Below are 122,931 nucleotides of genomic sequence, written 5' to 3'. Positions count from 1 at the left end.
ACATCGCTTTTCACGGATGTGAACAGATCTACCAGGAAAAAGTACAGAGGGATGTTGCTCCCAGCTAGTCTCAAAAAAGTATCTGGTTACCAAAGAATTACTTCCTGGCCTACACAGAGAGACATTGCAATTCCAAAATATTAGGCTGCCCGCAGAGCCCATCCGTACTGGTAAAACGTGCGTGTTTTTGAATTGACACTACTACTTACGTACGCAATTCGAGTACAGCCATTGCATACAAGTATATACTACACTACTATGTAATTTATTCTGACAGCTATTAGAACTGTGGCTACTGTTAATCTGCCTTTCAAAGTGCAGTCACAGCATCAATTAATTTGGGAATTACTGCAAGTTGTGTTATAGGAAGATCATGAGGGATTTTTTTATTTTTTTTTTTTTTACCTTGTGTAACCTTGCTGTGTAGGGTGAGCTGACACAGCATACATTCCTATAATTAAGGCAACTGCATGAGTGCTGAAAAACTCCTACAAATATTGCATATAAATAAATCATAGGCTTAAAGCCAGAAGGAACCATTAAATGATTTCCTGTTAGTTCATGTCATTATATTTCATTAAGTTCTAATGTGTCAAACCCAGTAACTTATTAAAACAAGCTACCTTCTCCAGAGGTGCAATCATTTTTTGATTTGAAGACAGAGACGGAGAACTTGTTACCTCCACAAATAGTTTCTTATAATGAGGGAAAAAGTGCAATCTTCCTGTTAAAAACGTGTGCTTTTTTTTTTTTTTTTTATTAACGTCAGGTTCAGGCTACTGGTTCTTGCTCAGCCTTTCTCTGCTGGGACAGAGAGGCCTTTGGTAGTTTTTCATCTTCAAGATACACGTATGTTACTCAGTCTTCTTAATGTAATACAGTCTTGCACAACCTTTTCTCTTCTGCTGAATCATCAGTGGTTCTGTGCCTTACCCAATATTTCAACATCCTTTCCGAAATGTGTGCAATCCTTCCTTACCTAAATAAGGCGACACAACCATGAAGTTTTTCCCTGCTGCTCATTTTTCTCCCATTTAGGCAAGAAACATTTTTGTGTCTTGGCTCACAATAAGAACAGTTATAATCTTTAATCCTCTGTACGATAGTCTCCGTATTCCTAGAATGAGCCGTTTTGGAGACCTTTCAAATTCTGTGCTCCTACATATATAACCTGGCATTTGGTTGTATTGAAATGATACAAGTCACACATTACTAACTTTAATTAGCAAAAAAAAGCTAATCAGTCTTTGGAGTAAATGCCGTTTTTTTGTTTTCTACCCAAAAATTGTGGAAGAAATTTGACTAATACAGGTCTTGGAACCTTTCCCAGGAAACCTTTTTGGAAATAGCAATAGTTCTTTACTAAGACATCTTAAAGGGTAGTTGTCAGTGGTAGAAAGCACTTAGCTTTTTAAAGCAGTTCTTGGCTTGAAGGTCCACATTTGTTTTGCCAACATAAAGCAACATTTCACATGATTACATGATGTCACACAGAAAGAGCATGGACAATACCTTGCACTTCCTGCCCTTGGACAAATATTCAAGCTTCCAAATAGAATGGATTTACAGATCAGCACTACCATAATTTTGCCCACCACCACCCCCTCGAACAGGAAGGGTTCATAGCCAAGTGACACATTAAGAATGAAGTTCAAGCCGCACTTTGATTTTGACACACCAGCAGATGTATTAGGAATGTTGTAATTTTATTCTGTTCAGTCTTTCAAGTAGTAAGGAATACTGGCACGGAAGACAGGAAATTAAACATTTACAACCTTCTTCCCCTAATACGTCCTCCCAGTCTTACAAACCTGAATGTCAAAGCCTACAGTCTTTATCCAGACATGCTTCATGGCTTTCAAGTGAGGAAAATGTAATTTCATAGGCAATTCTTTAGCTTGGAAGAGTTGAAAATAAACAGAAACCCATTTATTTCTATAGCTTCAAGAGACCTTTTTGCTAGCTTCCCATCAGCTGAATTTAAGTAGATAGATCCTGCTGAATAAGTGGCTAATACTTCATTACGTAGCAATTTTAACCGTGGTAGCTTTGATATCTTATCTTCAAACCAGTAGCATGTTATTTCACATACAAACTCACTTTAATTAGCTAGACTTATTTGAGAAAGTACCAGTTCACCAAGAGTGAGATTAGATGGATAGCATTATTTAATAACCTTCCCCAACTGTCCACATAGCATCAGCACCCAAGCTGTTCATGAATCAGTTTCTGAACAATTCAGCATTTTCAGCTAAACTAATCAGTGCAACATACTTTAAAACAGCCTCTTTAAGTTGTAGTAGTAGTTGAGCATCTAGGTACAGACTCTCAGCCACCCACACTGAAGTCTGTTTGTGATGAATTTGACCTCAAGAACACACACAAAATAAAAGCCACAGTACAGGACCATGAGGGACAGCAAGCTTGTCACAAAATGGATGCACAACTGAAGTGGGCCTTGACTTCTTAAGGGAATTTCCCCTCCTGCGTTGCTTTAGGTGGTGCTATAAAAACAATTCTTTCTCCAAACCTTGACAGCACAAAGACATCTTTTGCTTATCTACCTCTCCCAAACACTGAATGAGGATCTCCACGGCCATTACCACGTCCAAAAGAAACGGCCTGCTTTCATACACTAAAGTTCTTTTCAACAGGAAAGGACGTGCTGGTAGGCTACAGGGGTATACTCCAGAAAGACATTCTGCTTCTGTTGCATTTAACAAGGCAGGAAAGGTACAGCAGGAAATAGAGGCACTGAAATCCCTTTTCCAATACAGATCTGCTCTCAGTCTACAAGGTGGACAAGATCTGCTGACGCTACAGTAAAAGCATGAATACTCACAATTATAAACTGGGCTGAAGCCATGTTGTAACCCTTTTCATGATTTCATCTGTTTTCTAGAATTGTGATGTCCTGATGTCTGGTATGAAGATAAACATCACATAGCTGGAGTTATATTTATCATGTAGCAACTAGGCACCTGCTCTTCCACCCCAATTTCAGTTACAGTTCAGTAGCAACAACTGCTGTAGCAAAAGTTGACCATGATTTGTTGGTACATGACCATGATTTTGTTTAAAGCTACAAAGACAGATAATATGGCGGATAAGGAAGATACTAGATGCCTTTTATTATGGCTGCTTCTGTGTGTTAAGATAGAAAGGAAGGGGACAAGAGGATGACACTCGATAGCGTAGTATTTCCCTCCACCCCAAACATTCAAAACAAGTGTAGATGTTGCTGGTTCTTGCAGATGAGTTCTGTAACAGGTTCTCTTTTTCCACCATATTAAATCAGTCAGGTTTGTCCCAGTTAGGTTAGAACCAAGCAAAGGGAAGCCATTTTAAAGTAGTTATACTGTCAAGGGGAGAGTCGGATATAATACACTTTGGTACATGATTTCTATACATGGCCTTTTTCAAAGAAAATTTCCAGTTACATCCTGAAGTGCCTAAGCACCAAAACAGTAATCATTTAAACCATTTTAAAAGATGCTTCTCACATAGGAAAAGGTCAGTCAAGCAATTGAGATCTTGAACTAGATCCTTCCATGATTATTAATTTCATTATAACCATATATGTGGTTTATAATACGCTCCAAATAAAGGTGACCCCTACTACAGATATGGAGGTAAGATGAAGTCATAAGCATATTCCTGATACATCAGTCATCGTGTACTTTCTATGTCAGTCTTATCAGGTGCCATCTCTCAGCTGAAACAGCAATATAATCTCGCACGTTAGGAATGGCTCATGTACAGTGTTATGACATTAACTGCAGATTTCCTCAAGCCTTCTGTCACTGGATGCCAGGAAACAGCCAGGCAGGAGCTGCTCTCACACAGGACTATTCCAGCCTAGCAACGTTCCATTCCTAAAACTAGGATGCCAGCTAATACCTCAGCCTCAACAGATCCGTAGTTCATTCTCTAAGCCATAGATTTTTGCTTTTAAGTTTTTTAGTTCTCCTTGAATTTTACGGGTTAGTCTGTTTCCTTGGCGGATCTCATGTAGAATTGCAAGATCCTGGTCTGGTCCGATATTCAGAGTCACCTAAAAAGCAAAAGAAAAACAGATTAAGAAAAACAAAGCTGTACAGGATACAACTTGAAAGTATTACGATGAGGATATGAGGCAAAGAACTCTAAAAGAGACCCTTTGTACCTAGCAAAGAGGATACTTAAGCTAATATCCCTAGACTAATGCATATCACCAATACAAAGGTGCTCCAGAAGCAAAAATAAAGAACAAAGCTTTCATACATTGTGGTGTTATATTACTGGCAAGGAAGAAATCTAGATAGAATATGATCGAGTTTACCCATAACCTGTTGACTTCTTTCTAATTCCCATATTATTTAGAGACCCACAAAAAGAGGCAGGTTAAAATATTTATCAACTAACTTCTATCTAGTTCTAAGTACCTCACCTGATATGATGACATTTTGTCATCTTTTGCTACTAGAACTAGAGGTGGTTTAACTGCTGTGGCCACCCTGCTGCCTTCTGAACTGCATATGATTGAAGAGCAGTTCAAGTACAACGTCTAATCTCAGGCCACGCCACGTGGCCCACACTGAGCTGAACAAAGGCTGCTGGATAATCAGAATTCCTGATGGCAAGCTAGCCAGGGCTGCCATTTCCTGTCACCCTGGAACTGGACAGCATGCCAGCCCGGTCACTTTCAACAGCAGAGCAGCACAGCCTTGGAAGCTGCTCTCAAAGCCCTCTTTTCGCTCGACCCTTTAGGGTGTCTCATTGTCATCCTGTAGTTCTTGGTCAAAGATTTTAACATGGAAATCGGGAAATGTAATCATCTGTAGTCATTTTGACCTCAACTGATGAGAAGGATTTAAAGATCACTCGGGAGACTTCTAGCAAGTATTTTGTTCCTCTGCCCTCTTGTGGTTAAAAGTGTAAAGAAATTAAGAATACAATTAAGAGCACACCCACAGTTAGAAAACATACAGGTCTGTAGAAAGGTATCGTAGACAATTTTTCCCCCATTCACATATGCTGTTTAGTCCTTAAAGAATAAAGTTTAAAAACCTACAGCCCAACAAAAAATTAAAAAAAAAAAATCGAGGCCTTTAGTGAAGACAAATGCGTTAGTCTAAGTAAACTGTACTGTGCGCCAAAGTACAGAAAACAAGTGAATCGGTGGCACTGACAGACTCCTGAAAGAGTCAGTTGGATAAAACCTATGCCTACATCATCCTCTCAAGCATATCTTAGATAAATATCTCATCCTAAACTCCAAGCAAGATCAAGGCTGTGGCTTCCCTTCTAAGCTGTCCTCATGTTCATCTACACATCTGGAAGCTACTACAGAGGGGACAGCTTCAGATTCCAGCCGTTGTTTCTGCAGTGATTTTTGCAGAGTTACAAAAGGAGATATTAACAAAGGAATGAATAGAATATTCACAATACTTAAGTGAGTGATCTACCTCTTACTGGAACAAAATCAAACACTATGGCCACCAGAAAGAAAACAAATCATCATTTTCTTTGCAGGATATACTTCTGAAACAAACTACTGCCCTGAAATTTGAAGACAGCTAAGTGAGCTACAGGTATCAGGTAAGAACTTCCAGAGTTGCAACAAAACCACACAGCTAATGTATAACCAAGGCAGTTCCTGGCAAGCTTGATGCCTGACTGATTAGCAAAGACAAATCTTTTTTGCTTCATAAAGCACGTAAGAGGGCAAGTTTTGTCAAATATTAATATCTAAAGGAACGCTTAGGAAAGAAATTATTTCCTTAACTCTAGGGAAATATTGCATTTAAATACTTACAATACACCTCTATAGGGTAAGCCCATAATAGTCTGCCCCAGAAATGCTTAGCTATTACCTTAAAAAGCTGCTTCTCTACATCTTTCAGCTCCTGCCGAAGCTGTTTAATGTCATTCTTGAAGCCTTCCACTTCCATATTACGACGTTTTTCCAAGGCCTCATATCGCTGAGTCATCAGCTTCAGGCGCTTCCCCATCTTTTCTGAGCGTTCCTATGGAGATGAAAACTCAATAGGGTATACAAAAGAAAGGCTGCAAGATCATCACATAGCTAGCGGATGATTACAGACTAATTACCTTAAAGAGTTCTCTGCCAGCATCTCCCTCCTCACGAATCCTAGCCAGCTCACCTTCCAGGGTGACACACTGTTCTCTATACATGTTTGATAGGTGCTGCTCCTGCATTAGCTGTTCTTGCAGTGACTAGGGCATAGGAGGAACAGAAAGGATCAACTCAAAAGCCAGTGCTCATATAATTTCCCCTGCTCTGGAAAAGCAAGTGTGGTAAATTGACAATATGACAGGAAAATAAGAATTAACAACTGGAGATACAGCTAATGAAATAACTAGGTAAGGACAATATTCTGACACCACTTCCATTACCAAAACCTTTTCATTAGTTCTGCATGACTGCTCATGATCAGTTAAAGAACTCTCTCCTCTTCCCCTTAAAAATAATATTCAACTAATGTTGTAATTCCCCTTTTCACAGTTGTTTTCCCAGTACCGCATTTCAGAAGCATCTGTGTTCAGTGGTAGATGAAAACAATTCCCTATTGCCTGTTTACTTTCCAACTCTTATTGCCTGTTTACCCACTTCAGATCTCCCAGCTTCTCCCTGGAAGTATACTAGAAGTGCAAGAAAAATCCTGACTACTGTAGAAGAGCTGGGGACATCAATTGAAAGGACTTAATCTCCCCCGACAGCAGCAAGGAAGACACAGATGCTGCATTCTAAGTCCATTAGCTGAGGGCATTTGCACGAAAAGAAAGGCATGTGCGACAAGCAGGTTAAGAACTGTGGGCCCACATATCACATAGCTTGCAGAGGTAGGGATTTGTTCTGGGCATAAAAGAAACTGACAGTGAAGTGCTACCATAAATCCTAGCTATACATTTTATCTGAAATTTGCAAGCAACGCTGATTTTGAGGCAGGAGAGGTTTTTTTTACATTAGTGCCAACAATAACGTACAGCTTTGAAAGAGCTGCTAGCTGCTGCCTATCTTGGCAAAACCCAGATGCTTGCAATTTTCTAGTAAAAAACTGTTTAAGACCCTCTACCTAGGACAAAAAAAATTACCTTTATTTCTCTGCTGTGGAGTTTCCAAGCTCCATCATCTGCTCGAAGCATCTTCTTGGTATCTCTCTGCTTCTTCTCTCTTCCTGGCTCCCTGCTGATAAGCTGATCCAGATCTTTGTCAAGTTTCCTCAACAGACTGTCCTTCTCTGCCATCCATGCTTTCTCATTGGCTCGGGCATCAAACTTGAGCTGGAGAAAGTCACGAGTACTCTCATATAAGAGATTTTGGGTCTTATGGAGTCTGTAAAAAGGGATCCCAGTGGAGTTAATTATCTTTTCCTAGTTCCTACCTTAATTTCCTCAGTCATCATCACAAGTTGGAAGAAAAAGATAGGTGCTTTCCTAAAGAGATTAGCTCTTCTCATCTAATGAAAGAAGTGATATTCTTCCAATGTGAAATAGGATTTTTAACATATAGATTACTCCATTCATCTTCTTCCACACACACTACCAAACAGATGGCTGCATAATTTGCTTTTCTGCCTGCTGCAGGAAGCAACCTGCTGAAAGCCAAAATATTTCTGTTGTTCCCCTCTCTTCTCATCTCATGACTACATCATGGTCATTCTCTCACACTCACTTATCTGTTATAGTTTTGATCTTGTCCTGGTCCCTCTGATGTTGGACCTGGGCTTCCTCCATGTGAATCCGCCTGTCCTCTAGTAGTGCCTCAACCTGTTCCTTGGATAATCGTGTCTGTTCTTCTATCTGAGCTTGCAGAGCCTCCACCTGAATAAGCAAACAAAGACATTACTGAATAAGACCTCATAGAAGCTCTGCTCCCATCCTTGCCAAGTCTCTTAAATTCCAAGATTCAGATCAAAGACTCTACCCAGTAACACCTAATTTCTCAATTTTTTATTTTTGTTTTAATGCAAAGTATTTCAAACAAATAAAACATTTTAAGAAAAAAAACATGCTATAGGCAAGACAGGCATATTATAAGCAGCAACAATCGATCGAAGATACTGGGAAGATTTAAATCGCACACAGGATGTCACAAATCCCATGGAATACATAGACACTTCTGTCCCTATGCTACCATCTTCCAATGACGTGGTGATAGAAAAATACCTAAACTCTAGGAATGCAGCAAGTCCACATATCTTGAACAAAAGAAATTACTCAACCAGAATGAATTACTAAATGTAAACAAGATGAGTGAAGGAGAGGGATGCAAAGAATCTTGATCTAGGGCAGGTAGTCAGGGAGACATATTGGAACAAGTAATTGAAAAACGTGCGTCTGGCCTATGTGTAAGAAACTATCTGAAAAAACTTGGCGTGTATTCAGATCGCTTATTTTTACGACAATTTTGCATGATGCTTTTGGTCCAGAATAAACGTTGTTAGACAGCTCACTGGCCACTAGGTCAGTCACCACTGCCCTTGAACAAAAAAAAAAAAAAAAATCATCTACTGTACAAGTTTGCTCCTTTAATTTGCTTTTCTTGACTCATCCTTCCTCATGCCTTACATACAGCTTCTGGTATCTTCCCCAGTTCATGATTCTGTACATTTTATCTTCCATTCTGCCATGCTATCTACACCCTATCTTTCACTGACATCTAGCAAAGGAAACATTTCATTGTACTACCGCATCTTATCGCGGCTGCCTAATTCTATCCCAGACACATTGTTTTTGTCAGACTTCCACAAAATACCCAACCCTGCAGATCTTCTGTGGGTTTAATGTAAATTCATAGCCACAATCAAATTATGGGAGATAACATCAATTACACATTCTATATTTAAGGGCAACACATTCCAGTTGACATTACTGGAGCATCTGCTTATGTAAAGCTTCCAGAATCAGACCCAAGTTCTTAAATCTAAGCCTACACTCATCGCAAAGAAACAGCTAAGTAAACCAATAGAAAATGGGAATCCACAGTAAGATGTGGGGACTGATAAAATTGGTATGTCTACATCTTATCTAAGCAGGGAGCATATTTGCCTATCTTAATTTCCTGGACAGCCAGGAATTACGTCCATCAGTTAGCAAATGTTTTTACCTGAAGTAGAAGTGTTTGATTATCTCTCTGATATCTCTCAGGACTTTCTGGTTTCTCTCCTTTTGCTGCTCGTTTTGAAGTGCTCCTCTTGGTGCCTATTGCAGAAATTTAACAGAAGTAGAGAAGGATTTTCCAATCTACCTGCAGTACCTTTCCAAGCATGAAATATTTTGTGTTCTGGCAGGCCTACAAGAACAGGAAAAAGCTTGCCATAGCTACAGTCACAAGGGCTTCTAGGAGGGCTAGCTGGAATAAGAGAGTTGCAGAACTTAAGTGATCACATACCTTTATCCCACACTATCACACCACAATATTTAGGCAACCTACTAATTTTCTTGGCATATATAGAAAGCAAACTTAACACATTTTCTTAAATACATGATGAATAGGCAGATGACACAGCTGCATGAGCATCAAGCCTTGAATGAGTTTTGAGCTTGTTAGCTGATTTCAGTCAATTTGGAAGAGGCAGTTCTTTCAAAAGAGAAAATCAGTAAGTAGGCATACAGACCCACACTACTGTCTACACTAAAGGCAGGCAGAACCTCACACCTTGGAATGGCCGTGGCTGAGGGTGCCTGTCCAGTTGGTGCCTGCATAGTTCCAGAACAGCCATTCCACGGTCATGCCAGCCTCTTCCTTAGCTGAGCAGATCACAGACATGAGAGCCAGCTCAGGTTATTTTAAAAGATTTTGAAGGGAAGCCAAGAGTACCACGTGTATATGCATGTGCACACGGATACATCTAGGGAACTTAATGGAGGTAAACCAAAGTATTCACAGTCAGGAATTATTTTGGTATACCGGACACAAACACACAGAGAAACAAGTATCAATAGCTGAGCTGCTGTTAATCAGCTTGGTGTGGTACCTGTTCTGGAAGTATCATCTTGTTCCTGTGACTCTCTGGATTTAGCTGGCCTTTGCAGAACAGTAACCTATAGAAACAAGATTAGATATCTGCGCTCAACATCTGACTTCTCCAAAGTTGCAGTGGTCAAGAAGAAACCTTAAAGAGTAAAATGAGATATCCAAAAGAATAGCATTACCTTACTTCTATCACAAGACAAGGAAGACATTCACAAGTGTAATGTCCATGTTGAAAAGTTTCCTTTATCATGGCTGAGTTTTGCCATTTCTGCCTCTATTTTTCACCGAAACAACTGGAAAGTAATCCTGCCTTTGCTGGCTTCATTAGGATGAAAATCAGCACCCTCAACAGGAAAAGGAGCATTTTGGGGACAGAGAGGAGAAGAGGAAGGTGAAGATGAAGATCATGTTATTTCCTTCTTTCATACTCCTCCTTGCCTTAGCAATACAGAGAAACACGAAGCTTGATTTATCAGCACATTCACTCAAGCTACTGAACAAGCCTGGAATAAAAGCTAACTGATAAAACTATTGAAACAACGCAACTGTTGAACTGAAACCCACTTAACAAAAACAGGAGGTGATGAGGGAGCAAGTTTAATCCCAATGCTTATCTTGAGGTCGATGCTATACAATAGGCCTAATTTTAGAGCTACCCTATATCAGGGAATTTTAAAGCTTCTGCAAGATTTTTGAACTGCTTGAGCAGTGCAGAGCAACCACAAACAATGCTGCATATTTCAGTCTTTTCCTGCACCTTATTCCAACATAAATCCTGTATTCCGTCATAGCCTCCGTCCAAATCATTCTTTCTCACGACTTTAAGTAGGTTCAACTACGCTGCACTTCATATGCACTGCCATTTAATCAGTTTGACGTTATTTCTGAAATACGCAATACAATATTGCCTAGAAGGGATGGCTCTTCTGCAGTCTCCTGCCCAGGCAACTGCTGCAGCAACCTCAACACTGCTTCGCTCTTTACTGAGGCCCTAAGAGATAGGCACTCTGAGACAGCTGATCTTCAAACACCGCACCTGGTAATCTTCTGCACTTCCTTTTTTTCTTTGTGATGTTCTCTCCAACTTCTCAATGACCATTTGCCAGATGGCTTCAGACTCCTATCTGACATTTAGGAGGCTGATCTGGAAGTATGTTTTGAAGGTAGAAGGGGACTGATGCTAAACAGACCTACTTCCAGCGTGCTTGTTCCTAGCTATCTGTCAGCAGCTATACTAAAACCTGATGTTGCTACAGAGCTACAGATCCCTCCCTCTACGGGCTCATTTAGCAACTTTTGACTTGCGGAACAGATCTGGTCTGTGGGCAGCTTCGGCGGTACAGATCTTCATGTTACAATCAAAAGCAAAGTTCTACAGAAAAATGGAACTTGCCTTATGTGGAGGCTCCTTGTGAAAATACGTAACTTCTCCTTTGTCTGTTCCCACTAAAGCCAGGAGATGTTGAATTTTTTTTCTATCCTCCAATTCCCTGGAATTCGAAGAAAGCGATCAGCACATTGCTATTTTTAAGTACATCAAGACTTTGTGACACACTGTCCTTCTAGTTTACTCATTAATGCTTACAAGTTTTCCAAACTGTTGCAGTTCTTGAGAATACTGCTTTAAAAACAAACTCCCCAAAACATTACTGATGTTGCCGATATAGGAACACTACCACCAATTCCACTGGCACTGGGGAGCATTCCTCTTTTCAAATACAACAATACTACATAGGCTGAATCAGCAATAGCACATGGTGGTAAAGAATTTGCATTCCAGAGTTATGAACTACCTAAAATCCTTTCAGATACTTGATCCGACAGATTCTAAGTACGCATTGTTTTTAAAGTAAACTATATTAAGGGCTGTATCAGACCTTTCAACACACTCTTGAGAAGTACCAAAGCACACCAGCACACATTTTGACTTAAGTTCTTAAAAACTTAACAGAAAACTTGATATCATCACCCATAAATGTTCTGAAGAAGGTTGGGAACTCCTTTGCCACTGGCAGCTAGTCTGGTATAGCAGGTTATATTCCAGTTCACCAACTAAATGGCATTAAAAAGCAGTGGCTGTCAATGTGATCTCATAGAGTGAGGGGAAACTATTTGCTTTGGTCCGTATTTTCTATTTGAGCTTAAGTGTTTTTAGGGCTGAGGGAGGAAGTTTTGCCAGACAGGTGCAAGGTCTGCGTATTGGGTTTGTGTGGCAAGGTTTTGGTAGCACGGGGGCTACAGGGGTGGCTTCTATGAGAAGATGCCAGAAGCTTCCCCCATGTCCGAGAGAGCCAATGCCAGCCGGCTCCAAGACAGACTCACCGCTGGCCAAGGCTGAGTCCATCAGCGACAGTGGTAGTAGCGTCTCTGTGATAACATATTTAAGAAGGGGAAAAAAAACCTGCTGCACAGCAGCAGCTGGAAGAGAGAGGAGTGAGAATATGTGAGAGAAACAACTCTGCAAACACCAAGGTCAGTGAAGAAGCAGGGGGAGGAGGTGCTCCAGGCACCGGAGCAGAGATACCCCTGCAGCCCATGGTGAAGACCATGGTGAGGCAGGCTGTCCCCTTGCAGCCCGTGGAGGTCCACAGTGGGGCAGATATCCACCTGCAGCCCGTGGAGGACCCCACGACGGAGCAGGTGGATGCCCAAAGGAGGCTGTGACCCCACGGGAAGCCCACACTGGAGCAGGCTCCTGGCAGGACCTGTGGACCCATGGAGACAAAGGAGCCCACGCTGGAGCAGGTTTGCTGGCAGGACTTGTGACCCTGTGGGGGACCCACGCTGGAGCAGTCTGTTCCTGAAGGACTGCACCCTATGGAAAGGGCCCACATTGGAGAAGTTCGTGGAGGACTGTCTCCCATGGGTGGGACCCCACCCCACGCTAGAGCAGGGGAAGAGAGTGAGGAGGAAGGAGTGGCAGAGACAACATGTAATGAACTGACCACAACCCCCCTTCTCTGTCCCCCTGTGCCACTCAGGGGGAGGAGGTAGAAAATTTGGGAGTGAAGTTGAGCCCAGGAAGAAGGGAGGGGTGGGGGGGAAGGTGTTTTAAGATTTGTTTTTATTTCTCATTATCCTACTCTGATTTGATTGGTAATAAATTAATTTCCCCAAGTTGAGTCTGTTTTGCTCATTACAGTAATTGGTGAGTGATCTCCCTGCCCTTATCACGACCCATGAGCCTTTCGTCTTATTTTTTCTCCCCCTCTCCAGCTGAGGAGGGGAGTGATAGAACAGGTTGGTGGGCACCTGGCATCCAACCGAGGTCAACCCACCACAGTCTGCTTAAATCAGAACCTCCACATTCAAACTGGTAACGCACAATTCAAGTCTGAATCTATGTTCAAGTTCTGCTCTTCCTTCTACTACCGATATAGGAAGAATAATACGTGGAAACACGTTTAGCAGCCCAACACATTGCATTCCACCTCCAAGACTGGTACGATTTCATAGGATACAATTTCACATTTCCCTCCCTGGGAAGTACGGCATAATTGCTTCTCTGAAGACTCCAGATCTGGATGAGAGCTAAAACATAATGCAATTGCTACTGCCAGTGACCCAGCCCACCATCTAAGGCAGCACACCTGATTTTCAGACGGTCATTCTCTGAGTAAAGACGAAGGACATGTTCCTTCTCCTGGAACAGGTAGACTTGCATATCACTCAAAGCCTTTTGCAACTCCGCAATCTCCTCTTCTCGCTGACGTACTTCCCATTGCAATTTGTGCTAGGTAGAGAGAATGAGGTGATTTAAATGATACAGAGCATTACAACACTTAAACTTCAAACTGCTTGTGCCCTGAGCCTGTAGCTGGTATAGAACAACTGCCAGTTCAAGTGAATTATTTTATTCTCTTACAAAATTTGACCAGATGAGGGCAGTATTGGAAAAATTATTAAAAACGTTTCAACAGGGAGTTCAGAGCCCTGAGAACCATTGTCACTATACAACAGTCAAATAAGGCCTAAGCTAGGGTCTCCAGTTTCCAGTGGTTGCACTTCTGCACTCGCAGAGTGGCACAGGTACGGGGAGTCTGACATCAACAAAAACCTTGCAAAGCCTCTATAGTAACACTTACTCTTAAAAGAAATTAACAGAAGAATAAACATTAAAATATCCATATGGCTTAGTAGTGAGAAATCTGGCTAGTTACTGTTTCATTAATGATTTTCTACCTGGCGTGGAAACTAGCAAACCTTTCAGAGAGCCATTCCCGTAGGAGAGAAGACGCTACTTTGGAACCTGTCCCTCTTTTTCCCATATGTTGAGTGACAGTAACTTGTACGCCACATATTTCTCGAGGGCCTTCAGGCTGCTTCAAGCATGGCCGGTACTTGAGGAGGCACTTCAGTCACCTCGGAAGTAATCGTTCTATTCCCAAAGGGACATTCACAATTACAAAGATGACTGCTAGACAGATGTACACTGTAAGGCATATCAGAGCACTGAACATCTTACAGATATTCTGTAAGATTCCTTCCTCTTAAAAGGCAAAGATTTTTAGCTTTTGGAGTTTCTTGTAAATTCGTATTTATTTGCTGTGTAATATACTGCTTAATAGCCTATGGCCAAGCTTATGAATTCCATTGCAGTAAATAAAAATTATATTCGTATCTCAAAGCCCATTAAATTTGGACAAAAGAGCACTCATTCTTCACTATGAGAAACAAGGGAAAGCAGTTGGACAACATGGGAATTGAACATCTAAACGCAGGCTTTAATTTTAAAAAAACAGAAACAAACAACCCACTGTGAAGATATAACCAAACTATAATAACTTAAGAATAGAAGAATATCTTACAGGCATGTTTGTTTGCTTTGACAGAGGACAGAGCTAGATTTTACAATCAAACCCTGAAATCTACTTATTTCTTCTTAGCTCAGTTCTACCACATTACTGCTAAATCTTAAGACCACCTGTGCTAAGTTTTCAACTGAAGAAAAACATTAAGTTTGTATAAGGATACGTCATTCATACATCATTCAAAAACTCTTTTCCTAACCTGCTCATCATATGTTTCTTTGTATTTCTCCAGCCTTTTTACCAAATCCTCATGTTCCTCATCAAAGTCAGCAATCTTCTTGCGGTAGTATTCCAGTAGCTCCCGGGAGGGACGGAGAAAGGCCAAGCGCTCATTGATTGAAGGGAGAGGAGTAAAGTCCTCCTGACTCGGAGAGTGAGAACTAGCATATCTGGATGAGACATGGGGGGTTGTCAGCCTGGACAGAAACAGTTTCTAATGACATGTGAGCTTCAGACAATTAAAAAAAAACAAAATCAAAACAACTTTCTAAAATAGTTAAAAATAAATTTTCAGTATTAACACAGGTTCAATTTCAAAGACAGATTAGCTTGTCTGTGCTCTGGGTATTAACAGGAGATCACAGCATTCAGGAGAGCCAAAAGCTTTGATACAGAACAGCTCGCAGGCTTACTATACTGGGGAGATGGCGTCAACTGATGGAAAAGGGAGAAAGAAAAATGTTACGGAAGGAAAGTCTCATAGGTTGTTTGGGGAGGGTGAACCTGAAAGGAAGAGGAAGAAAGAAAAGAAGGAGAGAATAAAGAGAACAAAAAGTCCATTGTTGTGCAATTAGAAGCAGCAGCTGTAAGATAAACAGGAAGACATAATCTGTGACACAATCACTACCCAATATCTAGAAGGAAAAACACTTTCTAAAGAAAGACTGTTGAATAACAACAATAATTCACATTAGCTGATGCACCAGCCACCACAATTTATGGTGTAGGTCTAGGAATCTACATGCTTCCCTTTCCGGTGCACTTGATGTTCTTATCCACATGGCTTGTCCACCCTTCATAGTGAAATAGAAGCTTCCAGGTTCTTGAATCTTATGTTGAGGTACTAGATGGAAAGCATGTCAATATTACATAAATCAAATCAAGAATATGTACATGAAATTACATATCTGATTTTTCTTTTAAGCAATGTTTACTGCATTCGAACACTGAATCTGCTCAAACAAGCACCAAATTTGCAAATAGAGCTGCACATAGTGTTCAAAATTCTCTTGGAAAGTGTTCTTTTCATTATTTATGTTAATCTGACAAACACCTGATACCACGAGTAACAGAATTAAAGCTAAAAAGCTTTTTTACTAAAGATCTGCTTAACAAAAACACAGTCCAGAATCTGAATCTGGAGCCAGTGCCAGAACTTTGACCATAAAGTGATCTGGCAGGCGACACCGAGGCAGCGGTGACCTTTATGGGCCAGCTCACCAAAGCTGCTTAGATCAGAACCCCAGTGTGCTAGATCCATGAAAACACGCCAAGCTCCTTAACTCCAGGCACTGTAGGAAAGTATTAAATATGCAATAATATGACTATTTAACGTAGGAACTTTCCCACCAGCTGTGCCCAGAAACACCTTAAACAACACACTTGGAAAAATAAGTAACAGCAACAGAAGAAAACAGGTAACATAGGCACAAGGTAAATACTTTATTACTGAACTAAAGGACAGTAGAAACAGAAAGCCGTAAGGATAAGGAAGCACAGCAGGTACAAGAGCGGACAAAACGGTGCCTTAGGTGAAGCCTGGCTACCGGACAGAAAGGGAAGAGCTGCGGGGCAGAGCCCGCGGAGCAGCGCCCGCGGAGCAGCTTCGGCGCGGGGCAACGACGGAGGCAGCCCCCACACTACCTTCTGGAGCGAGGGGAGGTCCCCGGAGAGCAGGCCGTCGCGCTCATGGGAAGGGCCGGCCTCACCGCGGGTAGGGGCCAGAAGCTTCGAGCCGGCCGCCTGCGGCCCCGGGTACCCCGGGAGGCTGGCGGAAAGACGAGCTAGAGCGCGGTGCAGGCCCCGCTGGGAACGGCCATAGCCGCGCGGAAAAGCCCCTGGGGCGGCGGGCTTGCCGAAGAAACCAGGGACAAGCTCCCGAGGCAGCACGGGAGGGGGCTGGCACCACCCGCGCACGGCCCCCGCCGCCTCACGGCCCTCCACTGAGCGAGGCCCCCAACGGCTGAACAACCGCCACAACGGGCCCTCCACGACTTAAACGGCGAGGCAACCTGCCGCCCGCCGCCTCCTCCAATCACAGGCAGCCTTCCATGCGGCGCAGACCGTCTCTACCAATCAGCGCTCGCGACACGGGCGCCAGGGGGCTCGGCGCCGGCGCCTCTGGGAGTTGTAGTCCTTGGGTCGCGGCGGGGGGGGGCGGCGGCCGGGCGCTGGGGGAAGGAGCAGGGGGCCGCCGCCGGGTGACCCCGCCGGGGGAGCGCCGCTGGGCGCGGGCCGCCGCCCACGGCAGAGGCAGCCCGCAGCGGGAGCTCGCTTCATCCACAGCGGCAAGGAAAAAACCCCAACCGTCCTTTTTTTTCCCTTTGAAAATGAGCTGAGCGGAAGGCAGGGGCTGTGAAGCGCTCGCAGGTTCCAGGTCTGGCTGAATACCCATACCTATGTTTTAGGTCATCTGGGTGCTTTTTAGCCTCCCCATCCCCCACGTATGTCTTCCTGCACCCAGCAGCGCTTAGCATTCTGCTCTCAATGTACACAATATGCTATTTCCTCATATAGTTGCTAAGCGCGCTGGAAAAAAACCTGCACGCTAATAAGCCAGCTTTTTTTTCTTAACTGTTTCTTTAAAGAAATGGACCTTCTGTATTACCAAAAAAAAAAAAAAATGCTTATATGCTTACTTATAAAACTATGAGGTTCTTCAAATCAATTTTCTCCATAAACAGAGAAAAGAGGAGGGTAGATGGTTTTCCGGGCAAAGTCCGGAAGAAAGGCTGCTATTACCCTTGGTTAGACGAGCTGCTCTCTCCACTTCTCATAAAGCAGTTGAATATAGGGTACAAGGGGCCGAAGTCCTCTCTCAGGGGAGTGAGAAATACTTCCAGACGACCAGGAAGAATAAAGACTGATGTAGGGCAGACAAGGCCCAGCGTGGCCCAGTGTTTCGGAGGCCAACAGCCCCCACAGCGGAGGGGGTAACGGAGAAAAGCGTAAAATTCTGTTGCAAAAAGGGTATCTTGCAGAACTGATAAAATGAAAAAAATGCCCCCTCCCAGGTTATTTGGGATTTTTAGCTTTTTATGCTGTTAGGAAAACCTGCACCCTTCCCAGCAGCGCCTTCCAGAGCCCTCCACTAGCCCAAACACATTAACACAAAATTGAAACGACCTCGAACAGTCTAGAAGGAAAGCAGCAAAAGACTGGTTCTCAAAACGAAGCTTTTGCATGGATTAGGTGCTTTCTAGCACGGAGTTTTCCCCCTATAGTAATCCTGGCTAAATCACTGCTTATCTTGGGAATTGGGTACGTTGGTGATTCTGCTGTTGGGAATAGAATACACCTACACACATATTTCCTCAAAAGAATCTGGTGCAGCCCATCAGAAGAGAGACACAACGAAATAATAAAAGAACAGAAAATGGTGGGGGGGTGTAGAAACATAATTTCTAGATAACTGCTAAGGAAACATCTGCACTCCACATGCTTTTACAGTCATAAAAGTATCAGGCATCCATGTCAGGAGCCCCCTGCAAAATGTAAGAAGACATTGCAATAATACAATCACCGTTGGTAAACTCCTTCAATGTTTTATAAGATCTGCTTGCTCTTACCTGTAAGTTGTGTCAAAATCAACCATTCACATTGGAGCCATTCGTTTCCCATATGTAAAATGTGGGCGACACCTCTTCCATCTGGCGGGGAAGTGATGCAGATAAATGTATTAGTCTGTCTGAAGCAGATCTTGTAAGCCTCCTGGTAATGGGAGGAGGAAATTAACTGTTTCTGAGACTGAAACAGTACACCAGGGCCAAGGCTGGAATAAACAGTAAGAGTAAAGTGAGATGTGGAGTGTGGTGAAGAGTGGAGGCAGGGCTCTGGTTAAAAAAAACCCATGCAATCTTTTTTTGAAGGCTATGTCGTAATGGATAGGTAGAAGAGGTACCAGCCGAGTTCTGACTTCTGAGTACTTGACTTTGGAAGTAAAACATTCTGTACGGGGAGGAGGAGATCAGCAGGGTATCTGTACATAATGCAGAGACTGGAGGGTGATTGTGGAGTACTTGACACGACCTTGTCATTAAAGACTGACCGGACTTCTGAGGTCTTACTGGAGAAGCCGCGAGAGGGACGCTCTGGGCCACAGACGGCGGAGCCGCCAACAGGAACGGACGCTGGCTGCCATTGGCGCCGGTTAACCGAGATTAAACTCAAGACTGGCGGGAGCAGCCGCCTCGCAGGGTGAACAACGCGGGCCTCCAACGGCGGCACCCAGCAGACGCCTGCGCCGCCGGCCTGGGGCCCGCTCGCGGCCCCGCCCTGCGCGCCGCCGTGCCGGCGGCCCGTTTTCTGCTAAAGTTAAAAAGCAGAAGCTCAGAGTCCGCGTACGACGCTGGGCCCCAGCCGCCGGCAGACCCGACCCCGGGGCTGGGCCCGCCCGCCTTCCCGCCCCGCCGGCCCTGAGGGAGCGGCGGGCCGCCCCCTCCCCCCCCCGCCGGGCCCAACGGCCGCCGCGGGGCGCGGCCTGAGGGAGGGGCGGGGCCTGCGGAGGGGGCGGAGCTCTCGGGCCTCCTCCTCCTGACGTCCGGCTCAGACAATGGGCGAAACGGCCCCTTCAGCACCGGAAGTGAATGGCTCCAGTTTCGTCGCACATTCCTCCGCGGCGGAAGTGAAGGCGGCCCCGCCCTCCTCGAGCGCCCCCCCCCTCCCGGCCCCCTCCTCCCCCAGGCGAGCCGTAGGGTGTCCCGAGGGGCGGCGGGCGGAGCAGCTTCTCTTTCGGATCTGTCGGAGGAGTGTCTCCGGGAGCGGCGGGCCCGAGAGGCAGCCGCTCCCTCAGCGCCGGGAGCCGCCTCGCCAGACGGGTGGCGAGGGGACTACTTTTTGGATCGGAAGGCAACAGCACCGCCTGCTTCCGGGGGAGGGCTCAAAGGCAGACGCGTAACTTCCGGCGAGCTGGAACGCGAGCGAGAGGGGCTCGGCGCGGGGGGAGGCAGCCCCGGGGGACGGGACAACAACAGTCGCCAGCAGCCGCCCCCGCCGCCCCGCACGGCCGCACCGCCCCGCTCCGCCCCGCCTCGCTCCGCACGGCGGCCGTCCTGCCCGGCAGCCGCCGCCGGAGGATGCGCCTCGGCCACCGGCCCACCCCCGCCGGCCGCCCCTGAGGTCCCCCCCTACCCCTCCGCCGCCGCCCCCGGCCGCACCCCACCGCCCTGCCCCGCCGCGGCCCTCGGTGCGCTTCCCCCGTCGGCGGCGCCCTCCCCCTGCGGCCATGTCGGGGGGTGGCGGGTCGCGCTATGCGGCCGAGTTCGTGCCCCCGCCCGAGTGCCCCGTGTTTGAGCCCAGCTGGGAGGAGTTCAGCGACCCGCTCGGCTTCATCGGCCGCATCCGCGGCCTGGCCGAGAAAACCGGCATCTGCAAGATCCGGCCCCCCAAGGTACCGCCCGCCAGGGGCCTGGCCGGGGGGGAGGCAGGGCGGGGGGCCGGGCTGGGCCCAGGGGGGCCGGGAGGGGCTCGCCGTGTGCCCTGGGCTCTCCCGGGTGCGCCAGGAGGTCTGTGCGGGCGCGGGGTCTCGGTGGCAGAGCGGGGGAGGAGGGGACCCGGGGAGCCCCTTCCCCCACTCCCGCTGCTCGCCTGGGCTTTCGTGCGTCGTCGTCCGTAGGCCTCGGTGTCCGTGCCCGGGACACCAAGGAACCTGTACAGGCTTTGACCTCAGAGCTGGGTTTTGTAGAGGTTTCCTTGGAGCAGGTGAGAAGCTAGTAGTGCATGGCGGTGTCCGGGACTTCACGCTCTTTTTACTTAAAAAAAACAAAACAGAAAAAAAAAAACAAAAAACAAAAACCACAAAACCGTACAGCTTACTTGCGAAAACTGCGAAGGCATTGTAGGTGAAATCAGGCGTTTGCTCCAGGAGGGGGGAGAGGGAGAAGGGGGAGGTGGAAGGGTATTTCTTTTTAATGGATCATTGTTTATAAACATAATCTTGAAACTGTTAATAGAAGTGCGGTCAACCTGTTTGTGCAGGGGAATTACGTTTATGCGTAGCCGTTTAGAAGGTAGAAGCTTAATCTCTCCCATGACTTGATCATTATTTTATGAGGACTTGCCCTGTGACCTGGTGAACTGTTTAGACAAGAACATCAGGCAAAAGGCGGTTAGATCACTTCATAATTAAAGTACAAATAAACTTTAAATATAGCTGTGAAATAAGAGAGTTGAAAATACTAAGAGAGAGAATGAAAAAAAATGAAAAGAAAGCATGTAACTGAGAACAACTTGGATACGGGGCTTGCTGATTAGATTTCATGATCCTTCCTCTGCTTCTGACCTGTCTGGGTTGTTGGTATCTGTTTAGTTGGTTTAATGACATGGTGAAAACTTGACCTCCAAGGGGCTGCCCTTTCTAAAATAAGCAGAATGGCTTAGGTTGAGAGGCCACAAGAAACTGATCCAGATCCTGTTCATTGAGAATAACTAGAACTTTCCTGGCTGTTGAACGCATTTGTATTTCTCCATGATTGCTTAGCTGTTTGCATTGCAGGGTTTTGCAGGATGCATGCGTCAGGTTGATTTGCAACCTGCAATAAGGACTGGATCAGACATTTTATACTAACCTCACTGATTTATTATTCTTTTCTGTTATTAGAAGCTGTAAATATTTTACGATTGTGCTTGAGGCCTTTATATGCTGAAGCAGTGCAAGTAATAAATATTTAGTGTGGCTTGTCCACCTGGAATGGGGTGTCCTTACTCTGTTGTATTTACTGCCAGGTAGACAATCTAGTATAGCTTAAGCTTTCTTAAAAAGTACTAAAAAGCTGAATTATACTTGTTTTGATGTCGTAACACAGTTTTGAGAGATGGGGCTAGGAGGCACTTGTGGTTGAACCGACTGCTGACTGTGTTGAGAAAGTCATTATTTAAGGCTGCATTTCTGTTAAAGAATCGGACTCCCAACTGGTGGTCTTATCTTTATTGAAATGGCTGTAGACAAACATGAAAAAAGTTAGGTGCATAATAATGTCCTTTATTTAGTGTTTGTTACTGTTGATGGTGAGAATTTTGCAATGTGCAGGATATATGGAACTTTTAAAAAAGTAAATAAATACCCCGTAGCTCGTTGGTTATCTCTCATATTTAATCTAAGTATGAGGTAATGCATACTGAAATGCTTTGAACCTTTATTTTCTTTTATATTTTTAATTCTGTGAGAATCTCTTTCTTCTAACTAAAATATTGTGGGAAGAACATTATTTTAAAAGCACAAGACTGTCATAAAATTGGAAAATGATATCGCTGGTTGTACTGAGAAACTCATTTACTATTGGGAGCTTGTTTACTCAGACGTTGTTAGGGTCTTCTGTTTTGTGCGTTTTTTGAGAAATTTCTTGAAGCAATAAAATGTCTTTCTGTCTCTGTTTAGGACTGGCAGCCTCCATTTGCCTGTGAAGTACAAAGTTTTCGTTTCACTCCACGAATTCAGCGCCTGAATGAACTGGAGGTGAGCTTTTCCACTGTTGATACAATTTTGTGTTTGCACTGAAAGCGGTAGGTCTCCTTGCTCGAGATTTGCATCTTGGCAGGTTTCTGGATGGGGGAGACTTTAAAAACCCATAGACCACATTAGTGTTTATACTTGGCAGTGGCAGAGTTCATATAAAATAACTCTCCATGGCTTTGAGAAAAGTCTGCTTTTTATTTTATTACCTAAAATAACCACAAGAGTTTTTCACATTCAACTGGAAATGTCTAAAATGAGTGCCAAGTACCATGTTGTGTAGTAAGAGCAGCCAGTGTCTAGCCTTCAGAGCTCCACAGGCAATGAATTTTTTTTCTTAAAATATTTACTGCTGTTCTGAAGCCCCTGGTTACCTTATACTGTCTTGATAATGCCTTTTAAGCCTTAAAATGAGCTGGTTTTTTATAGGCTTATTATAGTTGGTTAATTTTACGATTCAAAAATGTATGGGAGCTTTCTTGAAAGCAGTATGAGTCCCATTCTGTTCTGGTTTTCCCTTTTCTCTACAACGTTTCTCAAAGCCTTGCTCTGTTCATATACCAAAATGTCATCTATCATTTGGCTTGTAAATGGGTCTCCTTATGGAAAGTGATTTGACCACTCCAAAAATACTCAAGGAAGGAGGCCCTTCTGTGTGGTTAAGGCATATATAAAAACTGTTTGTAACTTCCCCCCCCCCCGTATATTTTAATAATTGCTCTTGTGTTGCTCCCTGGAATGCTGATTTTTCAGAAGTCTGCATTTTGGTTTCAAACCAAGGAATTGTTAGTTAAGAGTTTGGGTTATAGGATCTTAAATGCAGAGAGAAAAGCATATACAGTTTTCTGTTTGTAAATATCTATCTTTTTATCTGTATTTGTAGGGTTTTTTTTTTTACATGTCTAAGAAATACCTCGCTTGCCAAGTTACACGTTGAAAATGTAAACACTATAAAAACTTGTTGTGTTTTTTCCCAGGACTGTAAGGTATTGTCATGCTTGTTTTGGGACATATGCGTTTCTCTTCCTTTATTGATTGCAGGCAATGACAAGAGTGAAGCTGGACTTCTTGGATCAGTTAGCAAAATTTTGGGAACTCCAGGGATCCAATTTAAAAATCCCTGTGGTGGAGAGAAAAATACTGGATCTCTATGCTCTGAGCAAGGTGAGTAAGCAATTGTAGGCCTTGGTCAGACGAGGACTTTGTTTTTCATTCAAGTTCAAGAAGCCAAGCAACAGGGAGGGCTTGTTTTACAGCATTAATCTCATTACTATGGAGATTAAATGAGGGAGTGGGGGAAAAAAATATAGTGAAGGAGATTTTTTTTAAATTGAATGGTTATGGCAGACATGTCAAGCACAGTTAAATTAATTGCCTTTGGTTGGATTTTATACAGCATGTATTCGTTACCTTGTATACAGCTTGAACATCCTGATGTCAGCTGGCCACTTGCTTTTTAGTTCTCATTTTTTACATATGGTAGAGCTGCAGGAGTTTGAGGTGGTTTTTGAGAAGGCAGCGGTATACTTGCATGCAGTTCAGCTCCTGACCTAGCAATTCTGTAATGAATTGTTGTTATAATTTCTCCCTCCTCTCTCCCCATAGAGGTTCTCCACATGACATAAACATGCATCTTTGAGAGTGTATAATGTCAACTTCTGGAATAATTATTTTAATTGAATTCCAAAACAGGCTAGGCTTAAGGCTGGCTAGAAATTTATATTACTACAGTGGTGTTTGGTGTGGTTTTTTCAAAGTTTGCACACAAATAAAATCTCTGGAATTTGCTTTTGCATTGGGAAAATATATGTACTGTTACAAACTTACATGCTAAGGGTAGATTGTTAATATAAATAGGTAGATTTCTTCTTGCAAGGCAAGGAATTCAGATACGGTAGAGGTAAGGAATTAAGATAAGGTAGTTCTAGTGCTTCTAGGTTAGAGCATCAGTTTCCATTCCCCATCAAGATTTCTTTCTTTTAGGTAAGTAAATATGCAAAGATCTGAATAGATATTATTTTTATGGAAAGAAGTCATAGTCTTTTGGACAGCCTGGAATTGCTGATGAAATGCAGAGAAAAGCTGATAAAATGTCTTTCAGTATTTGTTTGGTTTTGTTTTTTTTTTTTTCCATGTCTATGGTGGTTTGTTGGGATATTCAGAATATCATAGTGGTACTGGGAAATATCTGGGTCACTGTTATGATCTGGAACATTTTACTTGACTGCAGATACACAGGTCTAAGCTTATTTAGTTACTTAGTGGTTTCTCTAGCCACTATCTATACATTGTTCATGTGTACATAATTTTAGAAATCAATTTTTCATGGACACTTTGAAGATAAATTGAAATTTAGGAATAGTTTCATTTAAAATGGCTTTTCTAGTACTTTGCTGTAAATATGAGGAAAAACAATGATCAATAATATTATTGTTTTATCTAAATGTAGCTATCTGATTATAGGAGGAACCAGAGTTAACTAATTTATTTGTCACTGTCACAATTAGACTTTTGAATTTACCTCAGCGTCAAAAATAAACCATAAATTTCACTCCAGTAACAAAATGTTTTTGCATTGAGGTTTCTAAGTCTGTGAAACATTAAGCATGAAATTTGGTCCTCGTGTAAAGAAATGTAATGCGAAACTACACTGTTGTAGAAATGCTATTAGTCTTACAATAATATAAATGAAATTACAATCCATTTGGGTTTTAAGCTACTTGGCAGTGAAATTGTACAGGGAATGGAAGCAGTGGAAATGTGGCCAGTGTTTCTGAGGAAGCAACTAATACGCCGTTATGATCATTGCTTGGAGGCAAATGGTCTGTCGTTTTTCATTCTGTGTACATACTAGTTACATGTTAAGTAGTGATAGTTCTGCATGTGAATTACTAGACTCAAACCAATTGAAGTCAGGTGTAAAAACGGGACTGAGTTAATTGGAAGGTAAATTCAGTTTCTCCTCTTTTTACAGTAGTCTCTCTTCCATTCAGGGTTTTGTGAGAGTTTCTATAACTCTGAAGTTGTGAGCTCCAGTGCTCCCTTCTGCCTGGGGTCTGTTTGAATGGGCTTCACTTCTGGCCAGACTTGTGTTCTGCATCAGAGTACAAGTCTGGCGAGAGTTAACTTTTCAGTTTGTTCTGATGGTGGGGTTTGTATTCTTTCCAACATGTCATAAATCTTAACTGTTGGACTCCTCCTGTCTAGAACAGTATGCAATTTACATTTACTAGGAAAATTGTCATGTTACATGTATTCAGTAATGAGGATAAGTAAGTGCTTAGTTATTAAAGTACTAGTCCTTCAGGAAACAAAAACTAAATTCAAGATTCTGTCACTTTTTAATAGAACCTTTTAACATTTGGTTGGTTTAATTGATTCTTGGTTTATGCAAGGTGGTGAGGGCAGCTCTAAACATTTAACATTTTTATTGATGCCTTTCAGATTGTTGCCAGCAAAGGAGGCTTTGAAGTAGTCACTAAGGAGAAGAAATGGTCTAAAGTGGCAAGTCGGCTTGGCTACCTGCCAGGAAAAGGCACAGGGTCGTTACTCAAGTCTCATTATGAACGGATCTTATACCCCTATGAGCTCTTCCAGTCTGGGGTCAGCCTTATGGTGAGACGCTTCTCTTTCACGATATGAAGAGTGGGACCCAAACTGCACGTAGAATGCTGCTTGTTATTGCATACAAAACTAGGACATAGGGTCTGTGCTTTTAGAAGCTTTAGCTGTGTAAACAAACCTAGAACTGCCCTCATACTCACCTGTGACAGAATAGTGCTAGAAGGTGTAATGTGACCTTGTGTACTTATTTTCTGATAGCCATTTCTTTATAGGACTGAGGCCAACCCTGTTGGGAAGGAAAACAGAGCAAAAGATGATATGATTAATTGGAAAGAAGTCTTTCTCTCTCTCTTGATAAGCTGGCAGTTGAGATTCACTTTCCTTATTTGAAGGGTGCGTGGATTAATTGGCCTCTTGTCCAAATGGCATGTGTAATGCTGTGTGATTTCACTCATCCTGTTTCTTAGTGAACAGAATGATTCACAGACCATGGAATGATCAGCACTGCCTGATCAATCAACCTTGTGTCCTGCGCTCTGATCCTCTAGGGCATCCAAAAGCCAAACTTGGACCTTAAGGAAAAAGTGGAGGCTGAGGACCTCAGCTCAGATGCCCAGGCTTCCCCAAAGCAGGCTTCAAGAATGAACGCTGCGCTGAAGAGAACCAGGCGTGTCAAATCTCAGGTACCCCTGTTAATTCACTCTTACAGACAGAGAACACTGATTCCTTCCATCAGCACGGCAGCATTGGCAGCGCAACAGCCTTTGTCTGGCTGCAGGAGCCTGCTGAAAAGCACTGCCAGGAAGCAGTCTTCATTTAAATAAAATGAATCCAGAGGCGGATGTCTCTCTGAGGCCTGGTTTGCTTATGGTAGATGCTCGGTTTATCTAAAATCTTCCAAAAGCTGCTTTTTGTTTATTGACAAGTGGCCTATGTACCTTGGTAGTGAATATACCTGTGAAAACTAAGCAGATAAAAACCCATTTGTGAAATGATCTTGAAGTTTCTGCTTGCGCAAAGTTCGAAAAGTTTTTTTAAAACTTTTTAAAATATGCCATTTAGTTATACAAATGCAAATATGTGTCGGTAAGTCTTTATTAATTGTGGAAATTGCACTTGGGGCTAATTATCTCAAGCTGGACAGACTGTTTTTGTGAAGAAATGAAACAGATATGAGGGTGGATGCTCAGTGATGGCTGGAACTGTATAGGATTTCCACAGTTTTTCTACTGAAAAGCAGTTTGTTTTCTTCTGGTGGTATAGGAACATCTGACATTCTACTAGGTGATATTAAATCTTGGGAGTACTCCCCAGTAAATCTCAATTAAAACTGAATCACCACGATTAAAATGCTATACCATTAGAAATAATCTTGGAGGCTTGTTCTCATGGCTCCATTGCTTCTATTGGGCTATTTAAAGCAGGCCTTAACCTTTTGACAAAGATTTCTATTGCAGGCGTCATCCTAAGGCTCTTCACAGCAGGTCTAGTGGCTCCCTGCTGGCCAGTCAGCAGAACATGGGTGAAAGCTGGTTTTATATGCAACAAACTTACTGCTTGCTTGATGCCATTCTAGACTTATTTTAAGCACCACAAAGTTTTTTTCAAATGCTCTTAAACTGCTTTTTTTTCAAATGCATCTTTCTTGTCACTGAGGTATTTTAGTATCCTTTATAAAATCTCATCTTTCTCTCTGATGTCATGATTGATTTAGACTAAACTCTCTTTCTTCTAGCATATTTTCTCAACTTACTGAAGCTGACAGTGTTATTTATCATAGCCATATAACAATGCATCACACAAGCAGTCGCAGGCTGTGATCTTACTAGATCTCTCGAATCACGTGTTGTTAGCGAGCTATCCAGAAAAACTGAGAACGCTGCAGGAACTGTAGCAGTCATTTGTTATGTGGAATTCTGCTTTGGATTTGAATGAATCTTGTAAGATAATACCGGTATGACCTTTTTCTCATACATGGTATCAAAGTGTTGCTATGTTATTAAGATCCTGTGGGATCTTTTCTCCTGCTAATTTCAGTGGAATAATGGTACTTCTCATTTCTCCTTGTTGGAAAAAATGATTCTATGGTTATCCTGGCACAGTATAGCTGCTTCATTTCATTTAAAGAGCCTGCATTTCGGAAATCATATTATTTTACTTGGATCGTCTATGAAAAGTAAATATGTATATATTGTATTTTTTTAAATACTTTTTATTAGCCCTGTGGCCATGGTATCTTTTAAGCACTACAGTTGTTAAAGTGGCTGAAATGAGTTCTTTAATACAGGAAAAACTCAACGTGCTTGCATAGCTAGGAGAAGTATTTTTTGGCTGTGTTGGAAGCTACGTATAACTTTAAGTCAACTCTGGAACTGTATTTAGAAACAGATTTGTCTTCAGTAGCACCAAATGGTAGAAGTGTAAATATCTGGGAAATGTTGAGAAATTGTTCCAGATTTCAGTGCACCTCCTTATTGTAGACAGGACTCTGTCTATTGTTTGAAGTGCATGCCTGGAATTTACACAGACAACAGAGATTGTCTGTGTAGTCTTCAGGGAACAGGTAATATGCAAGTAATGTAAAAACCTGTTAAATAAATGTCATTCTGCTCTAGCTGAAACATCTGAATGGTTTGTGCTTAGTGTGCCAAGTAGTCCAGTGCCTGGGTAGTGAGCATGGATAACTACACTGACCTCTGCATCTCAGTAGATTTTTTCCAAGTGCTAAAAGTACTTTCCAAAAATGCTCTGCGTCTTCTTCTTGCAGATAACTTACCTGAGAATAGGTGATGAATAAGAAAGCATAAAGATAGTAATCAGAAATTACAGAAATAAACAAAGATCCCAAGCAGTAGAAGGGGGTGGCAGACTTTCAAAAAGCAAATTTTTGAATTTTTAGAGAAAGTGAAAAATGAAAGAAAATAGGGAATGAGAATTCTCCTTTTTGAAGGATGGGTTGGGAATCTTTGGATACTACAATCAAATGACAGTTGAATACATTGTCTCTGAATAGGAAGAAGATAATTTGGTGATGAGAGATTCTGCTAAAAAATAAACTTAGTGCTTCATTCTCTTTCCCTTTTCTCTGAAGAAAGCTATCACAAATAAAAACTGAAGAAGGGCAACTGAATTACTGAAGGCTTGTAAAGAAAAGGACAACAAAAAGTAGAAAGAATTCAGATTAGGAAGATAATAACCTTAAGGAAAGGTTAAATTTAGGAGAATACTTCTTTCTTAGAAGAGAGTAGTATATCTTCATAGATGATCTGTTAGGGTGTATTTTAACTGGCAAGGGATTTGTCTAACGAGGTTACATCATGATGATTTCTGGTAGAGAAATGCAATACTGGAACAAAAAGATAATGAAGTGCTATCTTTTCAAAGGACATTAACTTAAGGTCCAGAGAATTTTATGAAAAATTAAAATAAATTCTAAGTAGTATATCTGCTTTCAGGTTTCTTTTACAAATCTGGTTGATTGCAGAATAACAGAATTAATGAAATAAGCTTCCATTTTTTTTAATTTGAAAGACTTCCTTCCATGGGAGTAATTGTGTGAAACAAAAGAACTCTGGGAGATGCTGACAAATGCCCCAAACACATAATAAATACTTTGATTCTTGGTTGTAACTATTCTGGTCTTGCGCGTTGGGGATGGAAGGGTGGGGATGCGAATGTTTCAAAGTTGATGAGGGTAGGACAACAGAAAAAGTTAGTGTGTGAATCCAGTGTAACTGGATCATGTTATTAGGATTCGCCCATATATAAGAAAAGCCTTTGGGTTGTACTTTCAGTTGAGAAGGTAAAAGAAAAATATGTCTGCATCCTTCAGGAAAAAGAGGAGCTGAGTATAGAATCGCAGTTTAATTGAGTTCATTTTGCTTATATAGAAAAAACATAATGCAAAAGTGTCATGGAGTTTTGTGGTGTTAGCAATGAGAAAATGGCAAGAAATGCAAGATTTCTGCTTCCATGCATTCCCAGTTTTGAGTTTGTGGTTTTATACAGTCTTAAAAGATACCGCAGAAAGACTACTCATTGAGGCTTCTGAATGCTTCTGGCATTCACACCTTAAACTATGAATATTCTGGCAGTGTTCATAAGGATATACTGGAATCTGATTTTTAAAAAACATTTCCATTTCAATATGCAACCTGTTCTTTTTAAAAACTGTATAGCTTTTTCCACCTGAGCATGAATGGATTGCATCCACTTAGATTTTAGTGGAAGCCAGGTAAATCTGGGTGATGGAGTTAGGAAAATACATTTAGGTAATGCATTTTTAAACAAAGCTATAAAACTGAAGAGAGCTTGCTGCACGTTAATGATTTACTTTTACTAAATACGATAGTAAAACTATTTTTCCGGTATCATTGAGAAAATTATCTTAGGTCACAATAGCAGGAGAGAGAAATTGTGGAGATCATTCATAAATATTGCTGAAATGATGGAAAATTGTACTGTGCTAAGAAATGTAATGTGGGTTGATTCTGTCAAGTTCTATTAGTTGAGAGAATGAATGAACTGTTAATGAATTTCAAATGGGACCTGAGAGACTATGAAGTCGCCAGGTGGTAGGCTTTCCTGTACAGCAAAAAAGTCAGTGTTTCCTTATGGCTTGTTAGCCAAAAAGTGAGGAATTTCTGAGAAAAATTTGCCAGTTAGCGTGCAATTTCAGAGTGGGATTACAGAGTTGGTAACATATACCTAAAGTGAAAATAATTTAATAGCAACATAGAATTCATAAATGTGCAAAACTAGGATATCGGCAAGAATCAGTTTGGAAAGATGCCGATTAGCATACTGCATACACGGTTCAGTGGGAACAGGGACTCTAAATATCGCTAAAAATTCCTTAGAGTAATGATGCCTAGGAAATGATATCTCTTTTAATGTGTTCCAGAAGCAAGAAAAACAACTGATTTAGAGCGAACAAATGGAAATTATCTTCTTTCTTTTAGCTTTATTGCAAGTGCATTTGAACTTGTGGTTTTTTTTTTTTTTCTATTGATTAAAAACTGAACACGTCACCCCAAGGGAGCTTATTTCATGCATGATGTATCGGGCCATAACTGTGTGGAAAATAACAGGTGAAGTATTATCAGTAAGTTACTTGAAGATAACCTTGTTGGAATTAGATTTGCCGAGATCTTTTGAGATGAGTGAATTTGAGGAGGAAGATTGCAAATGATGAGAATTTGGTGGCCTTCTAGATCGGCTTAGAAAACGTTTTCAAAGTATAAGGAGGCAACGTAAAAATACCAGGGTGATTGCGTTGCAGATAAAAACGGAGTATGGAGGTTCTTTTTGTTGTGAGTGGCAGTGCTGTGGGAAAGTGAGGTAGGTCAGTAATGGGAAACGGGAAGGAGTTGGGTTGACCGGAATGCTTCAGGAAACAACGCGGGCAGGGGCGTGGAGTTGTCACCTAATGGGTCTTTTCATCTCTGATTTTGAGGTTGCAAGGGCAGCATGAGTAGCTGTGATCTCAGAGTTGTACTCCTAACATTTCATCACAAATAAACCCGTGAGCAGTCAAGCTTAAGGAAGTAGGTTGGAACTCATTAGTGTCAAGTGTATGTGTCTACTCGAGGAAGCAGATAAAAAAATTTTGTTGGGACAGTGTATGTTTTAACATCCAAGCACTTGGCTGAATCATGGTGATTTTGGAAAATACTGCTGTGGCATTCTTATTTATTTTTTGCTAAATGTCAAACCTAGTCGTCTTATTTGCTGTATAGGTGAGTTTCTGTAGTATATCTGTAATACTAAATGGGAAATAATTTGGAAAGTTGGGACAAAAATGCTGTCTTTTATTCCATTTGCATTTGTTCATTGGCTTTAGGAACAGAAAAGCATGTCTTTTCATGCCTCTGTTTCCTTTGATGAGCAGATGTTGTGGGAGAGTGGAATATAAACAAATTATGAAGAGACCTGGAGGGGAAATATTGATGGTTTGTGCTGATGTGGTCTTGTTTTTATTTTTAGGCGGAGGCAGGAGAAATGAGTAGGAATACTGAACTAAAGAAGCTGCAGATCTTTGGAGCTGGACCCAAGATGATGGGACTGGCATTGGGAGCAAAGGATAAAGAGGGTAATTAAATCTTGGGCTCATCATTTTATATAGTAACGAAGCTGTTAAATCTTTCTGAATGTCTCTAGAGGTAACATTAAGAAGTAAGCAAATCATTATAACTGGAAGAAGAAAGCTTAAGTATTCTAGGGTTTCATTCATGAGAAAGATTTACAGGGTGCTTCGTGTAACTTGGCATAGTTTCAGCTCTTCATGTATTATATAGTAACAGTAACAATTAAGCAGCTGTTGCATGAACTGAGTGACTGGAAGGGAAAACAGGATTTGACAATACTGAAACTGATCCTACCAGCTAAGCACACAAATTATGACTGTAATTCACTCTGTTTTGTGAGGCAATTGGGATCACCTGTGAGGATAAGCAAAATATGTTTTCCTAATCCCTGTTTATTTCAGATTGGCCAGGTATAACAAGGCATTTTTGCTTTCTTTGGACTGCCAGTTTCTGATATGAAAGGCAAGGTGCCAGGCTGGATATCTGTGTTGTTTTTGCAAGTTAAGTCTGTCTTGATGTGATATTAATAACATTTAACTTTATTTTATTTCAAGACGAGGTGACACGAAGACGGAAGGGAACCAGATCAGAAGCATTTGGAATGCAGATGAGGCAACGCAAAGGAACTCTTTCTGTCAACTTCGTAAGTTTCATTCCTTTGCTGTGATTTCTGATAATAAGAAATTAATTGATTTACTAAGATTGATTTTTTTTTTTTTTCTAAAACACTACACACCCCCACCCCCCCCCCAATAGATGAATGGGTGGACACTGCAGCAGATGGTACTGTTATGGGAAGAATGAACAGTATTTTGAAAATTAATCTATGCTGTAGGTTTCTGTTTTAATATTTCAGCCAGGAAGAATGTTGCAACATGAAGGTACTTGCTGATCATGGGTTTGAGGGCTTGCTTTGCCACATGCGTCTTGCATGCCTTCAGTAGCTCACTTTCTATTTGAGCTCCCCCTGGTAGAACAGTTATAATACTACTTCTCTTCCTTACAAGGTATTTTGAGGTGCTCCAGTACTTCAGGAGTTTGTTTTTTAGCGATTCCAGCTTTCATGTCTTTTCTGTTTTGAGTTTAAACTAGGTATTATACAAGTCCACACAAGAGAAACCCTGAAGGGGAAAAATGAAATGTTTAGCGCTCTGATGTTTCGCCATGGAAGGGCAGTGTATAGTTGTTCTTAATGGCTTGCATAGCACATGACTTTTTACTTTTAAAATGTCATAATTTAGCACGTGTATGCAACCATGAATGAAGGTGCATGCTTTTAATGTCTTAAGAATTAGGCTCTTCACCAATAATTCAGCTGTTCTTTTTTTCTTAGTCTGAGAACACTTACAAAAGCTTATTTTAAATTTCAACCATAGAAGGCCAAGGCAACCGAAGGTCTCTAGTAATCATATTTTTATATATGGAAATGCCTCCTGGGGAAAAAATGTGGGAGAAGTTGGATATTTAAAAAACACATCACTGTGCCATTGCAGCTAAGTTAGAATTTGTGTGACTTGAATTTTTTTAATTGTGCTACTACTTCAGAGTATATGGTGTTCCTAGGCTGTGTAAGTGTTGTGACCATTTTTAAAGTATGCTTTTATTTAAAAATGTTTTGTCTAGTCTCTGTTTCTTTATAGAAAACTCGATTTGTTTACTCTTTCCATTTACTCCTATTTATAAGAGAAAATGAAAATTCTGTAGCAACGGAACTGCTATTTTGGAACTGTATTGCTGGAACTGTAATCTTGTGAAAGTCTGTGACTTAGTACCATTTGGTTCCACACTTTTTTTTTTATACTTGGATGAGAGATCTTTAAGGAAAGCAGTCTTTGAAGTGCACAGGTGATACATTAGCCTTACATAACTTTTGTCTGAAAAATACTGTGGTGCAGTTTTGTTTATACTTCTCCCTCATTTATCTTTTTGTGAAATGCTAACTGTGAAATTTATTTTATCTATGTGAAATCCTGACAGTGAAATAAAATACACCACCTTCTTTTTATCCCCCCCCCCCCCCCCCCCCCCCCGATAAATATAGTTATATGTCATCATAGTCTTACTGTATTTTGTTACATGGCTAGGAGGCTTATTTGTGGTTATTGTGTAATCACAGATCTGCTTGTTGTGAATACATATTTCAATGCAGTCTTTGTATTTGACAAATCATCACTTGGGCTGACGTAAAAAGATTGCATATGTTAATATGAATTTGGAGAGAAGAAGATATCAGTGATAGGTAACTAGTGAATATCATAGAATAGCCTCCTCTTACGATTAGCATTTTAATTCATTTTTAGTTTTGGGAAGAGAAAACTAAGACTGGAAATGTCTGCTAAGGTACCCTCCCTCCCTTTTAGATACTTGCAACAAAAGCAATTAGTTTGATGTTTTAGACAGACGTGATAGTCCATGAGGGTGAGCGCGTGGATTTTTTTAAAAAGGGGAAAATGATATGTCTCTTAATAGAGCTGCATTGTTTTTTAAAATTGTTTCTTAAGAAACCTGAGCAATCTTCTTAAGTGTATTATTGCATAGCTAGGAAGCTACACCTAGCTACTTAACTAGGCTGGTGTAACTGAGATGGGGTTGACATCAACTATTTAACACAGCTGTGTGAACCTAATCAGCTGAAAAGCACATGTTCTTGTGACATCTTGATGAAAATAACAAACTCCCAAAAACCAACCCCACCACTTCTGGTGTTATTTTGAACTGCATGGAAGAAGTATGCATAGCCTGGAGTGCCCAGTGACTGACGGGAGTAGTAGCAGAATTTGGAGCAAGTGTTATTCATGAAGTTCATGTTGTTATTAAAAAATTTATACATCAGATAATTTTTTAGCTGTGATAAAGTAATACACAGTTTCTTCATTTAGATTATGTTACAGATCTTCAGTACTATATTAAATGCTTATATTAAATTAAAAGTGGTTTGGACAATACAGGAAGCAACAGCAAAGAAAATTTGAAACCTGTTGATATGGTTTTCTCTTTGTTCCCTGAGAATATCTTCCAGTCAGTGTTGTTCTTGTTGAGACATTATCTTGGACAGACACCTGCGAAAATTGTTTGCTATTTTACTGGAATTAATACTTCTCTCTTATCATTTGGAATTTTTATCCTTTATTTTGGAGAAAAAAAGAAGTTGGTACCTTTACATGCAGTTTCCTTCCCTTCTGCTTGGATGTTTAGATTGAAATCTGTAGGTTTGTGGGTTTTGTTACTTTTTCTTTTCCATTGCAGAGATAATCACTGTACTGTTGTAAATGATGGCATGTATGTTTCTGGAATAGTTTTTGGAGATATTCGTCAGCCATGTGCTCTTCATAGGGATTTTGTTTGAATTGTTTTACATGAGAGACGTCCAAAGAAAGGGAGAACATGAAGTTCTAAAAACTGTAACCTACTCTTTTGTCTTAGAATAACATAAATGAGATGCTTCTTTGAGTTATATAGAAAACATTTGTCCAGCTGAACTGGATAGTTATTTTGCAGCATCCAAAGTCCCCTTGCCTCCCACGTATTACTGCTTTGGGAAATTGAAGCGTAATTGTTCATTATCAATGCTTCTCAAAAACCAGAGGAGACTGTGTTGATGTTCATATTATCAGACTTTTAGGATGACATCCTTTGTTCCTTAGTTTAAGGAAGGCAGGTTCTGGATGGGGAAACTTTTTGTAACTTCTTTTTTTTTTCCTTTTTTTTCTCCACAGGTTGATCTGTATGTTTGTTTATTCTGTGGCAGAGGAAATAATGAGGACAAACTTCTACTGTGTGATGGATGTGATGACAGCTATCACACTTTTTGCTTGATTCCTCCTTTACCTGATGTACCCAAAGGTGACTGGAGGTGTCCGAAATGCGTTGCTGAGGTACAGTTCAAGAACTACTCAAGCTTTTTATGTCTACTTGTATTCCTGGAAAGATGAGAAGAGCAGTTGAGCTCAATGCCGTTCCATCTGGGTAAAAGCCATAATTTTGGAATATTGTCAGGATGAGCTGTGAATCTCCAGCTGTTCTTGGTTGATGAGCCTTAAGGAGAGAGAAATCTTCCTTCTAGAGCTTGAGCATAACCTGTGTTTGTTATACAGCCGTGTGACAGCTAAAACTTTGACCTTCGTATGCCGAGAGCTGAAACTCAATTTGATAAGCTGGTAGTGCGAAATTAAGGTGAGAACTAGGGTTGTGATAGGTGTTTCAGCATAACGATGAGACATTCTGTAAACTATGAAGTAATCAAAGTGTGTACAGGGAGCTTTGATTATTGGGAAGTCATGGCATTGTTCAGAATAGCTTGTAGCAGGGAGTGAAAGAACCAATTTAAAAATTTGTAGCTATTGTAGATTTGCTTTAGACTGAAAAAGGAACTGTTGAGGCTCCAAAAGTGGAAGGTAGTTGAATTTCAGTGTTCAAAAAAGAAAAGCTACCAAGTTCCAAGGGATGACTGATCAACAGCCTAAAGGCGGTGAACATCCTTTGATTGGCTTGGTATTTGTCTTAAGAAAACAAATTTTGCAAGCTCGGGAAATAGGTAGATGTAGGATTCAGAGGAAAAAAGCTTACTGTTTCTAAATCTGTAATTTTGTGACTGGCTTTAACTTTTTAGACTGTGTTTTTTCCAAAAGGGGCAGTCATGCATACATATGCCTATTTCCCCACACGTTCCCCAAACCCTTTCCGCTGTGGGCTTCTGCTGTTTTCTTTATGGTGGTGCATGAATAATTGTGCAGCCACATAGTGAGGTGGATCAGCTCGCTGCTTTCTAACCCTTCACCAAGAGAGATTAGATTGTCAGATGAACTCGGGCAAATCCTGTTGTGAGGGAGGTGGAAATTTATAGTTTACAGGCAGGGGAAAAGATGCAACTAACCCTTTGGGCTGCCGCTCAGAGAGTGGATTAAGCTGCTTGTTTATTGTTCCCTTAAGAGAAAGCAATAAAGGAGTATTAACAAACTACAGCAATCCAATGTGGAGGTAATTTAGAGAATATAGTAGTAAATATAGTGACTGCAGTGGTTAAAGAATGTGGAAACTCAGAAGAAATTTCAGTGCTACTACTACTAGTAAAAACAGGGATATGATGTTGCCAAGGAAAAAATACGCATGTAGGGACAAAATCAGGAAAGTTAAGGTGCTAAATAAGTTGTTACTAGCAAATTATACAGAAAGCACTTGAAAAATTCTGGAAATGCATTGAAAGTAAGAGGAAAAAGGGAAAAAACCTAGCTATATTATGTAATGGAGAGTAAACAAGTAACAGCAGAAAGATGTTTGAGATGCTCAGTAGTGCTTTTTGCCTCAGTTTTTACTTTAAATGTTAATTGTGCACAGATGTTTAATGTAATGTTAACAGCAGGGTGCTGGAACAGAAGCTAGGAAGAACAGGGTGAGGGCTCTTATATTCAGGTCAACAGTGTTTACAGATGTAGATTCTCTGTTGCAGGCTCCATTTAAGAACTACTTTGATAAATGTTGAGCATAGTCTAAGGATAGTTCCTCTTGAAGAAAAAGAAACTACTGATTTCTTGAATTCCTTTCCAGTCCTGTTTCCTTGTGACTGAACAGCTGACTACCAGATAGTTCTATGTCATGGTTGTGTTCAAATGTCTTGTATATATAAACATTGTGTCAGATACAAAGGGGCTGAAAAGGACACTGTAGAAATGGGTGGGGAGAGTAGCTGAAGTGTGAACTAGTATTTTTTGCATTCTTGGGGTGAATGGGGATAGAACAGTGGAAGACTTGAAGGTTTTCTGTCAGATGGACCACGTCTGTTGTTAGCTGCATTGCATTGTTTTAATTTCCTTCTTCCTCTTTCCTTCTGTATACTTTCACAGCACCAAATCAGTTGATGATTTGCTGACTTGATAGGACTGAAGCACTTGCAGGGTTTGTTCCTGTGCAGTTATTCTGCAGGTGCTTGAATCCAGTGTGCCTAAGAAATGTCTTATGGCTGTCTAAGCTTCTTGTGCTCTGTCTTACTCTGTGGCTGGCAGTAGTAGGTGATGAAACTTAGTTTTGGACAGGAAAGCAGAAGTGTGTAGCTTGAGGTTTACCGTGTTAGATTAGCTTCTGTACAATGAATTCTGTTCTGTTTCCGTTGTGGTAGGACTTCCTCAGCTGAGAAAAGCACTCAAAACTGATAGCTTATTGTGTTTGGTAAGGAGTCAGATGGATAATAGGTTTTTTTGCTAAAAATGTAGCTGTGTCATAATCTGCTGCAGGAATCAATATTTTTATGTTCCATTTCCTAGGAATGCAACAAACCCCGTGAAGCCTTTGGATTTGAACAAGCAGTCAGGGAATATACTCTCCAGAGCTTTGGTGAAATGGCTGATAACTTCAAGTCTGATTATTTCAACATGCCAGTCCATGTGAGTTTCAACTTTTGTTGTGATTCCTTGCAGGGAAAGAAGACAAGAGGTTTCAGCTGATCCTGGATTTTTTCTGAGGCATCTTAGCTTTGTTTAAAGAGGCACCATAAGCTTCAAACGTGTAAACAAATGATTTAGCTTTCTGGCATCTGGTCTCATTTCAAGTTCATTTCACTGTTTTCCTGTGATGGATAGATAGCTTTATTGCTTGTTAGGATATACCTTATTGGGATATACCTTATTGGCCATACTCCAGTTAAATCCCAGCCCTTTTTGATTAATTGAACCAAGCATCTTGTGCTTCTTGGGCAAAAGGTTCTTTCTCCTGCCCTTCCTGTGGTTTTTGTCTTGGTTTAGTTTGTTCAGAGGATAAATTGTTGTTTTCCTCCCTGTTACAGTCTTTTCTTGTAGATAAGTCAACAGACTGAGTCTGTCTGATAATCGTGTTTTGTGGTTTGTTGGGTGTTTTGTTGTTTTTTGTTTTGTTTTGTTTTTTGTTCTGCATCTCAGCAGCATTTTTAAAACTGGCATTTCTGCTTTGGCACACTTTGTGATTCCACTGTCCTGTAGACTGCATGCAGCACCAAACTCCTCCTCCTCTCAGGGTTCTTTGGTAATTTATGGGCATTCTTGCTAAAATTTCTACCTTTTTAAGGACACCAATTTATGGTACAACTTCAGGACACAGAGCAAAGCAAGGAACAAAGCTTATTTTACAAATAAACTTCATAAATAAATGCATATAAGTAGGAGTTGTAATGAGTTATATGAAGACTACACTCTTGAACACAACTCTCTACCTGAATTTCCTTACTGTTACTCAGAAGTTCTGGTCATTATCCTCTGAAACGGTTTGGACTTTACATGCTGTTCATTCTGTTTGCTGCTTGGCTTCTGCTGGCTGTCTCCTTCTCCCCTTCTTTTTAGCTGTACTTCTGGTAACCGCATCTTCTTTTTTTGTTCATTCCATCCCTTATGATGTAGCATCCTATTTCTGTTACATTGCAGCCACTACTAAGGAATACAGACCAAACTGTATGACTTTGAAGAGATGGAGGGCAGAGAGGGAGTGGCCTTGGTGTTAGAAAATTCATGGAAGATTAGTAATGATTTACTGCTTGAATGGTAACTTTTATGTTGGGTCTTATCTGCACATACCCTAACACCTTTTCTGCTTTCAGATGGTTCCCACTGAGCTGGTAGAAAAAGAATTCTGGCGATTGGTGAGCAGCATAGAGGAAGACGTCATTGTGGAATATGGGGCTGATATCTCATCCAAGGACTTTGGAAGTGGCTTCCCAGTGAAGGATGGCCGACGAAAGCTGATGCCAGAGGAGGAGGTGAGGAACAGGATACGGTAACTGAACCCATTCTTTGCCCTGCGTAAGATTTCACATTAAGAATTTAGGTCAGAAATCAGAGTGGATTTTTTCATGAAGAAATTGCTTAAGGCTTTTGCGTGCACTTAACATTCCTTTTGAGCAGGGCATTAATCTGATATTCTAGGTTCTTTTACAGATCTGGTTGCTGATAGCTAAGCTGCTTTTCATGATTTAAGTCACACCTGTTTTGTATCACTTAATCTTAGCAGGCAAAAATGTGCAAGTTGTTACAGTATGTCTGAGTATGGGGAGACCGATAAGATTTTTTTTTTTCTTTCTTGTTCTGAACCTTTTTGTTACAGAGCTAGCTACAGAAACATGATTCTAACCTCCTTAGGAGGTTCATAATAGGTAAAACAAATTAATTGGATGTAGCTTGTTTCTCTGACTGTGCATACTGTAAGAATGAAAAGATGTAGATACATCATCCTGTTATAGAAATTTTATAAAGAACATTTGGTAAGTATATTACCTATTTTCACTGAGACCTTACTGTAGTGTGTCAATTTTCTGGCTGTTTATATGTTTAAATTCAGAGGAAATGAGAGTAAAGGTGTGTTTTCATGATTGCATAGCCCCAAATCAATTTATACTGCTCACTGGAAGAGGTAATCCTGCTCACTATCGTCTTCCACCCATACCTGCACCTTCCTACCTGTACCTTTGGCTATGCAGTGGTTGTGTAGGTGCTTAGTGAGTCAGAACTGCTTGTTGATCTATTTGTATTAAAGTAGTAATTTTAAAAAAATATTTTCTAGCCAGATCACTTAAGTCATCTGACTCACTGCATTGTCTCTATAGTGTCAGAGCAAAGGAAACAGCAGGAATGTGTGGCTGAGCTGAGGGAGTGACCAGTCCTTTCAGCAACTATGGGATATGCCTAAAATGACTGTGAATCTGTGCTAACAGGTTTTTTTTTAAGGTGGAAAGTAGACTAATACTAAAGCACAGTAGTGAGCTTTTAAGGCAGTTTGTTCGGATTCTCGTTTTTTTGTACAAATTGTGTGTATTTGAAAGTAAAGGTAGAATTGCTTAACTTGTGCTGTCTTCTCAGAAATGAGTGTGTAGGAATTTCTTCTCTTGAGAAAACTTTCTAAAGTAATATATAAAGAAGATCAAGACAAATTGCAGTGCAGTAAAGCACATCTTAAAAAAGCTGAAATAATAACATAAGGTTCACTGCATCATTTACAATCTTAAGTTACTCTGTTTTATTGAAGACTTCTATCTTCTGTTCTTCTACTAGTGTTGCTGCTATTTTGTTGCACTAGAAAAGCATGAAACCTATAAACTTGGAGGGGGGGACACACTCAAAGCCTAAATATATAAGCCTTGATCCAAAGAAGATGGGCTATGTATGTTGAAATACCAGGACTGGCCTTAAATCTTAGTCTGATTAACTGCTAAGGTATTTAAGGAATTATTTCCTAGTTTTGATGCTTCATTGTTGCATGGTATTATCCACTGTCTACTACAGAAACAGATAGGCTGATCTCTTCCTTTGTACTTCTCTTTTCTGGAGTTGGTGTCCTTATGTTCTCCTGATTTGTTCAGAATTTTCTCTCTTTTTTTTGGCAGGATTATGCTCTTTCTGGTTGGAACTTGAATAACATGCCAATTCTAGAACAATCAGTCCTTGCTCACATCAATGCAGATATCTCTGGCATGAAGGTACCTTGGCTGTACGTAGGGATGTGCTTCTCCTCATTTTGCTGGCATATTGAAGATCACTGGAGCTATTCCATCAACTACCTGCATTGGTATGGGCTCTCCTTTGTGCATCTACCTTACACTGCCCTGTTTGCCGTTAGTAAATTTGTAGTTCTAATTGAAACCGCCTATGCACACTGATGACATTTTTAACGAAAAAGCTAAATGTGATGAGCGATCCATATTCTTAGCTGAGGCTGATTAAAAATGAATACAGATACTGTTTTAAGCACTTCAGTGTTTTTCATTAGCTGATTAAATATTCTTGTGTTGCCAAAAATCCAGCGTCGCTGTGAAATCATGCTTTACAGGCTCACATCTTTTCTAAGAAAGCTTTTGGTTTTGAACTGAGTTACAGTTCACTGGTTCACTGCTTTATGATTTAAAGTTGGTATGCCCCTGTGCTGGAAATGGAGGCTGCTGCCTCATGGCTTACACAGGCATCAGAGCTGACAATTCAGCAGCAGATCTATGTATACACAGAAATACTCCTATTCAAGAGAAGAGAAATTTCAAAGTAATTCTGACTTTCAGAACAACCCTAGAAGTGTTCTGGTATTCAGCTTTTGTGTTTGAAAAGAAGAACCGTGACAGATTAACTATTTGCATTGCAGTGTTCTCAGTCCATCATGCTCAGTCACAGTGGATGGAGCAGGGGGGCAGGAGGGGGAAGCTGTGGGAAGTACCCCGTCAGAATAGAATGTTGTACATCTGGTAAAGATGAGTTGATAGCCTTTAGACTGTGATTGCACGTTTCTGGAGAAGCATGTTTGCTAGTAAGATCAGATCCACAGGCTCAGGCGGGGGATTAATTTTGTTTCGAGTTCAGTTATTGACCTCAGCATGCTATTAACAAGATCGGTATGTGAGGGTTTTGTGTCAGCTAGTGAGTTCTAGCAGCCCATATGCAGAGGAGTAGTAATTTACTGGGCTTTACTAGCTGTGTCCTACCAGCAGGTGTCACTGAAGCCTGTAGGAACCGCAGAAAATGCTGCACTGTGCCTCATCTAACTTTTGGGATGGCTGGTGACAAGATTATTAATACATTTAAATAGTGCTATGTAAATGGTTTCAGATATTTCAGCAGACTACTGCTTGTACTTCTTAATAAAATAAAATTAAAAAATAAACCTCAGCACAATAGATACTAGGTGATTGCAGTTTAGTTTGGTTAACACAGGACTGGAAGGGCTGGAATAATATGTTCTCAAGTAATTTTCTGTTTAGTTTTGGTCTTGTTAATCTCTTTCTTCCCTCATAATTAACTAATTCATGTCATTAGGCATTTTTTTTCTTAAGAGTCCGGTGGACCGCTAGTTTTCAGTAATTGGTTATGTATTGCCTGTATTTCGTTGTACTGTCTGGTGTTCTATTCTTTCCACTTCTGCTTAGCTGATATACTATTCCATTGGTTTCGGGAATAGGACTACTCCAAGCCTAATTAAGTGAGAAATACGGTGATCTCTCTTCTTTTAAACATTAGCTGTGATGGCCGAGGTTTTGTTTGTTAAGCTTACTTCCTTCTTCCTAAAGGAAAATAATTGTCCATTTTGTCCCTTTAGAGCATGGTAAATGACAATTATCTTCCACATTAGGCTTGTCATGGCAAATCTGCTGTCAGGTATGTTGAGAATTGTATTGTAGTGTAATTGATTTTTCAGATTAGAATGATACATCCTGAAGGAGATGGTTGTTGATTAAAGACCTTTTTGTGTCTATAGGCAAAGTATTTGGCTTGTGTGGACAGTGGTGCTAGATTTGAGGTATACTTTGCAGTTGAGTGGCACCGTTACTTTCCTTTAAGTAATGTGTTTATTACTGTGGTGGTTTTTTGTTAGGGGAGAGCCGAAGACATGGTATGGCGTGCCCTCTCATGCAGCAGAGCAGCTAGAGGACGTGATGAAGGAATTGGCTCCTGAGCTATTTGAATCCCAGCCTGATCTCCTGCATCAGCTGGTCACCATTATGAACCCCAATGTGCTGATGGAACATGGTGTACCAGTGAGTAGTACATGAGCATTTTTTACATAAGCACTCCTATGCACTCTTTTTTTCATTCTGTGCAAGATTTGTCTAACAATGGTTTGGCATAACTCTGAAGAATTTTTATAGTGGACACTTATGTATTCAATTCATTAGTTATGCGGTGTTTTTTAAAGCTATTTTCTAGAATCTTCTCTAGACTCACCATGAAATTTAAGTTATATTAGAAGTGAGTGTGCCAAGCTTCTTACATAAAATATCTTATAGAACAAGTGTACATTGTGTGTTACATTTAATTTTTAATTAAAAAAAACCACAAAACAAAAAACACCCTGCCATTGCAGAAAGTTTGTCTGTGAAATGCTTTTAATATCTTTTGACAGTGAAATACTTGTCTTATGTTCAGTAGAAATCTCAGCATTACAAAATGCTTTTTTGACCAAACATAATTGACTGCAGACCTTTAAGCAGCAGTCATTATCATTTGCTTTTGTCTTAGGATAAATTGCTTCCCTGGCAGATACCCCAACAAAGCAAACCATAAACTGTTTCCAGAAGCTTTTGCAGTTTGTGGTGCGATGGATTAAATGATGATAGAGAAACATCCCTTTTGGGATTCATAAAGAGAATTTTCAGCTGTTGGCTTATATATTCAGCTTTTTGGGTAAGGCTATAAATTGAGGATTCACTTTAAGAAGACGGAACCATACCTTACCACTTTTGGGGTAGCTACATTGCCTGTCGTGTTCTATAGATAAAGAAAGTGGTGCTCAGACTTCCTTTAATTGTGTGTCTTTAAACTGTGTTGCAAGTTTCATATTTTTTCTTTTTTTTTTTTTTTTCCCCCTTTATCCTCACTTGTATTAGGTATACAGGACCAATCAGTGTGCTGGCGAGTTTGTTGTGACGTTTCCTCGTGCCTATCACTCTGGATTTAACCAGGGATATAACTTTGCTGAAGCTGTGAACTTCTGCACTGCTGACTGGGTCTGTTCTTTTGTACATGTTTGCTATGTCTCTGCTAGGTCATCTTTGCAAGGAGAGCGTTAGTAACTTTGTTATCTGAAGAGTAGTCTTTTATGTTACATAGTATGTTTTACTTTTATAGTTCCTGGTACAACAGTTAAAGACTGATGTGAGTTTCTATTACACAAAATAATCTTGATGAGCACATAATTTTAAGCAGCTTCAAACTGAAACTCTGGCATGTTCACTATCTAGGGTTTACAGTTGGAAGTTACAATCTCATCTGTAGTTAATCTACCTCTAACTTCTTTTTTGTTACCTTCAAGTAGGAATTTTAGTCCTTAATCAGAGAGTTTTATTCATTCATCAGAGAAATTGTCTGCAGGATTGACAGTGTGTCAGTGTTCTTATTTTCTCCTGTGCTCATGATGTAATCTGTGTATATCCTCCGTGGAAAACTGCTAAACTCACACCAGACGTGAAATTTCCTTTGCTTATGCAAAATGTAACCAGAAATCTGTGTAGCAAATTCATCTAGCATTTTACATTTTTTTTTCTTTAAAAGGCACAAAATGAGTGATATCAATTTTGGTTAACTCTAGGCATCTTGTGTTAAATTTTTATGTCCAACCACAGTAATATCCAGAGGGCAGTGCATTCACCTTAGCATAGACCAGATGACTTTTTTTGTGCCTGTTTATTTCCACTGTAAGTAAAAAGAGCTTACGACAACGCTTAAACTTGTGTCTGAAATTTAGGCACATAAGGTTATGGCAGATGGCCCCCCACCACGGATATCATCTTTGTCCTCATCTGTGACATGATTTAAGGTTGTTATTATTGGCTCTGTCCCATAAGATACAACTGTCTTAGTCTTTTCCCAGGTTTTGTCAAAGGAAGGAAAGTGGGAGCTAAGAGATCATCTTGAAATGTCTTTTCCCAGAATGATAGATGTCGGGTTTTTTGTAGCTTCCCATTGGACGTCAGTGTGTGAGTCATTACCGAAGGCTAGGACGTCATTGTGTTTTCTCCCATGAAGAGCTGATCTTCAAGATGGCTGCAGATCCAGAGTGCTTGGATGTTGGGCTGGCTGCCATGGTCTGCAAGGAGATGACTCTAATGATAGAGGAAGAGACACGGTTAAGGGAGTCTGTTGTACAGATGGTGAGTAACAAGACAACTCACTCACTTTGGTTGCAAAAGAACTTTTGCTTCCCCCTCCCCTGGCCTGGATTAGAGTTTTTAGCAAGTGTCTAATTTTTTTTGTTAGGGAGTGTTGATGTCTGAAGAAGAGGTATTTGAACTGGTTCCAGATGATGAGCGTCAGTGCACAGCTTGCAGAACCACGTGCTTCTTGTCAGCTCTTACGTGTTCCTGTAATCCTGAGCGTCTGGTATGCTTATACCATCCGTCTGATTTATGTCCATGTCCCATGCAGAAGAAGTGTCTAAGGTACACAGAATTTTTTTTTCACCCACTTTTCTTCCATATACAATAGTTTGCTGGAGACCAGTGACCAAATACAACATTTGGCCACAGTTCTCTTTATTTAAGGAGTATTTTTATCCTCTTTGCTTGTTTCTTTGTTCCAAGGCAGCAGGTATTATACATGTTCTGTCTTTCTGGCCTTGTAGCTGGAAAAACACAATATAAACAATATCCTGGCTTTTGTATGGACATTAATACTCTTTCTGTGTTTTCCTTCCATATCTCCAGGTACCGGTACCCACTAGAAGACCTTCCTTCTTTGCTGTATGGAGTGAAAGTTAGAGCACAGTCTTATGACACTTGGGTCAGTAGAGTTACAGAGGCTCTGTCTGCCAATCTCAACCACAAGAAAGGTCAGACTTCTATCGTTCATAGTAGGATGTCCTGAAACTCCTACATTTGTTCTGTGCTCTAATGAGAGAAACACTGTGTATTGTTTAGTGGAAAAAAGAAATGAGCTAATCTGAGAGTGTAATGCCACTCATCATTGTGCATTTCAAATTGAACTAGCCTGTTGGAGCCTTGATTGGAGGCCTTTGAAGCAGTCTAAAATCTTTTGGTTTTGTACTGTTATTATTACAGATGTGATTGAGCTGAGAGTAATGTTGGAGGATGCTGAAGACAGGAAATACCCAGAGAATGATCTTTTCCGCAGACTCAGAGATGCTGTGAAAGAAGCAGAGACCTGTGCTTCAGTAGCACAGCTGCTTCTGAGCAAAAAGCAAAAACACAGGTAGGACAGGCATTTTTTCAACAGTTTCCATCTGTTTGTTTTGTTACTTGATTGAACCTGGGAATGCATGAACCCTGAGGTCTCACTGCCTACTAACTTCTTTCAGTGTTTCCTGCCCTTAGTGCTGTGACTCATTGAGAGGTAGGGGAGGCAGATACAGTGACACAAAGGGCCAAAAAAGCACACTGGGTTGGAATGTGTTAAACAGACTGTTTTCAGCTGACTTATATACTGAAATGTGAAATCCTTTGGAGAGGTTGTGTGTTTGATCGCTGATCAGGTATTTCTCTGAATGTGTGGGAGAGTTTTTGGGAATGACAACTAGAGGAAAAAATGTGATGAAAGTAAGTCTTGACATGAATGTTAGTGTTTTAGGTACCATGGTTAAGTACATAGCTTAAAGCTATGGAAAGAAAATCTGTTAAAACATTGGATTGCAAAGGAAAATGCTTGAAAAGCAGGAAATACCAATTATGGTTGGTGAGGCAAGTGCAGTTGTATCTTCTGGTACAGCATTTCTCAAAAATATTTATAGTTTTGCCAGCTGTTCTCAAGTTGCAGAATGTGTTGTGATGCTGGTGGAGTTACTGGAAGATGCAAAGGAGATGTGTCTTGCCAGCATTGACTGGGACAAAAGGGTCTTGGGGAGCAGAGCAGTGCAGAGAGCAAAAACAGTCCAGAGTTTGAGCTAGTCTTTTACTTCTTGGGAAGGACCACGGGAGTCAGCGATGTGTGGCTGCAAAGTAGTGGCTTGCCTCAGTGACTTCTGGCAGTTTAGACTCCCTTAGTTCTTTGTGTTGCCTGCCTTGCCTGTGGCTGCCTCAGTATTACTCTGTCCACTGGCCCTACCTCAGCAATCTGCTGGATGTGTCCCCTTGTTCTGCTGTCATGAGCCTTCAGCAACGTGTTCTTCCTTCTCTCCTATGCATTCTGTGCACTGAATAAAAGTCCCATAGAAAAGAATTTGATCAGGTGACTGTAATTCTTGTGCTAGCGGTTGTATAGTAAGCTTTTATAGCTTGCATTTCCTCTAAGATTTGGCTTTGTAGTTGGTTGTTTTTTCTGCATGTGTAGTTTTTTTGTATAACTTAAGACTTCTCAAGGGAGGGAGTAAAAAGTCAATATCTTGTTAATTATAATACCCAACTTTGCTACACAGAACGTACTGCATATCATAATTGCTTGAACTTGAACACTGAAATGTTAGAGTTACACCACAGATCCAAGTATAATATCTGATGTAATTGGAAAGCTGTTATAAAATAGAGAAGCATTTTTGCTGTATTTGAAGGGGAAAGAAGGCTCTCCAGTTTGTTTTTTATCATTGTAGAATCCCACTACCACAGGGGTGTGGTCACTTAGAACTCTGGTCTGGATGATGGAAGGAATGCTACAGGGCTTGCATTGCCCTGTTCCTAGTGAAGTTTAATTATTTTGGTAGCTCCCAGCTGTTTCTGGTCTGTTGCTGCTTCGTCCTCCTCCTGCTGTTGGAGTGTGTCAGCCTTCTCTCAACAGATTTGCCTTCAGTTAATTATTTGGTGGATTTCCAGCACTGTCCCAAGAAACACAAGGGGTAGAAAGATTTGACAGATTTCAAGGATGTGTCTGATCTAAAGCTGAAAGGAATTCCATGGGGGAAAAAAAAGGACTTGTATATACATCTGAGGGCTGTTGTATGCTGAATAGCAGTATGTTACAAAATTGAGGTTTGAGAAAGACTTTTAAACCTATTCCATGAGCAGCATTAGGAAATTTAAATATAGAGGTCATGTTCAGCTTCTTCTTTTAACATTTATGTTGATGTTTAATACATTGCAAAGGATCACATTTACACAAAGGATAAGGTTATTAAAAAACCAAATTAAAATGAGTGCTCAAACAGAACAATTTGGCAGGGATTAAAGCAGCGATAAACTCATGGTCAAATGTAGCAAAAGAAAATCTATCCCTTATGCATCTGATTATATATAAACCTGAGAAATAGGTAACGTGTAGCTGTGAAGATGTGTCCAATATTCCAATCCTATCTCTCTCCCCGCTGCTAAAAGTTGTGAGTTTCCATAGGCAGGGATAGTTGTCTCTTTTTGTGCAGCATCTCGTGCTGTGGCAGTCCATGGTTGGGCTAGGGTCAGAAAGCCAGTGCGGTGTTTCAGAGAGTGTGCCCTCCTGCCGTGGTGTCTCTTGGAGCGCCGCACCCCGTTCACTCTCGCGCAGGAGTATTGGAGGCCCAGCAGGTCCAGTGCAGCCACCGCTCCTTCTTACTGTCTGTCGTAGCTAGTCAAAGCCTGCAGTGTTCTTTTTTTCCCCTCTGTGTTTTATGTAGTGTGTAATTATATTTGATCATTCATCTAAATTTTACTTTTACAATTACATTTAAGTCCATAGGTTGAAAGATTGAATTTTGTTTTTCTTTAATGTTTCCGTAGTAATAAAATGTAGATTCATTAGCAGGGAACCACTCTTCAGTGTTTAAAATCTGTCCTGCTTGTGAAATTGTTGTGCCTGTCAGTGATATGTAAACCAAGTGTTTAATTTGTGCAGTGTGTCACTTTTAAGTCTTTTACTGCATTCAGCAGGCTTGTGATACTTGCTGTGAGTGATATTTAATGGAAATGTATTTGCAGAACATGTCCTACTTGGTAGCAGTCTTTTGCTGTTGCAAGGCCAGTTTCAACAGTTCTCTGGCTACAAGAGAGAGTGCTCTAGAAAATAAGACTTCTTTTCAGAGCTTGTTGCTGTTACATACCTGAGACTTCTTGTCAGTGCCTGTCATGGCAGTCAACTTCTTGAGCTGCCTAAAGCAAGCTTTCTGGGGCTATGTTCTTTTACCTATTTGGAACAAACCCAATTTGAAAGTCGTCTAGACTTTCCTACCTCTGAAAAGCAGGGTAAATTCTCTTGAAGATTCTTAGAGGTATTAGATTAAATTTAGTTTTCAAGATTTTGGAATTCTTGTGGAGTTTGGGTTTTTTGAGTTCTCAAGTGATGGAATTTTTTTTTGTAACTTCTCAGTAATCTTGATAGCTTTCTGTCACTGGGAGTAAATCCAGGAATCATCATCCTCTCTCTCACGTAATATTGTTTAATTATGTCCATTCATACAGCAGACAGAGCCAAGATAGTGGAAGGACACGGACCAAGCTAACTATGGAGGAGCTTAAAGCATTTGTACAGCAGTTGTTTAGCCTGCCCTGTGTTATCAGCCAGGCCCGACAAGTAAAGGTGAGTTTCCATCTGCTCCTCAGATATATTGGGTCATGCTTTTTGCTTTGTTATGTTTTGTTTGTGGTTGTTTGTTTCTTTTTTTTTTTTTAAGCAGATTATATTGCCTGATGTAAAGGACTAGAGGCTTTTTTTTTTTAAGAATCAGTCTTGCACTGGCAGAGATGGATTGAATAGGGTGTTTCATTTCTAGCTTCTAATATAAAGCAAGTAGCTGATTTTCAATATCTGTGGCCTCAAGAAAGGAAGTAAAATACACTGGATATATCTAGCTCAGTGTCTTCCTGCTTTACTGGGTAATCTTGCTGTTGTCATTGAAGTTTTGCTGATGATGTTGCTGTCTGTCCATAATGGAATGGTAACATGTATTTCCTGCTCATTTTCTTGCTTGTTTGCAAGCATGTCTCTAAGTGGGCAACGATGGCATTTGTACTTTTATGCTAGTGTAGTCATAGCAGCTGAATATGTATGGCTCAATTTGATAGCCTGAGCATGGCTATCTAGTGAGCTGTGAGATGCTCTAAAGTATTCCACCTGGCCTCCATTGCCATTCTGGAAGAATACCTTTGCTCTCTTGTGAGGCAGTCTCAGACAGTGTGGGGTATTGCACATGGTGGTCAGCATTTTGGCAACTGAACAGAGCACTTTACTTGACTATGCATACACTTTTTAAGGTGCCTGTTGCAGTGGGCATGGTCAGATGTGGTGGTCTCACTGTAGGTAAATCAGAATAAAAGATCTTCCCCACCTGTCACTGTCCAGGCAGCCCAGCTTTATCTCTCTGAACCAGTTACTCTTATTCCAGCATCTTTTATGCTATCTATAGGGATGGAATTTCCAGTTAAATCCTACCCTTTATATGTTTTGGTAGAAACTTCCGAAGGTTATATCGGTGTGCTTCTTCAGGTGAGGGGGAAAGCAGTACCATGCTGACAATTGTTCAGTAAATACTTCTCAGCCTTGCTTTCCAGGTTACAGCCCCCTTAATCTGTATGCATGGCCTGCATTTCTTGTCTTTCATATGTATCTTTGCACCTGTCTTTGAATGAATCTAGCCTAATAAGTAATCCAGATCATACTGATTCCCCTGGCTGCTATTATCATTTATCACTCTGGCAGTCTGTATCATAGCAAGTGTTTTCAGCAGTAATCTTAATTTGTTTCTTTGTCACTGATGATGAAATGTTAAATAGTGTTTCGCCTACTAACCAACTTCTGGAAAACTCCTTCAAGAAACATCCTTAATAAATAAAGATTTTTCACCTTGAGAAATGGTTCTTGAGATGTGTGTTAACCATATATTAACCCACATATTCTCTGTTGATACAGTTTTAAGAAAAATGTTCTATAGTGCTAGATTGAGGTCCTAAAATTCTAAACATTACCCATATGTGCAGCTACCCCTACATAACCAAACATATAATAGTTAGTCTTGTTTGAGAAGGCCTCTTTTCCATAAGTGTTTCCTGGCATTGATGATGTCCTCCTTCATTCATGAATTCTGTATTGACTTTTCCATAGTAGTTCATTGTTGATATCATGGAGAGACTTTATATTGGACTTTCTTTTTGTCTTTGATATTGGCATGTTGTTGCTGAAAACAGGTACTTTCAGAAAACTAGAATGCCAGGAGACAGATTTCCTAGGCCTGTTGACTCTAATCTTTGTCCTTCAAAAATGTTCTTTAATGTGTTTCCCAGCAGCTAATAGAATGGAAAGTATATTATCATCCTCATATGATAGGAAGATTTTACTACACTTCTTTGCAAATACAAACCAGAAATATTTACTAATACTTATTCATGAAACTTTATCATCCTCTATTAATAGACCTGTAAGGTTGCTCTCAAAGGAGTTCTTTGTTTCTAGTGTATTTAAAACCTGCTTCTAATTAAGACATAATTTGTAGTTGACACAGCTGAGGGCATACAATAAACTCTTTAACAGTTTTAATTTGTATTTTTGTCTAAACATTTTCACCCAGCTAGTCTCTTTCTTCCCCCTCCCCAGCCTTACGAAACTGGTTCTGTTAAAATACTGTCTGTGCATGTGTATGCTCTTGAACCTTCAACATAATCACTAACCAATAAAATAAATATTATCATTTTACTGGTTAGAAACCATAGTCTTTTAGCTTCTGAATGAAGTCAGATAGTGATCATTTATGCCTAAGCACTCACTAACTTTCAGTATGGCATTTGAATGCAATTATCCATCGTAATGAATTGCAAAATAATTGTCGTGTTGGATGATGAGTATTTTCTCTACACAAAAGACATTATAATTATTAAACTGTAATAATTTACTGTTGTCACTATGAAGCATTCAGCATATGTTCCCTAAATCAAAATCCTTATGATGTGGATTTTGTTCTTTTTTGTAAATGCCTTCCGGTTTCCAGACAGCCATGAAAAGCAGCATCAGACAAAAAGTGCAGTAAGCTAAGGGTTAGGAAATGCAGGTTTTGCTCCTCATCATGCCATCGACTTGCTATCAGGAATACCTGTCTTTTTGTAAGAGATTCAGGAGTGAATCAATTGAGTATACTGGTTGAATGTCCTTGAATGAATCTCCTGCAGAGATTCTTCCCTATCTGTTTGCTTTCTTTGATTTTTTTCCATTGCAGTGCCAAAACATGAGGAGAGGACAACTGCAGCAGTGCAGTTGGATTTCTGTGAAATTGTCTCCTTTCATTAGAGGGTTTTGCATTTTCATTTCTTTGCTTTTTGAGATAAAACCTAGGTGTGTTTAAGTAATGGGCCTGCTTTAGGAAACAGTAATTTAAAACCTGACCATTGTTATTTTAATGATCTTTTGGTATTTGTGTCATCATACAACTCTGGCTTGTTCTTTTTTTCTCAGCATGTTGTGCATTACCATCATTACTGTAATGCCCCTGACACTAGATTGAAAGGATGGTCTGTTTGCAGAAGTCCCCTTTTCCCCCCACTATTTTAAAATTAATGTTGACTGGGCAGTGCTTAATATTCTGTTTTTTGGCAGCTGTAGTTAGTTGCAGCTGTACTATTTTAGGTGCAGAGTTTCATCCACCTGATATGTATAGTGTATGAAACATTAGCCCAAATGAGTTCAGGTGGTCCGTTACTTAATACATGTCAGACCTGATGGCTTGTGACAAACTAGCTGGCAGCGTGTGTAGAAGCTCTTGACTGATGATGTGATGATCACGTACAAATTTGCAGCTGACTGATCCTTCAGTCAACTTTCCCTTTTGATTCTATGGGCGTTTTTCCTAATTGATTTGTACTGTATGTTACTTCAGAATCTGCTTGATGATGTGGAAGAATTTCATGAGCGTGCTCAAGAAGCTATGATGGATGAGATCCCAGACTCCTGCAAGCTGCAGGAGTTGATAGACATGGGCTCTGGCCTTTATGTAGAACTTCCTGAACTGCCAAGGCTGAAGCAAGAGCTGCAGCAGGCACGGTGGCTGGATGAGGTGAGGTCCACCCTCTTGGATCCCCAGAGAGTCACCCTAGATGTGATGAAGAAGCTGATTGACTCTGGTGTGGGCTTGGCACCACACCATGCTGTAGAGAAAGCCATGGCTGAGCTGCAGGAGCTGCTTACAGTCTCGGAGAGGTGGGAGGAGAAGGCCAAGGTCTGCCTGCAGGCCAGGTGAGTGTTCCTTTGCAAACTGTTCTTATAGGTCACACACTGCAGGGGTTCTCAGCCTCGGTTGAGGAGTGTGGTGAAAAGTAGGGGCTTTGAAGCTGTAGTACTTTTTTTTACCTCCCAGCAGTTTGATTGCTCAAGAGTTGGATTTGAGGTTGTTGATGAATTGCAGAAGAGTTGATTCTTTGTCGTGTTGCACAGTGGCAGGAGGCTCTGAATTGCCGCTGTCTTTGCTATTCATCCCCCTCAACAAAAAACACTGAGTATGCTGCACAAGACAGCTTCCTCAATGTTAAGGAGTTCTGATGCTGTACTCTTTTGAACTTGATTGTGCAAAGTCCATCAGCTTTCTCACCTCTCCTGTTATGTGGTAGCCAGTAGCACCCTCCAAGACTAGAGCCATGGTATCCTACACTGCAGTGTAGTGATGTCGTTGCATCACCAGCCTGTCAAATTTATGTCTTTAGTTGACTGGCGTTTTGAGAGAAGGCTGGAATTGAGTTTTTCTTACTCTAGGCCACGCCAAAGCATGATGGCTCTGGAGGGCATCGTGAATGAAGCAAAGAACATCCCTGCTTACCTGCCCAATGTGCTGGCACTGAAAGAAGCCCTGCAGCGGGCTAGAGACTGGACAGCCAAAGTGGAGGCCATTCAGGTAGGGGTTACAGCAGGGACTGGAATATTCTGCTTGCATCGTTTTATTTAGATGTGTTCTTTATTCCTAGCCCCTCTCCCCACAAAGGTGACCTGAAGGGAAACCTTACTACTGCTGTTAAACGTGCTTACCATAGCTCGTGTGTTTGAATTTCTTTTTCTTTTTGTGCTGCTCTTTCCCCACTGGCTATTCAATTTCTTTCCCTTCCTTTTATGCATTTCATGGGGGATGTAGAAGTGGGCAAATTCGTTATGATACAAATGTAACTCTCAAAGGGTATTGAAACTGTTCTGCACACTGTCACTGGAAATACTTAGCTGCAGTGGAAGATGTTCTGTTCACAGGTCTTCAGTTTTGGAGCTGGCTATGGAAATGTTTTCTTTTTGTTTGTTTTTTCTCCCCAAAATGGTGCAAGATTTAATGGCACTGATGGCTGAAATTTTCTATCTGAAATAGATGAAATTATGACATTGTTAGTTCAGTAGTCCCCCCCTTCTATTGCTTTACCCACATAACTTGATCCAAAAGCGATGTGGCTTCTGTGATATTTCTGGGTGTTGATCTCTGGGCTGCAACTGCTATTCCTGTATCGGGTATTTGCTGGGAACTGAAGTGAGAATCCCAATTGATTTCACATCAGCCCCTGTACAACTCCCAGATATTGTAGCTTGCCGTTAAGCAGACATCATTCAAGACAACCATGTAGAAATGAAATGTTGTCTTACTCTGTAAGCCAGCTGGCCATGTCAGAATGGCTGTTAAAATAAAAACTGTATGAGGTAGTTTTAAAAATATCGGTAAGGTTGAAACCCTGCCCTCCTTTCCTTTCCTATGGAACTCTCTTTTAGTTAGACAGACAAAATAGTCTATGGCTTGAAATTAAGCTGGCCACTGACATAATGGTGGAATCGTTGTCTTAGAAAAATTTCTTTTACCCCAGAATGGGAGCAACTATGCCTACCTGGAACAACTGGAGAGCTTGTCTGCCAAAGGCCGCCCAATACCAGTGCGTCTTGATGCCCTGCCACAGCTGGAGTCACAGGTAGCTGCAGCACGTGCCTGGAGAGAGCGCACAGGAAGGACCTTCCTGAAGAAGAACTCAAGCTACAGTCTGTTACAGGTGAGCAAGGCACTTCTGTGTCAGCCTTCAGGAACTGATACTGATGGCCATCTGTGGTCTGGAGGGAACAGCTGGTTCAATTATGGTAGATTACAGCTCCTTTTGAGAATAGAATATAATAAAAAACTTCAGCTGTTCTCAATTGAAAAGAATGAAAAAGGCAAAAAGTTTTGTTTGGCTAGTCTTGTTTTATGTATAGACAACCTCAGCTGTTAATTTTGAAGAAACAGATTAAAACTCCTTTTTGGGAGGGCAAGAAAAGGATTTCTCTTTTTTGTATAGTTGTAGAAATGTAGGCCTGAAGTGGACATAGAAGCTGTCTTTAATTGAGGAATGTTTTAACTTGTTCCACTGCTTAAATTCTAAGCAAATAGATTAGATATTTTGTAAGCTGTTTAACTATAAGAAAAATTAAGTCAGCAACTGTTTACTTCACTTCAGTGAATGTAGTCACTGTCTTTGTTTTAATAAAAATCATTCACGTGTTTGAAGATTTATCATATCTACTTGACAGGCTTCCCTTTTCTAGGGAAAACAATTCCAGTTCTTTCAACACTTTCTTGTAGGCTGTATTTTTCATCCTCTTACCTTGTTGCTGTTCTCTGCGTTTGTCTTCACTTTTAGTGTGATGTCCCAAACCAGACAGAATCCTCTCACTATGGCCTCCCTAGTGCCACATGAAGTGCAACAATTACATCTTGTGTCTCAAAGGGGATACTGCTGTTTAATGTTTCCCAATGGGACCTACCACATTGCAACATCATCACACTGATTTCTGTTCAGTTTATAATGCACTCTAGGTCCAAATTCTTTTCTTCTGCCTAACTAGTTATTTAATACGTTCTGGTTTTGCATTTGACTGTTTTCTTAAATGTATCAATTTGAACTTTCCTATATTGACTTTAATTTGATAGTTTTTATATTTAAGTATGCCTTCCAACTAATCAAGATTACTTAAAATTTGATTCTTGTCCTTAAAAGCGCTTTGCGGCCCCTCATGTTTGATATTAAAAGGCTTATAACATATTTTTTAGTTTTGTTTCAGCCACCAAATTGCTGATGTAAATATGAAATCATGGCACATCTTTAAGACTTGCAATTGATGAAGGCGCTTCAAGTGAATGTTAAACTACTGATACTGAACTGCATACAGTATTTCAGTTAGCTATATGTATGATAGCTTAATCTGAATAGATTTTGTAACTTAATCATGAAAACAGTGGTTTTCAAGTTGACCTGCCACATCACTCTGGTGCTGATTACATTCCAATTCCATATGTATGAAATACTTGTATCCTTTTCTGTTTATTTCTCCTCTTCCTAGCATTAATTGAGAGATATCAGATACGTTAGATTGCTGAGTATTTTTTGCTTTCTGGTGACTCTGTTGTAATTCCTTTATTAGATGTTCTCATATATGTCCCTGAAATCATAACTTTATAGATTAGAATTTTTTTCTGTTCTTGGCATCCTTGGCTCTGACAGTGTAAGTTTTCTTGGTGGTTACAGGTTCTGAGCCCTCGGACTGATATTGGTGTTTATGGGAGCAGTAAGAATAGGCGGAAGAGGGCAAAGGAGTTGATGGAGAAGGAAAAGGAGAAAGATCTTGACTTGGAATCCCTAAGTGAACTGGAGGATGGGCTGGAGGAGGCCAGGGACACTGCAGCTGTGGTAAGGAGCAATGAAAGGTAGTGTCTCCTGATAACATGGGTTTAATTTGTCTCTGATCTGTGTAGGAATCTTATGGAAGAACTGATAGATGAATCTCACTGAAACAAATATCTCATATTATGATATTTGACACAAGAATATAGTTCAGCTTTAATTGCAGTGAAAGTAGAGGGAAGCACAGTTCAGAGTATAAGTGCTGGTATTTAATATGTATTGGGCTATGTGTAAGACTTAACTGCTCTTGCGTTAATATCTGTGACTGCTCATCTAATATTATTAACATTTCTTGAAGTCCCATCAAAATAATGTGGAATGAGGTGCAGCTCTACCTTAAATAGTACCAAGACATGTTTGGTTAGGTCGATTTTGAGGGCAGCCTGTAAGTGCTTGGTCATAGAAACTGGGCTGGGGGGAATGTTATATTTGATTCCTCCTTGTTGGGAGGATATTGATGCAGCTTATCAGAAGAATTTGCTGTCATCTGGTTGCCCTTTCTCCGGGAACAAAGAAAATTAATGTGACTTATACGCAGTCAGTTTTACCTTAGTATGCTTTGTTATAGTTACTTGAATGGAGACACTGAGGAAATGCAAGTTGCTTCAGGAAGATATGTGGTCACTCAGATGCTTCTGGTGCTGAGTCAACATTGAAACAATGCTCAGCTGCATTGTCTCGGTGGACAGATGAATGCGACTGATTCTGACTCCTTTCCTGGAGTCAAAACCTGTTCTTCTGGTGGCCTAATGACAGATTTAATTATGAACTTCAGAAACTTTGTAGATATGGAGAAGGCTATCTAAAGTTTACATAGAATGTCTGTCAGAAGGACTCGGGGGAGTAATGGAAATTGAGGAGGAGATATTTTAGCTAAAGTTTTAATTAGATCACACAATTCCTAAATTTTGGGCTAGTTTAACTAAGAAGATCTGTTGATATGGTTTGGTTGTTTTTTTGGGTTTGGTTTTTTTTTTTTTTCCCCCTACATTGATAATAAAATGTAATCTCTCTTAGCTGTGAAGGTCATGAGCTGTTTTTTCTTTCCTGGGTAGGTGGCTATATTCAAGGAGCGGGAACAGAAGGAGATTGAAGCCATGCATGCTCTCAGGGCAGCTAACCTGGCCAAGATGACTATGGTGGATCGAATCGAAGAAGTCAAATTCTGTATCTGCCGCAAAACAGCTAGTGGATTCATGCTACAGTGTGAGCTTTGCAAAGACTGGTTTCATAGTGGCTGCGTGCCCCTTCCCAAAACAAGTTCTCAGAAGAAGGGCTCTAGTTGGCAAGCCAAAGAAGTGAAGTTTCTGTGTCCACTTTGCATGCGTTCTCGAAGGCCACGGCTTGAGACAATACTGTCTCTGCTGGTGTCCCTGCAGAAGCTGCCTGTGCGGCTGCCGGAAGGGGAGGCATTGCAGTGTTTGACAGAACGTGCCATGAGTTGGCAGGACCGAGCGCGGCAGGCTTTGGCCACTGACGAGTTGTCCTCTGCTTTGGCTAAACTTTCTGTGCTCAGCCAGCGAATGGTGGAGCAGGCAGCACGGGAGAAAACGGAGAAAATAATCAGTGCAGAGCTACAGAAAGCAGCAGCTAACCCAGACCTGCAGGTAGGGATGTGGATGTCTTGTTCTTTACTGTGCTTGTCCTTCTTCAGTGTGTCAAAATGCCTTATCTTTCTCGGATAAGCTTGGGGGAGCGGGGAGGGCAGTTAAAAGCTGAGAATTAGACATATCAAAATTACTTAGTTCAGTGCTCCTCAGTCTCAGGCTGTGGCTGGCTTCAGTCAGATACATGCTGCTCGAGGAACAGGTCTGTTGCTTTGTGCAGTTGTCAATAGCAACTGCTGAAGGTGCTTGTAAGAAACATCAGTTCAGATATAACAGCTGGCTAAGGGCCTGAAGATGTGTAAAGCAGTGGCCACTTCAGTGTCCAAATTCCATTTCCCTCTTGACAGAATCAAAGGTCTCAATATTTATAATTTCTCATGGATTGTCATTCTTAGGCATTTGGTGTCTTGTTAGTAAACTTCGGCAAGGACTGTAGACAAACACTGGTACCTTTACAGCTGACCTCTTCATCTTGAGATTGAGATTAGACAATGCTGTGGTGAAAAAGTTTGTACAACCACAGACTATAATTTAGTAGCACTGAACAGCAGTATCTAGGTCTTTCTAGTCACTATTATTCAAAAACATGGAAATAAAATCTAATAGAACCTCTTCCTTGGATATTTCCCTGTCTGTCTTCACATCTTGCTGTAACTAGGCTTTTCTGGGACTGTCCAGGCAGTTATCCTCAGGCCAAAAGAACCACGGTTTTCTTTGTCAGTAACTCTTCAGCTTTTTAATAGATTTTTCTGGAAATTTTATTGTTTCATTCGCATATTCCATTTTTCTTTCAGGGACACTTGACTAGTTTCCAGCAATCAGCCTTTAACAGAGTGATAGGGAGTGTGTCCTCATCCCCACGGCAGACTTTGGATTACGATGATGAAGAGACAGACTCTGATGAAGACATCAGGGAGACATATGGCTATGACATAAAGGTAGGTAATCCAATGTGGCTTGTCTGCATGGAATTAATCCAGAACACGTGTATCTTATTAATTCGATTTATTTCAGAATATTTTTTGTATCTTAAGCTGTTTATGTACATTCTGCCCTGGCTCCTGTTGCAGAAGAGGTACTTCTTGATTTTATCTGAATATCTCAATTCTGGACTATGGGGAAGTTTTGTAATGTTTTTATTCAAAATTTCCAAATGTCCTGTTTGAGTTTCAAAAGGTGCTTTTTAGTGCTAAGGAAAAAGTTACGCTTCTCAAGAGATTTGTATTTATAATACCATGAAGGATGCACATTGTCTTTATGCCCCAATCAGAGATACCATGAATGATAAATATGAGTGTCTATATGGAGAACTCTTCAACAGTTTTTGCTACAGCAAAAAATTGGTCTTTGAAAACTCCATGCCCTATAAAAAGTTTGCTGATGCCAGAGCTTCTTTCATGTTTTCATACCGTTCTCTTCATTCAACCCTCATATAAAGGAGGTACATGTGTTCAGTTTTGGATGTGTGGAAATATTTAGGACCAGATGTCTGGATCATGTTGTAAAATTAGTGTCTGGATTCAGTTGAGAAATTGTAGCTGCAGTTAAATTTTTAAAATATTTTAAACAGAGATGAACTGTCATGAGAAAAGGCAATTGTAGAGATAGCCACGTGTTTTCAATGTGATGTATTTCACTTCTGAACTTCCAAAATGTCCCTTTGATATATGTAGAGACAAAAGCAATGCCACTGTTTCTTCTTGTGCAGTGTTTTCTTTTTAGTGATAGTGTCATATCTACCTTAAAAGATGCTAACTTAAAAGACAGTGTGGTCATGTAAATTCTTCTAAGGCAGATTTTCTGGTTTATAAAGGGACAGGAAATTTTCCAGGTATGATTTGCCTCAGTCTCCTATTTTTAGTATTTTGTTTCTAAGCAGCTTTATGCAAATACACATGTTTGTCTTAGTCCCATGTGAAATGCCAACAAAAGTATATTTCAATTGGGTGTTACAGCTTTTAATTAAATTAGTTTTATATAAAAAAAAATTTACAAACTGTTCTTTGCATCAGGAGTCATAATAAGGCATTTCTGAAAGACGTGGCATTTTCTGAGGCTGTGATAAAGCATATGTCAAGAAAGATGGCATATGCTTGTCAGTATCTGAGGGTTTTGCAGTAGTGTAATTTCATTTGTTCAATGATTCTGTTGTCATGATTTCAAAATCCATTACTTAACCCTTTTGATTTGGATATCCATCACTATATGTAATTGTAATAACCTAAAAGTAAAAATCTGTTGAAGCAAAGCTGATAGGGACCAGAAATGTCTTTTGTTAGGTCAACTAACATGATTGGAAGAGACGACGAATTTTCAGGCAACCAAATTCTTCAGGTCTAAATTAGGAGCAGCAACGTTCAAAAGAAATAGCAAAGTTGCTCAGAATTTAATTCTTTTTATACTGTTGGCTTTCAAGCATTGGGGTTCTTTTCAGTTTATGGTCTATAAACATTTTCTAGTGGAGTGATGTGGGGGTTTTTTGGGTTTTTTTTTGTGGTTGTGGTTTTTTTTTTTTTAAAGTATATAGATCATGATACATCATGTATGAATTTGCTCTTAATAACTTCTTGTGGACACTGTAGAAGTAATCCTTAGATCCCTAAGGGTCCATAGACTATATTTTGAAAACCGCAGTCTTGGGCATCTCAAGTACAACAGTGCTTACAAAAAAAGAAGTGAAAAGGCCTGTTTGATTATATTGTGCTTCTTCTAATTAAAACGTGATTCTTGCCAGCAAATACTTCATTATGAGTGCAAGAGCTAGACTTGTTTATAGATTTGTTACAAGCAGACTGATTCACTGGTCAAATTCACTGTAAATTTTCTTCACCTTTAATTGCTTTCATTTTTGTCTCATGTATTTTTTCTCATGCCTTTGCACCTGCGTTGCCTATGGCCACCAAATGGTGATATCTTTTTATTAATTTCCCTATTGGCCCTGAACTTTCTTTTATGTACTATAATACGATATCCAGAACAAGATATTGTACAAGATATAACCTTTACTATGTAGGGAGAAATATCTGCCTCTTTCTGAATATATTTGTTCTCCCTTTTCATCTGGGCAATTTAAATCTGAATTTCCCACTTCTAGTTCTGTACTGAAATCATTAGTGTGCACTTCACTTCCTTTTAAACATGTAACTGAAAGCCAGAGAGAGATTACCATTCTTAAACTCCCTTTTTATGTCATGAAATGGCAGTGTCTGGGTGGTACAATTTCCTGAGTTGGCCATTTTGGGACCCACACAGCTAATCTTCAGGTAAATATTGTCAATAACTGCTCTACAGCCTTTCTCTTCTTCTAAGCCAGCTTCTTGTTTTTTATTGTTTTCTGAAAGATTTCAGTCTTACACAGCATGCTAAGTATGTTTAACCTGTTGGCCAGTTTCATCACAGATGTGATGGGGTAGCTGAGTTCTGGAAAGTGCTGTGGAAATGGACATCTGGTTGAGGAGATTATCCTTATTAATTTTACTTGCAGGGGTGAGTAAGAAGAGGGAGAAGTTAGTACTAGGGGGCATCAAGGAATGTACTCAGATGGGCTTGTGCCTTCTCTGGATTCTCTCCCTAATGGAATGCAAAGTCAAACAAAGCTTCTCCCACTGCTAAGAGATGCCTAATCTCTCTTCTCTTAATGGATCCACCTGCACCTGAGGGCATGCCTCCCATTTCAGAGTGTGATGTATCTAACAAGTCAAGCATCCATCCTACACAATGCATTGAGCAAATTGAGCGTCTTACACCATTATTTACTCAGCATACCCCTGCTTTACTAAAGATGCCAGTCTTTATGGTCTTGCAGTCAAATTTTTCAAGCAAAAAAAAAAAATTATGTAGGCAGAGTAAGCCCCTGTTCATTATGTTGACTTCTGAAGACCATACTTGAGGGACTGCTGAGTGAGGAAACTTGTCAAGTGTTTCTCATGCACTAACTATAAATCTATTGACTCCACAGTTGCTGTGTTCATCCACTATTTAAGTAGGGGTGTAACTCGTACCTTTTGCACATGGTCTTGGTGTCTCTGGTGGGGTGCTTCAAAGTAGGATTTTAGGAACAGCAAACTGGTCAGTCTTAGGAGAATTTACTTTGAAGTAGGTATTTTTTGGATCTAGATGATGCATGTTTTCTGTGGGTCTTTTTCAGGACAATGCCAGTGTAAAATCTTCTAGCAGCTTGGAGCCTAATTTGTTTTGTGATGAGGAAATCCCCATTAAATCAGAGGAAGTGGTGACACACATGTGGACTGCTCCCTCTTTCTGTGCCGAACATGCGTATTCATCTGCTTCTAAAAGCTGCTCTCAAGGTATTTGCTTTTGTATACATTGAGATAAAATTGAACAGATAGCTGGGATGAGCAGTCAGTATGGAGGGGAACTGCTGTTACCTGTGCTAGTTGTAGAGGATATGTTGTCTGTAAGAAGGTACAGTAGAGTCACGTTGCAATTAGTTTCCTGATGTCTGATATATAAACCTGTGTCAAAGTTTTTTGCTTGGGATTGTCTCCCTCCTTAGATTGTTGTTGTGAAAAATGTAATTTCTTTTGGTTTTGATCTCTTCCTTTTATCCTTGTATGACTTGCCTCCTGTCTGAAAGGTTCTAGCACTCCAAGGAAGCAGCCTCGGAAGAGTCCACTGGTACCTCGCAGTTTGGAGCCCCCTGTATTGGAGCTGTCACCTGGAGCGAAAGCTCAGCTAGAAGATCTAATGATGGTAGGAGATCTACTAGAGGTATCACTGGATGAGACTCAGCACATCTGGCGGATTTTACAGGCTACTCATCCACCCTCTGAGGACAGGTTCCTTCATGTCATGGAGGTATGGAACTTGAAGAAATATTCTGGTATGGAAGAAAAACCCACCACATTATTTTGTGGTTTTTGAAAAAAATATAATCTTGGGTAGTTGAGTGCTTAGTTACTTGACATGTTTGGATTTCAGCTGGGGAGTAGTAGATTCCAGAAAATAACAGAATAAGAGATCAAAAAATTTGGTTCTTGATCACTCGTGCCGTAGTCCTGTCCTCCACAATTGACCATATTTAGAACAGTTTTCTCAGGCAGTTCCATATACAAACCTTAATTTAGAAAAATATCAGGTTAGGGGAGGAAACGCTGTTCTTGTTCATGCTTGGAATCAGAATTGATCTGCAAAAGAATTACAAGAAACATTTAGGAAGATGGAAAGTCTATGCTTAGCTTGTATAACTTGATACTTGTATGTTGCTGAACTTTCGTTGTTACTGGGGAAAGAACAGTTGCTTTTTAATAAAACATATACAGTGGGTAAGCCAAAGTGTTGCCAAACTGCCGTCAGTTACAATGGTAGTATAAAGCAGACCCTGCCTCCAAAGAAGGTAGACCCTGCCTCCCTGCTTTACCATGTTTTGACCCAAGTACTTCACTTCATAAGCTTAATGTTCTTCTAATGTAATGTTTTTGGCATAGAATTGATTGAAGAACAGTGAATGCCAGCAAACAGCAATTTATCAATAGTATGCCAGACTATTATATTAATAGTTAAGCACAGCTTGGGGGGGGGGCCCGGGAAGGTGTTGGTGTAAAGGGGGGGGGGGGGTGTTACAACATTTTCTGGTTAACCCTTATGAATACTTGTTTGACCAGAACTACTCATTTTGAATTGAATACCTTTCTATGTCTATTTCCATGCGAAATAGGTAGACTTTTGTAAAATAATCTTCAGAGAATTTGTTTTTGGGTGGAGTAGCTATATTAAGTAATGTACAGTAAACAGTCTTTTACTGGCTTATAGTATGTCCTTAATCTATTAATAATTATTAAGGTTAAAGCGTGTGGCTGGATTTACTGAAATTGAGTCAGTCCTGTTTGTACAAATGATTTATACATGTGAGTCTTTCAGATATAAATAGCACTTGTTGCTGTGGATGCTACCTGCAGTGACAGAGTTTGCCAATTTTAAGCCTCATTTCTGATCTGAATCTGCTATTTAAGATTTGTTAATGATGCCAGGGTATTTACAATGTGTGCCAGTTTGGAAGCTATTCAAATAATGGATCTGTTACTTTCTTCTCTTGCTTGAGTTGATGATACATTTTAAGAATTCACCAATTGCTTTTTCTTAATCTCCAGAATAGCAATTGCTTTCGCTCAAAAATAATTACAGGCAAGACTGACCTAGGATGAAAAATAAGCAAGAGCATCTAACAAATGATTAATCTTCTCAACTTTTATTAAAAAGCAATGTGAGAAGGGAGTTGTAATTATTGCTATTCTACCTCCTTACCCTTGCTGATGATTTACTTTTTCCACTGGACGTTTTTGATTCATTGTACTTTGACACAGTTGATACCACTTCTTATTATTTTCTATTATGGTGAAAATAAAGTTGAGTCCCTTTTTGTTTAGAATTTGTAACAGTATGTTGTTGAATAGGTTTCTTCATACCATGTCAAGGTAATGGTGGAGGTAAGTACATCTCTCAAACTACAGGTTTGCAGTATATGGAAATTTGCATTTGAAAAAAAAAAATCTCTTTTCACCCTTTCTATGAAGGATGACAGCATGGATGAGAAACCACTGAAAATGAGAGGGAGAGACTCTTCTGAGAGGAAGCGGAAACGAAAGCTGGAGAGAGCAGAGCAGTTCTTTGGAGATATGAAGCAAAAATCTAAAGAGCTGAAAAAACTGGAAAAACCCAAGAAGAAGAAGCTAAAACTCACCATGGATAAGACAAAGGAGCTGAACAAGCTGGCAAAGAAACTGGCTAAGGAAGAGGAGCGGAAGAAGAAGCGAGAGAAAGCAGTTGTAGCAAAAGTGGAGCTAGCAAAGGAGAGCACAGAGAAAAAAAGGGAGAAGAAGGTTCTCGATATTCCTTCTAAGTATGACTGGTCAGGAGCAGAAGAGTCAGATGATGAGAACGCTGTATGTGCTGCACAAAACTGCCAGAGGCCCTGCAAGGACAAAGTGAGTTGTCGCTTAGTTCTGTCGTAGGCAATTCCACGCCAAGTCAAAAACCCCAGTGCAGTTTAATAATTAGGTTGAACAGCATGAGCAACAGAAGTGGTGTGATTGGAAATGAGAGAGGGATTGAGTAGTACTTGGGTAGGTACACATACACAGACGTAGTAGCTAAAACGATAGAACTTCCGTATTCTCTTAGGTACTTTAAAACAGGAGAAGAAGATGGAAAATTAGAATCTGGGAAAAGGTACTCTGTCTTGGTTGGGAAGCGTAACCTCTTCAAGCTGTGTAATTTTTTGCTGGCTATGTGCAACACGCATTGTCTGATCCAAAGGATTAATTCTTTGACTCATTTAGAAATGTTCCTGACTTCAGGGTGTTTCTGAGCAGAAGTGGGATGTGCGATGTTCCTAAATGAAGTAAATTTTCTGTATTTCTTGGATACAGTCTGTGAACAGTGATGCTGCAGGCTGAGGGATCTACAAATTGCAGTGCTTCACTTTTCTTGTTGGAGATAAATAATCAGTGATTTTGGACTTGATTGGATTATTACAAAAGAAACTTGATTTGCCTCTCTATGATACTGCCTGTCCTGATTGTTGGCTTTTAACACTGACTAGTTGATAATCAAAAAATGGGTTTTTTTGGAATTTTTTTTTTTCTGCTTTCTGGAAAGGAGAAAAAATGCTCCCAGTAATAACTGTGGGATTGACACTATACTGCACTGGCTTGCACAAGAGAGAGTAGGATCAAATACAAATACCAAGACCTTATTTCTTGTTTCGCAAAATTGAAACATGGAATTCAAGTGTTCATTTGAACACTTAAAAAGACCAGTTAAAAGACCAGTTTTGACGTCTTAAACTTAGACCAAGGTTAGAAATTACACTCAGTTGCTCAAAAGACGATAGATACAGTCTTTGTTCCACCATTCTCTTTACTTCGCAGATTATGATTAGCTTATATTAGTACATTTTTACAGAAATTGAGATTGCAAGAGGGAGGAAAGTACCTTAAAGTTCATATTATAAAGAAGGTTGTACTAAATTTGTCAAACTTCCATAAATTAAACTGAGTAAAATTCCTGATTGTATAATCAAAGCTTGGAATGACAGGCTTTCCATAAGGTTGGACATGTTGTACCTTCAACAGGTGAATGCCATACAAGTAAAAAATGGCAGATACAGGAATGTAATGACTGAAGCTGCAGCTGTTAGTGTTCATTAGTAGTCACTTTAAAAAATTTGTTCAGGAGTAGTTTTCCTACAAACTAAAGTAAAATCTTGAGCTGGTAATGTTTCTTCATTTTAGACAGGTTGCCTCTACTGTTGTTCTTCTAACATATTTTCATTTTCACATTCCCCTCTAAGGTGAAAGCAGAACTAACAATTTTTATAGCTGTACCAGTGCATGCCATTAAAATTAAGAATCTATGTTACTTACCCTGTAGATCTTGGTTTCTGCCCACTGACTCAAACAAACATGTACTTTTACTCATGGAATTACAGATATTTAATAATTAATCTTTTTTTCCTTCCTAAGCTTTAATTTACTTTTTATGCCTTTCCCTAATTGTCCTATAGCAAGTTCAGCTCAAAGTTTGAAATATTTTAGCTTAAATGTTCTGACACTTTGGAGTTACAGTTTGTGTGCAGTTTTTGGCATTTGGTGGCCAGCTGTGTACCCAATATCTAGCTGGTAGAAAAGTATTAAAGCTGCTATGTCATGTGGCTTTTTTTTTAACCAAAAGCAGTAATCAAGGCCTTCTGTTTTCTGTAATTTTTAAGTTGCAAAAGCTACCATTTGATAATGCAGTCTAAAGGGATATATATAATTTAGGATGTGTATTTGTAGACTCTCATCTATGCTGAAGTAACTGTCCCTGAGCACGCTCCTATTTTAAATGTGTTCTAGCATACCTGTCTCTCATTTGAGGAGAGCTAAGTGTCATCTTCCTCAGTAGTAGTAATGTGTGTTTGTATTGTGATGGTCTAAGGATGCAAGAGGTGCAAGGTTTGTTGGAAGAGTGTTCTTTTTTTATTAAACCGAAGCAGCTTGTTAAAACAAGCTCTATAGGGCATTAATTTGTGTCCAAAAGCTTTTGTGTTCTAGCTATATCAGGAGGGTTTAATAGAAGATATTTTCTTCATAGAAAGTATGCCTGTCTGTCTTTCCTTGTAATGTGCTATGTGCTGCTGATCTGATCTCTTGCAGGTAGACTGGGTGCAGTGTGACGGTGGCTGCGATGAGTGGTTTCATCAAATTTGTGTCGGTGTCTCTCCGGAAATGGCTGAGAATGAGGATTACATCTGTATAAACTGTGCAAAGAAGCCAATGCAGGGACCAAGTAGCCCTGCTCATGCACCACCTCCTCCTTTCTTATTGAGCTACAAACTACCAATGGAAGATCTTAAGGAGACAAGTTAGCAACTACTCGATGCCTGGAACTTGTTGGGAAATGGACCACTGAAACCCTACAGAAAGAAAGGGTTTGAAGCTAATGTAGCCACTGAGCTTCACTTCCAAGGATGTACAGACCTGCAGCAGAGTTGGTCCCTTCCTTACAGCTGGCTTCCTTCATACAATGGGGACGTCAAGGCACAGTGGTACCAACTCATCTATGCAGACACTGCCTGATTAGGAGCTCCAGCCAGTGTTTTTTGACTTGAGTATTTCCATCTTTGAGCATGGCTATTGCTCTTAGAGACTGAGCAAACCCGAGGCTGTTAGATTAGACACTTCAGGGTGTTAGAAGTACATGTTGGCAGTGGAGCTGGCCTGGAATTGGTGGGCATAGGCTGGAGCTTTTAGGCCTACCAAGTTACCCTAAGGAGGTGACGTTAGAAGTTATCTTTTGCCTCCCCATGCCAACCCAGTGAGTAGGGCAGTGTTTTGGGAGAGTTAAGTTGCCTCCATCTCCAGGCAGCTGACACTACACTATAAGGATGGGAGCAAGTGGATGAATTTCTTTTAATTTCTCTTTTGTAGCTAAAGGGCAGAGGAGTTCATGATCTCAGAAATCAGCAAAGGTTCTGTTTACCAAAAAAGAAACCCAACTCTACTCCACTAGGCAAAATTTTTTCCTTAGTGGGGAACAGCTGATCTTCCTGTCCTGAGGAGGGCCGGGAAACATTGATGAAGATGTCTAGCTAGACCAGAGCTTGGGAAAAGCAGAGTGCTTCCCTTTCCACAGGGGTGCCCTCTCCTGTTCTAGGCTTTGCTTAGAATTCTGCACTCCTGCACATTAAAGTTGTCTCATGCAGGATGGAGCTGGCAAGGAGGTACAGCACCCCAGGGCACCAGCTTCTGTGATCTGTACCCAGGGATGGGAAGGAAAGAAGACAGCCCACTTACCTCAGAGGTTACACTGACATGTGCTTCTGTGAAAAGTTTCACTCACAACTATTTCCAGTATCACCAGGCTACGGGCATGGCCTCAAGCGATACCAGCAAGCAGTCTGCAGATACTGTTCGCAGTGCAAATCCCCCTCCCTGCTGGCTTTGCTGGATGTGTACCAGTGTACAATCAGCAACAGTTCTTGTTTGAAGTTGCCCCTGGCTTTGCCAGAGGACCAGAGGGCTTGGGGTCATCCTGGGTGACAGTTGTTTTAGTAAATCCATTTTTAAAGAAGGACTTGTTTTTACTTTTTTCTAAATGTCTCAGACTACTGACTTGTTCTATAAATAGATTATTTTTCTTTGATTTTTTTATACTTACCACTGTTAACCAGCAGCACAGACAGAGGTTCACAAAGCAAAAACCTGCCCGTGGGCTTGGGTTTTTTTACTCCATTCCTTCCTTGTAGTACAAGGAATTAGCAGTTACCTTCCCTATTCTAGCCTGACCAGCTGCCTGTGTTTAAATAGGTAAATACATTTCATGTGCTACCTTTGTGTTTGGGTTTGTTCCTGTTAGTGGGGCATCTGGGCCTTAACGACTCCAGTGGATGCTGGCTTTATGTATGTGAATGTCTGAAGCCAGCCACTGGGCTGTCTTGTCCCCCTCTCCACTCGCTCCCTATTGTGTTTCCATTCTTCTGCAGTTCTAGGAGTGTTGTAAGTAGTGTCCAGTCTTACTAGGAGCTGGATTGGGATTTAAAGAAATATTGACAAAAACAAAAGTGTTCTGTCTTGACTGTTCTGTGTCCCTTCTCTTGTTCTCTGATATTTGGAAGTTTATTTATCTGGCAGAATTATCCATCCAAAAAAAAAAAAATTCAGCTCAGGTAGACAAACTTTATCAGTTTGTTTTATTTGTGCCTGCTACCTGGGAAAGGGAAGATGTGCAAAAGAAAAAGAAATAAGATGGAGGGCAGAAGATACAGGGTCTTGGGAGCTTTGAGTGCAAATTGGGCACAGACTTCTAATTCCTGCTCCTTAAAGACTAATAAGGTGTTAAAAGCAAAAGCAAGCTGTGGTTAAGCATGTGGCTGAACGGGCACCGTAGCAAACTTAAGAGTATTATTTGTTTACTTATTTATGAAGGAGTCTATGCTATAGCTAGAAGTACCCTCTTTTTGCCTTCAGTTAAATTTTTTTCTTCTCAATGTACGCTTAGTTTTGGTAAACTGGTTTAAACAGATGTTACTTTCCTTCAAGCTTTAACTGATGGTACTACATAAATGTTTCCCTATATGGAGTGGATAGACTATCTGTCACAGATGTTTAATCGTTCCAGAAGTAGACTAGTACAAGATTTCTTAAAGAATCCCAGTGTTCTGTATTCTTTCCTGACTCCTAGAATCCGTGACACAACAGGGAAAATACGGTTAGCATATCCTGTTAGCCACTGAGCATATCCTCTTAACCATTCCTACATTCTCTGTTGCGATAAAGTCATTGTTATATGTAATTACCATCAACTGGAAAAGTGATCTTTTAGTAAATCTGCATTGAATGTTCCTGTTTCTCTGAGTAGAAGGTGTGGTGGAGAATGTTAACAGTAGCACTAGTTACAATGAGAAGGAAACAAACAGCTATACGATGCAATAGTCAATCATTCTGCTTGTAACAAGCATAGAAAAGAGTAAACAACAGAAAGAAATGTGCAAATAACGTGCAAAAGGTCACATTTTTAGTAGCTGTTTTTCATATTATCACATGGAGAGGCTCTTTATTACGCTGTCGAAAGGAGGTTGCCACACTTTTTCTAGTTACAGATGTCTCATCTGCTTTTGGGTAAGGTGTTCATAAACCGAAGACCATTATTAGCTTTACATCTTATTGTTTAAGCTTATTTTTAAGAGCATAATTCCTCTCAAAGGATTGCTGATAGTATGAACTTACGAATAAATGTTAACTTTTGGAAAAATCTGTAGATATGTAGTTAGTGGTTGAAAAACCTAAAGCTACAGCTGTGGTATTGTCTCCAGATCTTAGGGGTTTGAATGTTTATAAAAACATGTGCAAAGAAGCAAGCCAAAGTTAAGCTAAGGAAATCATTTTCTTACATGTCTGCTACAGCTGTCGGAAAAATCTCTCATGCTTTGGGGACAAAATCTCAGTATACACAAAATCTTAAGCTCGTGTATCTAGAAAGGTGTATGTCTTAATGCTGTATTCTACAAAGGGTGCTAGTCAATGTTCATGTTATTACTCTTCACGTGTCTGACACAAAAGTTCAAAGAAATTACTTGAGCTGTTGTGAGGAACTAAAAATGGCCAGGACTTGAGTTGTATATCTTATCCAAACCATGCGGTTTCAAGCTTTTTTTTTTTTTTTTCTTTTAAAAAAAAAAAACAAAAACAAAAACAAAACAGGGCCTGGAATTGGGCAGCTTTACTTGCATAGAGATAAACATCACTCCTGAGCTTCAGTACCGTTACTTTTAGGATTCATGCTTTTAACAGATCATCTGTGCCTGAATGCTTGTGCAGCCTGGACTATTTGGTAATGAGGGCTTAAGGTAAAACTGATGATATTATGAAAATTATCTTAAGGGATTGGAATACAGTCACACAGCATAGGATAAACAAATGTCTGTGTTTTGTTAGCCACACTGTGAAGCTTGCATTGATCTTTTCAGTTTTTAGAATCGTAATTTAGGTTGGGGGGACTTCTGGAGGTCATATGGGTCAACCTCCTGACCAAAGCAGGCCTCACTTTGAAAGTAGGTCAATTTTTTCACAGCTGTATCCAATCACATTTTGAGTATTTCCCGAGATGGGCATTCAACAACCTCTTTGGCTTCCTCTTCTGGCTTTGTAGCATCTTCAATGCAAACTTTTGTCTGACGTACAGTCAGATATTCACTTGCTGTAGCTTGCCTGTTGCCTCTTGAAGAGTCTGGCTCCATATTTTCTATAACCATCCATTAGGTAGTTGAAGACTGTGGGTCCTGCAGCCTTAATTTCCAAGCTGAATAAATGCAGCTGAGCCTCCCTTGAGCCATGTCATGTGCTGCAGCCTTCTAATGATCTTGGTGGTCCTCAGCTGGGCTTGTTTCAGGTTTGTCAAAGTCTAGTTTTGTACCGATGAGCCCAAAACTGGGTATTTTAGTCCAGATGCAGCTTACAAGTGTTGAATATGGGGGAAAAATAACTTCCTTTAACCTGCTGGCCATGGTCTTACCATGCAGCCTGGTACAGGGTTGGCCTTTATAGCTGCAAGGGGATACACTGCTGACTCCTGTTCAACGTGTCTGCTGTTAGCCCCAGGTCCCTTGATTTATTATTTGTCAGGTGGCAGGACTGATGAACTTAACAAATTTTCCATCAGCGCATCACTCCAGCCAGTCCAGATCCAAGTGAATGGGAGCCCTCTCCCATGTTTTGGGTTGTCCTGCTCCCATCCTCCCCCCATCATTCAGTTTGGTGTCATCTGCAAACTTGATGAGGGTGCACTCTACCCTATCGCTCAGGTGGGTAAGATGTAAAAAGAGTATTGTCTCCAGTACCAGCCCCTGAGGTATTCCACTTGCAGCTGGCCACCTCCTGGGTTTCAAATCCTCGACTACTGAAGTCCGAGCGCAGCCATCCACCCTGTTTTTCACCGCCACGGTAGGTTTTGCATCCACTTTCTAAGTGTGTTTTTGCTCTGTCAGGGTAAACAACCACTGTTCTCCCCCTGTCCATAGGACTCATCACAGACGGCAACCAGATTGGGCTAGTGCTGTAGTGGTGACTATTACCAGCCACTTTATCCCTCATGTGCCTGGATGTGGCTTTAAGGAGGGTTTGTTCCATCATTTTCCCAGGGGCCAGAGCGAGGCTAGCTGCCCTGTAGTTGCCTGCATCCTCCTTGTTTTCTCCTCTTCGTTGAATGGGTGTGACGTGCAGAGGGATTCATCACAGTCCATCAAGAAAATGATCCTCCATACAGACATTTTTCCTAGGCTTTGTTGATTGTTGTGGCACATAAGAGTCAAAGAAAAAAAAACCCAACCTATTTGAATTGCTCCTTGTAAGATGCATGGAAAACTAAATGGCAGAACCAAGCTTCTTGAAGTGCTGCTCCATACCTGAACTCCGTGTGGGCTAGTGAGCAGTTATGTCGGTCCCATACATCTAGATACAAGTCCGAGCTGGTCTGGTATGAAGTCCAGCGTTATTGGGGCATGGTCCTTTCGTACACAGTTCTTCACACTGGAAGAATGGCATAATACGAATGAGCATGAACGGGGGCATCTGATCTTCCAGGAGGAATGAAACAGTCTACAGCCTTGTTCATTCAACAGTAGGCTGTTTACTAGGCAGCTGTCCAAGGATAGCTATCACCTTTATTTCGTGGTGGTCTGATAACAGTTATTAAGCGCAACACAGAGTTGTAGCAAAGTAAAGGAGAAAGTATTCAGATATGCATCAGTTGCTCGGCAGACGTGCCTTGCTGTCATTCTAGGCACACGTTGCATACCTTTAGAAATAATGACTGATTGAAAGAACTGCTGTGCGTTAGCAGTCATTTTGTATGTTGGAAATGAAAGGTTTTAAAAGGGTGGAAAAAGTTTCTTAAAGTCATTCCTGAAGTCACTGTTAATGCCCCTGTAAGAAGTTGAGAACTGTGGTCTGCTAAAAGCAAGATGTGAGGCTTCCTCGAGTTCGATGGAAATGAGAAGCAGGGAACTCCTTCAAATCCTCTCCAGCTGCCGTCACTAAGAATGTGTTTGGTCAGCCTGCCTGAACCGAACAGGAACTCTGCTTGGAGCATCGAGGCAGTGGGGAGATGCAATAAATCCAGCCCTTATCGAAATTCTAGCCACGCTGGCTTTGGGAGGGTGATAAATGCGTAGGACAGCTGGAAACTGCACAGCAAGACATTGAGAGCATTGAGCCTTATGTAATGAGATGGCTCGGTGCAAATGAATGTTAAGTTGCAAGGTAAAGGCGATGAAAGTAGCAAGGATTTATTGAAAAACAGGAATATTTGTAAGGAGACATGCTCTGAATGCCTTTGAAACAAAAGCCCTGCTGCAGTGAATGGTTTTAATCCTAGATGGGGCATTGTGTCTCAGTTGGAGGCTTTTCAGAGGCCAATTTTTGGCTGTCTCTATCACCCCCCACCCCCCAAAAAAGTCATTTAAAGCCAAGTGCCAGAGAGAACTGCTGTGGGTATTAATATCCGAGGAGAGCAGCCATCTCTGAACGCGCAGGTCCTGAGGCCGTTGATGTCACTAGCCAGCCTGGCTTCTGCTTTTAATGGATGGGTGACGTGCCAGCGGATCAAACGGCTGCACCCGTTTCCAGGTTGATGCGGTCCGTGCTCGGCGTTGCAGCAACTCGAGTCGCGTGCCAGGCAAGGGGCACGCTGCGGTGCTCCCCAGAGAAACACGCTGTTTGCTCCTGCTGTTCTATAATAGCAGCAGAGCCTACACAAATCCAAATGATGAATTTGAGAAATAGCTCAGATTTCAGTGGGATGTGAGATGAGTAGCACATTCTGTTTACTTCTGTCAGCTAGTGGTTTAACTTTTCCCTTTATACAGCGGAAATTTAGTTAGCCAGGCCTTGTGTGTGTCCCTGCAGTGGCATTATCAGAGTGAAATACGGTAAAGATCATAATCTAGACATTATCAGTGTATTGATAGTGTTGCATCCCATTATTTCCTTGCTGGCTTTCCTGATAGTCTCTTATGCAGGAGGGAGGCGGGAGATAGATGCCTTAGCTTTGCCTAGAAACACTCCTGGGAGAGACAATTGCTGCACATCAGCGTCTGAGAATACCTGGTACAGAAGTGGAATCCTCTGGTAGCAGCCCTGCCCAATGCTGATGAATGCCCAGGTGAGTGCGTGGTACTTCTGCTCTTCACCTCTTGCTAGCAGGTGGTGATCTCCTGGTGCAGCTGTGAACCATGATCCAGGTTTGTATCCATACTGGTAAGGTTTAAAGACAGCTGGGTTGCTTGCTTGCTGGGCATTACAATACGGCCTTCTGTATAGTTTTTAACGAAGATTGGCAGATGATCAGTCCTGACTACTGTTTTTTCACAATTACTGCTGTATGAAAGGAGACTCTGGAGTAGCTTGCCAGAGGGAAACCAGAGTCTTTGCCCTGAGGGGTGGACAGGCTTCCCAGGTAATCAACATGTCTGGAGTGCCTGCCGATTGTGAGGCAGGGAGGAAGCTGGCGTAGTCCGGCACTGGTGCCTTAAGCCCTGGACTACCACTCGCTGTGTCTGCAGGGAATGTAGGTGCAGAAGAAAGTGGATTATAAGTGGTCTTCAGAAGAATTATGGAGTTTAGGAGAGTGCTTCCCATGACGTTTATGATGCTTTAATGGCCTTTTCATAGCTCCAGAATTTTTGCAAGCTGCGTTTGTTAGGAGGGAATGGATGACAGGTTATGCATTGGATAATAAGGATGCAGCACAGTGCTCTGAAAGGATTCTGCCCTGTTCCTGAATGTGCACGTGTGCACAGGGAATTGAAGGCTGGAGCACTGATTTCCCTTGGCTTCTGGTAGGTATGCACTTGGAATGGTCACACCCCAGGATTTAGGGGTGTTAGAAAATTGGAGAATACACAAGACTGAACAAATAATGGAAGAGAGTACACAGCAACAAAAAAGCTAGTCACAACTTAAAGGCTGGGGTGTTCTTTTTGTTTTTTCTTGCTGAGTAAGGCAATTCTAGGAAGCTGATGGGTCAGATTCCTGTTTGGAGCAGAAAGCGGACAGGTTTGTTTTTTTTTTTTTTTAACTCCTGTTTACAGAGTATGCAGAGACTGCTGCTGCATGAGCAACACCAGAGATTTCTGCAAAAAGAAACTTGCTTTGCTTTGTCCTAAGAAACAGCTGTTCCAAGTCCCTGTTCCTCTCTCAGCTCTGGTGATCTCAAAGACGACAGTTGCTTCATGTGCTTTTTGCTTTCTTCCCTCGGGCCTTCCCATTACACCGTGGGAAATCCCTGCTCCAGGGAAGTGAGGCCAAAGGAAGTCAGGACAAATTCCCTTCGCAGGCCCTTTTTGCTCCTCCCCAGCTGCTTTCCCTTCCCAGCAGGGGAGATCTCACCTCCTACACTTCTAGGGCTGCCTGTCTACTTCCAGAGAAGCTATGAGACTGCAAACTGCCTTTCCAGAGCTCTTCCTAACTTGCAGCTCAGTATTTCTTTACCCCACTGCCGGGAAGTGCAGAGCTGCCATTCCCCACCTCCAAGCCGGAGCATCCTCCGTGCAGGTTAGCACCTTGCTGCTGTCCTGTCAGCCCTGGCTGATCCTCCAGCTTCTCCACGAGCTGGTTGCTGGAAGCGGAGAGGCTCTGAGGCTCAGCCTTCCAGGCAGCCCCAGGCTGAGCTTGGGAATGGCACAGGGGCATGTGCATCTTCAGACTACTTTTGACAGTGGCTGTGAGCTATTACCTGTGCTGTCGCCGTCAACGGGCTGTGTTGGGGCATCACTTGGGTTCCTCACTGCGGCTGCACCAACGAAGCCCGGTTTTATCTCTCCAGTAAGTTGCTCCCTCCTGAAGTCCCTGGCTTTCCTCCTCAGTGAGCTGAGTGCTACCTCTATGTCCATTAGCATCGTTAGGACCAGATTTGGACTGTAATAAAAAAGGGCTGTTTTCTGGTTTGGTCTGGTGTAAATGCACAGCTTCTGTTCTAGCAGTAGGGTGTATGCTGGTACTGCTACGCAGTTCAAACACCGCTGCAGGAAACTTGTAGGGTAAATAATATCAAAGACCAGTCTCATTTTCCCCCTAGATCCCAGTTATGGTGAATACCAAGATTAAAGGTTTAATTGGCTCTATATTTTTAATTACTTCCCCCATCTGGACCATGGATGCTTGCATTTTTTTCGCTGATTGCCATGAAAACTTCACATCTGGGCTGTGACTGACTTAAGGAAACCACGTTTCCAGCACTCGTCAGATGACTGGCAAGCAGTACCTGACCCTCTGCCTTAGCTTGCAGTGGCCAGGAATGAAGTGTTTTCTATCCCAAAGAGCCTGTCTGGCTGAAGGAAAGTAATTAATTAATGTTAATGATGGAAATACCTTGTGTTTGTGCGTATGTCTCCCTCAGACCTCTTGGTCAGGTCAGCCCCCGTATGTTTTATTGCAGGTGGGCAACAGTATTTGAATTCATGGTGGCAAGAGGGTAACGTGGCTTGGAATTTGGTATTCAAAAGTGCCAGAGAGTGAAGCACGTGAGCAGCAGCACCCCTTTTGTGCCCTCTGGAGGGGCCACTCCCAAGCAATGCCAAGAAGCTTCCCTACTCCATGTAGCACGTGGCTTTGCTAATATCTCTGCCCCTAGTGCCTAGGTGCTAAGCCCCCGCTCCACTGCCATTCCTCCTCTTGACTGGAAGGGTTAGCTTTCTTCAGACATCAGCTAGATCTAATTTGAGGCTTAGTTTTTTCATCTCTGACACTCATCAACAGAAAAACAAGATTGTCTTAAGTTATCAAAACTCGCAAATGACTCTACCTAAATTTTTGAGGAAAAAATGTCTAAGACTGAAAGAAAGAGACTCAGTGCCATCTTATGTTGCAACTGACCACCAGAACAGGAATGACTTGTAGACAGGAGATCAGCCTCGGTGTGAAGGTTGCTTCAGGCAGAATCCCATCCATCTGGGAAGATGTCTAAACGCTCTAGGTCTTGCTCATGTTATGTCTCAAATCCCCACTGCACACTGAACCAGTTCAGTAGATGAGTGGTAGGGAGCGCGTTTTTGGTATGTGAGCTCCTTTTTAATCTGTCTGCAGAGGTAACTCAACGCTGAGTGTCTGCCTACGCTAGCTTGCAAGGACCTCAGCAGGGCAGCCAAGGGGAAGGTTAGAGAAGGGCTGGCGGTGACCACAGAAGCAAAACAAGAGACACAAGCTGCCTCTGACGAGCAGCAGCTGGGAGCGGATGGGCTCTGTGGGGGTCGCAGCGAAGCTCTGCGGAGCCTTGCGGGGTGCCTGGGAACGAGCGGCATTTCAGAGCTCTGGACTCCCAGGTGGTGCTTCTCTGAGCACAGCATCCCTGTGCGCTGCGATGGCCCAGGAGCTCAGCTGGGGCCGCCTCGTGCCGAGATGAGGGCTGCCTGGGGTGTTTCCAAGAGGTAAGGCCTCTTGGCAACGCAGGGGCTTTCTGAAAATCTGCTGTATTTCTGATTTTTGGAGGCTGGAAAAACTGAACCTGTGTTTTATTTCTTACTGACCTTTTTCAAAATGCCTAAGTTTTTTACTTTGTCATCTCTTACTTAGAAAACTTATTTCTGAGAAACTTTTTAAAAGTTTCTCTCATTCTGCCCACCAATGACCATCTATTGGATTTTCTCCCAGAATGGAAACTTTGTTTTCTGAGTCGTTAACAGCCCAGTAGGTCTCTTGAATTTAAAAGTATCCTTTCACTTTTTTTAGAGTATGTAAATAAGCATGAACAGATGCTCTGAAAACACTGCCCAGACCTTGCCTGTTTAAAATGAGATTATGGGTTTTCTGTGCAAGAATCAGTTAAGTGGGTGCAACAGTGTCTCACCTCTGAGAAAAGCTTTTCCCTTTTCCTGCCTGAACATCCCTCTTCCAGGCAGACAGGGTGAAGGGGCATCTAAAATCCCAGCCCTATCAATGTCTTTGATTTCATTCTTTGCGCAGACAGTCTGTTTCGGATTTATTCTCTTCACCTCAGAGGAGTAAGGTGTGCAGAGCATAAGGAAAGACCACCATCCCAATGGTCCCAATATACAGCTCCTTCTCTACCCCCAATCTACCCTGTACTTAATCAATCTGCTGATCTCGTACTTCTCACTTCTGGGCCACCGAAGCAATACTGCTGTCGTTACTAGTGATGATGATTTCCTTTGGCATATGGTTCTTGATTTGAAAATGCCCTCTAATTAGCTCGTTGACTGCAAGAACTAACTGATGAGTTTTATTTTCTTAATGCAAACTATCCATTTTCACATCAGGAGGTCGATGACTAGTCTTCAGAAGGGCAGCGATTCCTGCCCTCTCCCTAAAATGTGCTCAGGCTCTGTTCCCACAGTTGCCCTGGGGCTTACCCAGGGTTTGTTCAGGCTGCCCAGTTGCTGGTGAAGTGGAACTAGGGCAGAGCCCTGAGGAACTGGTGGTACCTGATGGAGTTGGAATAAAAGCAGGAGATGCTAAAAAGATCGAAGACTCCAGACTCAGGAGTCTTTGCTTGCTACTCAACTCTTGTTTATATTATATATCATGTTATAAGCGTATATATAGGTATCTATACGCATGTGCTTGTAACTGCATAACCTTGCAGTGCTTTTGGTTTTGTCCATAAATGAAATGGAGACACTTTTGAATTCTGAGCAGAAAAAACCCTCTTTCTTGCTTATCTGTGCAAATGGCCAGAGTGTTTTAACAGAGACAAGCTACTAAGCAGAAGTCAAAGCAGAGGTAAGACATGAAGCACTGCAGATCTGCCTGCCTGGGCACTCCTGCTGTGCTTGTGCTTGTGCGTGCAATACAAACGCCTCGCCTTCCTGCCTTAGTCTTGGGTTTGCTGTTCCAGACGGGCAATTGCACACCTGAGAAGCACCGCTGTTTCCATTCTGTTCTTGGGGGGAAACTACTGGCACTGGATGCAGCTGAGACAGTGGAGATGGGAATTGGCAGCTCCGTTGCTGCCCCTCCCTTACGTGGCTGGGAATTCGTATTACGGCCAAAGCAGGTCTGGGGGCACAGTCCTTTTGGTCTCAACTTATCTCCCCCTATGCTCTACCACTTTTGACCTTTGATCAGAGGCGCATAGAGAGGGACTCGGCAGCGCGCTGTCAGCCTACGCACCGAGTGCAGCTCAAGCGTCACCCTTAGCTTCTGCGTGCAGTGGAGCGGGGGTACAGCAGCGATATCTGCAGGCGAGGGTTCTCCAGCGCTGTACTTGCTGTGATCATGCCGTCCTGTGTTCAGGCTGTCCCTGAGCTCTGGCTAGTGCAGGAGCGTCATCTGTTTATCTCCTGTATGCAGAGCGTGCTGTCCACAGACAGTGGTATCTTGCCTCACAAACAGCCTGGGCACGAAAGCGAGGCCTCCGCTGCTCTGCAGGTGTCCAGTGGGGACGGTTTTTCTTGCTTCGGGATTCTGGTCATTCGAGCTGTTATTTGGAAGCGGACTTTCGCTAGGGAGGCTGCGTCTGAATAAGGCTGTCAAAATGGCTGCAGTAGGATCTTCTGTCACTGTGGGAACTGCAGGCCTTGCAATGGCTTTTGGCTTCTGCCATTGTAGTTTCAAAATGTATGTGCCTTTCTGGGAGGGACATTAGTGACTCAAGCAGGAGTCAATCCTTTATGCTTACTTTGGCTTCTTTCTCTGCTGAGCGGTCTCCAGGTTCCTGTAACGTGCCAGTCGGTATCAGCCTCTACTTATCAACTTTTTGTGCATATTTGTGACAATTTTGCCTGCTACAGCCATGGTGACTTAAGCTGAATGATCTTTTCAGGCTGAAGAGGCCAGTAGCAGGGTGGTTATCAGATAGAGGAAACGCATTGTATTTGCTCTGGCCTTTGGTTCTCAGATAATATAATGGCAAATTGTGTTCCTGGAAGCTGGGAGGTGGCTTGCAAGATTACATGGCCCCGAAAGGCATGGAGGCAGCTTGTCATGTGTGACAGAGGGACGGAGTGGGAAGTCGAAGCGAGGAGCGTAGCTGCTCCTGGTGCTCAGCAAAGGTCAGAGGCAGCTGATGGCTTCTTCACCTCGGGAATGCTGAAGCAGCAGCAGCAGTTTTGTCCTCACCGCTCTCCTAAAAGCGCTTTGGTGGCTTAGGAGCATAAGTTCATTTGAAAGTTGCTGCTGCTTGCAGAGCAGTAAGAGGTTGTGTATGTCACCCAGTAACCATTTCCCTCTCTTCTTTTCCCCTCATCATCCCTCTAAGCGTGTGCCTTTGAATCCCTCCTCCTTTTAGGTTTGAACCACATCCCTGGATTGCTGGGTGCTTTGGAGGAAAGAAATCTAATTAACTCTCATTCCCTGCTCAGCTGGACGTAGATGTGAAGCAAGACCAGACCTGGGAGTAGGTCCTGTGGTTCCTACTAGAGCACGCAGGGCCAGCGCTTGTGTGTGCTGGCTGCGCAGCATGGGGTGGGCTGGGGCCAGTTCTTGTGCACATCTGACCCAGAAAATGTCAAAGTACCTTGTTATCTCCAGAGAAAGCTCCTGCCAGGCTTGCTTTGTTTGGGCTATGAGCACTTCTCTGGGAATGCAGCCTTAGCTGCTGGTGGAAGACTGGGACCAAGCTGAAGACAGAAATCTTGGCAAATGTGAGGTAAAGAGAAAGATGAGCAAAATGCAACATAAATTTCAAGAGAGGAATCAATAGCCTTTAGGATCAGGATTTTCCAGCCCTCGTCCTGGCTGAGGTGTGAGGTACATTAACAGAGACCTGCCCTGGTCCAGCGCTCTTGCTCTTCTCCAAAAGGGGTGTTGGGGAGAAGCGCCTAAGCCAGCCGTGCACTAGCACTGCACTGCTCTGCACCAGCAAAGGCAGCTTGGCAGCCTGCCTGGACCTGGAAGCTGCTTCAGGACCCTCTCGGGGAGGCATCGCTCCGGCGCGGGTTGTTCCAATAAATGGTGGGTTACGGCCCAGCCACATGGGATGGGGCTGGGAGGAGCGCGGCTGCTCCGGCTGGCACCATCTTCAGCCTGTGCTCTGGGGGGTTACTAAATAGGCAGCCTTCCATTTCTTACCTTCGGCAGGGGAAGCCACCTGCAAAATAATGCCCTTGTGCCATCCTGGGGGGTGGCATGAGAGCAATGCAGGCGGGACAGGTGCCAGCATCAGCGCTGCCACTTGCCAGCACTTGTAGTGTTGGGAGGAAGATGCTCTGCAGCCGCCTGGTGAGGTTCAGCTTGCACAACTCTGGGTGGCAAACGCTGCTGCAAAAGCCCTTCCCTGGTGTTCTCCTTGTTCATATAAATAAAATATATGTATGTGTATCTATCCAAGTATTTTTAAACGGCATTATCTCAGTAGATCTTAGGATTAAATTGTTTTCTTGTTACTACAGCGTGAATGTTCTCTAGGCTTGTGTGGTTTTTGTTTGTTTTGTTTTTTTTTTTTTAAATTCATATTCTTCCATCTCTCTCATTTGTTTCTTGCAAATCTGTTTCCTAAGGTTTTGCTTGTGGCTATCCCTGTTCTTCCACTTGGCTTAGATATGGTTACAGACTCAAAATCTTAAACATTGAGATTTCATCCTTTGCATTTTTTGTTTAGATTTCCATCGCCTCTGACGGGCCGATTAAAATCCCTCCCAGTTTCTTTGCCTTCTGCAATTTCAAAAATGTGTATTGAAAACATCTTTTTTTGTAGTCTTAACTGATTCTTTGTGATATTTATTGGTTCTCTTCTCTTCCCATCTTCAGTAAAAGGATTGATTTTTTTTTTTTTTAATCTCTCAAGTAACATCTCCCCAAACCATATGGACTTTTTCTTGTTTCACCCCAGAAGATGCATAAAGTGATGCTTTACTTTAAATACGCTTCGCTCAGGATTTCCAGCTTGCTTTTGCACTTGTAGATTTAATATTTCCCCTTGCTGCTTATGCTTACACTGAACATTTGTTTTCATTTTCAACTTATTAGGTTCAGCGCAGTCTTATCTCGCTGGGTGGAAGTCACAATGGTTTGTTATTGATTACACGTTTCCTATCGTAGTCTATTAGTTCCTGTGAATCAGCTTGTCGTCTTGTTGATAAGATTATTGCTTTCGGTGCGCTGTAGTGATCGTGGTTATCCAGGGATATTTGAGCAGCGATGCGGATGCACACAACAGTTTTGAGAATCTCTAGAAATGTTTCCTTAGTCAATCTCCTCTCTCCTTACACCATTCTGTTGCACAAGGCAAGGTATTATTTGACTTTGCTGTTGTTTTTTAATCCCTATATCCTTATGCTAACTATTTAACAACTACACTATTCACTGTTAGATGGTTTCCGCACAGGGATATTCTCTGCTTCTCACAGTCTCGTGTAATTCCTCCTCTGGAACATCTTCCCTGCTTTCCAACAGCCACCGGTTTGAGGACTGGAGCTGACTGGTTTACTTGGACCATCCTGTTTAATCGCTGCTGCAGCCCGTTGTGAATTTGCCTAGTTCCTTTCCAAATGATATTCTGTGGCAATGGCCCCCGGTGCCATGTTTAATTAATTATGCACAGTGGGAGGAAAAAGTATTTCCTTTTGGTTTAAATCCGAATGTTTCATCGGGTGCCATTAGTTGTTGCACTGTGAGATGTAGTGAAAGATATATTCATCTTATCTCTTTCCTTGTTTCCTAGACCTCTGTTGTCACCCTCTTCATATCCTAGGCATCTCTTCCCAAGAGAAGGAGTCATCATGTATTTGATCACTCCTCGGTTAAATCCGTTCCTTACCTCTGCCCGTCCCTCTTCGCTTTCCCTGTTTCTCCTGTGGGAAGTCCGGTACTGTGTTGGGTACACCATAGATTAACGTGGTGACACCACAGTGTTTGCTGCTTCATTCCTGTTGTTCTCCTAATACCTTCGCAAACTGCCTATACGCAGCTCAGGTTTTGCTGCTGCTTTGCAGGCCTGATACAAGGACACTGAACCCAAAAGCGTGATTTTTTTTTTTGTTGTTCTCTCTTGCCCCAGATATTCATGAACAGATGTAATAATATTTTAAAACCTTGGACTGTCACAGCTGTAATACATTTGCCATGAACAATATCCCATTCTGTTTGCCTTTTTTATGGTCTCAAAGCACGGAGCTAATGTCATCAGGTAACTACCTGCAGTAATCCCAAGACCACCTTCCCGAGCAGCCACAGCTAATTTTGCAGCCCAGTGTTGCGTATGCACAACTGGGGCTGTTTTTCTCCCTACTGCATGATTTTTCATCTGCTGCTTGATTGCAGCTTGTGGAGTGATGTCCTGGGATGGGGCAGCGCTGCTCCTGGGAAAGATCCCTGTGCGTGAGGGAAGAGAGATTGCAACCTGCAGAATTTCTGAGTGAGGCTGTTTTGGGCCCTGAGTAAGAAGCAGCAGAGAGTTTAGCAGAGTTTATTTCCAGCTGAGAGCTCTGCTGCCTGCCGCTGCTCCTGGCCATGGTCACAGCCCGGCTGCCCCCCTGGGCATCGCGGGTCAGGCTGCAATGCAGGACCTTGCCCTGTGCCCGTGTCCTCCCTGCCGAGGAGAGACCCCACGATGGGAATTCGCTGTGAATTCGTGTTTTGGCTCTTACCTCTTCCCAGCAGGTCTCGGGGCTTCGGCTCCCTCAGGCAGAGCTGCGAGGGCACCTGCGTGCGGTGGTCTCCCGTGCCTCCAGGGACAGTGCTGGGCAGAGAGACGATGGAGAGCGGGAGCCAAGCGGTCCCTGGCCCGGGAGGCAGAGCACTGGCGGAGGCAGCATGAGCCCTTCTTGCAGGCGGGGGGAACGAGCCCCTTTGCACTGGCCATGAAATCAGTCATGTGTAGGTTTTTGTCCAGCCCTGGGGGGTGGGGGAAGGAATGTGGGTTGGGCGAAGTCTAGGATTACACCACCGCTGAATTTTTCTTTCCGCACTTTAAATAGCCAGCACCTTTCGGTCCTGCCTTCGCGTCTCCCGTCGGCTCGCGCCCCGACAGGACCATCCTCAAGGTAACACCTCTGCCCCTGTTTTCTTCTGCCCTGCTCGCCCTGCACCCACCCGGGTCTGCCGTGGATGAGAGGTCACGGTGCGCTTTCTGCCTGTTTAATAATTTTCTACCGTGGAGGGGTCCTTCCTTGAGGCCGCTGTCAAACGCCTGCCAGTGTTTCTTGCTCCTCTTCACGTCCCAAAGTGTTTTATAAGGGACTACGTAGGGGGAGGGGAGAGGTTGAAAGTGCTGCTTTGCTTTGGTTTTTTTTTTGTTGGTTTTTTGTTTTTTTTTTCTCTCTCCCTGTATGGGGGAGAGTGTCATTTGCTGCCAGTGCCTTTTCCTGCTCTCCGGGTGAGGGAGTTGCAGGCGGGAATGAATGGCAGTGTTAGGCTGGGGCTGGGGGAGCTGCCTCGGCAGGACACAAGCAGGCTCAAGGGCCGTCACCGTGCGGAGGAAGGTGCCCTCCTTGGCACAAGGTCCTCAGTGATCCCGGCTTTGGCACCAGGCATTGGTGGGAACTGCAGTCCTCACCCTTTGCCCCATGGGGCTCGGCGGCCAGGAGGGCGTCCTGCGCACGAGGAGCAGCCTCAAACACCCCCTGAGCCTCCTAAATGGCTGCAGGAGAGCTGGTGCCACCCGTGCCACCTGTACCTGTATCCTCACTGTGCTCCGCGGCACCAGCTGTGCACCAGCAGTCACGCTATGCCCTGGCTTTTCTGGGAGGACAGGTGTCCTCTGAGAGGTTTTTAGGGAAGGTGGGGCAGTGGGAGAGGTGCCCACCTACTTTGTGCTGATCTTCTCTTAGCAGAGATCTGTTTAGAGACGGGAGAAGCTCTTGCGGTGCCAAAGCTCCCCAAGAGCGGTACTGTGGGGAGCCTCTGCAGGCAACGGGCAGATGTTTGGAGGGGCAGACCCTGGGAGAGGAGAGTCATCCCAGATGGCCATGGCATCTGCACCCTTTCTTTTCCTGCAATTCCAAGGATAGTATCATCCTGAAAAATCACCTTTTCTTGCAGCCTAGTAGATTGCCAGCAGCAGTTGCCACCACTGAAAACAGAAACTTGTTCCCCTCTTGTTTCAGTTTGTCCTCTTTCCACATCTATGACTTCTGTGTGTTTTGTGGCTCTCATTACATGGTCTGTAAAACCAGACCATGGTAAGCAGCAACAGGGAGAAGTGAAACCCTTATAAAACATCTTGTCAAGTATTTGATCCCACTCTCACCCTGCTCCGGCCAGTATCTGCTGTCATGGAGCTCCAGCCTGGCTGAGCTGCTGGGTCTTCTGTGTAACACTGTGCTTAAAGGATGGGCTTCCAGAAGCAGCAGTGGTTTGAGATGAGTCAATTAAAAATGATGAAACTGATAGTGGCTTTTAAGGACTAGTTTTGGACTAAGCAATAAAAGCACATGCATGTTCTTAGCACATTGCTGCCAGCAGGAATCAGTATAAGGAGCAAGAGAGAAACAGTTCAGCGTGCGTGCGCGCGCATGTCCTCTCCCCCCTCTTGCCTCCCGTAGCCCAAATTTCTGCCTCGTTGCATGGCTTGTGCTGAACATAATGGAGGAAACTCCTTCTGAAGGTGGGATGGATTACAGAGTCCCCGGTGCCGTCAGCAATGGTGAAACAGTGCCTGCATACCCTAGCATGGAAAAGGAGAAGGAGGAGGAGGACCAGACCCTGGAGCGAGGGCAGTGGAACAACAAACTGGAGTACGTCCTGTCTGTGGCTGGGGAGATCATCGGCCTGGGAAACGTCTGGCGCTTCCCTTACCTCTGCTACAAGAACGGTGGAGGTAAGTGCAGCCCTGGCCCTGGCCAGCCCCGGGGGTGCCTGGTCACCACGTCCCTCCGTGGTCCCTCCTGCCTCTGCGACATCCGTGTCTGGCCCTGCTCACCTCTGGCAGCAGCTTCTCAGCAATGCCCAAGTTGCGAGCCTGAAGAGAGGATGCCAACCTGCCAGCACAATGCCACCATCTGGGCCACAAGCTGGGGTTGTTTGACCCGGTGGGATGTGGGTAATTGAGCGGCAATGTCCTAGGGTTTCTGGTGGCTGTAGCCATGTTTCCCTGAGGTGTGCGGAGCCCTGGTCCTGCTGGTGAGATGGGCGGCCATCTGCAGGGGGAGGCAGGAGGAGTGTGGTGGGGGCTCGGCTCTCTGAGCAGTGTGGCTCACTCCAGGCACCTCTTCCTTGAGGAGCACCAGGCATCCTATGCAAATAAGATGGTGGGTCCCGGCAGCATAGCAGGGAGCGGTGCGGGAGGCCATGGGGCACCAGTGTCCTTGCAGGCACTGTGAGGAGCTGCAGCGTTTCCTGGAGTCTCATGGGGCCTCCAAGGAGCTCTCGGCCACAGGTCCTGGTCTGGTGTTTCACTATGGAGGCATGTCCCCTGGGTGCTGGAGCCAGGTAGCAGAGACAGGGCAGAGTGAGGTCATTTTCCTTGCCTTGGTGTGGAAGCACAGCACCCCTCCTGCCCGCCACGGTGCCCCCCAGCATCTGCCAGAGCTGCGAGCGCGTGGGAGAGGGGACCCCTGCCTCTGAGCCACATGGCAGGGCCGTGAGGTGTGCGGATGGATGTGCTTGATGGAGAGAGAGGGAGGCGAGGTGCCGGCACATCGGTGCGGCTCGGGCTGTGCTCGGCCGTGACTGGTGGCCGATCCCCTGCGAGGCTGGGCTGCCCCACAGCTTGGCGGCGGAGCTGGGCTCGCTTCTGCAGGTGGAGGGTTGCCATGGGCTTTTACTGGTGTTTGTCCCTGCTTCTAGGTTGTGGCTGCCTTTTAAGGGAGAAAACTGTTTAAAAAAAAATGAGAGTCCGAAGCTTTTCTCAAGTTTGGCTCAGTGGCACGTGGAGAGAGAGGGAGTTGCTCTCCATGTCTGGTGATTAATTGCTAATTGGGCTCTGCGGAAGGGCAGGGAAGAGGGGAAACAGCGCTTGGTTGGGAGCTGGCAGAGCGAGCACTGGGGACCCGGGGCTGAAATCCCCTGGCTTGAGCTCGGGGTAGTCTCATGGGCCTCGCTAAACTGCTTTCATCCCAGTGGCATAAAAGAGGATTAACCACTGTTTAGCTACTTTCACGCCGTGCTTTGCTCAGTGCTTGTTTCTTTTCACCAGGTGGTCAGGCATTTTCTTTCCCTGTTGAAAAAGGAGGATTTTTCATGTTTTCTTTTTCCATGGGGAACATTTCTTGGCTGCATGCTGAGCCGTGTCTGCTCCCACTGCTGCACCCTTCTGGGGTGCCATCCCCTCAGGGGGAGTGGGACCGGGGACCCTGTCCTGACACCCCTTGCCTTGGGTGCCAGGGAAGAGCTCAGGGAGGGCTCTGGGGAAAGGGGAGCTGCTGCATGTGGTTGGACAGCAGAGGCAAGACACAAAGGGATTTCTCAGCCTTTTTACCCCCAAGAAATGGGCCCCCAAGCAAAGCCTCGTGAAGCGGCAGAGACTATGAGGAGTTTGAAATCTCAGGCAAATTTTTCAGCTCCAGCCCCCTTCCTGTGAGGTTAGAGAAAGGATGGTGCATGAGGCTCTCGTGCAGAGGAAAGCGTCTCCCATATGGCTTCTCCTGGGGCAGGGCAGTGCGACAAGGCTGTGCAGCACTCAAGGCTCCCTCCTGCCTCGCGGAGCCCAGCCTACCCCGGCCGGTGCTGTATCAAATCCCTTGTAATGCCTCAGGATTAATTTTAAAAGCTGCCAGAGGTTTCGTCCTGTACTCCTTTGGGAAGGCTGGTCCAGGCACTTGCTTCTCTGGTACTTCAGTAAAGGTAACTTTTAATTTCCAGCTCCAGGTCAATCATGGCCGGCCTACAACCATTAGCTCTTGTGCCAGTGTTGCCGTCTGGCTGCAATGGCTCTGCCCCACTGGATGACTCTTTCTTCCCCTGCTGAATTCTGTGTAGGCAACGGTGATAACTGGTCTCAGCTCTTGCTTTTCTTGCCTAAATATCAGGCTCTTCACAAAAAAGTTATCTGCAAAATCTGAGTTATGCAAAGAGGGGCAGCCTGACACTTTTCCTTTCTTTAGGGATATTTCCACATAACAAAGAAAGAGTAGCCCCTTACATATTTACTGTTCAGTGTCTGATACCAAGGCCCTACATAATGGAGGAAAAAAAAAAAAAAAAAAGAGCAGCAAAAAAATGTTCTTTTTGCTCTTGTTCGCTCTTGCTTTCGCCTCCCGTGACGGGGTCAGGCCCTCCCTGGGCAGGCTGGCCCCGCTGATTGGGAAATACCGGGGAAGCCTGTCTGGTGGTGTGGCTGCCGGTGCCGCAACCCCTCCCCAGCGCTCCCCAAACCGGCCAGTCCCAAGGCCCACCGCTGCCATCCCCGCACACGCGGAGCGGGAAGGGGTCATGGTGGAGGATGCGTGGGGCAGCGTTTCCCCCCTCACCTTCAATGGGGGTCACCTGTGGGGAGGGCAGATGGGGCTGGGCCGGAGGGAGGTCAGCCAGCGCTGGGGGCTGCTCAGGTGCACTGAGGGACCCCTGTCGCAACCCCCACCGCGGGCTGCCCTCCCTGCCAACCCCTCGCATGAGCCACTGTGCAGGGCGGCTCTGCTGGGCGCCTCTCCTCAGCTTTTCCTCCTTGCAGACCCTGCCTGAAGGCCGTCCTGCCTGCTGGCCCTTTTCTGCCTGCCCGGGGCAAGCAGCGGCCCCTCTGCCAGCCAAAATGAGATGGGGAGCGGTGGTGGGGCTGGTGCTGGGGTCGTCCCACCCTGCCTGTCCCCCCACCTGGGGGGCGAAGAGAGCACAGCAGATTGCAGCCCCTGGCCCAAACATGTCTCTGCAAATCCCTCCTTCACCCCACCATAATTTTGCATTATTTCACAGCCTGCATGTCAGGACCCTCCAGTTAGACTTCCAAAGCGTGAAACCTGCCTGAAACCTGAGCTAACCAGAGGTGCTGAGGAAGGTGACAGGCCAGACCGCAGGCTGCAAATAAGGGAAACCCGGGCTGGAGAGCTCGACCTGCCACCTCGGAGACCTCCCCTGGGATCCCCTGGCTGCAGTTTAGTTAAATACAAACTTTTATACGAGAATAATCTCTCTTAGAAACAGGGTCCACTTTTATGATAATATGATTGTATGGAAGTTGGGAGTCGAGGGGATGGTGTTCATACAATATTTCCCCTGCCCTTTGCCCTCGGCAACTTCTGTTTAGTGGCAGAGGGAGAGCATGTGGGCAGGTGCTTGTCGTTCCCCTGGGGCTGCCAGGTATCAGCATCCCTTCAGCTGCTGCTTGCCCACAGGGAGCTGCCAAGATGCTCTCCCTGTCTATTTTGTTGATTGCATTTTTTTGCAAAAAGGGGAGGGCTGTGGCTCGATACCCCACTGGGGTAGGACTTCTGGCCAGTTCCTAAAGTCCCCCTTGCCTCTCCCTGCCCCTGCATGCTAGCTAAGCTTCTTAATGAAATCTCTTGGGTTTTGAGTTTACTTGTGCACCAGGATTGTTATTTCCCATACACCCCCACCGACCCGACCCCAGAGCCAGTTAGCATCTTACTGGCACAGAAAAGGCCTATGCAGGGAAAACGTGGTAGTGGCTGGCTGGGTTGCCACCTCCAACCCTGCGTGCCCCTCTGAGCCTGCTGCAGCCCAGCTGCCACTCTCCGCTTGGGGCTACCCCTTTCCATGCCAGCCCCCCATCCTGCCCTGCGTCCCTGCCTTTGCAGCAGGGCTTGAGCAGCTTCAGTGGTGCATGAGTGCAGCAGGGAGCGCAGACCATCTTGCAGGGCCGTCTCCTGTGCTCTGCCATTACTGCATTTAACATTAGCCTGATGCATTTTATCTCTCCCTTCCTGGTTTCATGACAGGGCTTGAACAGGGGGGCAGCTCTGGCTGCTGCCATGAGGTACACGCTTTCCTGCACTACTTGCTTTTCACTGGCATGTCTGCTGCTTTTCGGTGAGCAAATGATTGAGCAAACCCACAGACTGGGTGAAGGTGTCAGTCTCTATGTGCTCCTCAGTGCCTTGGTGTTGTCATCCATGGGCTTGTCAGCTTATTCAGTCAGAATAATCAACGTGAAAGGAGTCACCAACTTGATTAAAAGTCACAATGGTTTTACAGCAGGGTGTTCTCCTGTGTTTCTGTACAGCTATTGAGAACTTGTTTCACTCTTTTCTGCACAAAAATCTGGCCTAGAAACTTCTCCTTCCTCTCTGTCTTTTCTAAATGTTGAGCTTCTTATGCAATCACATCACTCTGGGAGATGAAACCTGAGGAAAATCCCTTTTTCCTGGCATCCCATCCTCCCAGGCTGTCCCCCCTGGGAGGGACCTGCCCAGTGCCAGGTTGGACGGCCTGACCCCAGTTGCCCCACGGGGCTTATTTTTCCTATCTGCTGCTTGAATCTGCCAGGTGCCTTCTTCATCCCCTACCTCATCTTCCTCTTCACCTGTGGGATCCCCGTCTTCTTCCTGGAGACAGCGCTGGGGCAGTACACCAGCCAGGGAGGGGTGACAGCCTGGCGCAGGATCTGTCCCCTCTTTGAAGGTGAGTGGGAAGAACCCGGGAGGGCATGGCGAGGCGGGGGGACCACAGGGCCCCAGGGGGACAAGTGGTGATGCCTCTCCCCACAGCCTGGATCGTTACGTACCTCCATGCATCCGCTGCCCATCCCTGGGAATCCCAGCCTGGGAAGGCCACCGGCTGCATTGTTTCCAAAATCACGCTGGAAAAATTGATGGCCTTTCTCACCAAACAGTTCCCATCCTTATGTTGCATTCTGGTTTCCTTCTTCACGGCTGCGGCTCTGGCCAGGAGCTTTGCGCCCAATCCTGGAGGTTGTCCTCTAAGAGCTAAATGATGAAAATGCTTCTGGCAGTTTTGAGGAACCTAAAACATACTACTACTTTTTAAAATCAATGCTGTGTCATTTTCGTGAGTTTGCAGATGACTTAAAACCTTAGTGGTGAATGGTGTCAGCTGTCTTAATAAATTGTTAGCAGTCAGATCCACTTTTAGCACTGTTTCAGCACAGTCATCCAGTCTCAAGACACTTTCTATGACTTCTCTGAAAGTCTCAGTTGCCTCCTGCACTCGTACCAAAACCTTTAGATGCTCCTCCAGCACCTCCCAGAGAAGGGGTGTGGTGATAATATAAAAGCTTCCCAAACAAAAGTGAAAAGGGACGAGCGAACAAAATAAAAAGTGAATTTTGGTAGAAGAGGTGTTATTCAGCAGGTGCAGCACCATCATATGTTTCTGTCCCTTTGGGTGGCTTTCCAACCATAATCTGCCCAGAATCCCTCCCATTGCCACCCTTTCACCAGGGAAGACTGCGGTGGGGTGGCAGGAAGAGGAGGTCCCCGGGGCCCCTGCTTGGACCCCCCCTCATGTGGCATGGTGGGCTTTGGGGAGCGGATGATGGCTCCGGCGGCTGCCCCACTGGCATTCATCCGGCAGCACGGTCAAAATGTAGAGCAGCAGATGAAAATGTTGGGTGAGCACCTCCCAGGGGGAGCCCTGTTCCTGTCCCCTGGCATGTGGGTCACCTGCCTTCGGGGCTCACTTTCTGCAGGAATTGGCTACGCCTCACAGGTCATCGTGGTACTGCTGAACTTCTACTACATCGTTGTCCTGGCCTGGGCTTTGTTTTATCTCTTCAGTTCGTTCACCATCGACCTGCCCTGGGGCAGCTGCGACCACGAGTGGAACACAGGTGGGTGTGGATCCCCCTCCTAGTCCTCCATCGGATCCTGGCTGAGGGAAACCTGCTGCTGCCCAGGGCCAAACCTCAGGAGAGTGGCTCACCCCTGCGTGGGTGGGACCGCTGGTCACAGGGGTGGGGAGTGCCGGGTCACTGCAGCGCTGCTGGCACTTTTGGGGAAGAGGCTTGGTTGATCTGCGTCTTTGCTAGAGAGCACCAGTGCTGGCACTGCTCAACCTCATGCAGCACCCGGCCAGTGCTGTTCAGTGGTGGCCTCCCTGGTGGCTCCTGCTCTGGGCTCCAGCCATCATGGGTACCTTCCTTCTTGGCATCTTCCAGCCATCCTGTACTGTGTGTTAGCCATAGACCCAGTGCTGGTCGAGACTGCTCACCGTGCCCACTGGAAGGAAAAATTAAATGCCGTTGTCTTACTTGCCCTAGGTTCCTTGCCAGGCTTACCCTGGAGGGGACTCCGTTTGTGCATCTTTGGGACTATGCAAAATTTGTCTCAGAGTCAATGTCAATGAGCGTTGACACTGTGGATGGAAAGGGACGGATTTTTCAGATCCTCCGGTGCTCTAGCCACTGCTACTTACGCTTCCTCTCTCCCTGGGTCTCTCCCACAGGGAACTGCATGGAGCTCCAGAAGGCGAACTCGACGCTCAACGTGACCAGTGAAAATGCCACCTCCCCTGTCATTGAGTTCTGGGAGTAAGTAAAAGACAGGCCCGTACCGCCCTTTCCTCTGGGATATACCTTCCCTGGGCAAGGAACAAACCCTTCAGTGGCATGTCCTATTAACCCATCCTTGCCAGAAGAGGACACAAGAGAGGAGGCTGGGCAGGTCAGAGGGAAGGCTGTCAGGGGCAGCACTATCAGTCAAGGGTAACATCGCTGGGCTCGTGGTGTTTGTCTGGAGCTGTGCTGGCATGCCTCAGAGCCATCTGACTTTGTCCTTCTCTGACAAATTCCTGTCCCTCTGGACCTTCTGGGCTTCTCGGTCTCACTGACCTCAGTGATGGCTAGCTGACTGTGCAAGACCTTTCCTCACCGATGCTTTGCCTCCTCTGGTCCTTGATATTTCATTTATTGACCTTTTCTCCCTTATTCCTCCTCTGCTATTGCACTGTCCCTTTCTCCATTTGTGTTGCTCCTCTCCCTGTTTCCTCCCTTCTTCTTCATTGCCAGCTGTGAACTTCTTATACAGTTTTTTCCTCCTGCAACGTAGGTGAATTGGCTTCATGTTCCCCATCCTGAAGCTTTGGTTCAAACTTACCCAGGGTCTAAACCTCAACAAAATTAGCGGCACTCCCTCAGGGTATGGTGGCCATTACCCTATGGTTTGGATTACAGTTTATGTATCTGTTGGATTATCCGTTGCTCTTGTTCTGTTTGGAGCAGTCTGCCCCATGCAGTCCTTGACCTGCCTGGGAGCTGCATCCAGTGTAACCATGCTCAGGACATGGGTGCCGAGACTACAGGTGGGAGTAGGGTGAGACCTGTGGTGATCCACAATGCAGCAGCTCTGCAATGGGTTTTTGTCTGCTTGTTTTGCAAGCTGTAGTGTGTTCAGCTGTTGAAGGAGACCTTAAAGCCCTGCAATGTACTGCAAGAGTCCATGCTGGTGATGCAGTAGGTGATCTCTTTCCTTTGAATCTGTGGTACTGTGTGGTACCAGCACGTTCCCAGGAGGCTCTAGCATGGTGGATGGTGACTTTTGTATGTGGGCTAGTCTTCATCTTAAAAATAGAAAAAGAGGTGATGTTTTCATTTTAGAGTGACTAATATGCAAGCTATCCTGAGGAGAGAAGCTCACCAAAATTGAAATGAAGTGCTAGGGTCAGCTTACTTCACACTGAAATTTGCTCCCTCATTTTCATTGTTTTCTCCCTTTGCGTTAATTACCCTGAGGTACAGAGTAGCTTTATTTCTGGCATGAAGGCATAGGCCTGTTGGCTTGGGATCTCTGATGATCCTCAGCATCTCCTGGGAGAACAGGCCCGGTTAAGCACTGAGCTATGTCTAATAGACCGTGCAAGTAACTCCTCTGCTGCCACCATGAATTTCCCTTGTGCGTTTGGATGGATGGAGGGCGCTGCCCTCAGCAGCGCTGCTGGTTGCTGTCAGCGTGCGGAGCACACCATACCTCCAGGGCATCCCCGGCTCAGCACAGGGATGTTGGTTTTAAACTTTAAATTTTAAAAATTTTGTCTCCCTGAGCCTGCACTCTCCCTCTGCCTGCTGCTCACATGTGATTAGATGGTGGCCTGCCTTAGACTGCTTTTCCTGAGGCTGGCTGCTGAAGAAGTTGATGTTCCCATCACTGCTGTGACCATCCCTGTGTTACTGGGAAATAAGCATAAGGGACTAGAAATTTTCACTGTCCATTGTCTCTGATGCAGCATCTGTTCCTCCCTCCCTCGGGGCAGGAGATAGGAGGCCACCGTTTCCTTGAGAAGCACTAACCTGCCAGTGGCTGGTGGCACGCTTCTGAGGTCTCTTCTGGCTGCAGTACAGTGTCCAGTTAGTTACAGTCTGCTGGCAGCCTTTCTCCACGAGTTACAGAGTCCACATCCTTAGAAGCAGGCAAAGAGCAACATGACAAACCATATCTGGCGGAACAGCGTGATTTTTCCAACCCCTCTCTCAACCTCTCAATCTGCTGTGTGCGGCAGGAAAGGAGACAGTGTGTCTTAGACTGTGGTTCTCCAGGAGGCTGACCTTTATTTTGGGATAATTGTTGTCTTTTGCACTAGGGCGGGCATTGCTGCTAGGCTTCAGGGTAGTGCATGTCCCTTTCTACCTGTCTCCGACTTGGGGTTTTGGGACTGCACCATGGTGTTTCACATTCAGATCCACCTGTGCGGTGTATGAGATGGAGGACAGTGAGTCCTAACTTCTGTGATGAGGAAGATTTGACATCCACATGACATGGAAAGCTGCTACTATGGCCAGGGTGAGACCATAAGACCTTAGCTGAACCAAGGTCCATCTAGCCCAGGATCTTGTCTCCACACTGGCTGAAAGAGGATGCCAAGGTGGCCTCTTCTGACTGTGCAATGGGGATTATTGTGGACTTGGTTGGGTCTTAGTCATGGTATGGGATGCTATGCTGCTTTGGGTCCTGAGGTGAAATGTGTAGCTGCTCCTGAAGACAGAAGTGTGCTGTGGGGAAGGGGTTGGACAGCATTGCTTCTTGGGTGGTCCTCATGGATTCTGCATGGCAAGTGCAATGTATCATTCACTCTGATGTTTGAAGCATGTCAGAAATGTAGGTGAACTTTGTAATGTGCATGAAAAAGTCCAGGGCAGAGCTTGTGTGTGCAAAGTGCTGCATGTTCTTGCAGAGAGAGCACTCTTACCCTAGAGGACAAGACAGATGAAAGGTGGGGAGGACAGGAGAAGAAATGTCTTGGCCCAACAGGCCAGCACTGGAGTGAGCATAGAAGTGAGTGTCCATGCGTGATCTGCCAGGCCAATGGTACTTTTAAGCGGGGAGAACTGCTTGCTTCCTCTGAGGCTTCAGCTCAGGCATGGACCTTGTTAGTAAGACAGCTCTTCTCCCCAAAGCCATCAGATGCTGTGGAGGTGTGGTGAGAACTAGTGTGGTGTTGGGAATGTTAGTGACCAACATCAGTGACACTTGGATGTTCCTTTGCTTCCCCCCAATGCAGGAGGAGAGTGCTAAAGATTTCTGATGGCATCCAGCACCTGGGCAGCCTGCGCTGGGAGCTGGCTCTGTGTCTTTTGCTGGCATGGATCATCTGTTACTTCTGCATTTGGAAAGGGGTCAAGTCCACAGGCAAGGTGAGTCCTTGATTGAGATCAAGCCTCTTCCCTTGATCACAGTTGGAGCGCTTGATCTACTCACCTTTTGTACGTTCAGAGAGATCCTAGGGATCCCCTGGGAACCACCCTCTGAGTAAGCTGGCAGGAGTCTGTGGGGCTCAATTTGCAGCAGGAGCATAAGCCAGTATCTGTGTTTTGGGTAGGAAAGGATGGGAGCACTGAGACGTCTCAGAGCATTAACTTCCAAGATGTGTATCCCCATCTGGCCCCTCTCCATCCACAGGCGCAGGAGACCCTGCAGTCTTCCTGTTTATCGGGTGGTTGCAGGTTCCCTTCCCTTCCACCACAGTGTGAGCAAGCAGCATGTTTTTGCCTCTACTGGCAAGTGCAGCTGGAAAATCTTCAAATTCATTAGATAGTAATGAAGGTAACTCTGATGGCCTCAAAGCCCTCTCTGCCTCTCCGCCATGGGGATCTTCCTTTTTTTCTTTTTGTTCGCCCCAACTCTTCCTATAGTTGCTCATATTCCCTGGCAGTAAAGGTCTCCTTTTTTTTTTTTTTTTTTTTTTTTTTCCCCCCACTAGTCACCACAGAGGTATTTCTTCAAATGCTTCTGGGAAGGGTTGGTGTGACTGTCCAGCTCCATCCCATGCTCCCTCTGTTGCAGAGTGTACCACTGTCGTTTGCACTGACCCCATTACTTAGTTTCTGCTACTGCCTCCTGACCCATTCCCAGCCAGCTTTGTCTGGAGCCAGCAAGAACAGATGGAAATGAAAAGGTTTAGTATGTTCTCTAAATGGTATCTTCTCTGCATGCTTTGAACAAGACATCATGTGTGATAGGGTGTAAATTTTAGCTGCATCCATTTCCATCAAGTTGATGGCACGGATGTTAAGAGTTTCTCCTGCTTCCAGAATGGTCTGGGATTATGAAACATGACAGGGAAATCAAGCAGCTTGCAGAGATGATGTTTTCTGGTTTCCATGGAGTAAAATTAGAAGAAAAGAGCAACTGCTTGCTGTGGTGGCCTGGTAAAAGAAAGCAGAGGCAGTCTAATAACAGCAAATATGATACTAAGATACGGGAAACATAGTGTGGGAAGTGCTGAGAACAAATTCAATCTATTTTAGATACAAGTTCTAGGTTGAATGCAAGTACTTTTTAGCAAAAAGGACTAGGGATCGTGAGATCTTGTCTTCTTGAAAACAGAAACCTTCTTTCAGTAAAGCAACAGTGTCCCTAGGTTTATGAACCCTCCACATATTTAATAATCCAGCTAAAATGGTGGCTGTGGGAATACTGTCCCACTGGGGAGGAGATATACCTTAGTTCTGGGGATTTGCCTGTGGAGGGGCAAACACCATGAGCTGAAATCGCCCTACTCAGAACAGCAGCAGCGGTTCGCATCCTCCGAGGCGGGGACTGCCTGACCCCGAGGAGTGCTCGCAGATGCAGGAGGTTGTCACAGATGGAACCACTTTGCCGAGGCATGTGGATCATATTCAAATAAAACCCTGGATGTTGTTGACCAGCATGAGACAGAACGATCACACTGATCCCGGCAAGGTTCCTAGTGATGTAGTTAGTGCTAACAATGCCCGAGAAATAAAAAGATTGGGTCTGAGCCAAGCACTGAGTAATATCTCATTGGATCCAGATGTTCCTGTTGTTAGATAGGAGTTTGGCACTCTTAATGCAGCAAAACATTCTCCAAATTCAGGCCTCTGGTCTCAGTGCAGATGTGAGTGACCGTTGAGTGAAAAGCTTAATATGCTAGTTCGTGCAGGCTGTAAAGCACATAGGATGTCACCAAAATGTGAATCCAGATCATATGCCAGACAACCACCAGTTTGTATTCTGAGCTCCTAAAACTGATGTTATTTAGAGATCCAGCTGAGAATGTGCAACCTGGCATCCTGGAAGAACATGCACTAGGGTTCAAAGGCAGTGAGTTGTTTTTATGATTTTTGTTTCTAATCTTGCTTTCATGAGCTGAGAAAGATTAGACTTGCACCCTGTCATTTCCTGAAGGAAGAATCTGGTTGTGTGGTAAATACAGGGATGATTGTTACACTCTTAGGACCCGCAGAGTTGATCAACTGTCACTGAAAAGCTCTAAATCAGAGCTCCTTGAAAATCTGAGAATGAAATGAATGATGGTGTTTGCCTGTGTTGAAGGATGCTGTCCTTGGGTTCCTTCAGTGTTCAAGATTACAGATTCAGAGGGACAGGGATGGATCTGCTCACACAGACATCTCAGGCAATCATGAGCTCCAGCAAGGAGGTGTTTTTCACCTATAGAGCAGTGCACGTGAAATGCATAGAAAATCTGGAGCTGCAGACAGAGATGATAATCCAGTAGTGTGGTTTTTCAAGGATGGGATCTCTCTCAAATCCTTCTGTCCTTCCGCATTACAAAGCTGAATCACCAAAGAGTGTGTATCTTGACTTAGAGGAGGACTGGCATTGCAATGTCAGGTGCTTTGGACGTTGCTTTATTCAGATGGAGTACATCGGAGTGAATCCAGAAAAAAATCTTGTTGAATCACTACTCAGATCATAAGGATTACCCCGGGGCAGAGCAAAAGTGGTCATACTGTCCAGGGAAATAATACACTCATTCTTAGTAGGACCTCCTCTAATGCAGAAACTGCTATAGCTGTGGCAGACCCTGCGACCCCCGCTCAGGGATGGTGGGCTTTAGGTGGATTTTGAAACAACTCATATGGGTAGGTGTGAAAAATCATTTCACATCATTACATTTTGCAGTTCCTCCAGAGATGAGTTTTAGCTCTCTGGTGCCTAACTGCCAAAGCTGAGAAAAGAGCTGTAGTGAATTCAAGCGAAGCGTGCTGATGTGAATCCTCACTCAGCACGTCCACACAGGAAAAACCTGAAGGAGCAACGTTTCTTTTTTGACCTAGCATGATACAACAAACTGAACAACTTTTTTTTCAAGGTGATTAATAAGTCCTGAAGGTGCGGGAGTAATGCAAAGGGACTAATGACACTACTTGAGTTGCTGGGGAGGCTGCATGAGCCCTTGATATCACTTTGTTTGTGTGGGAAACACAGACTACAACATGTTGTCGCTGTGGCATGCTACAGCAATTAGCCTGAACAGTCCTGAAAATACCCTGGTAATCCCCAAATTGAATGTTATATTTACCTGATGTGGAGTCCCTGAAAGGATTAGCTGATACTGGCCTGCAGCATTGCCCCAAGGGATGTGGCTCCTTTGCTAGAGGAAGGAATTTCAACCCTACCTGAGTACGTCTGCATTGCTTATGGGGCTAGGGGCATAAAAAGCAAGAGGACACAGGTTAAAAGTCCTGTTTGGGTCTGAGTCCTTGGTGGCGGGTCTGAGACGTGCTGCCCTGCTCTGTCTGAAATGCCCGTGTTGGGTATTTGAGCAGGGGTCAGTCAGAGGCAGCGGCTGCAAGTCACTGCAGTGGGGAGCGGTGGGGGGACCCTCAGTGTTGTCCCTGGTGGTCCTTCGGTAGCAATCACGTTTCAGGGTGTCTCTCTTATCTGCAGACCCCTTCGGCCTTGCCACTAAATGCTGCGGAGAAGAGGCTTTGTGTGTGATTCAGGCTCTATTTTGGGTAGGGATGTGCAGATGGATACTAGGGGCGGCTCCTCTGATGCACGTAGATGAGTAGAGCTACTCTGACTCCAACCTGGTGACAGCCTGGCTCAGGGTCTGGATTGCTTTTAGGACTAGAAAGGTTTTCTCTCGCTCCAGAGACACCATGGCAAGTCACAAATTTCCTGGGCACATTTTAAAATTTATTTCTTTCTACTGCAGGTGACAGCAAGGTGTTTGGCGAGGCAGCCTGACCCATCCCCTGCCGCTGCCCATCTCCCCCAGCCTGGGGCTCGGTGCTGTGCTGCCGGCCGGTGCTGTGTGCTCTGGCCCGTGCTGCTCGCTCACGCTTGTCCCTTCATCCTCCTCCCAGGTGGTGTATTTCACGGCCACATTCCCATACCTCATGCTGGTCGTTCTGCTGATCAGGGGAGTCTCTCTGCCTGGGGCATCCCAGGGAATCCTGTTTTACCTTTATCCAGACCTCAGTCGCCTCGGGGACCCCCAGGTAAGGTGGAGGGGGGTCAAATGGCTGAGCTGTGCTTGCATGGATGCCTGTGGCTGTCCTCTCTCCCTCCTTTTTCTTTTCTCCCTCTCTTTCTTCCAGTTTCTTCTTTCCGTCTCCTCTTTTTCCCGTCTGTGGGCGTAAGGCAGGGCTGTGATATCAGTGCATACTCTGGTGGTCCCAGTGCTCTCCCCCTCCACCTTCACCTGCGCTGTTACCTGTTGCCTTCTAGCCTGAGTTGGGTCTGAATTGCCCGGGGGTATGGCCAGTGGGATTTAACCCTTCATCACGAGTGGCGTCAGCCATCCTGCAATTTCTTGGGAAGAATTCTGTGCTGTGGAGGCAGCCTGTGCATGGGGTACTGCTCTGCACGGTGCTGGCAGCTCACCGGGATGGGCCCGGCTCCCGGCATGCTTGCTCTGACTTCCCAGAGAAGCATGCTGGGTGCATGGATGGCAGGAGCCGTGCAATGCTGCAGCAGTTTCCCCGGACCCCGCCACCCTCCTCGCCTCCCTGTTCCCGGTGAAAAATTCCTGCCTATCTGACGGGAGGGTCAGTGCCCTGACTGCTGCTTTTAATCTCTTTGGGACAAGTTCTTCCACGTTAAATCCTGGCTCCAGCTGAGCTGTTGTACCAGCCTTTGTGTGAAGGTGTTTCCAAAGGAGATTAAAGGGTGCCTGCATGGAAAATAGGCCAGCAAAACCCTTCGTAACCTCATTAACTCTTTCTGGTCTAGCCCCAGTGCTGCCTTGGTTATTAATTTTGCAAATTGGGACATAAGTGTCGAGGGAGGAATGGCTCCGGCGGATCCTGCGCTCCCTGATGGAGGAGAGAGGTCCCCTGTGGGTGAGGGTAGCAGTGCCTCGGGGGCCGCTGGCTGGCATCCCCGGGTCCCGCCTGTGCCACCGGCATGGTGTGGCTCTGTGCAAGTCAGTTTGACTTACAGCTTCCGATCCGGGGAGCTAAACATGAGCGTCCGGTTTCCAGCTCCAGGCGGTCTGGTCTTTTTCACGGGAAGGACTCGGAGTTCTTGCTCGGCTTTCTGGAGTCGCTCTCTGGTCCAGGCTGTGCCTGAGCAGGGGGTGAAAAGCTTCGTTTTACAGTACCAGCTGCTCTCTTGCTTGCTCAGTTTGCCTGTGGACAGGAGGGTGGGTAGGGCAGCTGCTCCTTGGTGTGAAGGTGAACCAAGGCTCGGAAGGGGGTGAGGACAGGTCTGTGTTTGCAGTGTTTGTGGCTCCATTTGTGCCAACGAGGTGCGAGAGACCTCTGAAGTAAAATAACATTTTCAAATGGTGCTCATTCACTTATGAAAAGTCCTGTTGTTACTGTGGCTGTGTCACCCAGGGGACTGAATTAAACCACTTCAAGCATGGCATGGTTTTGCTGGTACTAGCTGTGTCCTCATTAGGTCTGTCCTGGCAAACTTTTCCAATTACAGCCTGAGCTTTAGAAGCGCAGCTTCCTTCCAGCCCGGAAAATGCTAATGCGCTGGTGGAAAGGCAGAGTAACCCTTCAGAGCGAGAGGATGGCTTATCCTCGACTGGGGGAGGAAAACTTGCTCCTCCTTCCTCCCTGGCTCCATCATTCCCTCATGAACACTTCAATTCTGTGGGAGAGAAGCAGGAGTTGGTAGCAGTGGTTGCCTTCCTCCAGCATGCTTTAACCATCCTACTGCACCAAGTAGCAGGGCTCGGGGTTTCTCTTGCGTTTTCCCATCAGAGAGGGAAGGGAAGGGTTAGTGCCCCAAGCCCCACACGTGCGCAGCTGTGCCCACTGCTCTCTGTGCAGGGACAGCGTGAGCCCTGCCAGCCCATCGGGGCCAAGTCGATTACAATTGATTTGCACTCAGAGGACGGTGAGCTGTAATTGTTTACTTGCAATCCCGCACTGCCCGGAAAAATGGAAGATTCTTTAGTGCCTGGGAAGGGATTCTGGAAATTAAAAAAAAAAAAAATTAAAATTAAAAAAATTAAAAATACCGTCTCCAATCTGATAAGGCATCTCAAGGGGAGGTTTAAACAAAGGGCAAATAATATACAGGGGAAAAAAATCAAAACCCCTTTAAAGTATATGAAAAACTAGGTGAAAAGAGGGGATTCATTATTTAGCAGATTCTAGCAGGGGAGCAGCAGCAGCCGAGATGTGATTAAGTGTCAGAATATCAGACTGGTGTGTGGAAATCATTGCTTTTCACCTGCCAAATGACCTTGGACAGAACGGGGAAACCTGCTTACGAGAGCTCAGGCTAGCTGATTGATGGTGGTCTCTTCTGGCCATGAAGTCTACAATCCCCTAGATTTTCCTACATCTTCATTTTCTAAATCTATGAAATGCTTATGATTAAAATGGTAAATAAAATGCCTTTGATAGGTAGATCAGACTATACAGAGAAATTGCCAAACAAAAGTTTTGAATAATGAAGTCCAATTCTGCTCAAATACAAGCAGATAAGAGCAAAACCACCAAAAAGATCATCTGTTTTGAACTGTATGCCCCCAAACTAAAAAAAATCCAAAAAAGCAACCCTATACTTTGTTTTTTATTCATATAATATTTAGTATTATGATGTTAGCATGCCAGCCATTGCTAGGTGCAAATTCCACCCCCCACCCCCCCTTGATTGCATTTTCTGTGCTCCAGAAGGTTCCTATTTATTTCATAGCATGGGTTGTGTTTTATCTGAAAGGGGGTCTCAGGGTTGTTCACCATTTCCACTTTTTATCACTCTGCCCTTTGCAATTAACTTTGTGGCAATTTTATCAACTGTTTATTTCAGTAGATAACACTGGGGATTTACGGATGTGATTAAGGAGAGGGATGCATAGTATGATCCACTAGCGGGAAGCTGAAACGAGAGGAATTCAGAATAGAAATAAACTTTGTGTGGGAAACTTGTCATTAGAAGAACTTTTCTCAGGCACTGGCAGGCTTGATGCTTTCATATCATGACCAGACATCGCTTCAATAGACAGATTTAAAGAGGTGACTGATGGGCTTGGTGCAGAAAGTGCCAGCATTGTGTTTGGGTTTGCTTTAAAGAGAAGAAACGTAATGGTCTCCTTTTCACTCTGGTATCAAGTTTCAAGTGATTTTAGCTAACTTTTATTAGGTTTAGTGAGTAAGAAGGAAAAAAGAGTAAATTCAGCAACCTCTGAGCATTTTCCTCTCTGGAAAAGAAGCAAATGTTTCTCAAAACCTCCCACTCTTGTTTTCCTCTTGAAATTTCCAGAAAACCTGCCACCTTGCTGTACGTGCTTGTACTTTATCCAGCCTTTATATAAGGGAAGCACTTTCTATGACGACCTGCTTTCCATCCGGCCCAGTCGTGCCGAAGGCCCCGGCAGGGGCTGTACCCCTGCTCCTGGGGGCAGGGAAGCTTCGGCGGTGCCAACGACCAGCAGAAGACCCGCAGCTCTGCAGACACCCTGTAAGCAGTCCCCAGCACCGCACCGGACACCCGACCCTGCACAACACCGTGCCGGGATGCCCTGACTTGCTCTGTGCAGCTAAATTCAGAGCGTTACCTTCATCCAACCTCTGCTTCATGTTGTCTCTCCCTCTCTCATCTGCACTACTTCTCAAATAACCTTCCCTATCTCCTCCTCATTTTCTTTCACCCATTTCCCTGGCGGTTGCTTTTTGGGGAAGTGTTTGCCCCTGCAGAGTCCGCACAGGCTCCCGCTTTCCCGATGGATGCGGCGGGAAGGGGAGGCAAGAGATGAAGGTGGCCCCAGCTCTTTGGGGGGCTGCCCGCTGTGCTTGTGGCCAGAGAGGGAGGCTGCTGGGGTCCGGCTCATGGTTTGCACTGGAGCAACTCTCGCTGCAGAGGCTGTGCTGAGGGTAGACCCCTTGGGTCACTGCAGGGAGGGTGGGAGGTGCATGTGTCTTGAAGGGCTGTGACCTGCTGGGTTAACCATGGGCCCCTGTAGCCACGCTGGGGAAGGGATCAGAGCCCCCAGATCCTCTCCAAATTCAGGCCCCTCCTGCTGCTGCTCCATGGCCAGCGAGAGCTGCTCCTTCCCAGCAAGAGGGGAGGGCAACTGTGGGGCCTGCTAAATATTATTTGTTCCCCTTATTTATTTTTTTCCCAGCAAGCCTTTAACTTGACCCCGTGCGCTTGGTTTGTGCTGTTGCTGGCCCCCCGCTTCCCCTTTCTGAAGGCGAGTGTGTTTGTTTTCGTGCCGGAGGGCGACCCGCTGCGCCTGTGCGTGGATGCATGCGCCGGTGGGGCTGCCGCTGGCATGCTGTGCTCGCTCCCGCCACATGCCCTCGCGCCCGGGCCCCGTGGCCCCCAGCCCCGGCAGAGGGTCTGCAGAGGGTCTGCAAGCCCAGGCACCACTGCTGTCCCTGCCTGGGGGCAGAGGGCAGGTAGCAGGCAGCAGGGAGGGAGCGCTGGCAGCTCCCGCAGCATGCCAGAGGGGCTTGGGGCTGGTGTCCTCTCCTCCGCCTTGCCGGAGCAATGCAACTGCATGGGGTGAAGCACAGCTGTATTTACCTTGCAGGGCTTCCTCCTCCTCCTCCCACACCATTCACCAGCCCTGCCGGCGTGGGACCTGGGTGGCTGGCCGGCCACAGCCGTGCAGCCCTGCTGAGTCTGATCTCAGCGCTGACATAGCAGGAAGGAATAAAGCTGTCTTTCTGTCCGCCCACAAGCACTGGGGCAAGGGGGACTGTAAAGCTTGGCTTCCCGGGCAGCAAGGATCATCCCTTAGAGCATCCCTTGCCCCTCTGCACTGCCCTGGGGCAGGCAGCTGTGCTCTTCAGGATGAACCAGAAACCTGTTTGTTTTCTTGTGGTGTTTAAAGAAACCCAGCAGCGGGAGGGGTCCCCAGGTGTAAAACGTCCCTGTGGGTCAGCGGGTGTCCCGAGGTGTGGGGGTTATGTGAGGTTGCTGGCGGGCATTGAGTGCTGGCACAGGGAGGTTAACTGGGGAACAAAGGCCCCATCCCTGATTCCTAAGAATGTTGAGGACTTATTTTCCAACCTGCTGGGGCTTGGGGCTGGGAACGTGATGCTTGGCTGGGCGTAGGGCGGGCAGAAGGACCAGGACAGCTTTATGGAAATGTCAGCGGCTCGTTCCCTGCCTCCTCTCTTCTGGGGTAAATGAGGATGAGGGAAAGCATTGGCCTGGGCCCTGCAGCATGGCAGTGGGCTCTTTGCAGCAGGGCCCTAGGGGCGCACAGCCCTGTGCCAATGCGGTGCTGCGGGACGTGGCCTGGGTCTTTGGGCTGGGGCCTGTATGCCAGTCCTGAATGAAGGGGTAAAGGCAATAATCTGGAAATGGTGCCCTGGGTGTCTTGAGGTGAAATATTAGGAATCAAGATCTCTTCTTCTAAGGCTGGGCTGAACCGATGTGTTTACATGGTGCAGTGGGTAACTGGTGGGTAGCGCCAGCACCATGGGCTGAGCCGTGATGCTGGGTGCAAAAGAAATGCTGGTTGAACTGCAGCTCAAGACTTGGGTGGTTTTTGCTCTCTGCTCTGCGTTACGCTGAGCGTGACCTTCCATGCAGCATGTACCCACTCTGTGCTGTATCCTCTCTGCTTGCTGATGGGGACAGTTCGGCGCTTCTCAGCATGGCACCTGTGTTTGATGTATGACATGCACTGGGGTTCAATAACATTTTGCTCGAAAATGGTCTTTACTGTTATTTGTAAGTGCTTTGCTATCTTCCTAAGGAAGGATCTGTTTCAATTCAAGGAGCTATTAAATTCCAGTACATGTAATAAAGCGAATATTGCTGAGAAAATTAAGGGGCGAAGGAATATGTCCTCTTATAGGCCATAACCATCTTGGATAACTGCAGCTTAGATGTGAAGGCTTTGGCTAAAAACAGAGAGTAGGAGGTTATTACAAACTGGAGTAAACAACATGTTCAAGGCAATTGAATTATGAATTAAATAAACTGGATGGCTTAGAAAACTGCAGACAACAATCAAATCAAAATACCCATGCTGCCAATGTGCCAGTGAAATCTGAACAGGATAAACTTTACCAGTCACTTTGGGAGCAGCGGCCAGAGAACAGCAGCACGCTTTTTATCTGCAGGGCAAAGAGAGCCCTGCTTGACCCCAGCAAGTCCCTTTAGTCAGAGTGGAAATATTAAAATAATGAGAGGCTGTTGATCAGCAGCACAGGAGGGAAAGGGGGTCTTGGAAGGGCTGAAAAGAACATTTCTCTGAGTCACTGCAGGGAGAGGAATGAGCACGGGCAGCAACTTGGGAAGATTTGGGTTGCTGTTTTCTGAAACGAGCAGTCTGTTTAGCCCCCGTGAGCCCGCAGGGCCGGGTCGGCAGCGGTGTTTGTCATGAGGGGCTTGAGGGGGAGGGTGGACCACAGACGGGCTGAGGCCTCTTCCGACTCCAGTGATCCTGCAGTCCTGGGACTTGCTGCCGCTGCTTGGCTCCGTCACTAATGGGTCACGAGCACCCGCGGCATCAGTCTTGTTGCAGTTGACCCCCAAGCAATTTGGGAACTGCCACTGGACTGGGAAGGGTGCAAAGGTGGCTTGGTCTTTGGCCCAAGAGCTGCAGTAGCCTTTTAAAATGGGAAATAAAGCGCATGCAGGCTGAGCTTGTGCTCACAGTCATGCTAACTAAGTAGGATCATAAGCTCTGCAAGCCAAGCTTAGCTTTATTTACAATTTCAGCCACAGGCTGCCTTGCTTCAAATGGGAGCATATGCTAAGGCAGGTCCTGTATTCCCTAAAGACACCCTTTTGGGGCTGGGCTCCCACACAGCCCAGTGTGCACCCCACGGGTGTTGTGTTGGGCAGAGCAGGCAGCAGAGCGGGGAGCCCACAGACCCCACGGTGGTGTCTGCTGCACAGTCAAGGGTATCATTGGGTTTTAGAAATGAGCCACTTCATAAGCCACAGAGCTAATGAAGCTTGGTGTCTTGATATTTGTCTTCTACCATGTCTGGTAAAGCACCAGTTCTTTTCCTGCCCCAGGATATTTCTCGTGTCTTGCTTGTGTGATTTATCTGATATTTAACACTGGTTGACTCTTCCTCCCTGTAGCTTTCCACTCAGCGGGGATGCTGAGTTCTAGTCTTTTTCCTCTTCCCTGGCTGTTGTGAAATTCATAGGTAGTTGATATCTTTGAGGTTTCTACCAACTGTTAAATCTGGTTGAAATTTGTCAACTGGGTCCAATGTTCATGTCAAGCGTGGGGTAGGCAGTTTGATGGCAAAAGTTTTGTTATCTTGACAAATTGCATGACAAGTGCTCCAACACCCACGTGAGGGTGTGATTCGAACTCAAATTTGTTGAAAAACCAGGGCTCTAGTAACGAGCAGCAAAATAAAAAGCAAACCTAACAAAACATTTTACCCCGATCTGTGCAAAGATGCTTAAATTATTGATGCAAAGGTGTTAGCTGGTCCAGCTCACCTTAGTGCTTTGCTGTGCCTAAGTAGCTGAAAAGTGAAGGCTGTACCCTTACTGCCCACAAGCACAGTGATGCTTTAGGAATCAATTATAAAAAGGGCTTTGATTTTTTTCTAATCTTTTTGAAATGCAAAAATGAACTAACACTCTGCTCTGTAAACCCACCTCCCCATGCAGCTCCTCCAAAAAGAGTAAAATACATCGTGGTCAATTACTTTTTCAACGTCCTGGTGCCTCTAGTTAGCTGTCCCACTCCCACCTCGTCGTTTGTCCCTTCCCATTCTACAAATCAGGGATCTGATCTGGCTCTCTGTGAAATTGTGACCAGGGTTTGCATGGACTGAAGAGAAGGTGGTAGGGCTGAACATTAGCAGAGTTGCTTGCAAGACAGGGAGAGCAGTTTCACCAAATCTAGCCCTAGCAGCCCTTTGCTTTCTCTCCCTGCGGACTGCGCTGCTGGATCTTGCAGCAGTGAGCAGGGAGAGGATTTGTTCTGTGCAGCTGTCCCTTTGAGCTAAAACCAGAATTTCCTCCAGAAAATCACAGCTAATGGGATTGTAACATCCCTTCGTAAGGCCCATCAGCCTAGGAAGGAGAAGAGGCAAATACGAGACAAAACCTCTCGCCACATGATTGCTCTATGGCCACTATGGAAAAGGAAAGGCAGAACCATGCATTGGTGAGGGTGGCCTGAGCAACAGGGGTAGTTGGGCAGGTGCTGCCCAGCTGACCATTGCCTCAGGACATGAGGTCTTGGCTGACAGGTAATGGTGTGATTCAGAGTCATCGAAACCTCTGTGGTGCTTTCCATTGACTTCTGTTCTTCTCAGAGGGGATCCTGGGGCAAGGCTGGCATTTGTCCAAGGGCTTACTAGCACTGCTACTCTGGGAAAGGAGGGTATCGCCAAATGGAGACTTTTCTCGTTAAAGTTGTCCCAGTAGTACTTTTCTGCTGCTTTTCTTTCCTGACTAGCTTCTCTTTTGTCTCTAGAACGTGGCTGCCCTTCAGCATTGGTTGAATGACTGTCTTATCTCTGTTTTATAAACCCCTTAGGAAGAAAGATCTTAGAAAACAGAGAGTTTAATTAATAATCTTTGTCATTACTTCATTCCTCACTGTTGGTTCCTGCTTTTGCTGTTCTCCGCAGAAGGCAGTGGCGGCGTTTGCATTGGTGACTGCACACAGCTAGGCTTTCAGATCAAATTTGGCGTTGACAAATGTCAGCCTCGGAGCACTGGGATGTGTTATTGACAGTGAGAGCAAAGCGGAGTTCACAGGCGCCTCGTGGGACTAACAGCATTCTTGTATTTTCTTCTAGGAGCTGTCTTTTGCAAACAACTCTGTTTATTTCTAGTAGTTCTCTCCTCCCCAGTTAATTTTCTTTTAAGTTTTGGAGCCTTTAAGTTAGGTCTTGGAGAGAAGGGCCACCACCAGAAGCTGTATGTACCTGTTCCACTGAGTGGGAGATCAGGCTTGCCCAAATCAAGTCCCCCTCCTCTGCTAGCAGAGGGCTCCTTCAGCTCTTGTGGAAAGTGTTCATTTGGTCTCTCGTTGCTGGGAGGCTCTGGAGAGTCACAGGGTTGTGCAGATTTGCCCAAGGAAGAAAGAGATGATGAAGAGCTATACCTGCTGTGGGTTTGCAAGGCTCCCGGTGCATCCCTTCCCTCTGGCACTCTTAGCACCCCCTGGGTGCCTCACTGAGCGCTGTAATTCCTGGCACTATGTAACCTGCCCCTAGAAAAGGCTTGTCTAAATGCTGGGTATTGCTGACCTCCTGATTACTGGCCTTTCTGCTGGTTACAGAAGCCCCTGGGGCTCTGCCTCTTTGCATCTGTGCAGTGTCTGCGCTCTGTGCTGGCCTTGTCTTCTCACCTGTGTTTGCATCTCCCTTGCAGGTCTGGATGGATGCAGGCACTCAAATCTTCTTTTCGTATGCAATTTGTCTGGGATGCCTGACAGCTCTGGGCAGCTATAACAAATACCATAACAACTGTTACAGGTAACTGGAGCGCAGCTCTGCTGCCTAGAGCCTTCCCCTCTCTGAACATCAGCGCACATAGGCTGGTGAACTGCTGGAGGCGCTGGCCTTTTGAAGTGTCATGTTTTCTGTTTCTGCTCAAGGCAGAAGAAAACTCTTTCCAGGTGTTTTCTCCCCAAATCTATCTGTCTGTGCTTTCTACCCAAGAGAACTTTCTGTCTGTGCCATGGATGACAAATCCCCTCTTCCACACCAGCTGAGACCCAACACAGTCAGATCCTCTTCACTAGCTGTGTGACCCCAGCCCACACCACAGCCTCCCCTATTACATGAATGCATGAGTAGCCATAGGGGAAGCAGAGCTGTGAGATCTAATGGCTCTAGACTGGAGTCCTTTTACCTTGGCATTTATCCTTCCTAGGTACATTTGGACTTAGCATCTTGCACAGCTGCCAGTGCTCTGGGTTCCTATCTGTGGTCTACATGTAAACCTGCAGATATGACTTCTGCTTCTGGCATACTCTCGCTGTGCTGGACTGCCCTTGAGCAGAGATGGGCCAGGCTGCCAGATTCAATCAGACTGTCAAGTTGAAGTGGTCAGGTGAAACTAAACTCGTTTCACTGTAGATGTATCCAGCATCTGGAGTTGCATCCCCAGGGGTAAAAGGCTAGTGCAAGTGGAAGAGCCCTGTAAAGCTACCTGCCTCCCTTCCCACCCTTTCTCTGCTGCCTGTGTTGCTCCTTGCAGGGGGTTGTCCCTCCAACTTTTAAATTTGAATTTGTTGTCATTGCTGTGGAAGGTCCAGGCAGACCACCAGCTACATGGTCCTTGCTTGGCATCTCTCTCTCTCTCTTCTCCTTAGGAGAAGTTCACTCCTGCTGTTGGGATGCCTCTCCAACAGCAGCTGGGCTTGGACTCCTTTTCCTTTTCATGCCCCTTCTCCCAGATGCAGTTTTGAGAGAAAAAGCTGTGGGAAAAGAAGAGATAACAGATCTGGCTGTGGCCTGCTGCAGTCCTTGGGCATTAGCCCTCTGCATCTCCAGTCTGGATGTGTAACATGGAGGTGATGACAGGGGCTGCTTAGCAGCAAGGTTGTAAAAAGCTTCTGTAGCTGCAGCTGGGAGACACTATAGAAAGGGGAGAGATGTCTGTTTGCACACAACCCCTTTACGCTATTTGGCTTTGCTAGGGAAACTGTTCTTAATTTCCATGTTAAACATCGCACCAGCCTGTTCCCAGGCATGGACCTGGTTTTATCGAGTCCATCCTGCGCTCAGCAACCTTGGTTTGCGTAGGGAGACAGGACCAGGCTTTAACAGGGCAGAGGGACGCCAGCATGGTGCCCCACTCTGTTATCCCGGGCTAGGTGTAACCTTTGGTGACCTGGGAAAAGAAAAGGACGTGGGCAGGAGGAACCATTGTTCATATGGCAGCAGTCCCACATGGCACCAAATGGCATTTTCTGGGACTGTAAAAGATTATCAGGGCTCCCTTTCAGGTGAAAATCTGGAGAGACCTCTTTGCTCTGGCCATTGCCCGCCTGTTACCCTCCACCATGACACCCCTTCCCAGGTGGCAGGTGCCTGGAGAGCACCTCCCAGCCCATGCCTTTCCAAGGAGGGCTCCCCTGTCACGCATACATCCGGGGAAAGAGGGAGAAGCACCAGGAAGGAAGAGGAACCATTTGAAATAAATGGGAATTTGTATAACATGACTGAGGATATAATTTGAGTGGCGAGCAGGCAGTTTATAGCCACTGGAGAAATGAGGTTCTGGCACGGGCTTCCCACTGGGTTAGCTGAGCTTGGTGGAGCGTGACCCTCCTTACCAGCTGGGAGATTCGTGGGCTCACCCTGCAGGCCTCTTTCAGTCTCTCCTGCCTTAGAAACCAAGCGCAAAGGCAGAGCAGTGGTGTTAGGTGCTGTGCAGTACTTGACAATGCAAAGAGCTGTGCTTTGGAAGGAATAATTTGAATTTGTACTGTGTAGGGCCTCTGCGTGAACTAAGCTTTCTCTCTAGAAATGGTTGCAGACCGTGAATAGATCTAGTTAATGTGCAGGGAGGAGCATGAAGCCCGCAAAATGCTAGATACCTAAAGACTGATACAGAAAATCACACTGGATTTGCAGAGTAATATTTAATAAAGTCAGAGCAGGCCATGAAATGCCAGAAGGGGTGTATTCAGTTTGGTTCAGAATATCTCGGAAAGATGTTGCAAATGTTATTGTTGTCCCCAGGGTTGCAGTCACAAGAGGACTAGGGACACTGGAGCATGAAAAGGAATTGGATAGATAAGAGATATTTAGTTTAAAGAGTAGATGGGTGAGAATGAGATGAAACAGTGACAAAAGGGAATAGATCAGAGAAAAGAAATTGGATGGCTCTGTTCATCTTTTTCTCATAATGTGAGGACAGGAGATATCTGGTAGTGCTGAGAACCAAGAACATTACAACTGGTCTGAGAAATCTATTAAGGAAAAAACCCATGCCCCCTTCTCAGACAAAAATAATCTCCGGTACTTGCTGCTACAGGAGGGACCAGGGGAGAGAGAGGAAAAAGGAGAAAAAAAACAACCAGGTATTTAGATATGTAGGAAGACTATCTCAGGAGCGAGGAGCTTAGGTAAGGAATACATCTTTATGTTGTCCTTGGAGAAGGCTTTCCCTGGTGGGGGCTCCTGCTCTGTTGCCCACCCTGGGGCCTGCCCCTGCAGCTCCTGGTGCTGAGCTGAGCTGTGGGGGTGCTGGGAGAGAGGCCCTGCTGTGGGCGCAGTGGCTGGGGCGGGAGAGCGGGTGCTGCCCTGGGGTGTGGATCATACCTGGACCCCCACCTGGCTGATGCTGTGCCCCCTCCTCCCAGGGACTGCGTGGCCCTCTGCTTCCTCAACAGCGGCACCAGCTTCGTGGCTGGCTTTGCCATCTTCTCCATCCTGGGCTTCATGGCGGGGGAGCAGGGCGTGCCCATCGCCGAGGTGGCTGAGTCGGGTGAGTGGGGCTGCGGTGCGATGGGGCAGCGGGGGTGCTGCTGTTTGGCCCTCCTCAGCAAGGGGAGCATGCCCACAGGATACCCACCCTGGGGCAAATGATGTTGCAGCTGTAGGTTCCCATCCTGGCGGGCAGCGCTGCTTTCTGCCTCAAAAAACAGGGAGAAACAAATGCACACTCACGAAATATTAAGATGCAATGGCTGTGTCTTGAGGTCAATATAAGCTGCCTAAAAGGGTTAGGGTTAGGCAGCTGCTGTCTCTTGCTGGGGGTGTGAGGTGCCTGCATGGCATGTGCCCAGGCTTGTGCTGTGCTCCCCTGGGTTCAGAGGCTTTCCGTGGCTCCCAGCCCCTGTGATGGCAATGCAGCCGGAGCTTGCTGTGTCCCCTTTCCCTCCCTTCCTGCTGGGCTCTTCCACTCCTCGAGGAGCCTGGGTTTCATGCACAGCGCTGGTATAACTGAAGCGAGAAGCTGCGTGGCTGCAGGCTGTGCTGCAGGTGGCCACCTTAGGCGGGTCTGCATCAGATGTGCCATGCTGCTTCCACTGCCATGCTGTTGCCCGCTCTGAAAGCCCTTCTCCCCGCAGGGCCTGGCCTGGCATTCATCGCCTACCCTCGGGCTGTGGTCATGCTGCCCTTCTCCCCGCTCTGGGCGTGCTTCTTCTTCCTGATGGTTGTTTTGCTGGGACTGGACAGCCAGGTAAAGGCACAGGTGCAGGGTGATTCCCTGCCTTCAGGACAGGCTTTGAACTTGGCTGAGTGCGGGGCAGCGGGGCTGGGGAGCCAGTCAGGACAGGCTGACGGAGGTGGGATCTCTTCTCTTTGCAGTTTGTCTGCGTGGAGAGCCTCGTCACAGCTCTTGTGGACATGTACCCCACCATTTTCCGCAAGAAGAACCGCCGGGAGACCCTCATCCTGCTGGTCTCTGTCCTCTCCTATCTCGTCGGGTTGGTGATGCTCACAGAGGTATTTTGGGCTCAGACCACCTGCGCAGTGCTTGCTGGGTCTGAGTGCCCCCCTGGCAGAGGGGGGCCTGGTGGGTGGTGGGGTCTGTGCTGGGGCCGAGAGCTTGCTGGTGAGCCCCCTCCTGCTGCACAGTGCCTGGGGGAGGTTGCCCTTCCTCCCTGCGGTGTTCGCATTTTCCCTTCCAGCTCTCACCCCTTGTGCCAGTCACAATGCTGATATCTCTCCTGCCAAGACTGATAGTTGGAGCTCTAGACAGCCCATATTTTGCTTATAGATTTATCTTTACATGAGTCAAACCTTTACAGCTGTAGCCTGTTGAATGGTGAGGGGAGCACCTTTGTCCTTCTTGTTCCTCCTGGATGGAGCTATCCGAGCACTTGGTGTAAGGAAATTTGGTGGGCCTGAGTGAGCCCCGTATCTATTACACTGATTTCCTATATATTCCCTTTGTTGTGATTAATTGCCTGGGAGTTAAACTGTTCTGGTTTAAAGCCTTTAACTCCTCCTAGCAGCAAGTGTGTGTGGATTGATGCTGCCATGATGCTCTTTGCATCTTCTGTTTTCATCTGGGCATAATTTTGAAAAAGCTGCCTTCGATGTTGCGCCTGCAGCTTTGTGCCTGGACTTACCTGCAGGCCCATTTTGTAGACAGCCTTGCAGACCTGGGCAGTGAAACAGCCAAGCTGCCAGCCTCTGGGCCCATAGCAACAGGTACTTGCAAAACTGCATGCACCGCTACTTCCCTGGACAAACCAGGAGGCTGAAATAAATCAGATGCATTGTGTCTCTTAAGGGGGTTTCCACCCTCACTTCCAGATACAAGATTTGCTTTGTTTTTGTCTTGTCCTAAAATATCCCCACGATACCTGGCAGTCACTTGCCCTCCCCTGCCCTGCCCTGGAATGAAGGGTTGCAGAGGCTCCTGAGAGCAGCGCTGCTGCATGTCTCCATCAGGCCTTGAGCACTAGGGATGTGGCCTTTGCCGTCGGCTAAAACCATGCCCCAGAGAGAGGAAGGTGCCTCCATCTCTGGGGAAGATGTTGAGTTTGTTTCCTGCTCTGGCTGGAGCTCTTTGCCTATGCCTGATTCCTCTCCCCTCTCTTCCTCCCCACCTCGCCTCGCTGCATGCTTGGCCCTTCCCAGGGTGGGATGTATGTCTTCCAGCTCTTTGATTACTATGCTGCCAGTGGCATGTGCCTGCTCTTTGTGGCCATCTTCGAGACTCTCTGCATCGCCTGGGTCTATGGTGAGTATGAACCAGGGGGGTCCCCAGCTCTGGTCTCTCAGGCTCTTGCTTGGTCCATCCTAAAAATGCTGGTCCATAGCTTCTCTTGGCAATCGCTTCGCAGTGCAAGGCAGACCTCTAAACCCTTGCTTTGGTGCCCCTGGAGTCAGCTAGCGGGGACTTCCTCACAGCAATGCCCTGGGAGATCTGTTTGGCAGATATCCCCAGCATGTTCCTATGTGTCCCTGCTTTTGAGGCAGTCCTTCCTTGGGGACTTGGAGCTGGCTAGGAAATCTTTTCCCAACATGTGTATAGAGGAGTTTGAGACCCTCAAACATTTTTGAGAGCCTTCTCTCAGCCTTGATGTTCACAAGGGATGGGTAAAACCTAGGTTTGGGTCCCAGCCTGGGTTCAGGTCCTAGCCTGGGAGATGGCAGCGGAGGGGCTGGCCCTGCTGACCCACTGGGCTGTTCTGGGGTGAGAGGATGTTAGTCCAGGACAAAGACTGAAGCTGGCCACACTCCTGGCGAGCTCCCCGACAGGGCTGTTGGCTATGCTGAGGTTACCCCCTCATCTTCTGGGGAGCGCCCAAACAGTGGTGAAGCAGGACCGTGGACATGTAGACCCTGCTGCCCTCCTTCCCTGGTAGCAGCGAGGCATGCTTCCCCTCTTCCGCAGGTGCTGAGCGTTTCTACGATAACATTGAAGATATGATCGGCTACCGGCCATGGCCCATCATCAAATACTGCTGGCTTTTCATCACCCCGGCCGTTTGCATGGTGAGGGCCCACAGGAGGAGGAGCTGTGAGGAGGAAGATGGGCAGAGCTGGGTGCCTCTGAGATATAGATACCTACATATATACAGAGGGATGTGCATATGTATAGGGGGTTATGTGGCCTGTACTATAGACTGTTGTTCTGTGTGTTTGTGGCTTTGGGGGCCAGGCGTGGGGCTAAACAATGGGGAGAGGGGCCTGGCTCAGCAGTGATAGAGGTGTCTGCTGGTGGGGCGAGCTCCTTGCTGCCGTGCCCAGTGCTGCACATGGGAGCTGTCCCAGAAAAGCTTGCTTGACTGGTGTCTCCTCTGTTGCTGTCCTGAGGAGCTCTTTGTTACCATGAGACTCTGTGCAGGTGTGGACTCACCAGGAAGGACCTCTCTTGGCTAATGATGTTGATTTTCTTGCTCTTTTTCTCTTGGTCTCTTCCACCTTGCCAGGCAACCTTCCTGTTTTCTCTGATCAAATACACCCCGCTGACCTACAACAAGAAGTATGTGTACCCGTGGTGGGGAGACACCCTGGGCTGGCTGCTGGCCCTCTCCTCCATGGTGTGCATCCCTCTCTGGATTATCTACAAACTCTCCACCATCAAAGGCTCCCTCAGAGAGGTGAGGCTGGTGCTCTGGGATCAGGGCATGGGCTGTGCTTGTGTGTTGAAGTCCAGCCTTGAAGGTAGATTGTTTTTGTGTTGCAGGTTAGTTAGCAGGGAGACTAGAATAAATCGATTGAATGAGTCCATTGCTATAACTGACTGTTGGTTTTATTAAGTTCTGCCTGGCTGGACGGCTGCTCCAAGCTGGCTGTTGCCTCTTGGTGCCCTTTGTTTATTGCTTCTCTCTCCTTGCAAGCACCATTAGGAAAAAGTTCATTAGATGGAGAGGACAATGATGATCTCCAGTGCCTTGAGTCAGTTTGGAGGCTGCCCTTGACTGAGGCTTGGGGACTTGCTCTGAGAAAGCTCCAGATCCTATGAATGTTGTGGGCAGCTGGGTTCCCCAGTCTATGCTGAGGCCATAGGGATGGGTGTAGGGGATCACTGGGAGTTTGGAGTTTCCATCTCAGCCTCAGTGCCCTGGGCTTGCCCAGCTCCTGGAGCGGCTGTGACCCATTGCTGGCTGTCCTGGATGTGCATTGGGAAGGCAGAGACCTGGCAAACCAGAGCTTGCTCCAGACAGGCATCCCATCCCTGCCATGGCTCATGGTTTCAGGAGGAGCTTTCGCAGACAGTCCTGAACCTCCAGGATCATCCCACCCATTCTCTGTTTCCCACAAGTGCTGAAGAACAGATTGTGACAGCAACGGGCTCTGACCCCTGTGTCCAGCACAGACAGGGAGGAGTGGGCACAGCTGCAGGAGCGTGGCAAGGGCCACACTGCATGATGTAGAGGGTAGCCCCTTACGCACCTGCTGTCCCAGTTAAAGCCAAACCTGTGTGCACAGGCTCTCCCTTTGCAATCTGTGCTGATGGACGGGATGACCTGGAGGTACCTGGGCATCAGCCTTTCTCTGGACTGCTTTCTAGCCCTGGCCTGGAGCAAATGGAGGACAGAGCTTTCCTACTGTGTCTGAGGTCTCTCATGTACTTAGTGCTTGTCTTGGGACAAGTGGTTCAAAGATGAGTTTATCCCCTCGGTCTCTGAAGTGCTGACTGTCCTAATTTGGGACATCTGTGGCATTTAGGGACCAGACTTGCAGCCCTGCCTGGCTGGCTGAATGACACCCATGACTGGAAGGGGAGGGCCCAGGTCACCTTTTGTCCTCGCGGCTGTGTTCAATCCCTGCCTTTGCCTTCCAGAGGGTCCGCCAACTCACCTGCCCACTTGAGGACTTGCCTTCCATGCCAGGCACAGGACAGCCCCTTCCCTCCACCAGAGCTGGCCTCCTGATGCTGACCGAGCTCGAATCTCATTGCTAGGACCAGTGTGGCTCTCCCTCCCTCTCCCCAGGATGGTTTCTATACAGCCTTTACCACCTGTTGGATAACACAAGGATTCTTCACTCGCCAAGGAGAGAGGGATTTCTGGGCTGAGCTCCCTTCCCTGGAAGATTTGAAGGGCTGAGGAAGAGGCTGTTGTGGAGATGGTCTGCATGGAGTTAGCAATGCACCTTAATCCTCTGTCTAGAGAGGGCCCTGAAGGGGCAGATCAAGCACCAGTATTCCTGAGCATCCCCAGCCTTCTGGTGGGCAGAAAGGAAGGACTGATCCTGGAGCGGAGAGTGTCAGAGAGTCTCAGAGGTGTGGCTCCAGTGTGGACTTTGGGAGCTTCTCCATTCGTTCCATTAAATCCTTATTTTTCCCCTTTAGATCCACTGTCTCAATTTTGTTTCACCAGCATCCCTTGCTCAAAGCATGTTAGGTGGGATGCGTGTTAGCGGAGCTGTGCTGGGCCTTCAGGTCTGGATCTCTGTTGCACTGGCACATCGATATGGGAGGGCGGCCAGAGGAAAGGAAGCTTGGTTAGGGTAGGAAGGAGAACAGGGAACACCGATTCGGAGATCCCCGTAAGTGGTAGGCCTGGGGTACCTAGGTGAAGTGGAGAGTGAAATGCCACCTTCTTCTGGAGCCGTTGCCAGCTCCCAGCCAAAAGAGTCATCTGGCTGATGAGTCACTGGGCTATTCCTGGGGTCTGAGAGAAGCGCGTGGGTTTGCGTTTTCTTCATGCGAGTGAAGGATCATGGGAAACTCTCCCTCGTCTCTGCGGGTCTGTGTCTTTTTTGTGCTGACTGCCTTCCAGGTGCTCTAGAGCCAGTCATTTTGGCTTTCCTGCGTATGGAAGAAGGGCTGCGCGGTTGAAGCGGGATCTGCATGTTAAGTCAAGAAACAGGGCCTCTCGTTTCCAGGCTGTTTGGGTAAAAAACAATAAAAATCAAAGAGCTTGTGTTTTAAGTGCTGTAGCCGCAGCATCCGAGGAGGGCAGCCAGAGGACACGTAACCCCGGGAAGCTGGATGGCTCCCAGGAAACCCTGAGGAAGCTGGAGCCTGGGCAGAGCTGAGCGAGCGGCCGGAGGTGCTCGGCTTTCCGAAGGGCACATGGACACGGGTGGGCAACCACGCTCCGGCCACGGCTCCTGGTGCCGCGGGGAGAGGAAGAGGCAAATGAAAGCAATCCGCGCCGTTAGCCACAAGGTGGCCCCAGGACCTCAGCTACCGCCGCGGCGCCGGGCCGGGGTCCCCGCGGGGCGGGCGGGGGCAGCGGGCACCCCCGCACCCGGGCCGGGGACCCCCCGCCACCCCCGCTTGGGAAGAGCCTCCGAGCTGGGTGGGTGGCTCTGCTCGCAGGGTCGGTGGCTGCCTGTTCACTAGCCGCAGGGCCGGGGAGGAATTTTCCTCTGTGTCAGGATGACCCAGCCATTTTCTCCTCCGCGTTGCCTGTTGAGGTTTTCTCTGAACGGAAGGGTGACCCCAGTTGTGGCACGTACTGGTTTAGACCTCTAGGCAATGGCAAGTCCCTGGGCTTGGTTTTCTTGGGCTTGGTTTTCCCCAGTTTAATGTTTTTGGAGCCTGGTGACGTGAGATGGGAGACAGGTCGGTGATGGAAAGGGGTCACGAGCTTTCACTCGTAGAGACTGTGGAACTCTGATGGGCACCAAGTACTGAGGGGATTGCTGCTGGGAGGGTTTGTGATGGTGCAGATCTAACCTCCAGGAGGGAGAGCCCACTGATCTGTGGTCTTCTGGGGCTCCGTTGGCTCTGTTCTAGAGTGGCTGTGGAAACCTCATCTCATTTCCAGCAGGTTTTCCCTTTTCTCAGCCGATTTTCCATGAGGACTCTGGGGCAGGCGGGTTCCTTTGCTAGGCTGCATGTGCAACCATGGGTGAACCCCCTGTGGCCAGCCCTGCACCTCCCCTGTCAAAATCTCATCCACCGGGTTTCTGCACACCTCCGTCCCTGCTTCTGGAGGACGCCGGGGATGCTGAAGGCCTAGGGCTGGGGAGCGGGAGGTCAGGGCCAAACCGGCTGTCACAGTTTTCCTGGGCAGCCTCCAAGCCTCAGAGCTCCAGATTCCCCAGCTGCCATGGTGCTCACGTGTGAGCTGAGGGTAGGAAAGTGCTTAGAAACCCGGGGAAAGCCCCTTTTGGAAGAGACCCACAGTGTGATGGAGGATGGAGCCATCCAGCTGCCCTGCCACTTGGATATGGTGACTGGTAGAAATTACTTCTAGAAATGAGTGAATGGAATTCAATACAGAAGTTGTTTTTTTTTTCTGTTGGCTTTTTGTGTGAATCATATTAGAAGCTCCAGCAACATATATTTTTATTCATGTAATTCTAGCCTTAAACAGAATTATACTTTCATTTTCCAGTAATATCTATAAGAAATTTGGCCCACTGAGAAGATATTTTAACCCTAATAGAAAATAGTAATTGTCCACAGCTATCTCCAAAATATGGCTGATGTAGAAAGTCTGCTCAGCTGCATGTAGGCAAAGTGGGATTCTGCTGAAAGGCTTGTGACTTGCTTTGTTTCAAAACAGTCTGGCGTCCAGTGAATTGGGCATGTGGTTTATTGATCTGGTTATATATGAGCCAGGAAGCCTCCGAAGCCTGTGGTCCTACATGACCCAATTGCTGTAAAGCTTTGGATGAGCTAGGCAGGTCAGATAAGCAAGAAAACCAAAGGTTTTGCTGGACATTCTTAAATAAATGTCTTATTTCTGATAGGACTTTAAGACAAAGTATTGGAACCTGTGATGCCTGCCTTGAAATATGAATTGAATATATTCTGGATTGCTCATTGAGAAGGTTGATGGACTAAATCTGAAATTAATATATTTGACACTTCCAGACATGACAGTTTTCACGACACTTTTTAAGACCCCATGGGTAGAGGGAATTTTGGCATACGGTGATTGTTCATGATTTTGACTATGGTGAAAGGGATTTTCATTGCATTCAAGATTAGCCCAGTACTCCTCTTCTTGCAGTCTGTGGAATTTGCCCCTACTCATACCTTCTCCAGCTGGGGAGATGCTGATGTCCCTTTAGACAGGAGATGTGTTGTTGGAAATTTCCCACCTTCAGAATCTAAAATCTGCAGCTTAACCTGAGAATTCAATCCAGTATTTTCAAGAAAACGGGGATGAGATGAAAGACCCAGTTTTTTTCATGTTTGTTCTTTGGTGGTTTGGGGTTTGGGGTTTTTTGTGTGTGTTTTGGTTTTTTTTTTTAGTTTCAGATGAGATGTTCACATAAAAATAAAGAAGTCCCTGAGATTCTGCCCCAGGTCATTAATGCTTTGAAACTGACCTTTCTGTCCATCTATCTGCAAAAACCAGGCTCTGCTTTTCCCATACTGTGGTGCTTGCATCAGTGGTGCCTGAGGAAGAGTCTCAGCCCCCTGATCAGGCAAAGAAATACTATTGACCCTGCCATCCTCCTCCATGGATGGAGATGCCCACATAGGGCAGGGGAGAGACTTCAGATCTCAGGGACGGACCCATGGACCTGTGGAGCAGGATGCATCTGCTCCCGTGGGGAGCATCCCAAACCCTGGGGCTCCCAGTGTGTTCCAACAGATGCTTTGAGAGGTCCTTCTCCTTTTGCCACTAGTGATATACAAGACAATTTTCTGTGGCTATTGAAAGATCATGTAGTGTAAGTCATGTTGCACATTTCGGTGACAAGAAAGGTGGATGTGTTGGGAGAAGACAGGCCGTGGTGCATAAATGGAGAGAACAGAGTAAGATTAACATCTTAACACATGTGATATGTAATCCGGTGAAGCAGAGATCCCCAAATAATCTGTTAAGTGGGTCCTACGGGCCAATGCAAATGAGCATATCCCTCAGAGCAGGGTGTTTGGCTGAGCTCTTGTCTGCTAATGTGGTTAGCAGCCTGCAGCATGGGGATCTGCATGGCGCAGATAAGGAAAGTGCACATGAGGGAGCACAAAGACGGATTTGGGAAGTCCTTACTTCTGAGAAGTTACCAGTGACTTGGTTACACCATTCTCCATCTGACCTGTCCAGAGTCACATCAATTTAGGCAGCAACAGTGGTGGCTTCTCCCCGAGGTGGCCCAGCGAGGGGGCAGCCAGGGCTGCAGGCTTCTCTGTCTCCAACGCAAAACCCAGCGCCCGCCTCCCCCAGCCTCTAATGTTTGGAAAGCAGGAGCCCATTTTGGATGCACCCATCTGGGCCAGAGGGAAATGGACTCATTTTGGCTTGAAGCTCTGCATCTTGCTGGCTCATGGAGGAGGGAAGCATTATGGGTCCCAGGGCTCACTGCTGCTGGGGAGCATGGCCCCAGCGTGGGCTGATGTTGGCAGCCTGCCACTCCCAGCTGGCTCTTCGGCAGGCATGTCAGAGCTGGCTGAAAGGGAGGGAACAGGGGGGAGATCCAAATAATGCGAAAAGCCAACACGCACTCTGAGGAAAGAAAAGAGAAGGTAAAAAGGGAGGCAAGGGTGCACTGCTAGCTGGCAGGTGGTGAGCAGGATGGGGAGAAGACCTTTGCGGAGGTGCAGGACCTCTCTGAGGTTGGGATTAGCCATCCACCAGGGCAAAGGCTTGTGTGGCAGGCTGAGTCCTGGTCTCCAGCTGCCCTGGGCCTGGCAGGCTGAGGGAATCAGGTCATTTCAAGGAGAGTTTTTCCCCCTTTGCTGACTGGACAGGATGGAAACCTGTGCGGCAGGCTCTGGGCGGGCGGCTGCAGAGGGAGCACATCCCTCTGTGTGGTGGGGCAGCAGTACTTTCCCATTCCTCCCATGCACCCTGGCTGTACTTGGGGCAGCCCCCTCCTATGAGGACCACTCGGTCCTGCTGATCTGAGGTGGCTCCCAGGGAGCTCAGTGGTGTGGGGAAGCCCATCCCCATCAGTTAGATCCTCAGGGCAGCGGGTTCAAAATGGCTAAAAATGGCAAAGGCAGCCAAGCCTCAGTCACTGGGCAGAGCTGGGTGCTGCCAATGTCAGAGCCGCACATGGCAGGGGGAGTCCTAGCTCTGAGCGGGGTTCATGCTGCCTGGGGAGGGGCTGAGGAGCGGGTGCTTTGAACGTTTCCAGGATTTATTGCAAGCAGCACTTCTCTTTTGGGGATGGAGTGTTTAAGAGCAGGCTCACCCACACGCTCCCCATCCCTGCTGCCAGCAGGGCTGCTTCTTCCCCTCTCCAGCTCCCTCTGCATCCCTGTGTCAAGGCACCTTTCCTGGGGTCGGCATTTGTTTCCCCTCAGAAGATCCTAGGGCTCATTCCTGCCGGTGTCTGTGCCCTGTGCTGGCTGAACTTTGACTGTGGCTCCTCTTGTTGGGCTTGCTTGCAAATTTGCATCCTGCCACATAATCCTGCTGCTAGCCCCTGTGGGAAGCTGCCTCTGCCCGTGGGAATGGTGGAGGAGGAACCCATGCCACGGTGAGACCTGCAGTCAGATTGCTGCATCCTTTAGCAGCCCTGTTCTACCTACACAGCTGCACAGCCCAGGCGGCCTGCTCAGGGGCTGTCTCTGCCAGCAAAGGTGGCAATTAGTGGTCAGGGAGTGCATCACCCCTTCCCTTGCCCTCTCCCTGGATGGAGCTG

The 122,931-nt window shown here is 44.9% G+C and overlaps 3 protein-coding genes across 14 annotated transcripts; 2 read left to right on the top strand and 1 right to left on the bottom strand.

The window, feature by feature from the left end:
• Positions 1 to 1,687: 1,687 nt before the first annotated feature.
• Positions 1,688 to 19,432, bottom strand: CCDC77 (coiled-coil domain containing 77). Of its 5 annotated transcripts, XM_087767017.1 has the most exons (12): positions 19,061 to 19,432; positions 18,582 to 18,784; positions 14,993 to 15,209; positions 13,573 to 13,715; positions 11,376 to 11,472; positions 9,984 to 10,050; positions 9,113 to 9,207; positions 7,679 to 7,827; positions 7,099 to 7,339; positions 6,094 to 6,219; positions 5,856 to 6,008; positions 1,688 to 4,054 (listed from the first exon to the last, which is right to left on the bottom strand). In XM_087767017.1, exons 2-12 carry the CDS (start codon positions 18,605 to 18,607, stop codon positions 3,908 to 3,910), a joined length of 1,461 nt encoding a protein of 486 aa, XP_087623143.1. In that variant the 5' UTR covers positions 18,608 to 18,784; positions 19,061 to 19,432; the 3' UTR covers positions 1,688 to 3,907. The 5 variants fall into 5 exon arrangements, with proteins under 5 accessions (XP_087623143.1, XP_087623142.1, XP_087623145.1 ...); XM_087767016.1 differs by having other exon boundaries at positions 18,582 to 19,432; XM_087767019.1 differs by having other exon boundaries at positions 14,993 to 15,182; positions 18,582 to 19,432.
• Positions 19,433 to 19,919: 487 nt separating this feature from the next.
• KDM5A (lysine demethylase 5A) lies at positions 19,920 to 71,354 on the top strand. 4 transcript variants are annotated; one of them, XM_087766932.1, is made up of 28 exons: positions 19,920 to 20,401; positions 22,388 to 22,465; positions 23,504 to 23,626; positions 25,907 to 26,077; positions 26,575 to 26,709; positions 32,012 to 32,117; positions 32,667 to 32,755; positions 35,829 to 35,987; positions 38,370 to 38,489; positions 39,671 to 39,829; positions 41,450 to 41,631; positions 43,420 to 43,582; positions 44,432 to 44,551; positions 45,500 to 45,694; positions 45,801 to 45,982; positions 46,247 to 46,371; positions 46,601 to 46,751; positions 49,859 to 49,973; positions 53,257 to 53,612; positions 54,126 to 54,264; positions 55,205 to 55,384; positions 56,894 to 57,055; positions 58,105 to 58,656; positions 59,451 to 59,594; positions 62,804 to 62,963; positions 63,254 to 63,474; positions 65,190 to 65,600; positions 67,812 to 71,354. In XM_087766932.1, the coding sequence occupies exons 1-28, from the start codon at positions 20,237 to 20,239 to the stop codon at positions 68,022 to 68,024; spliced, it is 5,076 nt and encodes a 1,691-aa protein (XP_087623058.1). In that variant the 5' UTR covers positions 19,920 to 20,236; the 3' UTR covers positions 68,025 to 71,354. The 4 variants fall into 4 exon arrangements, 3 of the variants coding, with proteins under 3 accessions (XP_087623058.1, XP_009471880.2, XP_087623059.1); XM_009473605.2 differs by having other exon boundaries at positions 49,856 to 49,973; XR_015706712.1 differs by lacking the exon at positions 67,812 to 71,354 and having other exon boundaries at positions 20,095 to 20,401; positions 49,856 to 49,973; positions 63,261 to 63,474; positions 65,190 to 65,327.
• Positions 71,355 to 71,441: 87 nt separating this feature from the next.
• On the top strand, positions 71,442 to 119,305 carry LOC104020220 (sodium- and chloride-dependent GABA transporter 2). Of its 5 annotated transcripts, none has more exons than XM_087766935.1 (17): positions 71,480 to 74,814; positions 83,605 to 84,422; positions 84,524 to 84,589; positions 86,152 to 86,364; positions 90,924 to 91,058; positions 92,086 to 92,226; positions 92,841 to 92,925; positions 95,889 to 96,021; positions 99,964 to 100,098; positions 109,382 to 109,485; positions 112,326 to 112,450; positions 113,037 to 113,149; positions 113,278 to 113,415; positions 114,559 to 114,661; positions 115,319 to 115,419; positions 115,857 to 116,027; positions 117,215 to 119,303. In XM_087766935.1, the coding sequence occupies exons 2-17, from the start codon at positions 84,104 to 84,106 to the stop codon at positions 117,332 to 117,334; spliced, it is 2,202 nt and encodes a 733-aa protein (XP_087623061.1). In that variant the 5' UTR covers positions 71,480 to 74,814; positions 83,605 to 84,103; the 3' UTR covers positions 117,335 to 119,303. The 5 variants fall into 5 exon arrangements, with proteins under 5 accessions (XP_087623064.1, XP_087623063.1, XP_087623061.1 ...); XM_087766934.1 differs by lacking the exon at positions 71,480 to 74,814 and adding an exon at positions 103,325 to 103,522 and having other exon boundaries at positions 76,578 to 84,422; positions 117,215 to 119,305; XM_087766938.1 differs by lacking the exons at positions 83,605 to 84,422; positions 84,524 to 84,589 and adding an exon at positions 103,325 to 103,522 and having other exon boundaries at positions 71,442 to 74,814; positions 117,215 to 119,305.
• Positions 119,306 to 122,931: the final 3,626 nt, after the last annotated feature.

Source organism: Nipponia nippon, unplaced genomic scaffold (genome assembly GCF_047370975.1).
Source record: "Nipponia nippon isolate SJK-2023a ecotype South Korea unplaced genomic scaffold, ASM4737097v1 scaffold_3, whole genome shotgun sequence".
Lineage (NCBI taxonomy): Eukaryota > Metazoa > Chordata > Aves > Pelecaniformes > Threskiornithidae > Nipponia > Nipponia nippon.
The sequence above is the reverse complement of the archived record's forward strand: the minus strand, read 5'-3'. Positions and strand labels throughout refer to the sequence as shown.

Excerpts from the sequence above, each read along its gene's own strand:
- CCDC77 (XM_009473604.2), bottom strand. The coding sequence starts at position 16,703 with ATGAGCGCGACGGCCTGCTCTCCGGGGACCTCCCCTCGCTCCAGAAG. Across the intron at positions 9,208-9,983 it reads AGATGATACTTCCAGAACAG|GCACCAAGAGGAGCACTTCA; the intron begins GTACCACACCAA and ends TTTCTGCAATAG. Across the intron at positions 6,009-6,093 it reads CTGGCAGAGAACTCTTTAAG|GAACGCTCAGAAAAGATGGG; the intron begins GTAATTAGTCTG and ends TCATCTCCATAG.
- LOC104020220 (XM_087766934.1), top strand. The coding sequence starts at position 84,104 with ATGCAGGACCTTGCCCTGTGCCCGTGTCCTCCCTGCCGAGGAGAGACC. Across the intron at positions 115,420-115,856 it reads TCACCCCGGCCGTTTGCATG|GCAACCTTCCTGTTTTCTCT; the intron begins GTGAGGGCCCAC and ends CCACCTTGCCAG. Across the intron at positions 116,028-117,214 it reads TCAAAGGCTCCCTCAGAGAG|AGGGTCCGCCAACTCACCTG; the intron begins GTGAGGCTGGTG and ends TTTGCCTTCCAG.
- KDM5A (XM_009473605.2), top strand. The coding sequence starts at position 20,237 with ATGTCGGGGGGTGGCGGGTCGCGCTATGCGGCCGAGTTCGTGCCCCCG. Across the intron at positions 32,756-35,828 it reads GAACTCTTTCTGTCAACTTC|GTTGATCTGTATGTTTGTTT; the intron begins GTAAGTTTCATT and ends TTTTCTCCACAG. Across the intron at positions 35,988-38,369 it reads GTCCGAAATGCGTTGCTGAG|GAATGCAACAAACCCCGTGA; the intron begins GTACAGTTCAAG and ends TCCATTTCCTAG.